General features: G+C 39.8%; 1 pseudogene; it reads right to left on the bottom strand.

Annotated features, from left to right (window-relative positions):
- Positions 1–47,008: 47,008 nt before the first annotated feature.
- Positions 47,009–136,425, bottom strand: LOC149197392 (putative pentatricopeptide repeat-containing protein At3g25970 pseudogene; annotated as a pseudogene).
- Positions 136,426–144,179: the final 7,754 nt, after the last annotated feature.

Here is a 144,179-nt window from a genome sequence, read left to right as displayed (position 1 = left end):
TTTAAGATCCAACTCTTCCCTAGCAGGTTCGTACACTACTCTGAAAAAGACAAATGGCTACACTCTTTCCCCGGCAACAGCGCCAAAATGTAGAGCTATAAAAAGGGTCTCTTTCACCTCTAATTAGCTCACATTAATATGTCAATCCAAGAGCGTTTTGTTATTTCAAAGAGTGTCTCAGTCTGAGGCTATCATTTGTCAAGAGTAATGCTAGTAGTACAACGTTCAAAAATACAAGAGTAAACGGATGCTTGTCTATAACTAAGTTACTTCAAAGGAATAAATCACACACTCAAATAAACTAGGCAACTTATCAGTCAAGGGTTCGACAGCGATAACCCATCCCTTTGGAAACTGATGGAAAGGAAATTAGAGCATGGACAACAGGTCTGGGAGCTAGACAGTAAATGTTGAGGCTCACTACAGCCTTATACCGTCTCTCACACCAAAACAACAAATGCTGGTAAATGGAATGGTAGATAGAAAAATGGAACAACAAATAAGAAATCGAACAACAAATCTGGAATGGAACAACAATTCTAAAATGGAACAACAACTAAACAACTAAGTCTCGCGAGCAGTAATCAAACTTAATCTACTAACTCAAATGCACTCATATCAAAATTTCACTCTTAAGGCAAATCAAGCAGAACACACTAATAGAACAACACTAACTACTGATAAGTTATGGAACAGTGCTTGGGAATCATATACACACACAACACGCTTGAATAGTAATCTGATCTAGCATCAATCTTAATTAACAGGAATACGACTGCGTTTCAAAATAGAACATCATTACTTTTGAATCCAACAATCGTAAAGAACACAACTTTCAAATGAATTCTATAACATGAATGTACAACACAAAAGCTCTGTAACAAAATAGTAACAATATTCGGTCAAGGCTAATAATATTCAATCAACTCTGAAAGGATCAGTAATATAATGCAGAGTCAATACAACAGTTCTGTCTGTAAAAACCTTAATGAATTAATCTTAGCAGAGCATGTGATGTAAACTTATAAATCATATCAGATTACCAAATATCGACGATAAGCAAATCATGCAGAAATCAAATCGTAGTAATACAGAAGCAAGTGTCCTCCGGGGCCAGGCCCTTAGCCTCCAAAGGGTACACCGCTTTAGGTTAATCCAGACGCAGAGATAAGATAATCACCAAGTTTGTATTAATGCATGAAACAAAAGTATTGTTAACACCCAGGTTGTTCCCTATGACTCCCAAGGGAATACGGCCGGGGTAACAACTAACCAATCTTTGGATTTGCAGCTTCTAGCCAAGCTGTAATCAGAGAGGGCTCTCTCTTAATGATTTGTCTCTGTTCTGAGGGTGTTTTTAGGCTAGCTGTGACATTCAACTTTGGTTTATTTGTTTGGTTGGAAAAGGTTCAGTCAGAACTTGTATGCTCTTACCAAAATCTTATATAACATTGGGCAATGGAGTCAGTAGTCCTTTGGTTTGGTGTTCTGTGTTGATACCGGAATGAAAACTGCAGAGCAAGATAATTGTCTGGGAAACAATGCTTTGAAATTTAGTTTGGGTGTGATATGTTCAGGATAAGAAAGGCACTTAAGGATCTTTCTATAAACTGATATGAAAGAAAGCAATTGTTACCTGGAAGCATTGAAGAATTTCTAGATAATAGTCACAACATGGAATTAAATATAACATGAGCATTTAAGAATTCATGTCTGTTTTAATCCTGAAGAAAACATTTGCAGCAATATAAGATTGAGCACAGGGTGTGAAGAAACATGTCCTGAACTATTCTTTTTCTTTATTGCTAGATATGATGAAAACGTGAAAATGAAATAACATAGGGAAACAGAACAGAGTTTAAAGAAAACATATCATTCCACTAGACAACACAGGGATTCTGCAACAGCACTTAGATTATCAACAAGACACCAAAGTTCCAGGAAATCACTGAGCTGAAATTGCTCTTTGTATTAAAATTTTCTGAAAGTACAGAGTATACATGCCTCAGAGCAAAAATTACCAACCCCTTATGCGTTACTAAGGGGAGTATATATACAAATTTACATAAGAAAATATCTGAATGGAGAGTGAATGTTCCATAAATGCTCAGCTAACTGCTGGAGTGTAGCCGCTGAGAGAGTAAATGCTGTAATCACTTTTAGTCCCTTAGCTGTCAGAAAATGGTCAGAAACTGCTGACTTGGTGGCTGTTGGAGTTGGCTAAGGGTGCACCGCCAAAATTTGCGCATCTCTTTATCTTTTGGCCAGCCGTCATAGTTTGTATGCTGAGTTAGCATTCAGCTGCTTTTAGTGCTAACTTTATCCTTCTGTTTGTCTGATAGTGACCTGGAGCTGGCAGTGACCAAACAGTTGGAGCTACCGTGGCAGAATTTGAAGCATTGCTTGCCACCAATCTTCCTTTGGCATCTGATGCCTCCTAATCTTTATTAAGGTCTCATCGACCTCTGTATACCTGTAAAAATTAGGAGGAGTCTCAAAAAGGTGGTTCACTTCATTCTCAATAAAGAATAGGCCTCCCAGTTTATCATATAAGCTCTGTCCTGAGGGAGGCCCTATCTGTTCAGATGTACTGCTAGATGCAGTAATCTGGTTCTCAATGTATGTTGCCATTCTGTTGGCAAATTGATCCTGGGAGACTAATTTTCCTGCACCAGTTAGGAGGCTGGGCAAGCCTTTTGCTTGCAGTTCTGCCAACTTAATCTTGAATTCCTCCACCTCTGCTCTGATCTCATTGCACTTCCTCTCCACAGCTTGTACATAAGTCCTGAGAGTGAGCACTTTCTTGGCAGTGAGAACGGCTTCTGTTCTGTTGGGGATACCTATGGCTGCCAATTCCTCCTGTTCCTGCCTATTTAGGAAATCTATCATCCTGTTGGCCTGTTCTGGTCTGTTTCCCAGCAATGTTTTGGCTTTATTGATTTCTGTGTGTGCTTGGCCCAACAATTCCATCTGTTGATGTATCGTTTTTATTGATTTCCATTGTTGGGTAATGGATTGGCCTATTTTGGCCCATAAGATTCTTTTTATTTCGGCCAAAGTTGTTTCCAGGTTCAGTTCTTTTTCTAAGGCCTTTATCTTGTCCTGGAGGGCCTTTATTTCTCTGCCCTGCTCTGCCACAATCACCTTAGACTTGTCATACTTGGAATCCAGCTCTGCCAATTTCTCCTTGGCTTTCTTTATTTCATTGGCCTGGAGTTCCATCTCTTTGACAGCCTTGGTCAATTCCTCTATGCTTGGGCTGGCATCTGGGGCTGCAGTTGTGTCTGCTGCTTCTGTTGTGGGGGCCCCTACCGCCCCTGACATTCCTGCTGTCATGGAAGTAGTTGGAGGAGCTAGGGAAGTAGATTCTCCCTGTTTATCTAGTATTTCTCCTTCCAGCTCTTTCTCCAATTCACGGATTCTCTGGTCCTGCTGCAATAGGAGGTCTAGTTGGTCCTCAGCCCGTTTTTCCTTTTGAAGCTCGGCTGTTTGAGGGTGCTCTGTGGGCTGCAGCTTCAATCTCTTCCTCATTGCATTGAGGTCATCATCTTTCTTCTTTATGAGGGCCTTCACACCTGTTGGATCACTAGGATCATGTCCTAGGTCAACAATGATCTCCTCAAGAGACTTTATTCTATTGTCCTTGGCCTTAGAGGACATTCTCTCAAAATCCAGCTGAGTATTGGTGTTCTTTAGGGACTCTTTCAGCTCATGGGCCAATGTGGCCTTTTCAACCAAGGTAGCATAGACCATCTCCCCAGTCTGCTTGTGGAGTTCAATCTGGTCCATGGGATGTATATCTCTAGCTAGGACCTCCACCCTTGTTTTTATGAAATCTGCAGCTGTCTTGGGCTGCGGCCCTTTGGGTTTAAAATGACTGAATATCATTTTTTCTTCCTTGATGTCATAAACAGACATCAGTCTCTCTTGTTGGGCTAGTGTAGCATCTATGAACTGTTTGTAGACTTCATCCCTCAATAGCTCATTCTGAGCCTTTATTTGCTTGAAAGAAGCCTTGGTGCTCTTGGGCTTCTTGCTTTGTTGTGAAGGAGAGGACACCTCCAAGCCAAGCTGTAAAGTTTGCTCCTGCTGAAAGGAGCTTGTCCCTGTGTGCTGGCTTCCCTCCTTGTCTCTTGCTGTACTGTTCAAGACATCTTCAGTAATGTCTTCCACCTCTGGGGAGTCTGCCCTTTGCCTTTTGGCTTCTGGCTGGTGGGAGGATCCACTGGGAGGAGTGGACTCTTCTCTTTCTCTTTTCATTCCCCTTTCTTCATGTGCTGGGGTTTGCAAAATTGGGGCAGTCAATGGCTCAGTTTGAGGTGGTGGTGTTTGCATTATGGGGGTTGTTGGAGGTCCAGTTTGTGGCAGTACAGTTTGTCCTTGTTGCTGCTCTGTTTGCTGCTCAGTTTGCTGCTCAGTCTGCTGCTCTGTTAGAGGGGCTGACTTTTCCTTTCCTGCTTCATCTTCTGCACCCATTATGCCTTTGCCTTTGTCTATCCCTGCTGCTGATGTAGAAGGTGCCTGTGGTGCAGTCCTTGTAACCGAGGTCCCTTCTCCCACTGAGTGAGGCGGTCTGAAAGGTACCTGCTGCACATAATCCAGGTCAATAGTCTTCTCAAGCTCTTTCATATTTTTAAGCATTCTTTCTTCTTCAGTTAGGTTCTCAACTAGAGTGTCCAGCTGCCATTCTTGTAAGTTGGCATATTTTTCTATGTGTGGGTAGTGGCAGTGCTTAACACCTAGGAGCCTATACTTATTTCTCCTAGCAGTGATGAAACCTTGAGGGTCATAAGGGACCCATCGAAAACTATAGGAGAGCTTATATTTATCCTTGAGGATCAGGTCTGCAGCTTCCCACCCTTCTTTCTTGTTCATGATGAAGGGGCCCAATTCATTTTTGAAATTAAGGTGGGCCTTTTTCTTGGAGCTGTGGAAATGGGTGAGGTCTGACTGAATTAATTGCCTGTAATACTCCAAGGAAAACAACCTCATAGGTACATATTTGGGAAGCCTGTATGGACAGAGCTCACATCCATAGATCCTGAATACAGTATGGTGTTCATATAGGTACCAGTCACCTATTTTATATTTCTTAGAGAGCTGCAGAGCTTTCTTGATCTCACTTGATATTCTGGGAGGAGGGGATTTCATCAGCATGCAAGAGATTGGGTACACAAATTGGTCAACAAATTCACAGTAGGTATAGGGTGAATTTGTGACTTTGTGATAAACTGAGGTCCAGAAGATAACAGATCTTCTCTCCCCTCTATGATCCAGCCTTCTGATGTAGCATGGGAAGGCTTCAGAATGATGAAACATGAACATGTGGTAGATGTAAGCTGAGTATCTGAAGACCCCCTATCTGTCTACTTTGCTCAACTGATCATTTATCTTATTTGCTATGAACTTAGCAAAGTTATACTTTCGGGCAGGGGGTTGGCGTGGGCTGTAAACAGACAACAACACTAGCATGGCTTTATCCACATGCTCACTGTTTTGGTATCCCAGCACATAGGCTATCATGTCTAGTAACAGCCTGCCTACATCATTGAAATGTACATTCAGATAAGGGGGTGGCCCTGTAGGCTGGCACTCAGGTTTCATGAAGGTCCTGGTGACCTTTTGCAGCTCCTCACTGGTCATCTTGTCACCAGTTTCCAGTAAATAACTCATGGAGAATGGGATCAACAACTCTGTCTGATCAAACTGTAACATCTTGTTGATGGACTCAGCATTTATGTAGAAAAGGATCCTCCCTGATGGAGTATTGACAGCTCTGTGCTGCACATCATAGTGTTGGGCACATAGGTGAATGATCTCAGGGAAAAAATTCACAGCTGGGAGACAGTAATAGGGCAGGTTTGACTCCCATATCCCATGTGTACCATGACCATCCTTATTATCTTCCCTCAGTTGAGTGAAGGTCTGCAAGAAGTCTCTTTTTCCCTCAAAGTCTTGAATGAGACAATCCTTGTCAATAAATGGCAAGGCCTCCAGCTCCTTATTTGTTTGACTTAGTGGAGCAACACTGAGGGAAGAGGATGCAGAAGCTGCCATGATATAATCTAAGTCTGTACAGGTAGGGGTAATGATTTGACAAGTCCTTAAAGACTTTAGTAGCAGGTCAACTGTAAACCCAGTCCGGTGTCCTCCTTTCAGTGGAAAATGTAAGCTGGCTTTTGTAGTTTGCTGCAAATTCACAGGGATGTGAATTGCTAAATGGCAAGTTGCAGAGATAGTGAGGTTTCTTTGGTAAGAATGCAGGCGGCCTGTACTTGGCAAAAGGGAACAATGCCGAGCACTTCGAGGGCAATTTTACGGTTTCAGCCCGTGGAATGACCGCTCCAATGTCAAATTATAGTTCAGGGATGGTGCAGGTAGCTTTGGCTTACTTTGGGTGACAGGCAGAGCTGAATTCAGGAGTTTTACCAGTCTTTTAATGGTGAATTTACAGAGAATTGGAATGCATGGGCAAAAGTGGGAAAACTGGTGAAATACCTGGAAAAACTGGCTTGAAAGCTTGCGGGCCGGACTGTGGAGGCTTAATGCCGTCGAATTCTGGACTTGTAGCGGTTGAAATGTTGAATTTGATGGCTGGAGGACAAATTTCGTGGCAGCTGGTCGACAACGTCTACTTTCTTCTTCGCGTGAAAATGACCGAAAACGGCTCATTTTGTCGTTTATAACGTTAAATTTGGAAAAAGTATGAATTTGGCGCTTTTCCGCCGATGAGGTCAGCATGACGTCATGGCGGGGCCCGGGTACAGAGGTGACGTGGCTGCTGAGGTGTCCGCGAGGGTGGCAGAACATGGTGGCGGGTAGATGCGGTGGCAGGTCTACGTGGAGGGCCATGGGACGCGGGGGCGGGCATAGGTGAGGTGACGTCAGGATGACGTGCCCATGACGTAGGAGGGAAGGTGGTAACAGGAATGGCGGTAAGCGGGTTCCCCGCACCACCTTTGGGCAAAGGCGGTATCGGGGAGGGGGGCTCCGAACAACCCCACTACCTGCCACGCGTCCCCTGTATGGGGCGGCAAAAACCGCTTTCCCCGAAAGCTAAAGGTCGGCAGGTCGGGGAACAGAAATGACCGCCCACCGTTGGATGATGGGTGGCAGGAGATCGACCGCTGGCGGGTCCTCCGACGGATCGTGCAAGTTGGGGGGGACCCGCCGACCGACTAAAATATTCGATTTAATATTTGGGGCGGGGAACTTTGGAATAGTGGGTTTTTATGGGTTTTTCGGGATTTCGCATAATTTCAAAGGGGTTATGGGCAGGATGGGGTTTCTATAGGGTTTTTTCTTTGCAGATGAAGGTTTAATGAGTGAAATGATTTAAAATAGGGAGAGAGATGAAGTGGAGGTTCATCATAATGACCAGGTGTCATTTTGATTCCTTTTTCAGAGAACATATGGCTATAATGCCAAGGGGAGGGATATTTATAGAGAATTTCGGGTTTATACACCATGGTGTTAATACTAGTAGGGGAAATATAAAATAGGGGAGTTACATAATAGAATTTAGAGGTTAATATGGATGAGGAGGGCAAATGAGGGGGATATCACTAAGTTTGTTTGAAACTTACTTAGTTTAGAGAGTAGATCAAAATGAAAATATTTTTACATAGGAAATGTGGCTTATAAAGGATGAAGAGCCTCTATAAAAACATAAGTCTTTCCATGAATTTCAACTCATGAGGGATGTTAGTAATAAGTGGAAAAAAGGGGAAGAAGGGGGGTTAGACATGCTTCTTTTTTTTGCTTCTCTCATTTTTGACCACCAAAGTCAAGTTTTGAACTGAGTATCACTTCTGCAACCCCATCTACTTACCCAGCTACTTTGCCTAGCATTTTTTGTTTCTTCTTGTAGGGTGCACTTGGACTTGCAAACCCTTTGTGTGCCTTTTCTTTTGTCTGGCTTTTTCCTTCTGATTTCTATCAAATTCTACCCTTATTTCTTCCAAGGTCCCAGATTAAACTGTTGGGAGCCTTTATTCTCTACCTAAACTACTTGTCTGCTAAGATTAAGCAGTTTGGATAGACTTCTTTCTCTATTCTACAACAGGAAATTTAAACATGGCATGATCCAGATTAGGCTATTGGACCGTCCATCAAAATTGAATCCTTATCAAGGTATATACACACCTTGTCTCCTTATGAAAATATGGGATCTTTGCATCATCAAAGCAGAGCATATTTGGACCTTCTATAACCAATCATGAAATATGAAACCTATTGATATAGGTAGCAAACAGTGGCTCCACATGGGGATGGTTTTTCATTTGAAAGACCAAGAACAGCAGGTCAGATTGCCTTGGCCATTGACTGTTTCTACCAGTCTTGAAGTTTGCTGCTCTGAAATGCCAAAATTGTGTTTCTCTTTTTGGTAGACCTCTGGTTTTATTCACTTTCTGCTGGCAGTTACAAAAAAACTGTGAGAAATTGCATTTTTACAAGTTGGAAAACAATATACACATCTGAATATGTACAGGGGAAAACTCAGGCTGCACTCATGGGTGATATTCAAAATAGTGCTTCAGCATCCTGCCATTCACAGGACCTTCATCCAGATCAGTTTCATTGAGGCTTTTCAGGAAATAAGTGTTGTTTCCTTGCACTGCTTGGACAGCAAATGGTCCTCTCCAAAGGGAATCAAATTTTCCATGTTTTCCCTTGTCTTCTCTTCTGGAATCCCACTTGAGGACTTTGTCACCAACGTTGAAATCCTATGCTTTGGTTCTTCTGTCAAAGGCCTTCTTTAGCTTTTCTTGTAACACTTGAACTCTGCTGAAAACTTGATCTCTGGTTTGCTGCAAACCTATGATTTGATTTATTCTTCTCTGCATATCATTTGGCTCAGCTTGGCTTTCTTGAAGGAGCTTTATAACAGGTATCCCTAGTGATGGTGGAAACTTGGCTTCCAATCCATAAACCAATTCAAATGGGCTGGTCCCAATTGATCTCTTGGTTGTTAGTCTATCTGCCCATAGAGCATTTACTAGCTTCTTATGCCAATTCTTTTTGTTCTCTTCTAGCACCTTCTTTATGATGTTTATCAGACTTTTGTTAGATGACTCAGCAAGGCCATTGCCTTGGGGGTAGTATGCAGTAGAATGGCCTAAAGTAATGTGAAATTTGTGACATAAGTTCACCATTTTCTTGGATTTGAAAGCAGCAGCATTGTCTATTATTATCTTGTCAGGGCATCCAAATCTAGCCAGAATATTGTTCTCCAAGAACTGAATGATAGTGGAATCATTGGCTTGCATGCATGGAATAGCTTCAATCCACTTAGTGAAATAGTCTGTGGCAGTTAGAATCCATCTATGTTGGCCTGAAGATGAGGGATGAATTTCCCCAATGAAGTCCAATCCCCATTGTTGAAAAGGTCTCTCTGTTGCAATAGGCCTTAAAGGAAGTGGCAACAGTTGTCTCTTTCCCTCAAACACTTGGCATTTATGACATGATGTGATAAATTTCTTGACATCAGAGAACATGGTGGGCCAGTAGTAACCAGCCCTCAGTATCTTATCCACAGTGGACTTCCAGTACAAGTGTCCACCACAGTCTCCTGCATGAAACTCTTGCATGATATTGTTAATCTCATTTTCAATTAAACAGTGCAGCAATATACCTTCATGGTTTTTCCAAAGCAAATTGCCATCCATCACACAAAATCTTGATGTTTTCATTTTTAAGAACCTACACTTAGTTCTGGACAGTCCTGGGGGAGCACACAGGTTTTGTAACACATAACAGATATCAGAGTACCAGGGGGATTGTTCAAAGGCTACATTGATCTTTGGAGTCGCCAGCTCTGTTTCACTGTCCAGCTGATTGATGTCTAAGGCTTGAAAATTTGTTTCTGTCATTAATTTGGCCAAGCCTTGCCCTTTTATTAGTTTTGTAGGTTTTATCTCAATGTCAAATTCCAAGATGCTGGCAATCCATTTTCCTCTCCTGCCTTCTAAATTCTCTTGGGTGAGAATGTCTTTGACAATAGGACTTGGCACATATGCTTTGACATGGGAATAGAGGATATAAATCCTAAAGTCTTTAATTGCTTTGACTAAAGCGTAAGCTTGTTTTTCCATGATTTGATACTTCAAAGGTGCATCTCTAAGAGCCTTGCTAAAGAAAGCAATTGGCTTTTCATTTCCTTGGTCATCTTTTTGCAACAGAACAACAACAATAGTATGTTGGGAAGCAAAAGAGAAAATGATAAACTCTCTGTCAAACTAAGGATTGGTCAAGACTGGGGTCTGGGTAAGGGCCAATTTTATACCTTCAAATGCTTGATTGGCTTCAACAGTCCACTTCACTTTTGAATCCTTTTTCAGCATGTTATTTAATAATCTGGTTAGCTCTACTAGGTTTGGGATAAACCTTCTCAAGAAATTGATTTTTCCTAAGAATCCTTGTAATTCTTTGACATTCCTTGGGTGAGGCATTTGCAGGATAGCCTGTATCCTATCTGGGTCAATTCTAATGCCATCTTTTGAGATGATGTGTCCTAAGAGCTTGCCTTCTTTTAAACCAAAGAGGGATTTCTTAGGGTTCAAGGAGATTCCATATTTTCTGCATTTTAGGAAGATCTGTCTTAGATGTTTTATATGTTCTTGGTCTGATCTTGAAAAAGGTGTTAGGTCATCTAGATAAATGACTAAAAAGTCATGAATCTCCTTTGCAAAAGCAATGTCCATTGCTCTTTGGAATGTTGCCCCTGCATTTTTCAATCCAAAAGGCATCTTTACATATTTGAAAGTTCCCCATGGGGTTGTAAATGTTGTTTTGTCCTGATCATCAGGGTGAACTAAGATCTGGTTAAAACCTGAAAATCCATCCAGTAATGAGATCCTTGAGGCCCCCACCACCCTTTGAAGAATGTGATCCATCTTGGGTAAGGGGTAGTTGTCCTTTAAGGATACTTGGTTTAGATTCCTTAAGTCCACACACAGCCTGATCTCACCAGTCTTCTTTCTTGTAGGGACTAAGTTTGAGATCCATTCCGAGAATCTGATTGGTGCTATGATGCCTACTTTGAACATTTTATGTACCTCTTGTTCCATTGCTGGGAGAAGCATAGGATTGATTCTCCTCAGTTTTTGATTAAAGGGCTTTTGATCAGGTTTGAGAGGGATAGTGTGTTGGATTACAGAGGTGTCATACGACTTTAGGTCCTCATAGCTCCATGCAAAAACATCCCGGAACTCTTTGAAGAGGTCAGTGTATTTTGGCTTTTGGTCAGGAGGTAAGGAAGCAGATAATTTAATTATCTTGGGTTTGTCAATTGTACCTATGTTGCACTCTTCAATGGCTGCATTCAGGGGCTGCATTTTTGGTTTTCTGGGAATATCATTTGAATCAAAGATTTCCTCTAGTGGGGTTAGGCCTGTTGGTAAAAAATTGTCTTTTAGCTCAATGATTTCAGTTTCAGCATTGGACACTCCCTCTTCCCAGTCAACTTGTTGAATTTGCTGGATGTTTTCTATATTGAAAATAGTTGGATTCAGCATTTGCTTTGCAGTCCTAGGTGATATTGGCTGAGCGGTCTGTTGAAACTGTATTTGTGATGGACTTGCTCCATTAAGTATTTGTGATTGACTTGTTGTCTCAAGTACTTGTGATTGACTTGCTGTCTCAAGTATTTGTGATTGACTTGCTGTCTCATTGTCAATATTTAATCCTGCAAATTCTTGCTGCAGAGTTAAAAACTGGTTTATTTGCTTGTCATCCTCAAATACTTGCCAATCATTGATGTTGTTTGGAATAGAGGGTCTGTGTTTTACTTCAGCTGTGAAACAATGGTGGGGCTCAAAGGGAAACTTTCAGGTACTTGCAAAGGTGGCTAAACTATGAGCATGTAGATTCTGGGTTCTGGGAATTTTAGTGATTTGGAATTCAGAGAAGAAGTTTAGTACCTCGGCAACAGTAGACCTATAAGTCCTTAGTCTTTTGTCATTGGTGACAAAGATTCCTTTCACTTGTTGGATAACTAAATCTGAATCTCCCATGATTGAAACCCTGGCAGCTTGTAAGAATTTTGCCAACTTGAGTCCTAGTAAAAGAGCTTCATATTCTGCCATGTTATTAGTACATCTGAAATTCAATCTATAGGCTCTGCCTTCTGCATGACTATTTTCTTTATTGTGTACCCAAACTCCAGCTCCTGCCCCTAATTTGTTGACCGAGCCATCAAATTCAAGGAACCATAGAATATCTTGTTGGGGAGGAGGTTTTATGATCTGTTCATGGGCTGGTAATGTAAGTAGCAATTGTGGTTCTTTCTCTAGCTTGTCTTCTAGGACAGTCTCATCCTTTAATTGGATGTTCTTGACAATTAAGGTAGCAGCACTGTCAAATGTTTGTTTGACTGTTGTTTTATGAGTGATACTACTCTCATTTGCATCTTCCTCCTGTATGAATATCTTGGTTTCAACTTCACCTTTTGAGGGAGTAGTTGTATCATTGAAGAGAATGTATGAGTCTATGTCTGAATGGACAGCATATATAGGAAAATTTTGAGGTTTTTCTTCACTGCTGACCATGTACTTCATTAGTGTTTCTCTGTACAGTCTTTTTGGTTGCCCAAACACAGAGATGGTAGCATATGACATGTCTAATTGTAGGGAACCTTGGAGTTTGGCTCCCCATGATCTTGATAACAGCATTCCATACTTAGGTGGGATATCAGCAACTACCACATCCATTAGGATTGTCTTGTTTGGGTATTGAACTAGAGACACACATAAGTCTTTTATGAGACCTAGACACTTGACTTGGCTGGAGTCAAAGGGAAACAAATCCTTGTATGGTCTTTTTATGTCTAAATTCAATCTCTCCATGACTGCTTTTGGCATGATATTGTGAGAGGCACCTGAGTCAAACATTGCATTATGTAGTATTTTGTCATGAATATGTAAACTGACATAGAAAGGCAGTACCCCTGTGACTACTGTTTTTCCATCTACTTCTGGGACAAAGAGGAGTTCTGGGGTGTCATCCAGTACATTGACATCATCTTTGTTGCTAGTGAGTTGGAGGGACCTTTTGATTTGCAATTTATAGCTGTCATGTTTGGCTAATTCCAAGAGAGGAATAGCTATTTTTATTTTGCCAATTTCTGTTTCAAGATCAAAAGGTTTTTCAGATTGGGTTTTGGGGTTATAGGTGATAGTTCTTTCCTTGTTCATTACATCTTCTTCTTGATTTTTGTTTTGTCTTTGGGATTTATCCTTTTTACTCATCTCTTGAGGAGTAACATTTAAATTAGGATGAGAAGATGAAGTGTCCAGAGACTGCTGTCTTAAAGACAGTGGCTCAGTGATTTCTTCAACCATCACTTCTTCTGTAGGTGAATTTAGTTTGTCACTAGGTTGTGTGACTATAACTCTTTCAGGCTGCTGATTATCCTTTTTCTTTTCAGGCTGGCTAACATTCACAGTTGTGCTCCTTAGCTTGTACTGTTTATGGACTTCATAAACAGCAGTGTCATAGCCTTGTTTAAAGTCAAAGGATTCACCTGATTTAGTTTGGAACAGTTTGATTTCCTCATCCTCATGATCTTCTTGTGTTAAGAAAACTTGACTTTCACCATCTAGCCCTATTAAATTAATCTCAGGATCTTCATTGGGCTCTGCTGATGTGGAAGTTTCTGCATAATTTTCTTGAAAAGGGGGTCTGATTTCTGGATCAGGGTTTGCCCTGCCAACGTTCGGGTTTGGATTTCTCCTAAAATTTGGATTCCTAGGAGGATTTTTTTGTGGTGCTTCCCATGATGGTTTTCTTTCAACTGATTCCACCCTGTCACCCAATCTTTTCATGCTGTTGAGTATGGCATCAAGCTTTTGATCAAAGGCTGTGGGTTCTTCTTTGTATATGCTTCTCTTTTCTAACCTTGCCCTGTTTCTTTTGGCAATCAGGTTTGCTTCTACTGTGACAGCAGCCTTCTGGGCGTCTTCAAGGGTCTCAGGTTCTCTTCCCTTCAACTGATATGCCATGTCAGAATCAAATCCATCAGGGAACTTGTACAAGGCCAAGTCAGGAGGAGGTCTTAGGTTTTGTGGTATTGCATTGTACACATTGTTGAATATAGCACAATACTCTAGAACGGTCTCTTGAGGACCTCTCTTGATTGTTTCATATTCACCAAGTATGTGCAGGGGATCTTTCTTCTTCTCCCATCTCGTAGTAAAGGCCTGATAAAGCTCATCAGGGGTCGTGATAGTATTTGCAGCAATCGACCTGAACCAGGTTCTAACATCACCTGTCAGGCTTTGGACAAAAATTCTCATCCTCACACTGTCATCATCTATTTCATAGTTTTCAAAGTGATCTTGCATCCTCTTAGCATGTTGAATAGCAAAGTAAGGGCCAGTGGAGTCAAAATATGAGATTTTGGTTTGGTAATCCTGGGGTAGAGCTGCAGGATTAGCAGGTAGCTGCAAGGGTGCATATCTATTTGCCATATTTGGAGGGTTGGGTGTATTAATAGGTGCTGCTGGGATAATAGGAACAGTGGGTACCACAGGGGTAACAGGTGAAGCTGAACCTAAAGTGTGGTTCAAGGGGATATGTGCAGTGGATGAAGATGGGGGAGGAGAACTTTGAGATGTAGATGGTGAACTAGGGGAACTTGGAATAGACCGAAAGAGGACTTTAAGTGGAGTAGAAAGGTTAGGAAAATCTGTAACTGAGGTCAAAATAGCAGCCTGATCCTGCCTTTGTTGCTTCCTGATGTTTCTAGGGATGGTATTTGGATTATCAACAATGATGGGTGGATTTGGGTCAGGATTAGCCCTAGTATGCCGAGGATTTTTCTTAGGAGCCAGTTTCTAACTGTTTTTTAGGATTTTGTGGGAAATTTTTATATCTGAAGGGACTGGATGAAGATTTTTGGAATGGTTATATATTCTCAGGGCTAAGATGAAGATTCCTTAAACAAGCTCCTCCCTAAAACTGCTAATGTGATACAGAAGCAGTTTAAAGGCCTCTTGACTTATTTCAGGCTTGATAGTAGCTATATGGAAGATATATAGTAATTAAAAATCTCAAGCACTCCCCAGTGGAGTCGCCAATTATGTTAACACCCAGGTTGTTCCCTATGACTCCCAAGGGAATACGGCCGGGGTAACCACTAACCAATCTTTGGATTTGCAGCTTCTAGCCAAGCTGTAATCAGAGAGGGCTCTCTCTTAATGATTTGTCTCTGTTCTGAGGGTGTTTTTAGGCTAGCTGTGAAATTCAACTTTGGTTTATTTGTTTGGTTGGAAAAGGTTCAGTCAGAACTTGTATGCTCTTACCAAAATCTTATATAACATTGGGCAATGGAGTCAGTAGTCCTTTGGTTTGGTGTGCTGTGTTGATACCGGAATGAAAACTGCAGAGCAAGATAATTGTCTGGGAAACAATGCTTTGAAATTTAGTTTGGGTGTGATATGTTCAGGATAAGAAAGGCACTTAAGGATCTTTCTATAAACTGATATGAAAGAAAGCAATTGTTACCTGGAAGCATTGAAGAATTTCTAGATAATAGTCACAACATGGAATTAAATATAACATGAGCATTTAAGAATTCATGTCTGTTTTAATCCTGAAGAAAACATTTGCAGCAATATAAGATTGAGCACAGGGTGTGAAGAAACATGTCCTGAACTATTCTTTTTCTTTATTGCTAGATATGATGAAAACGTGAAAATGAAATAACATAGGGAAACAGAACAGAGTTTAAAGAAAACATATCATTCCACCAGAAAACACAGGGATTCTGCAACAGCACTTAGATTATCAACAAGACACCAGAGTTCCAGGAAATCACTGAGCTGAAATTTCTCTTTGTATTAAACTTTTCTGAAAGTACAGAGTATACATGCCTCAGAGTAAAAATTACCAACCCCTTATGCGTTACTAAGGGGAGTATATATACAAATTTACATAAGAAAATATCTGAATGGAGAGTGAATGTTCCATAAATGCTCAGCTAACTGCTGGAGTGTAGCCGCTGAGAGAGTAAATGCTGTAATCACTTTTAGTCCCTTAGCTGTCAGAAAATGGTCAGAAACTGCTGACTTGGTGGCTGTTGGAGTTGGCTAAGGGTGCACCGCCAAAATTTGCGCATCTCTTTATCTTTTGGCCAGCCGTCATAGTTTGTATGCTGAGTTAGCATTCAGCTGCTTTTAATGCTAACTTTATCCTTCTGTTTGTCTGATAGTGACCTGGAGCTGGCAGTGACCAAACAGCTGGAGCTACCGTGGCAGAATTTGAAGCATTGCTTGCCACCAATCTTCCTTTGGCATCTGATGCCTCCTAATCTTTATTAAGGTCTCATCGGCCTCTGTATACCTGTAAAAATTAGGAGGAGTCTCAAAAAGGTGGTTCACTTCATTCTCAATAAAGAATAGGCCTCCCAGTTTATCATATAAGCTCTGTCCTGAGGGAGGCCCTGTCTGTTCAGATGTACTGCTAGATGCAGTAATCTGGTTCTCAATGTATGTTTCCATTCTGTTGGCAAATTGATCCTGGGAGACTAATTTTCCTGCACCAGTTAGGAGGCTGGGCAAGCCTTTTGCTTGCAGTTCTGCCAACTTAATCCTGAATTCCTCCACCTTTGCTCTGATCTCATTGCACTTCCTCTCCACAGCTTGTACATAGTTCCTGAGAGTGAGCACTTTCTTGGCAGTGAGAACGGCTTCTGTTCTGTTGGGGATACCTATGGCTGCCAATTCCTCCTGTTCCTGCCTATTTAGGAAATCTATCATCCTGTTGGCCTGTTCTGGTCTGTTTCCCAGCAGTGTTTTGGCTTTATTGATTTCTGTGTGTGCTTGGCCCAACAATTCCATCTGTTGATGTATCGTTTTTATTGATTTCCATTGTTGGGTAATGGATTGGCCTATTTTGGCCCATAAGATTCTTTTTATTTCGGCCAAAGCTGTTTCCAGGTTCAGTTCTTTTTCTAAGGCCTTTATCTTGTCCTGGAGGGCCTTTATTTCTCTGCCCTGCTCTGCCACAGTCACCTTAGACTTGTCATACATGGAATCCAGCTCTGCCAATTTCTCCTTGGCTTTCTTTATTTCATTGGCCTGGAGTTCCATCTCTTTGACAGCCTTGGTCAATTCCTCTATGCTTGGGCTGGCATCTTGGGCTGCAGTTGTGTCTGCTGCTTCTGTTGTGGGGGCCCCTACTGCCCCTGACGTTCCTGCTGTCGTGGAAGTAGTTGGAGGAGCTAGGGAAGTAGATTCTCCCTGTTTATCTAGTATTGCTCCTTCCAGCTCTTTCTCCAATTCACGGATTCTCTGGTCCTGCTGCAATAGGAGGTCTAGTTGGTCCTCAGCCCGTTTTTCCTTTTGAAGCTCGGCTGTTTGAGGGTGCTCTGTGGGCTGCAGCTTCAATCTCTTCCTCATTGCATTGAGGTCATCATCTTTCTTCTTTAGGAGGGCCTTCACACCTATTGGATCACTAGGATCATGTCCTAGGTCAACAATGATCTCCTCAAGAGACTTTATTCTATTGTCCTTGGCCTTAGAGGACATTCTCTCAAAATCCAGCTGAGTATTGGTGTTCTTTAGGGATTCTTTCAGCTCATGGGCCAATGTGGCCTTTTCAACCAAGGTAGCATAGACCATCTCCCCAGTCTGCTTGTGGAGTTCAATCTGGTCCATGGGATGTATATCTCTAGCTAGGACCTCCACCCTTGTTTTTATGAAATCTGCAGCTGTCTTTGGCTGCGGCCCTTTGGGCTTAAAATGACTGAATATCATTTTTTCTTCCTTGATGTCATAAACAGACATCAGTCTCTCTTGCTGGGCTGGTGTAGCATCTATGAACTGTTTGTAGACTTCAGCCCTCAATAGCTCATTCTGAGCCTTTATTTGCTTGAAAGAAGCCTTGGTGCTCTTGGGCTTCTTGCTTTGTTGTGAAGGAGAGGACACCTCCAAGCAGCTGTAAAGTTTTCTCCTGCTGAAAGGAGCTTGTCCCTGTGTGCTGGCTTCCCTCCTTGTCTCTTGCTGTACTGTTCAAGACATCTTCAGTAATGTCTTCCACCTCTGGGGAGTCTGCCCTTTGCCTTTTGGCTTCTGGCTGGTGGGAGGATCCACTGGGAGGAGTGGACTCTTCTCTTTCTCTTTTCATTCCCCTTTCTTCATGTGCTGGGGTCTGCAAAATTGGGGCAGTCAATGGCTCAGTTTGAGGTGGTGGTGTTTGCATTATGGGGGTTGTTGGAGGCCCAGTTTGTGGCAGTACAGTTTGTCCTTGTTGCTGCTCTGTTTGTTGCTCAGTCTACTGCTCAGTCTGCTGCTCTGTTAGAGGGGCTGACTTTTCCTTTCCTGCTTCATCTTCTGCACCCATTATGCCTTTGCCTTTGTCTATCCCTGCTGCTGATGTAGAAGGTGCCTGTGGTGCAGTCCTTGTAACCGAGGTCCCTTCTCCCACTGAGTGAGGCGGTCTGAAAGGTACCTGCTGCACATAATCCAGGTCAATAGTCTTCTCAAGCTCTTTCATATTTTTAAGCATTCTTTCTTCTTCAGTTAGGTTCTCAACTAGAGTGTCCAGCTGCCATTCTTGTAAGTTGGCATATTTTTCTATGTGTGGGTAGTGGCAGTGCTTAACACCTAGGAGCCTATACTTATTTCTCCTAGCAGTGATGAAAACTTGAGGGTCATAAGGGACCCATCGAAAACTCTAGGAGAGCTTATATTTATCCTTGAGGATCAGGTCTGCAGCTTCCCACCCTTATTTCTTGTTCATGATGAAGGGGCCCAATTCATTTTTGAAATTAAGGTGGGCCTTTTTCTTGGAGCTGTGGAAATGGGTGAGGTCTGACTGAATTAATTGCCTGTAATACTCCAAGGCAAACAACCTCATAGGTACATATTTGGGAAGCCTGTATGGACAGAGCTCACATCCATAGATCCTGAATACAGTATGGTGTTCATATAGGTACCAGTCACCTATTTTATATTTCTTAGAGAGCTGCAGAGCTTTCTTGATCTCACTTGATATTCTGGGAGGAGGGGATTTCATCAGCATGCAAGAGATTGGGTACACAAATTGGTCAACAAATTCAAAGTAGGTATAGGGTGAATTTGTGACTTTGTGATAAATTGAGGTCCAGAAGATAACAGATCTTCTCTCCCCTCTATGATCCAGCCTTCTGATGTAGCATGGGAAGGCTTCAGAATGATGAAACATGAACAGGTGGTAGATGTAAGCTGAGTATCTGAAGACCCCCTATCTGTCTACTTTGCTCAACTGATCATGGATCTTATTTGCTATCAACTTAGCAAAGTTATACTTTCGGTCAGGGGGTTGGCGTGGGCTGTAAACAGACAGCAACACTAGCATGGCTTTATCCACATGCTCACTGTTTTGGTATCCCAACACATAGGCTATCATGTCTAGTAACAGCCTGCCTACATCATTGAAATGTACATTCAGATAAGGGGGTGGCCCTGTAGGCTGGCACTCAGGTTTCATGAAGGTCCTGGTGACCTTTTGCAGCTCCTCACTGGTCATCTTGTCACCAGTTTCCAGTAAATAACTCATGGAGAATGGGATCAGCAACTCTGTCTGATCAAACTGTAACATCTTGTTGATGGACTCAGCATTTATGTAGAAAAGGATCCTCCCTGATGGAGTATTGACAGCTCTGTGCTGCACATCATAGTGTTGAGCACATAGGTGAATGATCTCAGGGAAAACATTCACAGCTGGGAGACAGTAATAGGGCAGGTTTGACTCCCATATCCCATGTGTACCATGACCATCCTTATAATCTTCCCTCAGTTGAGTGAAGGTCTGCAAGAAGTCTCTTTTTCCCTCAAAGTCTTCAATGAGACAATCCTTGTCAATAAATGGCAAGGCCTCCAGCTCCTTATTTGTTTGACTTAGTGGAGCAACACTGAGGGAAGAGGATGCAGAAGCTGCCATGATATAATCTAAGTCTGTACAGGTAGAGGTAATGATTTGACAAGTCCTTAAAGACTTTAGCAGCAGGTCAACTGTAAACCCAGTCTGGTGTCCTCCTTTCAGTGGAAAATGTAAGCTGGCTTTTGTAGTTTGCTGCAAATTCACAGGGATGTGAATTGCTAAATGGAAAGTTGCAGAGATAGTGAGGTTTCTTTGGTAAGAATGCAGGCGGCCTGTACTTGGCAAAAGGGAACAATGCCGAGCACTTCGGGGGAAATTTTACGGTTTCAGCCCGTGGAATGACCGCTCCAATGTCAAATTATAGTTCAGGGATGGTGCAGGTAGCTTTGGCTTACTTTGGGTGACAGGCAGAGCTGAATTCAGGAGTTTTACCAGTCTTTTAATGGTGAATTTACAGAGAATTGGAATGCATGGGCAAAAGTGGGAAAACTGGTGAAATACCTGGAAAAACTGGCTTGAAAGCTTGTGGGCCGGATTGTGGAGCCTTAATGCCGTCAAATTCTGGACTTGTAGCGGTTGAAATGTTGAATTTGATGGCTGGAGGACAAATTTCACGGCAGCTGGTCGACAACGGCTACTTTCTTCTTCGCGTGAAAATGACCGAAAACGGCTCATTTGGTCGTTTATAACGTTAAATTTGGAAAAAGTATGAATTTGGCGCTTTTCCGCCGATGACGTCAGCATGACGTCATGGCGGGGCCCAGGTACGGAGGTGACGTGGCTGCTGAGGTGTCCGCCAGGGTGGCAGAACATGGTGGCGGGTAGATGCAGTGGCAGGTCTGCGTGGAGGGCCACGGGACGCGGGGGTGGGCATAGGTGAGGTGACGTCAGGATGACGTGCCCATGACGTAGGAAGGAAGGTGGTAACAGGAATGGTGGTAAGCGGGTTCCCCGCACCACCTTTGGGCAAAGGTGGTATCGGGGAGGGGGGCTCCGAACAACCCCACTGCCTGCCACGCGTCCCCTGTACGGGGCGGCAAAAACCGCTTTCCCCGGACGCTAAAGGTCGGCAGGTCGGGGAACAGAAATGACCGCCCACCGTTGGATGATGGGTGGCAGGAGATCGACGGCTGGCGGGTCCTCCGACGGATCGTGCAAGTTGGGGGGTACCCGCCAGCCGACTAAAATATTCGATTTAATATTTGGGGCGAGGAACTTTGGAATAGTGGGTTTTTATGGGTTTTTCGGGATTTCGCATAATTTCAAAGGGGTTATGGGCAGGATGGGGTTTCTATAGGGTTTTTTCTTTGCAGATGAAGGTTTAATGAGTGAAATGATTTAAAATAGGGAGAGAGATGAAGTGGAGGTTCATCATAATGACCAGGTGTCATTTTGATTCCTTTTTCAGAGAACATATGGCTATAATGCCAAGGGGGGGGATATTTATAGAGAATTAGGGGTTTATACACCATGGTGTTAATACTAGTAGGGGAAAGGTAAAATAGGGGAGTTACATAATAGAATTAGAGGTTAATATGGATGAGGAGGGCAAATGAGGGGGATATCACTAAGTTTGTTTGAAACTTACTTAGTTTAGAGAGTAGATCAAAATGAAAAGATTTTTACATAGGAAATGTGGCTTATAAAGGATGAAGAGCCTCTATAAAAACATAAGTCTTTCCATGAATTTCAACTCATGAGGGATGTTAGTAATAAGTGGAAAAAAGGGGAAGAAGGGGGGTTAGACATGCTTCTTTGTTTTGCTTCTCTCATTTTTGACCACCATAGTCAAGTTTTGAACTGAGTATCACTTCTGCAACCCCATCTACTTACCCAGCTACTTTGCCTAGCATTTTTTGTTTCTTCTTGTAGGGTGCACTTGGACTTGCAAACCCTTTGTGTGCCTTTTCTTTTGTCTGGCTTTTTCCTTCTGATTTCTATCAAATTCTACCCTTATTTCTTCCAAGGTCCCAGATTAAACTGTTGGGAGCCTTTATTCTCTACCTAAACTACTTGTCTGCCAAGATTAAGCAGTTTGGAAAGACTTCTTTCTCTATTCTACAACAAGAAATTTAAACATGGCATGATCCAGATTAGGCTATTGGACCATCCATCAAAATTGAATCCTTATCAAGGTATATACACACCTTGTCTCCTTATGAAAATATGGGATCTTTGCATCATCAAAGCAGAGCATATTTGGACCTTCTATAACCAATCATGAAATATGAAACCTATTGATATAGGTAGCAAACAAGTACAATGAACTAGTTCTTATAGAGACTCGATGATCAAAGTTTTGATCTTAACAGAAATTACATAAAAGCATAATCCCCTAAAGCTAACAGTGTTGTCCCTTTATATAAGGGTGATGCCGGAGATGTCTAAGTAACAAGATAGATAAAGCAGCGATCCCTCAGGATCAAAGATCCTGATGGATTCGCCAAACTGTTAATCCTTAATCATCTCTTTTCTCCTGCGCCGAGCTGTTGTATTCTCCTCCTTTTCTGGTCCAATTTGCTTTGATCTACTTAGCCTTGTTTGTACTCGGTCTCCTATCAAAGGGACAACAGTTACCTTGTCCTTGTCTTTTTCTTTGGAACAGAAACTCCTCGTTTATGACAATTATCAGCGGTTAAGTCTTGCATATTAATCTCACATGTTTTGTTATAATTCTTTATTGTTTTCCAAGTTCATGATGCAAAAACGTTTACAAGTTCTACTGAAAATCCACTGAAATGATCATCAAAAACATACCTTTTTAGTACTCCACATGTACTTGCCTTTTCCATTTTCAAGTTGTTCTTGTAGTGTTTGATGTACCATTTAGAGTTGTTCAATGAAATATTTGGCTTTGTCCATGTTACTATCAGTAGCAACATCCTTCTAACCAAGAAGATACAATACATTATGATGCAAATGGTAAACTGTTATAGACATTTTTGTGCCTAACAGCATGAAGCATGAAATGTCAATAATCTGAGGGATCCAAAGTCCCTAAACATGTTGTTCTTACCCTTAGAGGAACAAGGTCAGCAAACCACAGCACTAAAAATCAGTTCTCCACCTGAAAACACTCAAAAACAAGCTGTTTCGGGATCATGTCAACTGCTCCACTGAGCATCTGCGCTGAATGTCAACTGCTCCACTCTGTACCTGCACTGAATGTCAAAAGCAATGAAGGCTACCTGCGCTGGGCGAGATTGGCCAAGTGGCACAATCATTCTGCAAGGTGTCAATTGCCCAGGAAGCTTCCAAAATGACACTTGGGTCAAGGAATTCGCCTTGTGATGAGTAAGAGGGTCTTGATCTCCAACTGGAAGCAAGAATCTCCAAGTGGACTCAATAACTGAAGTTTAACTAAAGTGGGAGAGGACACTAGTCAGCTTCATGCCAGTCTCAAGATGACTCATCCTTTCACCAAATCTCCTATATATAGAGCTCTCTCATGAGGTCTAGGGAGGCTGGAATTTTGTGCAAGTAAGGAAGTGTTGTTGGTTTGTGTATAGAACTATTGGGTGATTGCTTCAAGGAGGTGAAGAGGAGATTTCTTTCTACTGGGAGGTGTTGCTGGATTGGGCCTCTTATGGTTGTAACCCTCTCAGAACTTTACTTCTTCCGTTAATAAAGTATTTGAGGTTCTTCTATATGCATGTGTCTTTATGGTGAATAGATGCTTGTATATTTGATTTATGCTAATCCCTGAATCGATTATGGATGTATGCTTCTTGTAGTTTCCTTTTCTTGTGCTTTTACAGGATCTTTGTGTAGCTGGGCCGGTGAAAGCACAAGGAGCTAGGAGCAAGCAGCAAGGAGTGAATACTGGATCGACTATTAAGCGCAAGATAATGGTTAGTAGATCATCCTTCTCTTCTCTCTCTCATCTCATAAAGAAGTAATCTTGAATAGCTTTGCATTCAATTGTTGCTGAGGTACTATCACCCTTAGAGTGGGATAGGGTCATTCCGTATTGGATACTTTTCCCAACAACAAATTGGCGACTCCGCTGGGGATCGTATCTTGTTGGTTGTTTGTGTTTTTGCTATTCATTTCATAAACAAAGGGAGTACCGAATCGAACTGCATTTGGATCTTTCAAATGCAAAGTAGAGGGCAGCTACTCTAGCTCCGTTTCTGGGCAAGTTTATGATTTGAAGAGCTGATTCACAAGGACTCTAAATAGCTCTTAGTGATAGCTTTTCATCCTCCTTTTCATCCCTTAGTGTGTACTTGACTGATAACTTCTGATTTGGCCAAAAACTGTGAATTTTTGAGCAATCTGTGACCCGGAAACTAAGAAAAACGAAAGTTTGAATCTTCAGTGCAGGTGCTGTGAAGGAATTCTGCATTTCAGCGCAGGTCCCATGAAGGCTACCTGCGCTGAATGTCAAACTGACAGTGTATCACCTGCGCTGAACAAGTTTTGCCTAGTGCTACTGGGGTTCCCTGCTGTTTATTGCCCTGTTTTCATCCTTGTTTTTGCAGCCTGTTATCAGTCAATGTACCTATCTGAAACCACTTTTCTTGGCCTCCATTCCGCCTCGGTTGTGTAAAGAAACTGTATTTGTTCTTTATGTATTTCTTATATCATTTACAGTCTCCCATAACGAAAGTGAATTAGTCTTGTTGTGGCCTCTTAGATCTAGACCTGTGATAAGTGTCGTTTTGATCGTAAGAGTTAGTTTGTTTGTTGTTCATAGCTGATTGATCTTTTGCTTTTGTCATATGGTTTGAATTTATGTATTTTTAGTGTTGAAACAAGTAAATCTTAAGGTGTCTTTTGATTTTGGACAAGCTTGTTTGCTTTCACTTGAAATCGAATTCAAAGTTATACAACAGCTTTCTTTTTGTATTACATCAACATTAAGAAAGAGAAAAGAAATACATGCATTGTGCATGTGCATTTTGACAGCTTGCATGTTCATTTAGGAAAAAGTGCATTAGTGTGTGCTCTATGATCTGTGTGAAAAGATGATGTCTTTCTTTTCCCTCAGTAGTTAAGATTTTCAAAGTTGAAAGATTGAAAAGTTTGCTTATCATCTTAGACTGCATTTAGGAGTGTTACTATACATCTCGTGGTGATCCATAAAGGAAAACTACTAAACAAGATCAACCTTAAAATAAATTGAATTTACATAACAACGCATTGAAACATAATGCAAACACATAGAGGTCTAAGCTAGAGACGTGTTCTGGCGTCGTTAAACGTGATATCTTAGCGTTGAGTGGTTGGGTGATTCATCCACGGTGAAGCGATAAGTATCAATACAGATTTGTGCTCCCACGTACCGTCACGTATATATTGGGAGACCCCTATAGGAACAAAGCCTTTATCCATAGGAAGTTGTGTCGGCCGCCCTACTGATCGCAATGCAGTGAACACAGCATTCACGAAGATTGACCACTCGTACCGTAAAACGTATTCTGTGGTTTTGTGAAAAGTTTGGCACACCCTCTGCCTAGAACTCCAGAGCAGTTTCTTTTGGCCTTTTTCAAACTCTATAACTGAAAAATTCCATCCGAGCATTTGTCACTTCGGGCTCGTTAAAACATCGAAGGAGACTAGAGTCATCTTTAGCTTTTTCTCGACTCTTAAAAAGTGAAAAAGCAAGTTGTGTCTAAAGCGTCGTTATAAAATTTATTTTAAACGGAATAATCATCACCATTCCCTCGTTGATCTTCGAAGTTAGCCTTTTGGCATCGTAAGTTCTTGTAGAATCGCTAAGAAATCTTTTGGATAGACTAGATATGTCTGAACAACCGTCGACATCTAGGACTGTGTCGTCCGACATAGCAACAACAGAGCCTCCTGCTGCTACTCCAACGATGTTCGCTGGTATACCATCTGTCCCGGCAAATTGTCAACAACAAGCCGGAGTCCAATCAGGGACGACGACATGGTTAGTTCCTATTTCTTCATCTGGATTATCATCTGGTATTTCTTATGTTGAAACTCAACAAATTGATCCAATGTGTCTTCAAAGGCCAATTTACCCTTTAAGTACTGGATTCCCACCATATGGAGGGCAGTATGCTCTTTCATTGTTCCCTCCCAGAGAACAACCATATGGGAGTTTACAACAAAGTTCAGGTCAAACTGGAATTACACCCAGCGGTTGGGTACCAATACTGCCTCAACAACCAGGGGTTGTATATTCAATGCAACCAGTACACCCTGTGTCGAATATTCCCACCACACCTGCTATGGTGAATGCGTCGCAAGTACAAGCGCTACTTGTTGTATGTCGACCCCAAGTTTCTCAAGTTGCAATACAACAGCCTCTTGTCTCAACGACTCAATCACAATCTCAGGGTAGTGCCTCCTTATCTGGAGCGACTCAGGCTCAAACAAGTACTGTGACTCCTCATCTTAGTCAATCATCTAGTATTGGTCAACAGCAAATGGTCCAACAACTAGAGCTGGTTCAATCTCAACAACCGCCTTTCCAGCAATCATATCAAGGACCTGAGCAACAAGTATTTGTAAGTAATGGGCAACCATACTATAATGGTTATGCCCATCAACCTTGTCAAAGTTGCTAGCATTATGCTGGTTTGCAAAGACCCATTGCTCAGGCGATCCCATCTTATCCTGGATATGCTTCGCCTAACCTGAATCAACAGTTTCCCTTTGTAGCAACTCTAGAATTACCAGATCTAAACCGGCTGACAAATGATCCAATTGCTTATGCCCCTTGGTGGCCAGCGATTCCACATAAACTTCCGTCATATATTCCTAAAATTAATGGAAATCTGAGTGAAGATCCGTCGAATCATGTGATGACATTCCATCTATGGTGTTCATCGAACACCCTGAATGATGATTCGATAAGATTTCGCCTCTTTCAGAGGACGTTAACGGGTCCAGCGGCAAAATGGTACATTGAATTGCCTAGAGCTTCGTTCGACAACTTCAGTACCTTAGCCACAACCTTATTAACCCATTTTCAATTACCGATAAGGTATGAAACGGGAACAGAACTCCTTACCAACTTCAAACAAACGACCACTACCCACATATCTGATCATATACATGAGTGGCGACGTCGTCGTAGGATGGTAAAAACGTACGTTCCCGATCAGCTATTAGCTGAATGGTTTATCAAGTCATTACTTCCTGCCATCACGGAAGATGTGGCAAAGGGGGAGTCGTAACGGAAGAGCAGGTTATCGCTCGTGCACAATATCTGGACTTGGTATATACTCAGTCCGGCACGCTCTACGACAAAATACCTGACGCCCCTAGACCGAAATTCTCAATTCCTCCTCCTCCTAAATCAAACAATGACTCTCATGTCGGCGATGGCGTGATTGGCAAACACAAAATTTCTAGTCAAAATGCAAATGAGGAACTTCTTGCCTCGGAAGTAAATGCCATGTCGACCGACAAAGGCAAACGACTGAAGCAACCAAGGGGCAAGAAGAAAAAAGGGAGGAAAAGGAAACCCCCTGCAGGGTGTCATATATGCGATGAGGATCATTGGACGAAAGATTGTCCACATATAGCTGAAGTTAAGAAACTCTTTAAGAGTCCAAAAACCCCAACAGTATTGACTGATCCGTTTCCCAATCCAGGTCAAAATCTGGTTGCTAATCAAAATGCTTCCTGATCCCAAGTGCTTATGTTGTTTGTATCAAAGCAGCAAAATGATGCTTTGACGAGGAATAAGGATTACAGGAATCCAAAGCTGTCGAACAACAAGGCTACTAAACAACCTAGTAGTTTGACAACAACTTTGACCGAAGTTGTGCCACCCATCGTCCCTAAGCCAATGATAAAGTCGCAAAAGGGAGCAGTACAAAAATCGACATTTAATCCTTGTGCGAGAATAGCACAGATAGAGGACCTGGCCCAATCGCCGTCCGTTATGTCGACACTTGAGGTACCGCAAAATTGCCCCTCCCAAGAGCAAGATTTATTATCAGCAATAGGTGGGATTGGCCCAATGGATTCCAATCTTGTGGCCTTTGATCATAAAGGATATGACCCTCAGTTACCAGCTCAACTAGCTTTCCTTATTCAAGTGAAAGCCTTCAACAAAACTGTTCATCGAACAATTATTGATGAGGGAGCATCTACATGTATTATGTCGATGAGTTGCTGGAAAACTTTAGGATCTCCAACCTTGTCACAGTCTCCGACGACGTTAAAAGCATTTGACGGAAGGACATATACCCCATATGGTATCCTAAATAACTTGAAAGTTGAACTAGAAGGGAAAACAGTAGAAATAGATGTTGAAGTCATAGATGGGAATCTTGATTACAACATCCTACTAGGAAGACCATGGATATATGCCATGGCAGTTGTTGTATTGACCTATTTCAGAAAGATTGCATTTCCCTTTCGAGGAGGGATTACAATCGTCGATCAACAAAACTTCCTCCCCAATGGTTCTCAAGTTACTGGAAGCATTCCCATGATCCATGGAAGTAATCATTCACTCCAAAATATCAGAGTAGGTCTCGTAAAAGACCCTACCTTAATGGGTACTTTTGCCCTACCGCCTCCGAGTAATCTGGCGGAAGTGGCCACAGTGGAATATGAAACCTTCCATATCTAATGGATTTGGGTTCCGAGGACGGTTCTTATCTCATGTCAACCTCATTAAAAAATGAAACAAGGAGTCAGAGGACAGTTCTTATCTTGTTTCAACCTCATTAAAAAAAAAATGAAACAAATCCCCTTTCTCAAAGGTAAACCTTCATTCCAACCACCGAGTTGAATGCAATGAAGCTTGGGGGGCATGCACCTCGATTTGCGTTATTATGTTGGGGGCATGCGAACTTATCTCCGAGCAGTTTTAGCACATAGTTCATGCTTGTTAAAAAATAAACATAAGATTGAGCAGTGTTTTGCCGCATTCAAGCTCGTTAAAAAATGAACCCATCTTCGTAAATAACCATTAAGTATGTAACCTGATCAACCATAAAAGCCTTGGTCGTGTTTTGCACCTGCCACCTCCACTTTCATTTGGCCGATCGTTCACCTCCATATGATTGTTTACCCATTTTGAGGAATAGCTGCGAAGAGTGATTTCACCTAGCAATCCTTGTGACACTGCCGTGATTGGAAAATTCCAACCTGTACCTGGAATCAGCTGCTATCCCTGTTCATCACTCGTTCCTCGGAAGATGAGTCTTCTTTAAGCTCTTTTCAACTGACTCGTAAAATATGAAAAGATTGCCGAGTTTTGGCCTTCCAGCTCGTTAAACTACCGGGAGAGCTATCCCTCCTCTAGATTTTAATCTTTTTGGACCTGAGGGATTATTGCACAAAAAGATCGAGTGCTTGTTTTGTTCGGCTCGTTAAAACTATTGAAAAATCATCCCTTCTGTATTGTTTTATACTTTTTCGGACTTAAGGGATTAGATGACGAAAAAGGAATTTTGGAGTTAACTTTCTGTACCTTTTCAGACTCTCTAAAAATGAAAAGGACCGAGTTTTCCTTGTCGTTCGACTCGTTAAAATGATTAAATAGCGACAAACTTGTCTTTAGACGAGAACAAGTTTCCCTATCGCTAAGCTCGTTAAAACATAGCGATGGGCTTGCCCGAAGGGCAGGTTATAGAACAAGCATATGTTATCCTCCTCAAGCTTGACAAAAATAAAGAGGTACTGGTCAGAAATGACTGGGGAAAAATTGGGAGAACCTCAAAGCTTTAATGGTAGCAAGTTGCTCTTGAACATGACACTTTTCCTCCGTATCACATCGGGTTGGGTTGTTTCATTCACCGGTCTCATCACCATGGTCTTCGCCAAACCATCCGTATTTGGGGTAATGCTACCGATCCATCGCATCAGTGTCGTTATATGTTCAACAGATGTTGTTCAGAAAGAGTCAACCGTGTCCCATCCACTGCCATACATTATCCTTCATCCACCCATGATCGCCACCCTGAATCATATCTCACAGATTGTTTTCACCTCCACTAAAATCATTAGCTCCATTCCGTGTCACTGATGTGGGATTCATTAAGGCCCTCCTTTGACGGATCGCTTCTTGTCGACTTCAGCTCATTATCCAAGAAGTTGATCTAGGAACAACCCCCTCAGTACTTTGAAGCTTGCATGCCTCAATGGCAAGTTTCTCACTTCCGGCGACAGGTATACATCAATGAACTTCGACCAGAAGATTTTGCGTGGTGTTCGACGCCAAGTCCTTTATTCACACCACGTAAATTGTACTGCAGTACCTTGAGGGTCATTGTCATTATTGGTGATTCCTCTCGCGCTTGTTAACGGTTTACATTATTGACCGGTAATCAAGCGATGTCTTTCCATGTTCGACTTCAGCGCAATTCTCACATGGATCGACTTGTACTTAGAGTGAAGATCGAACGAGTTTGAAGACCCCGGATCTAGTTACATCCATCCGGGTTGCGATATATATTCAGGATATAAAGACATTTGTTATGTACATCATTGCAACAGATGATCATCCTACTAAAAGGATGATAATTTCAGCAGAGCATTATCAGTCTACCACCAGACGATCGTCTGTTCTATGTACCAAAATGAATTTATAAATCTGAGCATGGGAATGCCCGCCTCAGCTAGATCATGAAAGCAGAATGAAAAATAATGTATTGTATTGTATTTTTATTACAGGGCACCTCTCAGCGATTGAACTTCGGATCCTCCTGATAAAGCATTTCACCGGATAAACGACCTCATACTTTAGGGGGCAACTGTTATAGACATTTTTGTGCCTAACAGCATGAAGCATGAAATGTCAATAATCTGAGGGATCCAAAGTCCCTAAACATGTTGTTCTTACCCTTAGAGGAACAAGGTCAGCAAACCACAGCACTGAAAATCAGTTCTCCACCTGAAAACACTAAAAAACAAGCTGTTTCGGGATCATGTCAACTGCTCCACTGAGCATCTGCGCTGAATGTCAACTGCTCCACTATGTACCTGCACTGAATGTCAAAAGCAATGAAGGCTACCTGCGCTGGGCGAGATTGGCCAAGTGGCACAATCATTCTGCAAGGTGTCAATTGCCCAGGAAGCTTCCAAACTGACACTTGGGTCAAGGAATTCGCCTTGTGATGAGTAAGAGGGTCTTGATCTCCAAGTGGAAGCAAGAATCTCCAAGTGGACTCAAGAACTCAAGTTTAACTAAAGTGGGAGAGGACACTAGTCAGCTTCATGCCAGTCTCAAGATGACTCATCCTTTCTCCAAATCTCCTATATATAGAGCTCTCTCATGAGGTCTAGGGAGGCTGGAATTTTGTGCAAGTAAGGAAGTGCTGTTGGTTTGTGTATAGAACTATTGGGTGATTGCTTGAAGGAGGTGAAGAGGAGATTTCTTTCTACTGGGAGGTGTTGCTGGATTGGGCCTCTTATGGTTGTAACCCTGTCAGAACTTTACTTCTTCCATTAATAAAGTATTTGAGGTTATTCTATATGCATGTGTCTTTATGGTGAATAGATGCTTGTATATTTGATTTATGCTAATCCATGAATCGATTATGGATGTATGCTTCTTGTAGTTTCCTTTTCTTGTGCTTTTACAGGATCTTTGTGTAGCTGGGCCGGTGAAAGAACAAGGAGCTAGGAGCAAGCAGCAAGGAGTGAAGACTGGCTCGACTATTAAGCGCAAGATAACGGTTAGTAGATCATCCTTCTCTTCTCTCTCTCATCTCATAAAGAAGTAATCTTCAATAGCTTTGCATTCAATTGTTGCTGAGGTACTATCACCCTTAGAGTGGGATAGGGTCATTCCGTATTGGATACTTTTCCCAACAACATAAACAAATTCCTCCACTTGATTCTTTTGACTCAAGCTTGAATGTACATATTGAAAGTATGTATTTTTCTAAACATAACTTTCATGTAAAACAAAATGATGCTTGAGGAAATTAGTTATACAAACTATAGGCCTAGAAAATACATCAACAAACTTGTCACTAATAACTTTCTTATACTTTTTGACCTAGTGGAATAGTAGAAGAAAACCCATCCAATGGAAGTTCCTTTGTCGCTACAACTTAAACACTTCACCAATGAAAATTCCTAAATGAAATGAAATGGGCTTACCATATTGCATAAAGACTACACCCATGGCATAGTCACATACATCAACCTGAAACTCAAATGACTTTTTCAAGTTTAGAAGAACAACTATAAAGGCTGAACTGATCTTTTATCTTAAAAGCATCAAATGCCTCTTGTTGTTTACCTCCCCACTGGAAGACCTTTTGCACAACTGCCAACGAAGGAAAATGAGCTACAATAGAAGGAAAATTAACAAAATATCTCCTCCAACATTGGCTTTCACCCAAAAACCCTCTTATCCAAATGACTATGTTGAGCATGCCTATGTAAATAGCGAGAAGAGAAAAGGTGTTTACATATTTACGAGGATGTATAATGCTTTCACCTATGTCAGCATGAATGCAGTCAATACCACCACAGACTGTTACAGCCAAGCAGACTACTGGAACGAATCCCATAGTGATAGATTTGTAGCTTCCATAGATCCCACTCGCTGGAATTATAGTATCATGCTTGGAAGAACCAATTTCACGGCTCAAGTACATCAAAGAATTTTTATCCAACATATACTTTGACATCTTCATAAACAAATGTTCTTGACATATGACATCAAGTATTTTTTTCTCACACATGACATGTTCATAATGAAATTTTCTGAAAATGAAAATGTCATCCAAGTAGACTATCATGTCTAGAAATGGCTTCAATACGTCTTGCTTCATATGTAGGAAAGTAGTAGGAGCATGGAAAAGTCCAAGAAAAATAATAAGCCATTCAAACAAATCTTTCTTGGTTTTGAATGTTGTCTTCCATATATGAAAACCACTTCTTGAATATCATTCAATGAAATGCTTACCATTCTTTTTCGGCACCAAAAAAAGAGGTGCACCACATGGTAAATGTTACACTAAAAAATGTCACCATGACCACTTACAGTTAGTATGGCTCAAATCAACAGTCATACTACCCTCTTAGGCAAGTCTTATGCCTCTGCTATCCATCTCAAACTCAAAGAAGAGAGAAAGTTTTGTAAAAAATGTGTTTATCTCTGGGGTCGCAGGTTCTCTCTAGCCTTACCTGCGGGGACGCTCACCATGTTCACAAAAGCTGCGTCCATGGACGCTCTGTGTGTTAAGGGACAGGTGCGTCCTTCTGTAAAAGGCAAAATGCGCAAGTTTCATCTTGAAAAAGTTACTTGTGGTTACTTCTAGAACCTTCTAGAGGTCGGTTTGATGAAATGGATGCGCCTCCAGTTGGTTCATGTATCTCTATTAAGGGGGAACTTATCCCATCAATAAGGGAGCTATCCCACCCAAAGAGGGGGATTATCCCATTGATGGTGGACCTGAATAACCTCTTTACAGCACTATAAATAAAGACATTGAGCCAGAGGGAGGAGAGGTTGAAAGCTATAGATTTCTAAGGGTAAATGCTGCAGGAATTAGGACTCCCATTTAGAAGCTTGTGAGGAGAGATTGTCACCCTTACTTGTTCTATTTGGAAGTGGGTGAGCTTTGTCAAAGTAGAGGAAGACTCTTGTGGACCCTGGAAGGAGCTTGCACAACACCAAGGCTCAGGTTGTAATGGTTCCTTTTGATTACCTTTAATGCAAATTGGTCCATTCTTCTCAATAGCTTGTTGTTAATGGGTTATTTCATGTACTCCTTGGTCTATATGTTGAATATGCTTTGTTTTATGTTATAATCAGGTGCTATTTAATTGTTTGAACTGTTGGTGATTGCAGGTTTTGGAGAAAGGGAGGAGCTCATCCGGATCAACAAAGCTTGGACTTCTACAACAACGTTTGGACAGAGGTAAGAACGAAACACTTGATTTCTCATATCATAATGTATGTTTAGAGAAGGATAGCTCCAGTTTGTTTTGTTTGTCATTAGAATGTCTTAGACTTCTAGGAAGGTCAGCTGTGTCCGCACCCTTGACCGATTCCGTGTGACAAATTAGCGACTCCACTGGGGATGATTCCATTGATGAGAAGAATCTTTTCTTTTGTGTGAACTTTGCTTTGAGAAAATTGGTTTATTTTTCTGGTTTTGGCTCTGTGACCTTGTCTCTGGGTGGGTTAGCTTAGGATTAGTTTTATTTTGTTTTTTCTTGAGTTTTTCAGTAGGACGCACCCTCTGAGTGCTGCACAGTGCGTCCCTAGACGCACTGTCGCTGTGTGCACAGTGTGGGCCCGCACCTGTTCTAACGGGTTGCCTGCGTCCCCTGCCAAAATTTGAGAAAATTCCATTTTTTGCCTTTTTGCTCTTAGATTTTGTTTTTTCTTAGTTTTTTCTGCCCAGATCCATTAGTCCCTTGCCAAGAATCTTCACCTAAGCTTGTTTCATTGGCATTCCTGCTTTAAGCTTTCATCTATTGGGTGTTTTGAGTCTCTTTTTTGAGAAATTCTTGATTTGATTTCCTTTGGTCATTACTTGGAGGTTTTTCTCAGTCCTTTCACAATTTTGCATCTTTTTGCTTGTGTTTTTGCAAAAACATTTCCCCCTCATTCGCCGGGGGGGGGCTAAATTGTGTATGAGTGTTAATCGCCTTTGAGTGTTTTTATGTTTTGATCTTTGGAACTCTCACCCAATTTTCTCAACTTGCACTTGATTGGTTCTTAGATCACATTAGAATCGTCTTGTGTTTGAGAATTCTCTTGCATAGATCACATTTGCATAAGTAGAATTCTCATTTTCAGAATATGAATGAAAAATGTGCATAGATTACATTTGCATACTTTTCAAGTGAATTGTGCTTAGATTACAATTGCATAGTTTACATTCTGAAAAATCAATTGTAGATTTAGATCAGCTTTCTTTGATTTGAATTTACACAAAAATAAAAATAAAAAAAGGGTTTGGAATTGATTTGCATTAGTTTGTCTTGATGAAATTAGTGCATTAGAGAATTTGTTATATTTTCTCTTAGTGATCAATTTTTGCATTGTTGGAAGTGAATGGAAACTCTCTCCTTAATTTAGTTAGGATTCATCGAATTGAAAAGATCACATTATCATATTCGATTGCATTCAGTTGAGTCGGGTCATAACACCATTGGTTTCATATCCATTTACCCATTTGAGTAATAACAGCCTTAATAACACAGCGCTTAATTAAAATTCATCTAGTAATTTTTACATTTCTAGGGCTCTGAAACACCAACATAGCTTAGGCTAGTGTCTTGGAGTAGGTGAGTACTTAACTCTCCAAGACAGTAAAACCAAACAAGTAGCTGATCTTGTGATAGAATCAAATCCAATTGTTACATTTACACTCTGGGAAAGCTCCTCTTAAAGGAGAAGCACGAGCTCGTGTCCGAACCAGTGAGGGGATCATTCCCCCCTCGTTGGGAACGACGTCAGACAGTACGTATTACAAACGGTAAACCTTGGATTAACCATTGTCGAGGAGCCAGGGGTCACTTATCGGTAAACCTTAGATTACTATCAAGGAGCCGGTAAGGGGATTGAGCTTTCTACTCTGCCCTTGCGTGCTGTCGGAGTTTAGACTGTTCCCCCAGGTGTACTTGTTGCCGTTGGTAACCTTAGTGACCATAATCTTTAGGATTCTACCCAAGGTGACGGTGGAGGGAAGGTCCCACTGTACTTGGAGCAGACGTCGGCTATACTCACTTGGATTTTCTGGGGGGTTCACTTCACTCGAGACGGTTAAAGTGGAGGAACTTGGTCCAGTCTATTCATTAAGCAGGTTGTCGGGGTAACTGTTCCACCCACTATTTCTGTACTGGATTCTGCGAGGTTGGGCTTCATCACCAACTAGTGTTTTCGGTCCGGAGAGCTTACTGTTTGTGTGTGGTTTGACTCCTAGATTTGATAGCGCGTGTTAATTTGTTTGTTTTTACTTTTAGAGACCATAGGTGTGAATTGTGAATTTTAATTCTTAGGTGTAAATTGTGAATTGTTAATTTTAGTTTTAAGTTGTTAATAAAATTCACTGAAATTGAATATAATGGCAAATGTTCCGGAATTTATCAACCTAGGAACCCCTCCTAATGAGAATCCTAGTACTTTTCCTTACTTTGGAAATGTTGGTCCTCCTTATATGGCTACTTTGTCATTACCTGGATTTACAATAGGTTTACCGATATGGTTATTTTCAACTTCGTTGGCCCAAAATACTCCAATTGTTCCACCTCAACCGGATGCTTCACCTCAAGAGAGTTCACCATCTCAACATCACCAACCTTCTGTTGACCCTTTACCTTCTTCACCTACTTTTTCTTCCTCCATTTCTTCCTCTTCGCCTGGTAAAAGCCTTGATGCTAGTAACCAGGAGGCTAAGAAGAAGAAGAAAGGGAAGAAGAAGAAGAAGAAGAAGAAGCAAGATAAGAAAGAAGTCAACCAACCAACCATGGCTGTAAGTGTTAGTTGTGTTGAAGAAAATTCCGACATGCACCGTAAACCCAAATACCCTTGCAGGCTTTGTAAGGGTGACCACTTCCTTGTGAATTGTCCTGGTATTCCAAAGGTCTTGGAAGTATGGTCAGAAAAATTTCATCAACTTTCTATTGATCCATCAACCAGTGATAGTCAGGTTCCTGGGAAAAAGGGTAATGTTAGGTTTCCTTGTAAGTTATGCAAAGGGAGTCATCAAACTCACATTTGCCCTCACATGGATGAAGCCTCAACATTGTTGGAAAAGCTTACTGTTCCACAGCAAGAATTTCCAACTGGTTACCGTAAACTTTCTCCCAACCTACCGTCAACTGACGGAGTGATTGATTTAATTTCAAGTACAGTCAATCACACTCTTCCATTGGAGAGTGAAACTCATGTCGCTCAGGTTGATGATCCATTAGTTGATCAAGTGGTCGATTCAATTTCACATTTGGTCGATCCCGCTTTCCCTTTAGAGAGTGAACTTCATACCGCTCAGGTTCTTCTAGTTACATTAGATTCTTCTATGCCGGGGGGCATTTCACCTGTTTCTATAGAACCCCCTCCAAGCACTGAGGTCTTTTCCTTTGATTGGAATAGACTGACAGAACCTCGTCTTCCTTCCTCCATCCCTTTCCAAATCATTGTCAAGGCTGGTGGTAGGGACATACATCGTACTCAGGTAGATGAGGGTGCTTCTGTTAGTATTTTATCCTCAACTGTTTGGAAAGCTTTGGGTTCCCCTCAGCTTGCGCCTATTACGCAGAATCTGAAAGCTTTTAACAGAACCATTAGTGAACCTTTAGGGATCCTTCCTAAGTTTTCCATTACCTTGGAAGGTAAAACTGTCTGTATTGATCTTGTGGTAGTTCGAGGTCCCTTGGATTTCAATTTGCTCCTTGGGCGAGACTATGTTTATGCAATGAAAGCCGTCGTATCGACACTCTTTCGCGTGATGTCTTTCCCTCACAATGGCAGTATTGTGACTGTAGACCAGCTTTCGTTCCCTAGTCTTGTTTCAACTACCAATAATATGACACCCCTAAATGTTCCTGATTCTAAAGTGGTATCTACCCTGCCACGGGTTAATTATGTGGCAACTGGTCCCATGTTTTCAGTTACCGATGTAAGTGAGCCTCTCACTGTTGATTTAGATCCGGTAATTGACATGGAAAACTCTATGGGATTACTTGAACATGATGTTCTTATCCCTTTTGAGACTCTTGACATGTGTTCCTTTCCGAGAAGTATTCTTCCTTCTGATGAAGACCTCTTGGAAGCCATGATCAAGGTGTGTCCATTGACATGTCTTTCTTCCAGTTGGAAGCCATGATCAATGTCGCGAGGATAGTTCCTGTTACTGAGTCAACCTCGTTAAAAAATGAATCAGGTACGAGGATAGTTTTTTCTTGTATCAACCTCGTTAGAAAATGAAACAAGGAGTGTGAGGAAATTTCCTTTTACTGTGTCAACCTCATTAAAAAATGAAACAGGGTGTATGAGGATAATTCTTTTACTGTGTCAACCTCGTTAAAAAATGAATCAGTTGGTTTCGAGGACAGTTCCTGTTACTGAGTCAACCTCGTTAAAAAATGAATCAGGTATGAGGATAGTTCCTTTTACTGTGTCAACCTCGTTAAAAAATGAATTAGTGGTTATGAGGACAGTTCCTTTTACTGAGTCAACCTCATTAAAAAATGAATCAGCTAGATTTTAGGATATGTAGGTAGATTGTAGAAAGTAGGACTTTGAGGACAGTTCCTCTTACTGAGTCAACCTCGCTAAAAAATGAATCAGGGTTATGAGGATAGTTCCTGTTACTGAGTCAACCTCGTTAAAAAATGAATCAGGTATGAGGATAGTTCTTTTCTTGTGTCAACCTCCTTAAAAATGAAACAACTCCTTTTTCAAGTTAAATATTGAAAGTAAACCTTCATTTCATCCAGCCGGTTGAATGCAATGAAGCCTGGGGGGCATGTACCTCGCTTTGCATCATTATGCTGGGGGCATGCGAACTTTTTGAGCATAGTTCCTTGTCTTGTGTCAAGCTCGTTAACAAATGAAACAAGGGTAGGTTAAGTAGATAGATTGTAGAGAGTAGTTATGAGCATAGTTCCTTGTCTTGTGTCAAGCTCATTAAAAAATGAATCAAGGATTTTAGAGCATAGTTCCTTGTCTTGTGTCAAGCTCGTTAAAAAATGAATCAAGGTTTTTAGAATAAAGTTTTTGTTAGGTACATTGTAGAAAGTAGTTATGAGCATAGTTCCTTGTCTTGTGTCAAGCTCACTAAAAAATGAAACAACTCCCGCGAATCTTTCCAAGATATTGAAAGTAAAGCTTCATTCCATCCACCTCATTGAATGCAATGAAGCTTGGGGGGCATGTACCTCGTTTTGCGTCATTATGCTGGGGGCATGTGAACTTATAACAAGCATAGTTTTTCGTTTCAAGCTTGCGTAAACATGAAACCGAATCCGAGCATAGTTCTTTTCCTGTGTCAAGCTCGTTAAAAAATGAAACAAATCCTCCTCTACTTGAGTCGAGAGATTGACTAGATCTCGTAAATGTTAAGTTGTATATTTAGGTTAGTTATTTTAGTTTTTACAGTTTTAGGTCGAGTCTTTCAAATGATCTCGTAACTCAACCTTCATTTCATCCAACTGGTTGAATGAAAGGGAGAAGGGGGGCATGCGCTCTAGCAGTTATGCTTAGGGGGCATCAAGCACAGTTTTTTCTCTGTTTCAAGCTTGTTAAAAAATGAAACTACTTTGAAGCATAGTTTTCCTCTGTTTCAAGCTTTTGTAAAAATGAAACCTATCTCGAGTCAATTTCAGTTATTTTCAAGACTCGTTAAACTCATGAAAATTCCGAGATTATTTTGCTATCTTTCATTCTCGTAAAACAAATGAAAATGCCGAGTTCTTTCCGTCTTTTCCTGCTCGTAAATTAAATTGAAAGTCGGCCATATGAGTACATTTTTATCATTTTTTCAAACTCATTAAAACTTACGAAAAAGTGAAAACCATGAGTACATTTTTATCCCTTTTTCAAACTCGTTAAAACTTACGAAAAAGTGAAACCTTAGAGTCATCTTTTAAGCCCTTTTCTGACTCCTAAAATATGAAAAGATTGCCGAGTGTTTCTTTTACACTCGTTAAAACGAAATTAAAAGACGGTCCCCTTTTAGCTCTTTTCTGACCGCAAAATCAGGAAAAGATTGCCGGGTTTTTGTCGTTTCAAACTCGATAAGGAAATAAAACGACGTGTCCTTGATCACTTTTTACTTTTCAGGTCAACGACACTATTATGAAAGTACTCCTTGGTCGCAAGATCAAGCGGTTCCCCCAGGTATTATTTTATACTTTTTCGGGCTTGAGGGACACAAATGTACGAAAAAGTTCAACGTGGAGTCTCCTTTAGTTTTTTCAGACTCTCTAAAATTGAAAAACGCCGAGTTTCTCCTATACTGGGCTCGTTAAACTTTTACAGTAGAGGACCTGTTCAATTACAAACAAGAACGAACCACTCCTTCCTAGGGTTCGAATTTAAACTAGGTTGGACTCGTCCGAAGGATGAGCTTACAATCAAGCATATGTTATCCTCCTCAAGCTTGTTAAAAATAAAGAGGTACTTGCCAGAAATGGTGGGGGAAAAGAAAGAAGAATGAACCTATTTGTCACCTTTTGTCTCAAAAGAAACTTTATTACCACTCTTGAACACGACACTTTTTCATTCACCTGGGTTGGGAAATCTTTTACCTCACAGTTGACCAAACCACTTTGAAAGTCTTTAACCGGGTTCCGGGGATTAACTTTGAGTTATTCGTCACCAAGCCATATGTCGTGTCGTTATGTGTTCAAGAGGTCTGCAAGCAAAACTTTCATCTGCAAAATACTTGTCATCCATTTGACCATCCCTGAGTCAGTCCTTACAGCAACATTTCTTCAACTTGAACAATGATTTTGTGTTGCAGGCTTGCCTGCAACGGGTCGCTTTCTATCGACATCGACACATTATCTAGAAAGATGAATTAGGAATCGACAGTACCTTGAAGTCTGCATACATCAATGGCAGGTTTCTCGCCTTTGACGTCAGTTTACATCATTGACTTTCGATCAAAGGATTCCATGAAGTGTTCGACATCAAAACATCTATTCACATTTCACGGGTTGTTCTTGGTACTTTGAGAACCATTGACATTACTGGTGGTCTCTCTCACGCTTGTTAACAGTTTACATCATCGACTGGTAATCAAGTGGTTTCTAACATGTTCGACATCAAATCATTTAATCACATGGTTAGAATCGTACCAATTCGGGAAGTAGAAGTGAAGACCCTGGATCTAGTTTCTACCATCCAGGCTGCGAGGAGTTTTGTATTCATTGTCTATGTAGACTAATCATAAACAGATGGCTGTGTCCATACTGTGTCTACGAAAGTCTATAAAAAATGATGTATTGCAAGATCATTCCTGTATCAGAATAGTTAGTCCATTGGTTAAAGTTTTGAATCTGAGTATGGGAATGCCTACCTCAGTGATGATATAATCTTATACATGTATTTTGTGTTGAAAATTGCAAGTTCCAACCAGGTCATCCACAAGACAACCCTTGAAATGATAAAGCGCTTCACCCTTCCTAGAATTATAAAACCCTAATCTATTCCAGGCTTCGCACTTTAGGGGGCAATCTGTTACACTAAAAAATGTCACCATGACCACTTACAGTTAGTATGGCTCAAATCAACAGTCATACTACCCTCTTAGGCAAGTCTTATGCCTCTGCTATCCATCTCAAACTCAAAGAAGAGAGAAAGTTTTGTAAAAAATGTGTTTATCTCTGGGGTCGCAGGTTCTCTCTAGCCTTACCTGCGGGGACGCTCACCATGTTCACAAAAGCTGCGTCCATGGACGCTCTGTGTGTTAAGGGACAGGTGCGTCCTTCTGTAAAAGGCAAAATGCGCGAGTTTTATCTTGAAAAAGTTAGTTGTGGTTACTTCTAGAACCTTCTTGAGGTCGGTTTGATGAAATGGATGCGCCTCCAGTTGGTTCATGTATCTCTATTAAGGGGGAAGTTATCCCATCAATAAGGGAGCTATCCCACCCAAAGAGGGGGATTATCCCATTGATGGTGGACCTGAATAACCTCTTTACAGCACTATAAATAAAGACATTGAGCCAGAGGGAGGAGAGGTTGAAAGCTATAGATTTCTAAGGGTAAATGCTGCAGGAATTAGGACTCCCATTTAGAAGCTTGTGAGGAGAGATTGTCACCCTTACTTGTTCTATTTGGAAGTGGGTGAGCTTTGTCAAAGTAGAGGAAGACTCTTGTGGACCCTGGAAGGAGCTTGCACAACACCAAGGCTCAGGTTGTAATGGTTCCTTTTGATTACCTTTAATGCAAATTGGTCCATTCTTCTCAATAGCTTGTTGTTAATGGGTTATTTCATGTACTCCTTGGTCTATATGTTGAATATGCTTTGTTTTATGTTATAATCAGGTGCTATTTAATTGTTTGAACTGTTGGTGATTGCAGGTTTTGGAGAAAGGGAGGAGCTCATCCGGATCAACAAAGCTTGGACTTCTACAACAGCGTTTGGACAGAGGTAAGAACGAAACACTTGATTTCTCATATCATAATGTATGTTTAGAGAAGGATAGCTCCAGTTTGTTTTGTTTGTCATTAGAATGTCTTAGACTTCTAGGAAGGTCAGCTGTGTCCGCACCCTTGACCGATTCCGTGTGACAGTAAAGGAGTAGGCCAAAGAATCCTTTTACTCAAACAATCCTTGGATTTTCTTCTTAATTTATGCGATTTCCATCACTAACATCCTGTACATGCCAATATTAGGAAGAAGGAACTTTTGCTGCAACTGTAACTCATGTTGGATTCCTCTCTTGGGAAGTAATCCTTTTGGTTCCTGAAACACCTCATCATCATGGTTAACTACATCAACCATTTCATATTTCAAATTATAATTACAACCATCAAACACTTCACAATCAATATCGTTGTTGGGTTTGATCATGAGAAGCACTAAATTCATGCTCAAATTCAATATTATTTTCCTCTGCCCTGCATTAACAAGTGAAAGATTTATTTTCTTGATATGAGCTCCCACAATATATTCTACCCCATTTTTGAATAAATGATATTTTTTTTCATGTCTATTGAAGATGGATTTTCTGTCATAAAGGTACAAAATGCCCAAAACTATGCCACAGATATCTAACGGCACAAAATCAAGCTCCACCTCATCTATGAAATTTGAAGTAATAGCGAACTTCATTTTACACTTTCTAGTAACCGAAAATTGCACATTGTCACACACCCATCCAAGTGGATATGGTTTAGGATGTGGAACGGTTTCCAAGTTTAAACTTTTGACAATGTTTTCAGAGATAAGATTGGCTTGATAGCCACTATCAAAATGCGTATCAATCTTGTTGTGTTTTGATATCACCCTTATGTGAAAAATATCTATTCGCCTCCTTTTTTTTGGAATTTCATTTTGTGACTTTGAAGAACTAGTGCTAGCAATGGATTCTTTTCCTTTTAACCCCATGGTTATGATTTTAGTTTGATCACCAAAATCAGATACTAAATCCTCTTGAATAATGACTATTACACAACATTTTGTCACTGTCCCTGTACTCCCCATCCACGATCTTGGATGACCTATACAGTGAACCCGACATGCTTTCCCATCATGAAGAAACTCCCAATATGTCCCTCTTCATGAGCAAAATAATTCCCCTTTGCATCATTTCCCAAGAATCTTCCTTTTATCCCAGTTTACAAGACTGACGCTACTAACCAGTTTCCTCCTTGCGCTGATTTGTAGAGATTAAAACTAGCCCTCGTGTCATATGAAGTGACTGAGCCCCTTTCCATTTGCACTGATCCTCTTTTGGAAGGTTTTTTAAATAAGGAGCTAAAGATTCCATGTCTAGAAGCTTCGTAACAGAAGTCTGGTAGATGGATGGGCCGGATGGAGCCGAGGAAGTTAGTTTGGAATCATTTCACCTATTAGGATAGAACAAACTCAAGGGATAAGACCTTCTCCCATGATGAGAGGAACCATCTCCCATCCATCCAAGCTATATAAACCTCTCTTTTTCCCAAGCAAAAGCTAGTTGGAGTTTTGGAGTGACTTTGAATGATCAATAAGTCATCTATAGCTTTTAGCTTTCTAGTGTATGTTTGAGGGAGAATAGTGTGTTTTTGGATTTGTTTGAGACTAAAGGGGAAAAGGCCTTAAAACTTCCATTGTTGGGGCTATCCATGAAGTGCTAGTAGAAGTGTGGGAACCCAGATACATCGGAGGAGACTAGCAATGTCAAGGCACCGATTGTAATCTCTTTCTGATTTATATAAATGCAACTATTGATTGATTTCCTACATGAAGTGTCATTCTACATCTTTATAGCTTAATGTTACTTCACCTATTAAGTAGGCTGAATACAATATTGTATGTTATTACATTTGTTGTTATTGTTGTTTGCTTTTTTCATGTATTCGAAGGAAGGAAACCGAAGATAGCTGGAGTGAAGAAGCAAGATCATCACCAAGCAGAATACCATTCTAAGAGGTAGGCCCTCTTAATTGATTCTAGATTAAGGAGATTTTATATAGATTGTTTGCTTGTGGCTAGACCTGATGTCTTAGGCTAGAGGAATTGTTTGTGTCTGCACTGAGAATTTACCTGCACCACAAATTGGCGACTCTGTTGGGGAGCCAATCCTTCTATTTGATTGATTTTCATTTTATGGTTTTGTGTGAACTTTTCTAGTATCACCATTTCCCTTTAGTGTTCTTTGATTTACCTGGTTTACTGCTCTAAGCCTGAAATTTACAGTGGCAAGTTTGGTCTTAGCCTTTGATTTTTTTTTTCCTTGAATCCTGAGTCAGCGCGTTTATTTTTCTGGCAGTCGCACCGATTAGTGAAAATTTCTCAAAAATAGTTGCGCTGACCCCTTCTGGAACTCGTTGTCAGTTAGGCAGTCATGTCGATTCCTGTAGGTGGAGATCAGGGTTTACCCTAGATCATAGCCAGTGTGTCTTTCCCTTCTAATTTTTGTCTCTAAACTTGTTTTGACAATGTTCTCCCTGGCTGGAAAGCTCTTTTAGCTTGGTTTATATGCTTGGTTGATTTGCATTTTTTTCAATTGGTTTCTTGAGTTCTTGGATGGTTTATAACCCTAGGGCATCTAGGCCATCATCCATTCACTTATTTGTGTGCTCAGGAAGTCAAGTCGATAGTCAAATTTGTTCCTTGCATTTTGTTTCATTAGTCCTTTTGTTTCTTTGATTTCCATTTAACAAGTTTGAAAAGTTTCGTTTGGTGTTTGAGCATCTCTTTTTGGGCATAGATCACATTTCTCATGTTATTTTTGGTTCAGTGTTTGCTTCATTGGTTTGAAAAGAATTCTCTTTTGTGCTTTGTGTTTTCTTGTGATTGATTGTATTGGAAATGTTTCATTAAAGTGAGAAGTATTTGTGAAAGATTCATTTCATCATTTCATTAAAAATTACATAATTCTAGTTTGCTGAATAAATATGTTACATTAGTCAGCATCATTGAAGGCTATAGTTTCATCATCATTTGCATTGGAAAAGAAATGAATTCTCTTTACTAGTGAAAGGACTACTTGAAGTGCATTTGACATGAAAGTTAGGAATTGGAAAGAATTTTTTCATCATTTTGTTTTCAAAAGAGAAATAGTGAAAAAATCATTTTGCTTTCAATTACTTGTTTTGTTGCATTTGAGTGTGTTTTCTACTCTCATTAGTGTAGACAATTCATCGAATTGAAAAGCTCTTGTCTCATTTAGCTGCATATAGGTTTTTTTCGAGTCACATCGATAAGGCCTGAAAACCGAGACACCATTTCAAGATCAACTCTTAAATGAACTCAATTAACCTAAGGCGCATTTGAAATCTAACAATCACATTTTAAAAGGTCTAGGCTAGAGACGTGTTCCAGTGTCTTGAAACGTAGCAGTTGTCATTCGCTTAGGCACTAGACAATGCTAGTACAGACTTGTGCTCCTTGTACCATTGAGTATATAAAGGGAGACCCCACAAGGTTGCAATCCTTTATCTATAGGAAGCGGAGTCTGCCAACTTGAAAATGTGATGCACCAAACATAACATTTGCGGAGATTTTCTGCTTGTATTTCTGGTTCGTCGGGAAGTATTTTGCAGTTCACAGTTACATGGTAATCCTTTTTGCCTAGATCATCCTGAGTAGTCATTTTGATCTTTTTAACTCCATAAATATAAAAGATCACCCGAGCGCTTTTCATTTCGAGCTCATTTCAAACTAAAAGTGATAGAGTCACCTTTGCTTCTTTCTCGACTCTTAAAACATGAAAGAGCACTAGTTTGCTTTTGTGTCTTAAAAAAAATTTGTTGTCCATGAACTTACAACATTCCTGTTAGTCATTTTAGACTACATTGTGAATATACCTTTAAATACATTTTAAATCCCTTGAAATCAATCTCTTTTCCATCTATTTGAGACAAAATCATCATGGCTAAACCAACTGGTTCGCTTAGTTCCTCTTCCTCTCCTTGGTCTAAAATATTGTCTGAGGAGCCTTTCCCTGAATTGCCAGAGTCGCTTGAGGACCAAGGTGTTGAGCTTGGAATTGTTCTAAGTATTCAACCTTTGTCATCTCCTCCTCCCTCTTTATATACTGGGTCACTTTATGACATTGGCCCAGAATCTCCAGATAATCCTATCCAGAATCCCGAGAGTCTGCCGACTTCTCAAGGTGAGCTTGGACTAGTTGTTTGTCCTCCGAATCCTTTGTTCAATCTTGTTGTGATATCACCTTAGCATTCATACAATCTATACGATAAGCTGGGTATTCCTTTGGAATTGTCCCTGTTAACATCTTTGGTAGTCCGTTGTCACCTATTTTCACCCATGGAATTAGAAGGCGAAATCTTAGTCTCTCCGAGTCACTCGGAGGTTTCCACTCCACGCATAGTCGAGGAGCAGGAACATCCTTTCCCTCCTGAAGGTTTTCCTTACATGGGAAGCATTCCAACCAGTGTTCATCCTGAGTTATCGTGTAATTATGTGACTTTAACTCAGTTGGTTTCAGGCATGCCTACTACCTCATCATTTTATCACAACCCTATTTGGGAATCTGGCACTATGCCTACCACAGGTCCATTCATTCAGAACCCAACCTCCCAACAGTTGGTATTTTTGCAGTTAGTTAAGTCTCAGTGCAACCCACCATTCCAAATAATCCTGTCATTTTGATTCAAGTAACCCGTCTGGTTCAACCGATGATCTTAGGTCACGTCACTATCAGTTCTTCGATCCCTCCAGTTAGTGGGTAGGTTGTGCCACTACCTAGGGGGCAGAGTCTGAATGTTTCTATGATGTCTGGGACAACCAATGTGAGTGGCTCATAACCTCACATGGTTGGCATGAACCATCCCTCTTCGGGTTCCATTTCAAATCCTGTTGGTCCTGTTGGATCAAGTAATGTCCAGTACCAACAACCCAATGTTGGTCTGCATAGGTCAAGTCATGTCCAATATCAGCAGCCCAATATGGCTCAAGGTCAGTACCAACCTCCATATGTTCCATATGGTTCACAAGCAATGGCTAATTTGCCATACATCCCTCAGCCTGGACCTTATGTCTAGCTTGGTCTGTCCGCTGCACCTAGTGGGTATGCCCAGATATAGTTTGGGAACTTTGAAGGTGTCATTCCGATAACTATCCCATTACCTTTGCAATAGTAGGGATAGCTCCTGCAATAGTAAGGGCAACCTTCGTTGTAGAAAGGGCCATCCATGCTGCAGCAAGGCCAACCTTCGTTGCAGCAAGGGCCATCCATGTAGCTGCAAGGCTAGATGATGCTGTAGCAAGGACAACTACAACAACCACAGGGGAAACCCTCGCAATAGTTGCAGCAAACCATGCAGCCGCAAATGCAATATATACCGGAATCCTCCCAACATATGTCTTCACAAGGTCAACCTCTACAGCCATAGGGACCGCCTTTACAACCACAAGGGCAGCCCTTGCAACAACAAGGTCAGCCTTGGCAGCAATAACCCTTATACTCTTATCAATAGTGTCAACCCTTACAAGGGCAAGGCCAGGCTCAAGTTCTATAGCAACAAGTGTAGAGTCCTTATGTTCAAGGGCAATAGGTTCAACCCCCTTTTGTCCAAGGACAACAAGTGCAAAATCCTTATGTCCAAGGACAACAAGTGCAGAATCCTTACTTCAAGGGTGGCAGGTCCAAAACACTTATTCTTAGGGACATTAGATGCAAAATCCATATGTCCAAGGCCAGCAAGCTCAACAACCTTTTAACCCATATGTTTCTTATCAACAGCCTTTGGCTGGACAGTTTCAAGGTTTTCAGGATCAGAATCCTCCCTACGAGAAATGTAAGCTACAGTGGGGGAAAAATAAAATACAATATGGATAAAATCCTCCATTATGGGGACAAAATCCTTACTAGTAGGGATGGGCCTCGCCAGCTCGTCCACCTTATTGACATCAAAAGCCTTTCAATACGCAATTGTTGTTCTTGGCTACGCTGGAATTGCCAAATGTGTCTAGACCCACGAATCATGCAATCCTTCATTCGCCATACTGGTCTCCAATTCCGTCCAAGATTTTGAGTGATTGTCCAAAGTTTGAAGGAAAAGCGAAAGAGGATCCTCAAGCCCACGTGATGACATATCACCTCTGGTGCTCCTCGAATTCCTACATTGATGATTCCATTTGTCTTCGTCTTTTCCAATGAACTCTTGCAGGTGCTGCAACCAAATGGTATATTGAGCTACCTCGAAATACCTATCATGACTTTAACACTCTCGCCATGGCCTTTCTCACACATTTCCAGTTGTCAGTTCACTATGAAACTGGCACCCATCTATTAACATCGCTCAAGCAAGACACAACGACTCACATCTCCGATCACATCCATGAATGGAGACGTAGGCACTGTCTAATTAAGTTTGAAATTGTTGATCAATTTTTGACCGAGTGGTTCACCAAATCATTTTTCAACAAAATTGCTGAGGACATTGCTATGGGTGGTTGCATCACTGAGGAACAAGCCATCACATGTGCCTAGTATCTAGACCTTGTCTATTCACAATCTGGCATGTTATATGGTGTGTTACTCGATGTGCCCAGACCGTCATCTGATTTGATGACATCTAAGTCCTTGACCACAACTCCCGTTGATGGAGTAATTGGTTCAGTGACACAGACCCCTCCAAAATCTTCTTCAAAATAGAAGTTGGTCTCCAACACTGCTCCCAATGATTCCTCTCATAATTCATTTGGCCATGGTAAAACCTGAGAGGTTCACGTTGTCTAGTCTACTGTATCGGATAAATCCTCTAAAGGTAAGAAGAAAGGCAAAGGCAAGGGTAAAGTCGATGCCCCAAAACAGGGTCCTCCTAAGTTATCTGCTAGTGATGCTTCCCAATGGAAACCCAAGTATCCATGCCTCATATGTGAGGAGGATCATTATCCTAAGGATTGTCCCAAAGGGTCCAAAGTTAGTCATTTTCTCAAAGGGACCCCAACTGTCTTGAAAGAGCCCTTTTCATCCCAGTAGACTCAAATGGTAGAGTAGCCTCAGTCATCCGCTTCCTCGGGTTCACAAGTGTTCATGATGAGTACCCCGATCAACATGGCTACTAGGTCAAAATATTATCAAACTCCTACCCAATCAACAGGGAAAGAAAAAGAAGGTACCCCTTCTTCTTCCACCTCGTCCAGTTCTGGTCCTCTCCATATAGAGCGACCTAATCCTGATTTTTCCATTCAACCACCATCTTGAGGTGTGATTTGAGAGTCCTCGTACAATCCTAACGCTAAAGCCACTCAACATTATAACATTCTTGAAGATTTGGCTAAAGCACCATCAACTATGTTTGCTCTCGATGTCCTCCAAATTTGTCCTTCTCAGCAGAAATCATTACTGTTGGCTGTTGGGGGTATTCATCCAGCTGACTGTAATCTCATTTGTTTTGACTGGGAAAAAAACGTTCCGTGTTTATCTCATAAAATTTCGTTTCTCATTCAAGTAGTCATAAATGAGAAAACCATTCATAGGACTGTCATTGATGAAGGTGCTTCTACCTGCATCATGTCTGTCGCTTGTTGGAAGGAAATTGGTTCTCCTACACTAAACCAGTCCCCTAACACTCTGGAAGCTTTTGACAGGAGTGATTCGGACCATTCGGTGTCCTTCCAAACCTTGCCATTACTTTAGAGGGCATGATAGTACACGTCAAAGTAGAGATCGTTGACGCTAATCTTAACTACAATCTTCTACTTAGATGGAGCTGCACCCATGCCATGCATGTTGTAGCCTCCTCCCTTTTTTGTGTGATTCATTTTCCCCATCAAGGGAAGATATTTATAGTCAACCAAATACCATTCTTTGCCTCCTCCTCAGATGGCAATGTTCTGTATGTCAAGCACACCAGTGCTTCTTATGAGAGTGTGGGGGCAGGACTTTTTAAAGGTCCTGCCTTGATGGGCATCTATCTACTCCCACCTCCTCATGTTTCCTCTATCAACATGATCTCAGTCAAGTTTTATCCTTGGGTCATTCCTTCGCCGGATCTTGTTAATACATGGGGTGAGGTTATGTTGTTAAGTCCTGCCGAAATTGATTATGTAGAAATTATTTCAGCTTCACCTTCGATATCCTCTGATCATCCTGTTTTGAGAACATATCTCAATGCATATTCTCAATCCCCATGGCTTGGTTCTTCAAAATCTCCTAATCCCTTAGTAGAGACTTTCCTTTCTAATGAGAGTATCATGGAAGTAATGCCTCTGGAGGAGGTACCTTGGAATGACACTCATCATCGTTCCTCGTTCTTTCCTGGCCTGGCGGTCATGTCTACTTGTCTCAAGGAGTTCTCTTCTCAGTTCTCATCCCTACCACTTCAGACACCGATCATGACTCATGAAGTTTGGTTAGAAGGTAAAATGGGTAACATTACCCAAACAATGCCAATTGATATTTTTGTCAAACCTGGTGTCGTTGAAAATCTCCATATTGGGGTAACTTGTTCTCTAGAAGGGGTCAAGATCTATACTCGTCTGTTCCAAGAGTTTCGAGATGTTTTTGCATGGTCATATGAAGAAATGCCCGACATTGACCCAAGTATAGTTGTGCACGAGATTCCAACTTATCCTCATGCGAAGCCTGTTCGCAAACGACTTCATCCAGTGCATCCTAGAAAAGTGGTCGACATTAAGGGTGAAGTTGAAAAACCTCTCAAAGCTGGATTTATATATCTAATCACTGTTACGGATTAGGTGTCAAATATTGTACTTGTGACAAAGAAACAAGGCACTATTCACATTTGCATCGATTACCATGATCTCAATCGTGCATGTCCTAAAGATAATTACCCCACTCCCTTTATTGACCAGATCATTGATGAATATGTTGGGAGGGAATTCTTTTCCTATATGGACAGTTTTTCTGGCTACAACCAGATAAACATTGCTTTAGATGATCAAGATAAGACAACCTTTATCTGTCTGTGGGGGACCTTCACGTATAAAAATCTCCCTTTTGGCCTTAATAATGTTAGGGCCACATTTCAGAGAGCGAAGTCTTATGCATCCCATGACATTCGAAACATCATTCAACCTTACTTTGATGATCTCCCCTCTCATTCTCGTAAACACCATGATCACCCTGATCATCTCCAACAAATTTTTCTTTGTTGTAGACACTACAACATTCGGCTGAATCCGCATAAATATGTCTTTTGCATCGAATCCGAATGAATCCTTGGCTTTATCATTTCAAAAGAAGGCATTCACCTTGATCCTCTTAAAGTCGAGGCCATAGTTAATTTACCCCCTCCATATTCATTGCATCAACTGTAGAGTCTGCAGGGAAAAGAAAATTTCCTCTGTCGTTTCATACCGAACTATGTTGAGCTAGCTTCAAGGTTCACCCGGTTGCTCAAGCAAGGAACCCCATTTGTTTGGGATGAGGCTGCTCAAAAGTATTTCAATGACCTAAATACTGTCCTCATAAATTCTCCTTTGATGCATCCCCCGAACTATCATTGCGATTAATTCCTTTATCTAGGTTCAGCCTCTAGTACCATTGCTATGGTGCTGGTACAAGATGATGATGAATACAATGAACATGTTATTTACTACCTCAGTCACAATCTGCTCGACATCGAAATGCATTATGCTCATGTTGAGAAGTTGGTTTTGGCTGCCATACAGGCTGTTCAACACATTCGGCATTACCTTCTACTCTGCACTACCACTGTGATTTCAGAATGCAACCCGATGACCTACATCTTGACTCATCAATTTTTGGGGGTCAAGTATTTGATGTGGATTGTTATCCTCCAAGAATTTGATTTGGTGTTTACTACTCCCAAATCTAAGAAATCATTGGTCTTCGCTGAGTTTATTTGCTCCCTTCCCTCTGCTTCACTCCCTGCTGGTGCCAATGAGTAGCTCCCAAACGAGACTCTTTTCTTAATTAGCACTCTCAGCCCATGGTACAGTGACATCATCGTATATCTCTAGACATCCACCTTCTAGTATGTGTTGACCAAGGATGATATCCGATGCATTCGACATCAATCTCAACCTTACCGTATCATTGGAGATACTATATATTGCATCGATGTTGATTCAATTCTTTGCTGCTAGCTCACTCTCAAGGAGGCTCAGAGAGTCTTGGATGACTTCCATTCTGGTGCATGTGGCGGTCACTTGTCTAGATATGCTACTACTCAAAAAATCCTTCGTGCTGGTTATTTTTGGCCCTCTATCTTTAAGGATTGCATCCTTGCCGTTCGCAAGTGCTATGAGTGTCAAATTTATTAGTGTAAGATGCGTGCCCCACCCGTTGACCTACACCCCGTTATTACCATCGGTCCTTTTTCCAAATGGGGCATTGGCTATATGACCTATAACCCTCATTCAGACGAGGGGCATGGGTATATTATCATTGTTGTGGACTATTTAACCAAATCGGCCAAAGCAATGCCTACGTACTCTGCGGAATTTAAAAAAACGACTCAATTTCTATTACATCACATTATTTCCATCTTTGGAGTGCCTCAGGAAATTGTCACTCACCATGGCTCCCATTTTTGAGATTACATGATGGTTGAGCTAACTTCTACGTTGGGTTTGCGCCATGATGTCTCAACCCCCTACTACCCTCGCGCCAATGGCCAATTTGAAGTTGTGAACAAAGTTTCAATTACAATTCTTCAGTGCACCATTGGGATGCACAAGTCAAATTGGCATCTCATGCTCTTTTCAGCTTTGTGGGCTTACCGAACCTCGACCAAGGACGCAACTGGATTCACACTATTCCAGTTAGTCTACAGTCTGGAAGCAACGTTATCGATTAAGTGCGAAATTCCATGCCTCAAGCCAACTATTGAACTTCTCCCCGAGACCTCACCTCAGGAAGAGCATCTCTTGTACCAAGAATGACTTGATGAGACTTACCGTCTTGCTGCTTTGGTCATCGAAGCATAGAAAAAGCCGGTCAAGTCCCATTTTGATCAGTTTATCTCCCCTCGAGCTTTTTCTGAGGGTGATTTGGTTCTTCTGTATGATCAGGCTAATGATAAACTGGGGGCAGGCAATTTCAATCCCATGTGGCATGGGTCCTACACTATTAAACGTGTGTTACAGAAAGAGGCCTATGATCTTATTCACTATGAGGGAAATCCTTTAGACAAGCCCTAGAATGGGCTTTATCTCAAAAAGTACTATGCTTAGGTAATCTTGCATGGTTGCTTTTGTACAATAGTGTGTTATTCATTTTTGTACAACGTGGTTTGGTGTATTGTTTTGCAATCAGCTTTCATGCTTATTATGTCTTTGCTTACTTTGCAGATGTTGGTGTCTCCTCATATTGGTTTCGTTGATGGTGCTTGTCATAGTACCCGAGTCTATCATCCGTGACATGGGCCATTTATGACCCCCATGCTCAATTGATTGATCTTCAAGGTATATGTCTAGGTCGAACAACTAATAACATCGCTAAGTATAGCGCAGTTATCGAATTGTTGTCAGAAGCTATCACTCTTGGCATTTGAGAATTGGTTGTCAACCTTGATTCACAGATTGTCGTCCTTCAACTCAACGAGCAATGTTCCATCAGAGACCCTCAGATATTGAGAATGTATCTATGTATTCATCTATTGGAAAGAAATTTTGATTACATTACATATAATCATATTCCTAGACACATGAATACATTAACAAATGCATTAGCTAATTATGTGCTGGATAGACATTTGCAAAACATGTAAAAATTCAAACAAAAAAAAATTGTACCATAGTAAGCAAGGAAATATAGCATAATATGTGTGTCTGTAATGTTTGTCATACATCAAAACCTCTAAAAATAATGTGTATTCAAAATACATCGATGGCTCACAGGCCTTGTACATTCGTGGCTCGCAGGCCTAAAAAATTGGAAAGCTAGACCTATGCACTAAAAAACATGATGCTCATGGTAGCATGTAACTTGTCAGACTATGCAAGTCAGCAATCAGAAGATCTGATGTTATGCTCTTAACCTACAAAACGATACCAGAATACCAAATATGCGAAGAAATATACCCAGAACATAGAACAATGAGAAATAACATCAAGTATTTCATTATTCAGAAAACAATTTTCACTTGCCTCTTCGAGGGGGAAACCTCCAATAGAGCAGAGTGCGATTACAAAATAAGACACGATGCTCCTCGCATGGAGTCTCTATCCTTTATATAGGATTCATACATGCAATACCATGGTTCTTATTAATACCAACTATCTAATACCATGGCCCATTTGCAACTTACTGTGGTCCCATCATTAAATGTGGGCTAACCACTTACAATTATTAATATGGGCTTTATTGACTCTTTACTTAACTATAACTATGACTCGATCCTATTACATAAATAAGGGGGTTAGGGTGGGACCCTAACATTCCCTCCCCCATAAGAATAGCCTTGTCCTCAAGGCTGAAGCTGCAGAAACTGCTGAAGAATAGTGGCTAGTTCCTAGGTTGCATCTTCCAGAGAGGCGTCTTTCCACATGACGAGGACTTCCCTGATTATGCGGCCATGCAGGTTCCATTCTCGTGTGTCTAGGACCTGTTCAGGTTGGAGCCATATTGACCCTTCTTCATCCAATTTCGGTAGACTGGTTTAAATTCTGCAATTGTTCCCAATCACTTTCTTGAAGCATGAGACATGGAAAACTGGATGGATTTTTGCAGTGGGTAGCAAAGCTAGCTTGTAGGCCACTTCTCCAATGCACTGAAGTACTTGATACAATCGGTAGAATTTTGGAGATAGTTTCTGACAACCCTTGTCTTTGAGTGACATTTGCTTATATGGTTGCAGCCTCAAAAATACCTGATCCCCTTCTTGAAATTGGCATTCTGAGCGATGCTGATCTACCTATTGCTTCATGCGGGTTGAGCTTGATGAAGATTCTCTCTAAGATGGGCAATCATGGTTGTGCGATTTTGTAGGAGTTGATCCACTGCTTGTACCTTTAAGCACCCCTTGATATAAGAAGTAGGGGAAGGAGGGAGTTGACCATAAACTGCTTCATACGGATTCATTTTGGTGGTGGCATGACAGTTGGTGTTATACCACCATTTAGCTAGAGGTAACCACTGTAAGCAAAGATGTTTCTTTTCTGAAGTGAAACACCTAAGGTAGGTTTTCAGAAATTTTTTGATTGCTTCAATTTTACCATTATTTTGTGGATGACAGGAAGTACTGAGTTTTAGTAGGGTACCTTGTAGCTTGAAGAGTTCCTGCCAAAAATTACTGGTGAAGACTGGGTCACGATCAGACACAATGGAAGTGGGCATGCCATGCAATTTGAAGATCTGATCCATGAAAGATTGAGCAACCAAAGTCGGTGTAAAAGGGTGGGGTAGGGCACAAAAACGAGCATACTTAGAAAGTCTATCCACAACCACCATGATGACTGACTAGCTTCCGGATTTTGGAAGACCTGTAATTAAATCCATAGAAACCTCCGTCCATATTGATGCCGGGATGGGCAATGGTTGTAATGTGCCTGGTACTTTGACTGTCTCTCCTTTGTGGCACTGACAGACATCGCATTTTGCTACAAAAGTAAGAATGTCCTTTTGCATGCTTTTCTAAAAAAATGATCTTCAAATGAGAGCATACGTCTTCTGAAAGGCTGAATGTCCTGCAATGGGGGATGAGTGCAACTTCGCCAAAATGCGGCTTTTGAGGGTGGATGTTGGTGATATTACGACTCTGTCCTTGTAGCGAAGAATCTCATCCTACCACGAGTAGCCCTTGGTGGAATTTGGATCCACCTGCAATTGAGTAATGAGTTGGGAGAGCCAGGGATGTGAAAACCATTCCCGGCAAGCCTCTTCAATCCATTCTGGAATGGGAAGGGAGATTGCGAGCAGGGTACTTTCCTCCTCAAATTCGCAAGATTATGCGTCTGCTACAATATTTTCGTGTCCTATCTTTTAAATTATCTCATAATCATATCCCAAAATTTTGGTGAGCCATTTATTTTTTTGTGGTGAGGATAGGTGTTGCTCCAAAAAATATTTAATACTTTGATGATCTGTGCGGATTTGGAAACGTCTCCCCAATAAGGAAGGTCGCCAGGTATCTACTGCATGTAAGATGGACATCATCTCCTTCTCATAGGTAGATTGTCCCAGATTCTTCCCACTTAGTTGTTGGCTTGTGAAGGCCAAGGGTCGACCTTCCTACATTAAGACCGCCCCAATACCCATACCCGAAGCATCACATTCAATGACAAAAGATTTCGTGAAGTTGGGTAGTGCTAAGACTAGAATGGAACACATGGCATTTTTGAGAGTTGTAAAGTCCTATTGTGCTTCATCATTCTAGAGGAATGAATTTTTCTTGAGGAGTTGAGTGAGGGGCCTCGCAATGTGACCATAATTGCGGAAAAATTTGTGATAGTAGCCCGTGAGACCCAAAAATCCTCCCAGGCTCTTCAAGGTCTTAGGTTGAGGCAAATCTTGCATTGCCTGAATCTTTTTGGGGTCCACCCTGACACCTTCACGCCCCACAATGTGGCACAAATACTCAAACTCTTCCATGCCAAAAGAACACTTGGACATCCTAACAAATAATTTATGCTCGCAAAGTAGTTCCAAGAGCAGATCTACATGCTGAAGATGTGCAGCCCAAGTGCGACTGTAGATGAGGATGTCATCGAAGAAAACAAGGACAAATTTTCTGAGATATGGTTTGAGAAGGTGGTTCATAAGGCTCTGAAAAGTAGATGGGGCATTACAAAGACTGAATGGCATGACCAGGAACTCATAATGGCCTTCATGAGTTCTGAAAGCAGTCTTTGGAATGTCGACTTCTTTCATGCGAATTTGGTGGTAGCCTAAGCGAAGATCAAGCTTAGTGAAGAATTGAGCCCCATTTAGTTCATCTAGAAAATCATCAACAACTGGGATGGAAAATTTATCTTTGACTGTCAACTTATTCAGGGCCTTGAAGTCTAGATACATACACCATTCCCTATCTTTCTTGAGCACCATGACCATCGGTGATGAATAAGGACTAATGCTGGGATGAATGACACCTGCTTCCAAAAGTTCCTTGATTATTTTTTCTATTTCATTCTTTTGGGCGAATGGATATCTATATGGGTGCAAATTTGGTGGTTGGGCACCTTGGACCAAAGTGATGCTATGATCATGTTCCCCTCTAGAGGGTGGAAGCTCATGAGGCTTGTCAAAGACTGGTCGATGGTTATTTAAGATCTGTTGCATCTCATGATGAATTGGAAGAAAATTGGGTTCAAAGGCCTGGATGGCATTAAATTGGGCTATAACTCCATGATGGCCCTTTTTTAACAATTTTTCCATCCGATGTGAGCTGATGATAGAGGGGGCTCCCACCTGGAGTTGGCGGAGGGTATGTGTGTGGTTGTTCTGCTTAAAGCTCATATATAACTCCTGGAAATCCATTGTGATTGGGCCAAGTGTGCGAAGCCATTCAGCACCTAGGATAATGTCGCACCCTCCCATGTGTATGGCAAACATGTGGGTCTTCAATTGATAATCCCCCATTTGAAGTTTGACATTTTCATAGTGCCCTTCACATTTCATTGTTCCCCCATCAGCAATTTGGACTTGGAAGTTAGAAACCACTCGTACAAAACAATGAACTACTTCTATGACTCTTTGATGGTTAAAATTATGTGTACTTCCACTATCAATCAAGACTACTACTGGTTGATGCTTAATAAAAACTCTGATTTTGAGAGTTTGAGGCAAAGAAATCTCTACCAAAGCATGCAACTAAATAACTAGTTCTTCAGGTGCATTGTCTTTCTGGTTGTCCTCTTCTTCCTCCTCTGGTTCCTCAAGGGGTGGGGCTTCCTCCGATGAGCTGTGATTAGTAGCATCAATTTGAAAAAATTTGGGCTCCTTGCATTTATGCCCTGGGGAGTATTTTTCATCACAGTAGTAACATAATCCCTGCTTTCTTCTTTCTGCCATTTCTGCAGGTGACACCTTTTGAACCTTAAGTGTTTGGGTAGTGCTATGAGCCTATGGGGGGCAACCCTTGGCAGTGAAATTTGGGCAATTGGATTGGGCTGCTAATGCACGTTCTACTTCACGAGCTATCTTGCAAGCCTCCAACCATGTTGGAGGGTGGTGCAGTTAGATGTGAGCTTGTATGGCTTCTTTAAGACTATTGAAAAAATATTCCATGTAGAACTCCTCTTGTAGACCTAAAGTGTGGAAAGCTAAGGCTTCAAAGGCTGTAATATATTCATCCACTGTTCCAGTCTGTCAGAGCTTAGTGAGATGACCCAAAAAATCATATTCATGGTCAAAGCGATCCATAAGCGCTTTTTTTAATGTGTCCCAAGTCAAGGGCCTTCCATAGCAACGTTGATGCCATTGCCACCATTGCCATCTTTCATTGTCCAAGTACATGCTCCCCACACTAAGCTGAGTGGCATTATCCAGGATGTAATTCAGATTGAAATATTGCTCCATTTGTGCTATCCATGCTGCCGGGTGAGAGCCATCAAATTTATGCATGTCCATCTTGGGTGGTCGCAGACGAGATTGTTGATGGGTGCCCCAGAGGTGAAGAGAGTGGCTAGACTCACCCTCACTATGTTCATTGCCAATATATGTCTCCTCATGGGGTTCCGCCTTGCCCATAGAGAGTGTCGCAGTTATTTTCGCCAGATGGTCTTGGATCTCTTTCAAGGATGCTTCAATTTTGTCGATCTTCTCATTCGCCATAGCTTGAGCTCTAGGTTCTACCATGCACCGATCCGATGTACTGGAAATTTTGGGACTGCCCGAATTTTTTGTGTCTAACAATTGAATGATACCACCTTGCTCAGCTCGTCATCTTGATTCTGATTGGCTAAGTCACCAATAAGTGCCCCGGGGGGTCTCAGACTCGTTTTTTTTAGAACTCCTAACGGAGTTTTACTCCTTGCTTAGGAATACTACAATGGCCGAATCCCCGAAATGTCACTGCTGCCAAAAGTCCTATGAAAATCACACCCAGGTATAGGAACCCACACAACTACTCAGATGTGGATGGCAGATCTAATGGATCTGAGAGATCTGAATGGCTAGTCAGATAGATTTGAATGGCGGAACAGATTACTGCTGTAGAGCTGCTGTGGATCTGATGGATCTAATAGATCTAAATGGATGTTCTGATAAATCTGAACTACAGAACTAATTGTTGTTGCTGCTGCAAAACCCCACATGTGAGATTTGATATGGCAGAGATTATGCGTGATCTAGAGATAGAGAAGGGAACTATGGTCTCGAGGAGTGTCAGGTGTTACAGATCGCAATATACATAAGGGTCTGACAGTAGTACTTGGCCCAATTTTTGAGGGCACTAATAAAGGAGGATCAACTGTACCCTTAGCCATACAACCCGACTACCCTATCGTATGGGTGAGTAATCTCTCCGAGTGTTGTTCTCGGTGTAATGTAGTAGCAAGACAGCCAACGGTTTATCTATGGCAAGGTTTCAAGGGAGCTAGGGGGCTTTCGATATACCTAGAGGGTACTTGGAAGACAGTCTGTGTGCAGTTCTATCTAATGCACTACTACTCGAAGGGGTACCCACAGGGGTTACAAGGGAGTCCAAAAAGCATGACCACCTCTTGTATTTCCTGCGTGCATGCCTCCCTAAATCCACAGGTTTATGCGCTCAATGACATATCCTGTGGTTTAAAGATGCCAGAACACATCTCTAGCCAAACTTTTTTTTGCTAAAAATTGGAGATACCATCGGCCCTGGAAAGCGCTCTGACACCACTTGTTATGCTCTTAACCCACAAGACGATACTAGAATACCAAATATGTGAAGAAATATACCCATAACATAGAACAATGAGAAATAACAACAAGTATTTTATTATTCAGAAACCAATGTTCACTTGCCTCTTAGAGGGGGCTACCTCCAATAGATCAGAGCTCGATTACAAAATAAGACACGATGCTCCTCACAGGGAGTCTCTATCCTTTATATAGGATCCATACATGCAATACCATGGGGCAATACCATGGTTCTTATTAATACCAACTATCTAATACCATGGCCCATTTGCAACTAACTGTGGTACCATCATTAAATGCGGGTTAACGACTTACAATTATTAATATGGGCTTTATTGACTCTTTACTTAACTATGACTATTACTCGATCCTATTACATAAATAAGGGGGTTAGGGTGGGACCCTAACATCCGATCTGATACTCCCACCGTGTGCCTTTGGTATTGGCATGGGGCATCCCCCATCCGGGAATACTCTGGGATCCCATGGGTCAATCCCTTGAGTTTCCACGTGATATTCTCCTCATTGTCGCTTCCCTCCTGATAAGGAGTGACCTCGAACTGTCAAGCAACGTGCTTGGTGAGCGGGGACATCCTGGCAGGGCGTTCTGGTCCAACATCTGCATTCATAAAATCAAAATGTCATGAACACATATATCTCAAAAACAATAAAAAACATCAAAAATTAAAATTGTTTGTTTTTTACCTCCATCATCATAATCCTCCCCATGTGGGAGCGGCATATCTGGATCTCTGTAGAAGTTGGTACTGCTGTAAGGCCAATCCTCCACTACGATCATCTATTGTCATAGCCACGAGAAAAAGGCAGGCTTATAGGAATTCGATTGGCCCCCGGTAATCTAGATCTCGTGGCATCGGCGGTTCCACCTCAGCCAGTTGGTAGTGGAACAATGAAACCCACTCTAGGAAGAAGGTCACTAGCACAGACCCATAGCAAAACTGCTTCAGGTTTCCTGCCTTAGCTTTTGATAGTTGGAGCTTCATGTTGAATTTCATAGCTTTCCCCAGTTGAAAATAGTGGGTGTCGTACAGTCGATATCATACTGAAACTTCGACATGTTGGTCTCATGTTGTGCTTGGGCCCCAGCCACTTTGTTGATGGTCAGCAGTAACATTCTCAGCACAAGATCCTGAACAGTCATAATCTTGATCTTGCCATTTTTATATTTGAGTGCTTCTTGGCAATGTTCTGCAATTATCATGGTCACACTTGCCCCAATCAGCCTTGACCCATATAGATTGACTGGATCCCCTCTCCGGGATAGTCCTGTGATGAAATAAATGTCTGAAGTTTCCAACTCCATCTCTTGGTCGCCAATGATGAAAATTTCCTGATTCACATCCTAAAGACTAATCAGATACCGTAGCAATTTGGGTTGAGCCCGTCAACCTGGTGTAAGGAAGAATTTGAGGAACCCACAGTTCCTCAGATCATCCAAGCAATTTGGGTCATCCATTGCTTGAGTTTCAATATCCTCTTGCTCGCGTTCCTTCCAATCCACCATTTTTCACGATTTTTTCCCTGCAAAAACCATATCATCAAGTCAATAATCATCTTTCGCGAGCGAAATTTGGATTCAAACGGACAAATTGAGCAAAAACAAGGAAATTTTTTTTTCATGGTGTTGGCACGATTGTTTTAAAAATAGTAGCGTCGACGGCGCGGTTGACAGTTTTAGCAACCCTTGATTAGTGCGATTCCGTGCCCGGAAATCGCACCGACTGAGGGCGAATTTGTTTTGCCAAAACCTCCTCATGAAATCCAAAAAATGGATAAAAACAGGTGAAATAAGTATGAAAATGGAGCTTAAGGTCTTGGTTCTTACCTGCAACTGACGACTCAGTAAATGACCTCCCGGATCTCCTTTAATTTGCTTCAAAAAATTAGGGCACAAGTGGGTAAAAAGCTCTTCTCACAAAGGTAAAATGGTAAGGGGTAAGAAATAATTACTTTTCCCTCCTTTTATTCATTTTTTCATGAAATATTAGGGTTTTAAAGTATCTTTGACCTATTTTTCCTCAAAAACACGTGATGGATTGTCGATGATGGTACTGGAATCACGTTTCAGCGCTTTTCTTGACGTGTAAAACTCAAATGAAAATATCATCAAGTATTTTTCCCTTTTTGACTCGCAAAAGAGAATAAAATGGGAGGCCTACTTTTAAGCTCTTTTCTAACTCTTTAAACACGAAAATCTTTGTCGAGCTCTTGTCGTTTTGAACTTGTTAAAGGTTGTGAAACGTCGTTCACCCTATATATGTTTACCCCTTTTTCGAGCTGGGATGAACTATTTATAAAAAAGGTACTCCTTGACTGAAATGGTCGAGCAGTTCTCTCAAGTATCGTTTTCTACTTTTTCGGGCCTGAGAGACACAAATGTACGAAAAGGGCCCATATGGAGTTTTATTTCCCATGTGTTTTTCAAACTCTCTAAACATGAAAAAGCTACTGAGTGACAACTTTTTCAGACTCGTTAAAATATTAAATGAAATTGGATTCATCTTCATGACGATCATGAGCTTCTCCTTCCTAGGGCTCATTAAACTTACTAGGTCGTATTCGTCCGAAGGATGAACTCACAGTGCAAGCACATGCTATCCCCTTCAAGCTTGCAGTAAAAAATAATTGGGGTACCTGGCAGAAATGGTGGGGGAAAATTGGAAATTCTATCAGTCATGTCAGCATCTCACTCTTGAACATGACACTTTCTGCTTCATGTCGGGTTGGGATATCCTCCTTTTCATCATTGACCTTTTTGGGTTGGGTTGTTCATTTTTCCTTCTATTTGATCTTTGCCATGTCACCATGACCACTGATCCTATGGATCTAAAAGCTTCCAAAATCTGGAATCATGTCACCGATATGTTCAAGAGTTAGTACTTATGTAGTTACACTTACTCCTAATTCTCTATATCATCTGAAATCATTTGCATCCCTTTGTCTCGTGTCGATGATGTGGGATACATCATGGCCCTCCTTCGACGTTGTCACTTCCTGTCGACTTCAGCTCATTATCCATGAATTTGAATGAGAGGCTCCCTTCTAGTAACTTAGAGCTTGCATGTGCTAATCGCAAGTTCTTCACACTCGATGCCATGCTCACATCATTGGCTTTCGATCGGGTGATTTCACGGGTGTTCGACATCAGTTCCTTTTTTCGCATTCCGTGAACTATGCTATTGGTACCTTGAGATCCATTGTCATTATTGGTGGCTTCTCTCGCGCTTGTTAATGGTTCACATCATTGACCAGTAATCAAGCGACTTCCTATTATTTTCGACTTCAACACATTCATTCACATGTTAGGATTTGTACTTTGATCGGGTTGTTTGGAGCACAAGACCCTGGGCTAAGATTACACAATTCAAGGTTGCAAGGCGATGTGACATGATCATGTTGATATACATGTCTCTTTCAGATGGATGGTTGCGACCATACCATGAGTTGTTATATGTGATCCTTCTCATTATTTGATGGTTGCGACCATACCTTGGTTCCATTATGATCCTTTCTATTGGATGGTTTCTCTCGTGCCTTGGATCTATTTACATGATCATTCTATGGATGGTTGCATCCATACCACGATTCATGTATCATTATTCATAGTCTCTAGTGATTTATATGTATCTATGCTTTCTTGCAAGTTTCCTATACGGACTCTGGTTCCCCACTTCCACTTATAAAACATTTCACCCTTCACTCTAGTTCGACCTTCACACTTTAGGGGGCATTTGTTACTCAACATTTTGTCACTGTCCTTGTACTCCCTGTCCATGATCCTGGAGGACCTTTATAGTGAACCTGACATGCTTTCCCATCATGAAGAAACTCCTAATAAGTCCCTCTTCATGATTAGAATAATTCCCCTTTGCATCATTTCCGAAGAATCTTCCTTTTATCACAGTTTACAAGACTGACGCTACTGACCAGTTTCTTCCTTGCACCGACTTGCAGAGATTAAAACTAGCCCTCGCATTGTATGTAGCGACTCAATCCTTTTCTAGTCACACTGATCCTCTTTTGGAAGGTTTTTTAAATAAGGAGCCAAAGCTTCCATGTCTATAAGATTCGTAACAGAAGTCAGGTAGATGGTTGGGCCGGATGGAACCGAGGAAGTAAGTTTAGGCTCCTTTCCCCTTTTAGGATGGAACAAACTCAAGAGATAAGACCTTCTCCCATGAAGAGAGGAATCATCTCTCATCCATCCAAGCTATATAAACCTCTCTTTTTCCCAAGCAAAAGCTAGTTGGAGTTTTGAAGTGAGTTTGAATGATCAACAGGTCATCTATAGCTTGTAGCATTCTAGTGTATGTTTGAGGGAGAATAGTGTGTTTCTGGTTTGGTTTGAGACTAGAGGGAGACAGGCTTTAAAACTTCCATTGTTGGGGCTATCCATGAAGTGCTAGAAAAAGAATGGGAACCCAGATACATCAGAGGAGATCAGCAACGTCAAGGCACCGGTTGTAATCTCTTTCTGATTTATATAAATGCAACTATTGATTTCATACATGAAGTGTCATTCTACATCTTTATAGATTAATTTTCCTTGACCTATTAAGTACATTGAATACAATATTGTATGCTATCACATTTGTTGTTGTTGTTGTTTTCTTGTTTCAGGTATTTGAAGGATGGAAACAGAAGATAGCTGGAGTGAGAAAGCAGGATCATCACCAATTAGAATAGTGTTCTAAAAGGTAGGCACTCTTAATTGATTCTAGCTTAAGGAGATTTTCCATAGATTGTTTGTTTGTGGCTAGACCCGCTCTCTCGGGCTAAAGGAATTATTTGTGTCTGCACTGAGAATTTACCTGCACCATAACAACATATGTCTTTTCTTTTCCTTTGTTTTTGAATTTCTTTGGTTTCTATTGGGATGGGGTCCCATAGGGTCAATTTTGGGGCAAAACCCCAAGTTTTGTTGTATAAATATGTAAATTCTCCACAAGTTATGGTCATGGAGCCCCTAGATAGTTGACATGTCATAAAGGGTTTTACCCTTCTTTTATGTAAGTTGAGTCGGCTTTTGAAGAGCTACCCATGGTCCGTGGACCATGGGATTGTATAAATAGGTGTATCTTAGAGAATCTAAGGCATGGTCATTGAAATGTAATGTTTTTGTCTATGGGAGAAGTCTACAGAGTTAGCGAAGAAGAGTAGGAAGAAAGGTTTTGCAACTGTGTGCACAGAGGGCTAGAGTAGAGTTTGAACCTCAGTGTGTGGATGCCTATAGCTGAGTTCACAGGGAAGTCTTGAGTCTCTAAGTAGAACCGAGTATTAATAAAGAAGGTTGTTGCATAAATACTTGTGTTATCTCTTTACTTCTGTTTATATGAATGCACCTTATGTTATAATGGGTTTATGAAATAATTATGTATTGATGTGAAACTTCACATGACTTATACCATTATATGATTGCAACTATTGTTAACTATTTGCGCGAAGATTATCTTGTTGTATGTTGAAGTTATCTATCACTTAAGCTAATCTGAGTAATTACTAGGTTATATGTAATCTTTGGTTCACGTAAGTAGTGGATTCACCTATTCATGGTCCACGAAAGACAGTCGTAAATGTTCACGAAGGTATAGAAGCTGAGTAAGGATAGTTATATCAGTAAGCGCTAAGGGCTTATCTATCTGCACGAAGGAAGATCTAGGGCACAAAATGACATCACGCCCATCTCTCCGTGTAGAAACTTGGTTCCAGCATCCCCCATACTGCTTCAGGTAAGAATTCAGTCTGTGCTCCATGGATTGATGCCAAAATGGCCAGTGTTTGGCGTAACTAACTCTGAACCTGGTTCAAGACCCACTAAGCCAACAAATGGTTCCATTATATAGATCGGGATCTGCATAAAGAGATGCATGATGTCACATAACTGGAATCCAACCAAGAAAGAAATTAAGGAGTGGTTGGATAGAAAGATCCATGAATTCATGATGCAAGAAAATAGAAATCCATGCCTGACAAAGGAATAGTGATTGGAAAAATATTTGTTCACAAAAATACACGAGATCTTCTTTTGCACCTTCCTAATCAAACTATACGAGTGGATCGCTAAATTGGCAAATGACCAAGGAAGGTGGAGGCTTGACGATCCAATAGTGTGGACCCCGGAGCTAGTACGAGATTGGAAGCTTCTAAAGATAAGCTCATGCGTTCTATAGATCACTGGCTTGATCAAGTCATAGGAGGATTCATGACAGAATTTTCGGTCAATACCTCAGTTAGCTATAGCGAAGCAAAGCAACACTTTTTCGAGGGACCGCAAGGTAAGTATTTGAGATCTTTGAATACTTTGATTAAGATGCTCTTGTGTGAAAATCAGGTTATGCCGCTACCTTGATGTTTGGAGCTATGCAAAGTGGAAAGTTCTTCAGTGATAAAGGGAGAATAGGCCTTGAATATAGCCCATTGATTGAGCCTCCTCTGAGTGATGACAAGGGAGCAGCACAAGCTTCACCATAGAGCGCTGTCCAGTTAATAAGGCAAGGGTTTCCGTGAATACCTCATCCATCCACACCACCTCCACCTTCACCTCCATAGCATACACCTTTTCCCACACCACCACCACCTCTGCCACCATTCAATATGTCAAATACAATGAAATTTCCCGTTTTCAAGGGCTTTGGAAATGAGGACCCAAACTAGTTTTGGTTCGTTGCGAAGGCCGTGTGGACAACAAAGAATATTACAGATGATCATATGAAGAAAGCATAGTTGGTTACTGCTCTACAAGATCGTGCATTGACGTGGTACATTAAGTACTGCATTGATAACCTTGTGATACCATTAGCAAACACTCAGACTGCTCTGAGCAAGGAATTTGGTAGACCTGAGTTTGAAACGTAGTCGGTAGTGAGGTTCAAGGAAATCGCGATGAGGATCGGTGAAACACCCTGGGAGCTGGATCAGAGACTAAAGTGTGGAATCCATGAAGCCAATATGAATCTCACAGACAATCAGCACCGCGACTGGTTTATAGCCACGCTCCTGCCTCACTTAAGGATTGATTTGTCACAACAAAAGATAGGAGCACAGTCAGAAGCGCTTGAGATTGCAATTACATTACATGAGACACCTATCGAGGAAGCGACATTGGGAGTTCAACAAATTCATGCAGAGTTGCAGAACCTCTGTTTGGAGTTTGAGATCTTGAAGAAGGAGAAAGCTGCTTGGCCAGAGGTGTGTGAAGAAGTTTGGTGCCTCAAGTGTAAGAACCAGGGGCATGATAAGGATCATTGCCCTATTTTCGTGAATTATATGGTCGAAGGAGGGGCCATGCCTCTAGGGCAGGAAGTCCCAGTAGGACCAAGTACAGGGCCCACTTTGTGTTGTGCTATCTATCAAGTAGTAGGAAAACATGTAACGGACAATTGCCACTTACTGCAAAAAATTGTACAGACGTTGCAACAGTTATTCTGCAACTTATGTAAATTGGTAGGCTATGATGAGCATAACTATTGTAGAATTGAATTAATGATGGAAAGAACAACTATGTATCCGATGTAAGTAGAAACTCAGCCTCTGGATCAAGATTTCAAGGGAGCATGTGGAGGATATCAGGGATGTAGACGAGGCCGAGGAGGAGGAGGACCTGATAGAGGTCGAGGGAAAGTTATTTTCTATAATTGCAAAGTGCCAAGACACTATGCGTGGGAGTGTACGAGCGAGACATGCCCATCATGTCAGTATTGTACTCAGTTTGACCACGCGATAGAAGAATGCCCTATATTGATAGCTAAAATGCAAGAGAAGAAGGTGCAGCCTCAACAGCCTACCTAGAACCTGCAGATGATGAGGGAAGAGCCTTGCGAAGAGGATCCCAATGTTAATATCGTGCTACGAAGTGGTGTGACGACTAGTGACGATAAGAGAAAACAACCTGAAGAAGGTGGATACATCTGCAAGGCTCCAGAAAAATAAGTTAGGTTTGATATGGAACGCGCAAAGGAAACGTTCATGGAAGCGAAGTAAAGTTTTGTTGAAGCCTCCACCTCAGGAAGTCAGGATAGGCTATCTGAAGAAGTTGAACCCTCCATGCTTACTACTTTCTTGGAGACTTTCATGAAACTGCTGCGTGACAGAAGGGTTGTGAAAGGATTACAAGAGTTGATAAAAAAATGTGCAGGAAGGGATAATTCTTTTGGTGGGCACCGTGTGGTCAGAAAGATCGGCAGACATAAGACAAGAACAAGACACAAGATGAGGTTCACCGCGCAAATAGGAGAATACGAGATGGATCAAGTTATTTTGGATCTAGGGTCAGATGCGAATGTTTTGCCTAAACAAACTTGGTAAAAAATGGGGAGGCTTGCACTGCAGTAGTCTCCAATTCAATTAAGAATGGAAAATCAATAGAACATTATCCCTATGGGGAGATTGCATGGGGTAACCATAGATATAGAAGGTGCGAGCGCGTTGGATGACTTTGAAGTAATAGAGATTGTTGATGACAACAATCCATATCGTGCGCTCCTAGGAATTGATTGGGCTATCGACATGAATGGGGTCATCAATTTGAAGAAGCGAACAACGTCATTTGAAAGGAAAATGCTCCACGTGGTAGTACTATCAGACCCTGTAGAAGGACCGCACTATACTGAACTGGTTAGTGACTATGAGGAAAGTGACAATGATTTGGATCGGATCTATAAGATAACAGCGTGATACAAATATTAGGTTAATCCGATAGCCGATGGATTATTTTCGTGGGACCACGAAAGCTCTTGTACATCATATTCAGATGAAGAATTGGAGCACTAGCAGAATAGGTTACATGAAGTGTCTATGTTGCGATGTAATATGATGACTAAATCACTGCGATGTGTATCATTTGAGGTAAGAATTTTACCTTATTATGAAGGTCTAACTAATGTGGATAAATTTCTGGATGCATTTGAATGGGAGGTGCCTGAGAAGCATCGCTTCCAAGCATTGGCTTTGGCACTACACGCTACGCCTGCACAATGGTGGGGTTCACATAAAGAAAATTTTGGAGAATGGAACAACTATAGAAGGGTGATGAGGATTTGATTTGGTCACCCCAAGGTACAGTTGAATGAGAAGTATGATGGGGGAAATGATCCACACGATCATTTGGCAAAGTGGACTAAGGTTTATGGAATGAAACCACAGGCAGATTGGGTGCATATTTTCTGTCACACTTTGGACATCATCCCTATGAATTGGTATTTGGAAATAGATCTCTGCCACGGCATCATAGAATAGGATATCTTAAGAGAGGGGATCATGAGGATGTTCATATTTGAAGAAAAATTTGAGAGTATTGATGAAGCGTTGTAGGAGGTTAAAGCAACAATCTTCAGAATTCCACAGGATCCCTTGGAATTGATTTAACCGGATTGCAACACCTAGCTGCGCCATGCGTTGGAATGCTATAACATGACTGTTGAACGAGTGTCACACGGAATAAGTCAATCTTGCGGACAAGATAGACCTTCCTAGAATCTAAAGAAGACCTAATGACAAGCAAACCAATCACAAACTATCTTTCTCTAAATATGCTTCTATAAACAAAGGAAAACAAGTGTTTTAGGCCTATCTTGGGTCCAATGCAAGTTTGTGGAAGCCTCACTCTTTCGATCCAAATGAGCTCCCTTGTTGTGAATCTGCAAACACAAACAAGAAAACAAATTAAATAGCACCTGAAAGCCAATATCATAAAACATATTTAACATGAAAGTCAAGGAATTCATGAAACAAATGACATGAGACAATTTGTTGAGAAAAACGAGTTTGATTGTATTAATTCAAATCAAGAAGGACTTTACAACCTGTGCCTTGACGATGTACAAGCTCCTCCCAGGGTCCAGCAAGAAGTCTCCTCTACTTTGACAAGTTTCACTCTCTTCCCAATGAAGCCAAAAAGGTATGTTATCTCTCCTCTCAAGCTCAACTAGGAAGTCTTAATTTCACCAGCATTTACCCTAAAAAATGTTCAGCTTCTATCCTCTCTAGAAACCAGCCCAATACCTGAATTTATAGTGCAATGGAGGGAAGTTACTAGGTCCTCCTTCAAAGGGATAAAGCCCTCCTTCAAAGGGATAGCTCCTCTCATCAATGGATTATCTCCTTCTCTTTTGGGATGCATGAACCACCTAAGAACAGCCAATCCACGTCAAAATTCCTTCTAGAATCATCTAGAATTAACCCAAAGTGAGTTTTTTAGAATAAACTTGCGCCTTTTTGACTTTCACATGGGTCCACACCCACACCTTTAGGGACAGAGTGGGCAGGTCTGCAGCTTTTGTAAACAGAAGGTGCGGGACTGCAAGTAACAGTGAGAGAAAGTGCAGAACCAGAGTTTTAATGATTTTTAATGTCTTTCTCTCATTTTCAAAGCTTAACTTGAAGAGCTGAGGTCTGAGACTTGCTTAGGAGGACAGTACAAGTGATGATAGACCCATACTGACTGCACATAATCATGGTGACGATATTTTTGTGTAACAAGGAGAGGATGAGGATCCAAGGAATATTAAGATCCCTAAAGCAGAAGGTCACAACGAAGTAGAGGGGCTGCGGATAGAGAACCTCAACATCACTACACCACTAAAAAATAAGCATGTAAACATTTGTACAGAAGCAGAATCGAAGTTTGTGAAGATAGAGGATTATTGGGATGATGCTATCATGGACAAAGTCACTGAGTTGCTCTGTAAATATCAGGATTTATTCCCTACCAAATTTTCAGACTTAAAAGGCATCATAGGCGATCTGGGGGTGATGAAAATAACTTTGAAATTGGACACAAAGCCTGTTTAGTAGAGGCCATATCGCCTTAATCCAAAATAAAAGGAAAAGGTCCACTTGGAGTTGGACAAGATTCTTGCAATGGGTATTATTGAACTAGTGGAGGAATATGATTGGTGAGTCCAATGGTCATCCAGGAAAAGAAGCAGAATAATGAAATAAGTATTTGTGTAGATTTCAGGAATCTCAACGATGCTTGCGTTCATGATCCTTTTACAACTCCATTCACAAATGAATTACTGGATAATGTTGGCGGGCAGGAGGCTTATTCATTCATTGATGGGTTCTATGGATACCATAAGATAAATATCGCGCTAGAAGACAGGAGTAAGACCACCTTCGTGATAGAATGGGGATGTTTCCAGTATACAGTGATGCCTTTCGGAGTTAAGAATGCGATGGCGATATTTTCACGCGTGGTCATCGCAGTGTTCAAAGAGTTCACTCACAAGTTCTTGGAGGTATATTTAGATGGCTGGACATTGTTTGGGCTAGTTAAGCACCATGTAGATAGTCTGCACTTAATGTTGGATACATGTCGAAGGTATTAGATTGCGCTAAACCTAAATAAATGCTTGTTCTGTGTCCCTTTTGGGATCTTGCTAGGTCATGTGGTATGCAGGCAAGGAATTATGGTGGACCCTGCTAAGATCATGGTAATCATCAATTTGGAAGTGCCAAGAAGTGTTAAATAGTTGCACGCAACACTGGGCCATAATGGGTATTATCGGAAGTTCATCAAAAGTTATGCTCAGATTACTGTGCCTATGGAAAAGTTATTGAAGAAGGACACTACATTATGTTGGGATGAAGAATGTCAGTGCAGCTTGGATGTAATAAAGGAGAAAATGGTCACTGTGTCGATCCTCGTCTTCCCGAACTGGAAGAAGGAGTTCCATGTGCATGTAGATGCCTCATGTATTGCGCTAGGAGCAGTGCTGACATAAGCTGGTGAGGGAGAACTGGATCACCCTATAGTGTTTACGAGCAGGAAGTTGTCTAAGGCTGAAGATAATTATTTGACGATGAAGCATGAAATCTTGGCTATAGTGTACGCACACCATAAGTTCAGAAATTACTTGCTAGGCAAACATTTTAAGATGTACACATACCATTTTGCATTGAAATACCTTGTCAATAAGCCTTTATTGGAGGGGAAATATTAAGATGCCTATTATTGTTTCAGGAGTATGATTTCAAGGTGATTGTGAAGCCAGGAAGGTTGAATGAAAGACCAAACAATCTGTTGCACTTTGAAACAGGGGATGAGCCTACCAACTTGGAGGAAGGGTTACCTGACGCGTAACTCTTTGCTTTTTGCGTAGAGGGAAATGACTTTGCAAACATTATCCACTTTCTAACCACAACAATGGCTCCAGAGGGATACACCAGTCAACAGAAGAAAGCATTGGTGTTGCACGCAGTAGAATTTTTCGTTATTGCAGGCCACTTGTATAAGATGGGCTCGGATGAAATACTTCGACACTATGTGTCCAAATTTGAAAGAAACTGTATCCCGCTGAAGCTCATGGAGGAGATATGGGAGGAAATTATGCAGGAAAAGCAACAACACAGAAGATTTTGCACACTGGATTGTGGTGGCCGATGCTGCATAAGGATTCTAAAGCATATTGCAGGGCATGTGACCCATGTCAGAGGATAGGCAGGCCATCACAGAATGATGAGCTGTCTTTGAATCCATAGGTGACATTCTAGCCATTTGAGAAATGGGCAATGGATTTTGTAGGACCGATTCAGCATCCAGGAAAAAAGATGGGCGCACGATATATCATCGCCGCGGCCGAATATTTGACTAGATGGGTAGAGGCACAACCTGTGAAAGATAGTACAGGGTCAACAACATCGAAATTTCTATTTGAATATGTGTTGACCAGGTTTGGTTGCCCAAAGGTTTTGATGAGTGACTGCGGTATGCATTTTCTCAATGAAACGATCACCACGCTGACAGAGGAGTTCCAGGTTTACCATGAGAAGAGTACGCTATATCATCATTAGGACAATGGAATGGTTAAGGATTTTAATAAGATATGGAGAATGTGCTGATGAAGGTTTGTGACACACAATAGAATGATTGGGACGTGCACATACCAGTAGTGTTATGGGCATATAGAACTACCTGTAAGAAGCTTACGGGTTAGACACCTTTTAGGTTGGTCTATGGTGTAGAAGTTGTAATGCCTATGGAATACATTGTGCCTAGTTTATGCATAGTGCCGTTTATAGGAATTTTGGACCGTGGAGCCTTAGAATAAAGGATCGTGTAGCTAACAGAGATCGAAGAAGATAGGTGTTTGGTCAATTTAGTGTGGTCTAAATTGATATCATTAATTGTCAACCCGGGACTCGTAAGCTGATGAAGTGAGATGTACAGTATGTACTTAAGCAACCTTTCCTAGTTCTTTTTGTCGTTTTTAAATGATGTTTGTGGTTGAATTAGCTTCCTAAGATGGAGTGATGGATTTATAAACAAATGAGTGCTTGTGTGTGCATATGGTGGTTTTTTTTAAATGTTTCTAGAACTTTTTAAAGAGAAAACTTGAAAAGTGACTTGCAATGAAATTGAAAGTTCAAATGAAAGCAAAGCATTAAACAAAGTGACTAATGGCACTAGTCCACTATCTATGCTGCTGATAAGAACAAAAATAACATCTATGTTAACTCAATGGAAAGTGAAAAACACTACTTTAGCTGCAAAACTTAAATGACAAATCATAACACTTCATTCTTTCTTAACATTCTGCCTCTAGTCGTAATTGTTCATGTGAAAAACAATTAAGAAGGAATCAGTAATATGAGTCAAAAAGCTAATCAAACCAAGCTGCCACTCAATGATATTCTGGTCCAATAAAAGTTAGACAATTATGATGAGAAGACCATCAAAAAGTTAGTAAGCAACTTGTCAAAAACTTGATAAAGTAAACTAGCAATGAAACTTCGTAAGCAAGGTAAAAACCAGCAGCTAAGACAAGACAACTTCAAATACCATCAGTGATAAAAAGAAATAAAAACACACTATCCCGGGCTCCTAACACACCTGCATAAACAAACTGATCAGTTCTGAAAAGTGCTGGAAATGTAAAGGCATGAAATCAAACTGTACATTATTATACATGTTCAAAGAAATGAAAAACTGCAGAAATCAAACTATACATTATTGTACATGTGAAAATGAAAACAAAGAAAGGCAGGAAAATAAAGTTAAATGCTATTGTACATAGGTTGTGGTAGATGGGGGCCCTCCATCCACTCAACCAGCTAAAGATCAGCTACGCAGAGATGAGCAGAAACAGTCTTCTTCTATTAATTAAACATGTCAAAATACAGCGAAAAAGTGTTGTAACACCAGTCTTTAAAACAGAGTTTTAAAACCAAAATGATAACGGTAATTACAATAACAAAACGCTAAGCTCTAAGCATTGGAAAACGCTTTATTTATAGGCACAGGGGAAAACTGTCCTCCGCGTAAACTAAGCAACTACAGGCTTAACTAATTAACTACGCAGCAACATGCAGGCAGCTGCGTGCACATTTGGAGGAAACAATCATCATGGGGAGTAAATCTATGGTTAGATCCTGTCCCTTGCTGTCTTCGTGGCGTGGAGGAAGTGCCAGCTGTGGTTCCGTGTCTCAGTTGCTCACGCAGAGCCGTGCCACCGTCTGGAACTTAACTGTTTGACCGTGGGTACTCCTGCGTTGACCGGGGGCATATGTGACTGATTTGGCCCAACCAATAGCACACGAACCATGTATGCATCCATACCAACGTGCCCATGTGGCCTGTTCCTTGAGAATACACGTGGAGTATAGCAAACAACAAAAAGGCTTCAGAATCTCTGAACAGCTGCGGAATTGCTGAACATATACCAAAATTCTAAGCAAACAATCAATCATTAGCACAGTCAACAAATCATGTTAAAAGACATATAATGCAATGAATTGAACAAGTTGATGGAGGAAATGATGTCAGAAGAGAGAATTGAATAGGGAAACGCTGTTGGGAGGACAGGTAAATGAGTGCAAGGTTGAGGCTCAACATACCCCCACTACGAGGGTGTTGCATGTCCTCATGCAACCAAAATTTTGTAATAATCTTTCAGTTCATATGTTCAGATGCCTCTGCCAAGACATCCAACCTTCTCCTTTTTCTTCCTGTTGCCAAATTTGTTCTTGGTTTTCTAACCAAGCACATGAATTTCAAGTTAACCAAGGCTCTGCTCAATTTCCTGCATTTCCTCTTCAATTTCCTGTTCTTTCTTTGCCAAAGACCCAAATGAAGCATTGTGTTATCGTGGATCATCTTGTCCACGTTTCTCTGTTCTTTTAGTGCTTCGTTTTCCTGTTCGATGTGGCGGTTTAGGACCTCTAGCTCAAATACTTCTTGCTTCGAAGATTGAACCTGCTGTTCAAGGGGCAAGACAGTACTAGGGCCAGCAACAGACTGCTCTAATGTTTCCAAATAATCATATGCCTTCTGCTGGACAGGGTCAATGTCAGGTGTTTGTCTTGGCCTAAATTCAAATCCTTGAAAACTGCTTTCTCTCTCTTGCTAGAAAGGACTTTCCTCTCTTGGAGTACTTAGCTCAATAGCTAGCCGAATTGGAGTCTTCTCAATTGTGCCCAAATCAATGAAATGGGACTGTTTCTCTTTAGTCACACTCTTCTTCTATATAAGTCTACTGCTTCTCCTTACTTGCAGGCTAGTACTTTTTGGTTCTTGTTGTTTTTGATTTTGTTTCTTTTTGGAGCTAGCAGTTTCATGAAGCTGAGCAAGCCTATGAGCTAATGTTTGGGTATCTTCTTCACTTGAAGGTTCAGGTGAAGGGTATGACTCTTGCAAAATAGCTTTCCCTTTATCCTCCTTTTGTCTTTTTTTTCTATTTCCCTTTTTCTTTTCCTTTTGAATAGTTTCTTGAACAGTTTCTTGGGCAATTTCTTGAAGAGTTTTTGTAACAATTTCTTGGGCAGTTTCTTCAACTTCTACAGCAGTGTCTTGGGCGGGGTAACTATTTCTTTCCCTTTTCTTCTACTTCTTTTTGGCACCCTAGGAGAGCTACTAGAGGCTTCTGTTGCCTCTTGAAAATGGTTTCTAACAAGGAATTTCTCCCATGTATCCTTTCTGATTTTTAACTGCTCCTCAATCAAGATTTTAATGAGTCCATGGTGATATAGGTGGGGCTCAATGTTTCCCACGTTTTTCTGAACAGTGGCACTCATTTTTTTTAGACTAGCTAGCAAGAAATAAGGAAGATTGATGGTATGTTCACCCATAAAATGCATCATTATCTTTGTATGATAAACATACATTATACCAAATCTGCCTTCACATGTTAAAAATTTCTCAACTAGCAAAAGTAAAGCAGTCCATTCCTTTTTAATGACACTTACAGGTATTCCTTTGGTGAAGATAGTGGTATCCATACCTGGATTTTTCAACATGTTCTTCCATTCTTGGCCTTCAACAGTTCGATTTTTGAACCAACGTTCCCCAGTACGAGGCAAAGCAGTTGCTTGAGCCAAGCTGCTCTCTGTGACAGTGAATTTTAGGTCTCCAATCTCCACAGTATTTGTTTTTCCATCAAACGACCGAGCAAAGGCCTTGGTGACTTCCTTGTGATATCCTTTGAACTTCTGAATAAATTTTAACCACTTGGCCTTCTGCAGGGTATTCTTCGTTTGTGGGTAACCGTCTAAAAACTTAGAACCTTCCGGCTCTGCTCTTAATAACTTGCCCATTTCGGTTACCAGCTCTCTTGCTGCTCTGACAGCGTTGTTTGAATACTGGAGAGAGAGCTATACGGGAAAAATAGTGCTCAGCAGTGGTATTACGGCTACAGCAGAATGGCCGTGATGCAATTACGAGACTGGTGGTCAGGGTTTTGAGCGGAGAGGTGAGGAAAATAGAACAGAGTATGTTCACGGTGAAACAACGTGATGAATGAAACCGAGAGTGAAAACGGTGAGGGCGTAGATAACAATGCGAAGATGAGGTTATGCATGCGAGAAGCGGAGTTATGGGTAGAGGATACAACGGCCAAATCCCTGAACGTCAGGTGGCTGCGTACACTTGGCTACGGAATGATTAATTGGAGAGCCGTGGTACAACAGTACACGTCACTTTGGTACGAAGAGTTAATGAGAGAGAGTAGGCTGTATTAAGTTCAAATCAACAGCGATTAGGGAACCGTTAGGAAGGTGGTGAGGTGGATTACGCAGCATAATGGATGAGGATTATGAGGAGTGGACGGGGATCTTGTCAATCATTACATTACGTGCCTCCTACCATAATCCGAAAACCATACATAAATGATATGACTGTTAGTTAGAAATTTAGAACATACCTTCGTGTATTTTCATTTTGATCCCTAACCTTTGATTTATTGTTGCCTTTGTATATGCCATGTGTCCTTGCTCTTTAATGATGCTGGTGCTTTTGACTGCAGATTTTTTCTTTTTGAAACAGAGTTTGTTTTTGTTGCAGGAACAGAGTGTATTAGCTGCGGAATCTTGATATCAGCTGCTGAATTAGCTCCTAGCTGTGGAAATTGCAACAACACTTTTCTGCCTGCACAAAGAGGATTAAAACAACTTGACTGAATGGAATAGTCCTGAGAGGGACTTTATTGGTGAAAATGAGATGGAATGAATGGACTAAAAGAAAATGAGGTGGAATGAAAATGATGAGATGGATGAGATGGACAGAAAAAAGAGAAAATATAAAGTGTCAGGTGACCCTGATTTTCACTTCATATTTTCTGCATAAGATTGCCAATCCAAGATTGGTTTTCAGGCTTATACAAGAGATTTTTTTTTTTTTTTCAACTGAAAGAAACAAAGATCAGGCTGATGGAGGAGAAGAATTCTTCTCCACTAGCCTCATTGTAGAATCTTCTTGGAACAACTTAACAAATTCCTCCCTTGAGAGTGGCTTGTGGTAGACTTTCAATCTATGGCCATTCAAAATGAGAGGAGTCTGAAGCTCATCAATGGTCTTCACTCGAACTGCTCCATTTTTAAAGACTTCATCAATCTCATATGGCCCAAGCCAATGAGTTTGAAATTTTCCTTTGAAGTTCTTAAACTTGGAATCAAACAATAGTTCCCAATCTCCCTTCTGAAACTTTCTTTCTTTGATGTGTCGATCATGCCATTTAGTTCTTTGGTGCTGAACTAGATCGGTCCTTAGAATTGCATCTTGTCTTATTTCATCTAGCTCATTTAGCTGGTCCATTTTGTGTTTTTGAGCTTATGATAGGCTCATCCCCAATTGAACTGCCATCTTGAAGCTCTTGATTTGGAACTCAATGCGGAGCAGGACTTCTTTCCCATAAACAAGTTCATAGGGAGAATGTCCTGTTGTGTTCCTCCATGTAGTTCTATAGGCCCATAAGGCTTCAGGAAGCCTTTCCGCCCAATCTCTTCTATGAAGATGAACAGTCTTGGTGATAATGCCTTCAAGGACTTTATTTGTAGATTCCACTTGACCATTTGATTGCGGATGGTATGGAGTAGATGTTCTGTGTTTGATTTTGTATTCCAACGGCTAAGAATTCTTTTTCAGTCACAGTTCTAACTTGTGTTCTGTGTTTGATGTTAGATGTTCAGTCACGGCTAATTTCACTTCCCCGGCAATGGCGCCAAAATGTTTGGTCAATTTAGTGTGGTCTAAATTGCTATCATTAATTGTCAACCCGGGGCTCGTAAGCTGATGAAGTGAGATGTACAGTATGTACTTAAGCAACCTTTCCTAGTTCTTTTTGTCGTTTTTAAATGATGTTTGTGGTTGACTTAGCTTCCTAAGATGGAGTGATGGATTTATAAACAAATGAGTGCTTGTGTGTGCATATGGTGGTTTTTTTTTAAATGTTTCTAGAAATTTTTAAAGAGAAAACTTGAAAAGTGACTTGCAATGAAATTGAAAGTTCAAATGAAAGTAAAGCATTAAACAAAGTGACTAATGGCACTAGTCCACTATCTATGCTGCTGATAAGAACAAAAATAGCATCTATGTTAACTCAATGGAAAGTGAAAAACACTACTTTAGCTGCAAAACTTAAATGACAAAGCATAACACTTCATTCTTTCTTAACATTCTGCCTCTAGCTGTAATTGTTCATGTGAAAAACAGTTAAGAAGGAATCAGTAATATGAGTCAAAAAGCTAATCAAACCAAGCTACCACTCAATGATATTCTGGTCCAATAAAAGTTAGACAATTATGATGAGAAGACCATCAAAAAGTTAGTAAGCAACTTGTCAAAAACTTGATAAAGTAAACTAGCAATGAAACTGCGTAAGCAAGGTAAAAACCAGAAGCTAAGACAAGACAACTTCAAATACCATCAGTGATAAAAAGAAATAAAAACACACTATCCCGGGCTCCTAACACACCTGCATAAACAAACTGATCAGTTCTGAAAAGTGCTGGAAATGTAAAGGCATGAAATCAAACTGTACATTATTATACATGTTCAAAGAAATGAAAAACTGCAGAAATCAAACTATACATTATTGTACATGTGAAAATGAAAACAAAGAAAGGCAGGAAAATAAAGTTAAATGCTACTTTACATAGGTTGTGGTAGATGGGGACCCTCCATCCACTCAACCAGCTAAAGATCAGCTACGCAGAGATGAGCAGAAACAATCTTCTTCTATTAATTCAACATGTCAAAATACAGTGAAAAAGTGTTGTAACACCAGTCTTTAAAACAGAGTTTTACAACCAAAATGATTACGGTAATTACAATAACAAAAAGCTAAGGTCTAAGCGTTGGCAAACACTTTATTTATAGGCACAGGGACAAATGGTCCTCTGCGTAAACTAAGCAACTACAGGCTTAACTAATTAACTACGCAGCAACACGCAGCCAGCTCCGTGCACATTTGGAGGAAACGATCATCATGGGGAGTAAATCTATTGTTAGATCCTGTCCCTTGCTGTCTTCGTGGCGTGGAGGAAGTTCCAGCTGTGGTTCCGTGTCTCAGTTGCTCACGCAGAGCTGTGCCACTGTCTGGAACTTAACTGTTTGACCGTGGGTACTCCTGCGTTGACCGGGGGCATATGTGACTGATTTGGCCCAACCAATAGCACACGAACCATGTATGCATCCATACCAACGTGCCCAAGTGGCCCGTTCCTTGAGAAGACACGTGGAGTATATAAAACAACAAAAAGGCTGCGGAATCTCTGAACAGCTGCGGAATTGCCGAACATGTACCAAAATTCTAAGCAAACAATCAATCATTAGCACAGTCAACAAATCATGTTAAAAGACATATAATGCAATGAATTGAACAAGTTGATGGAGGAAATGATGTCAGAAGAGAGAAGTGAATAGGGAAAATTTGTTGGGAGGACAGGTAAATGAGTGCAAGGTTGAGGCTCAACAATATGTTTTTGGCTGGATTCCATCAACAAGTTCAAAAGGGACGTGAAAAATCTTGGCACGATCGGCACATCAAACTGCTCACCTTCAAGGTAAATGATTTAGTTTTATTATATGATAGTAATTTTGATAAGTTTCGAGGAAAATTTCAGATGCACTCGTTGGGACCATATGTTATCAAAGAGATTACAGATGGTGGAGTAGTACAACTCATGAAGTTGAATGGAGATCCATTTCCAGGAAGGGTCAATGGAAGCCGATTGAAGCCATACACCAGGGATCCGACCCAATGACTACATGATGGTAACATAGTCTTAGCACTCCGGGCATCTGCAAGGAGGAGAAAGACTCTAAATTACACTGCCCAGTTGATAGAGCTACGCGATAGGGGGTTTGTGCAAAACTGAATGTTGTCACAGTACCAAAAGAAGTGCGATGGGAGTTGCACTATAGGGGAAGAGACTGCAGAACGCAGCCAAAATGTAACCGTTACAGTCACTGTTGATGATTTGACTGCCAGGAGATTATTAAGAGGAGTAGGGGGAAGAATTTAAGGCATTTAAGGTTGAATTTAAGAGTGAAATATTTGAAAATATACCGCCAATTCAGGATTTATGGATGAATTTTGGGGGGAACAGTCGAATTTGAATTCAAATTCACCTATAATTTCACGTGGTGGTCCAGCGAAAAACACTTTGCATCCTTAGAATTTTTGCACTATGCTGTCGATTGCCTATGAATCGCTCGTATTGGGAGGATTTAGTTACGAGCGCTGAATTTTCCAAGTTATCAGAGGTAAATCAGACATTCATCCTAGAAAGGATGTTAGGACCAAGCCCCGTGGAAACTATAAGTACCGGTGCAAGTGTCGCTTCTGAGGGAGTGGCTCTGGAAGTTGTGAGCGTGGAGGTTCCAACTATTGTGCCTATGGCACCGCGGTTTCCTAGGTCGAAGCCGATGCTAGTGAGGGAAGTCCCCAAACCTAAGAAGGACAAGAATAAGAAGCCCATGCTAGTACACGAGTCACTGAGGAAGCATGTAGCCACCTAGGCTTAGATGAAAGACAAACTGAGCACGAAAGAGAAGGAAAAAGTAGTGGACTTGTAGGCTAAAGAGGGTGCAGAGGTGGATCTAATATCCAAGTTGTTGGATTACATCCCTCTGCACAAGGAGCAAGTGAAGTTCCCTAAGGACCCAGATGCAGGAAAATTCCTTCTTAACACACCCCTGTTACTAGAGAACATGAATTTTAAAGGTCCGAGCTTGGCGTGGATTCCCCATCTCAAGATGGAATATTGGGATTTGGTAGACCATGAGAGGTTCCCCCACTTTCCCACAGAAAATTACATGAAGAGGGTGTTCTACAAAGAATCAAGTATCACCACAATGGAGCTAGTGGAGTGGATTCATGGAGTGAATCAGTCGGGGTTGCTGAACCTATTGTGGGTGCCCCACTACCATCACTCCAATATCAACTTGATTGTCACTAAGTAGTTTCTAACCATAGTGCATGACAGACATTTGTGGTTGAGAGTGCCAATCCCCATCACTAATATGTTGATCCATCAGATCACGTTGTTGCCACACTCAAGCTTGAATCCAACCGAGTTTGGTGGAAAGATGAGTGAGCACAACCTCGCAGTGAAAAATGAATTATAAATTCAAGCTCAAGAGAAGCCACACGGGTACTATATAACCTCAATCACTGACCCCGTGGTGAAGGTTTCCACACAAATCCTTAAAGGAAAAGTTATGAGAAAATGTTGCACGGACAAAGTTTCGATGCCAGTGATTTCTTTAGCTGCCCAGTGCGCGGAGGGTATATAGTTCAACTGGGCACACTACCTTTGTAGCGAGTTCCTCATGAACTGTTGAGAGGCGGAGGACAAGAGTAAAACATTCCACTATTCGTGGTTGTTTCTCTCCATTATGCTGGTCGCTTGGGATCTGTTGGAGGACAGTCAGTTTCCTCCTATGGATAAGGATTTTCTAGAGGCTAAAAACTTTGCATCTCTCTAGGACACAAAAAATGTTGCATGGGTCAAAAATACCAAAGTATTTTTGGTGTTGATGGGGGCAAGCATTTGCATGGCCATCAACCAAAAGTCGCGATTGTCACCAACCGTGTTTGAACAGCTTTAAGAATAAGTTTAAGGGTACGTGGAGTTCAAACTTGACTTCCACCGCGTGTACATATGGGCGCGGAAGGATCCACAAAAAAAATGGTTCGACATATCCTACCTTGCTACAGATGATGCTATTGACGGGGTCGTCAAGTGTTGGTCGATATAGTGGCACTCTCCATCCGATCTAGCCGCAGGTACTAGCAAGTCCATAGAGAAGAGGAAGGAAGCAGACAAGAAGAAGGTTCAATAGTTGGGTGAGAAATAGAAAAATGAGGCCGAGGAGAAGGCCCGGGTGGAGGCGAAGCGTGCCGAGAAGCAGCAGGCCAAATAGGAGGAGCGCAGCTCCGAGCGAAGTGATAAGTCTCCTTCGCCCCAAATGGAGGAGGAAGAGCAGTCAGACCATGGTGGCAATTGTCAAGAGGAGTAGGAAAGCACTCCCTTCTAGGTCAAAATATACAAAGAACAAGGAAAGGAAGGACTGTAGAAGAAGTCAAAGGCGACAAAGTCGTTGCTAGATCTGATCACTTTAATAGATGGCAACCTAGAATGACAAGGTGTGGGATGCTACAACAGAACTGATGCAGCAGTTTGAGTAGTAGCAATAGTAGGCACTGAGCACCACTTAAAAGGATCCACACGAGCTGCAAATTTAGGAAAATAGGATCCAGGTAGGTGCAGGGAAGATCAGTGCTATGTCAACAAGTTTGGCACTAGGGACCACTCAGGAAACAAAGATGGTTCAAGCACTAGATATTCATACATTCGCGCTGCTAGATGGATATTTGAGAATGGAGGCAACTGATGACAAGGCCATAGTGAGTTCTTTGAAGAAAATTAGCCTCAACCTAGTCGTGCTCCCGAATGAGTACTTGCACACGCTGTAGGCGGGAGTGATAGCAAAATTCAGAGCTCAGAAGAAGTGCGCAGTCAGCCTCATCAGCGAGTATAGAGTGAACAACAAACAAATTTTCACTAAGAAGTTAGAGGTCTTGGAGGCATAGAACAAAATCCAAGCACAGAACGACTAGCTTACCACTGCGATAGCAAAAGCTTGCAAAACAGTGCCCAAACTACATATACTAAAGGAAGCGTCGTTAGAGGCAAAGATTAGAAAGCTAGCTGTAGGTGTGCGTAATGCCAAGACAGAAGTGGATAAAGTTCAGTTTGAGCTAAAATTGAAGATCACAGAATTAGAGTTGAAGTCACAACCTTCAACTCCGCCAGAGGTAAGGGAACAATGCGAAGCCGCTGTGAAGGATGGAGTCGCAACAGTGGATGCCGCGGTGGTAGACTGCACCGCACTTTTTGAGAAAGCAATAGAGGTAGTCACATCTCTATAGGAAGATCCCACCTTGAAGGCCTTGAATACAAAAGCTCGCGAACTCTAGCAAGAGTATGATGAAGTAAGGGAAACGATGCGCAACATTGCTACTGCATAATACCTTGCTAAGCTGCAGGAGGCGAGACAATTGTTTACACAGGTGGAAGTAGTGCAAAGAGAGGAAGTCCTCAAGGCTAGATTGGGGCCTTGGTTGGATGAGGCCTACATCGTCTCTACCTACATTTAGGAGAAATTGAAAAATTTACAAAGTATGCAGCAAAAAATCAAGGAGGATAGTGCAAGACCAGCAACAGAGAATCTGGTGGAGCAGATCAAGCAAGAAGACACGCAGAGTGTGGCTAAGGTAGCAGTGGCATGAGTGGAGCTGGGGAATCTTCACAGTAAGATCTCCGCACTAGCAGAGTGACTCGATGTCAAGTAACGAGCTTTGTGTTGGGGGCCTATTGGGATGGGGTCCGCTAGGGTCAATTTTGGGGAAAACGCCCAAGTTTTGAGGCAAAAGCCCAAATTTTGTTGTATAAAGATGTAAAGTCTCTCTAAGTTGTGGTCGTGGAGCACATAGATAGTTAAAGTGTCATAAAGTGATTTACCTTTCTTTTATTTAAGTTAAGTTGGATTTTGAAGATCTACCCATTGTCTGCAGACCATGGGATTGTATAAATAGGTGTGTCTTAGAGAGTCTAAGGCATGGTCATGGAGAATTAATATTTTGATCTATGGGATAAGTCTAAAGATTTAGTGAAGAAGAGTACGAAGAAAGGCTCTGTAGCTGTGTGTGCAAAGGTCTAGAGTAGAGTCCGCAGGGACCCCTACAGTTGAGTGCATAGGGAAGTCTTGAGTCTATAAACAAAACTAAGTATTAATAAAGAATATTGTTGCAGAAATACTTGTGTTATCTCTTTAGTTCTGTTTATATGACTACACCTTATGTTATAATGGGTTTATGAAATAATGATGTATTGATGCACGAATTTACATGACTTATATTGTTATACGAACGCAATTACTGTTAACTATTTACGTGAAGATTATCTTGTTGTATGTTGAAGTTATCAAACACTTAAGCTAATCTAAGTAATTACTGGGTTATATGTAATCTTGGATGTGCGTAAGTAGTGGATTCACTTATTCAAGGTCCACAAAAGATAGTCGTAAATGTTAATGGAGGTATAGAAGCTGATTAAGGGTAGTTATATTGAGAAGCCCTAAGGGCTTATCGATCTGCGTGAAGGAAAATCTAGGGCATAAAATGACATCACGCTCATCTCTGGGTGTAGAAACTTGGTTCCAACATCCACCCATGCTGCTTCGGGTGAGACTTTAGTCCCCGGTCTGTGGATTGTTGTCGAAAGGGCCAGTAGTGTAGGGATTTGTCTGGTGCAACTAACTCTGAACCTAGGTCAGGACCCACTAAGTGATAAGCCCTAAGGGCTTATCGATCTATGCAAAGCAGATATAGGGCATAAAATAAAATCATGCTCATCTCTGGGTGTGGAAACTTGGTTCCAACATCCCTCCATATTGCTTCAGGTGAGACTTCAGTCTGTGCTACGTGGATTGATGTCGAAAGGACTATTAGTGTAGGGATTTGTTTGGTGCAACTAACTTTGAACCTGGGTCATGACCCACTAAGCCAATAATTTCATTTCGAGATGAAGCTTCCAATAATGAGCTTCATCATGACCCTCTCTGGAATAATGTTTACATGTAACCTTCTCTCCTTCTTTTTTGATAAATGCATTTTTCTTTCCCTTGAAACCATTTTCTTTCTCTTTACCCTTAAATGGATTTTTACTACCTTCTTCTAGAGTGTTTTTCCCTCTTGCTTCAAGATGAGTGGCTTGCACACACAAATCATCTATATTATTGGGATTAAACATTAATATAGTATGCCTAAGGTAACTATGTAAACCCCCTATGTACTTCAGCAATGTATCCCGCGATTTCAAATCTACACCTAACATCAAAGACCTTTTTCTAAATTCTTGTGTGTAATCTCGCACATTTTGACCTTTAAGCTATTTAAAGTTCTGCCAATTAATGATGGCTTCCTGCATATAATATAGAGGGTAGAATTGTCTTTTGATTGTAGAAATGAAATCATTCCAATAAATTGAGATCTTACCATGTTTTCTAATCTCCTCTTAGGTCTTTTATTCCCACCATACTAGTGTTGCACCCTCTATTCTCAAGTAAAATAACTGAATCTTTATGTCATCCTCTCGAAGGTTTTGAATGCTGCAATAGACCTCCAACTGACGAATCCAATTATCAAGCTTCTTTGCATTCACTTCTCCATTATAGATGGGCAGCTCAATTTTAACATCAAGTTTTTAAAAATGTGATTTACCAGTTCCTTTTGAAGTATGATGATGAGTATGAGTAAGGGTTGTGTTAGTGGAAGAGGGTGAAGATGCTTGTGAAGAAAAATATGAAGAATATGGCAGAGAGGGTGGAAGTTTGTCTCCATTTCCATTACCTCCTCCTAAAGAGCTTTCTCCTTTGTGAGGTTCGGAACTTTCCCCTTGCAACGTGGTATTCCTCTCTTCATAGAGGACCTTCACCATCTCTGTCATATCAAAGAAAGCCTTTCTGAAGGTCTTCTCATCTTATTTCATGTTTGTAGGTTCTCCTTCATGATCTCTGGAGTCTCAACTGCAACTCGAGGCTGAAATGGTGTTGGATATTGTGGAAACCTTTCTCTCCTTCCCCTTGACCCAACTTCAGGGCTTCTAACCAGCTTTCCTTCACCTCTTTTGATTTTTAACATTGTAATAATGACATAAACTTGCAAACAATTAAATCCTTATTCAAAAAGAAAACCTAGTGCTGTGATACCAAATTTGATCTAATTTAGAATATTATATTGTTGTGCTAAGATGCTCCTCAGATTATAAACAAAATGCTTTCATTGTGCTAAAGGATTCATGAATTTTTGCAAGTGAAATGAAAAGTTTCTATGTTAATTTTATGAGCAATTTAACAAAAATAAGAAAATTAATAGCAACATAAAAATTTACAGAATATCATCAAAAACACATTACAATAGGAAAATGATAAAGGAGTTCTCCCCTCCTGGGCTACGTCTCCTTGGTCCAACTTCCAATGGCTTGGGCCTCTCTATTATGCTCAAAAATGTAAAACTATATCTTTACATTGCTCAAATGCTTCTGAAACGTACTCCAATGAATCCATAATGTCCAAAAATGGCTATCTAGCCTCTTTTTGCATCCAATTTGGTGGAAAATTGAAGAATTTATGACTTCTCCTAGTTTTCCCACTATTCGCTCCAAAACATGCTCCAAATCCGGCATGATCCTATAAATTAGCTCCAAAAAGCACTAACTGAGAAAAAATTTCATCATGCGGAAGTCCATAATCTGTTAGCATAGACTATCCCATCGCATATCACAATCGCTAAAAACCGATAGGCATATGGTTCGTGAACACAACAGATGATGTGCGATTGTGATATGGCAGACCTGATGGTGCTGTTAACTGGAACTCATAGTTTTATCGCATTCAGGATCCTTTCACAATCCACAATCGGTGAAGTACTGACGGTCTTATATATGCGGGACTTTATTTTCTGCGGTGTACGATTGCGATTATGGCATCGTAACCCTTCCCTACTCGAGGTCTGATTCTTTAATGCCTTTCCACTTGCCCTGTTTCTATGTGCAGTTGTGATTATCACATCAGACCCTAGCTTGTTTCGGGGCCGATTTTTAATGCCAACCCACCTGCAACATGTAATTTCATAAATGTGTGTGCCAATGGCATTCTACCACTTGGCACTTCCCCATTCGCTGAAGAGCCCGGCCACATCATCTTTTCTTGCCATCTTTCCAAGTCAAACCTGAATTTTTTCTTGCTCTAACTTCTTCATACAAGCTCGGATTCAAGTGTCATTCACACCGTTGGAATCAAAATGACAAGGTCTTCGATCTAAAGCTAAGTTTATCAAGATTTTGACACTTTGAGTTTTGAGCCTAATTTTGAGCACCTGATCAATACTCCTCTCACAAGTTAAGTCGAATATTGCAAGATCGTTCAATATTCTGAGTTCTCTAGTAAACGGAACGATGATGTAGAGCAACATTGGTATCTATGTGAATCCATCTAGAGGGCATGTCAGACACCTGATGCTACAAATTTAATTTAATTCCAAACCACTCTCAAATAAAGAGCATTGAGATGGTTCATTAAGTTGTTATAGTTTCACCAGAATCCAATGGTAGATGATGTCAAGCAAGAATTTGTGCAAGAATTTAAGCTTCCCTAGACAAACCAACAAGGATTATCTGAGATATGGGAAATCAAGTAGTGGGAGGGAGAGATTACCTAGGAGCTAATGTAGAGATTCAAGGATGAGATTGGCAACTTGAGCTACCTGATAGATCCAAATCATCAACGAGAGTGGTTCATTAAAGAATTATTTCCCCTTACCCAAACATCGTTGACTCAACAGAAAATTGATACATTGCAAGATGCTATGGAGCAGGCGACCCACAATGAAGCTATGGTGGGATATCCGCATGAGTATTGGGGGGATAAACACCTCATGATCCATCCATATTGCGTATGAAACATCAAATTGTGTACCTGACAGAGAAGCTTAGGAATCTACAACGAGCACGACCTACGCGCCTGGATGTATGGTGTACCAATTTTCTTATAGAAGGCCATCTTGCAACGGGGTGCCCGAAGTTACAGGGCCCGAATGCTACATCTACATCGATGGGACCATTTATATCTACACCCGCTACAAGAGTTGTGCATATAGGGATGCAAGGTCTATACACATGGCGAAACCAATTATATCATGTGTTTCCATGTCAGTCGAATTCAGCATCAACGAAGTACTATGAGGTATGTAGAGCATATGGGAATATACCTCGTCACTGTTCAATCCTATAGAAGTATTCTAACATTCAAAACAATACATTTTGTGAATTATGCACTTCACAAACCCACCATATTGATCAATATAGAGAAATAGATGCCCTAATTGATTGGTTGGACTAGTTCGCCTACTAGATCAACAAGACTCCTTGAGGACAAGGACGAGGAGGAACAATGGGGGGGGGGAGAACAGGAGGTGGAGGCCTGATTCATTGTTATAACTATGATCAAGAATGGCACATTGCATGAGATTTCCCATTGCCAAGAATACCATGGTGCTCTCAATGTAGGGTTAACACACACACACAACAAAAGACTTTCTAGAGTTCATTGCTAGATGGGAAGAATGCAACCACCAAAAGGGAGAAAATTTAATCAATATAGAGCCAAGATTGCTAGAGAAAGATCCCCTATGAAATATTAACATAATCACTCATGGGGGGGGCAGAGGGGGGGGGGGGGGGGGGGGAACTGGAGTTGATGTGGGGGCCATGGAACAACCCAGTGTTGTGATACCAGCTTCCCCAAAGTGCTCATATGACCCTAAACAACAGAAGTGATACTACAAGGAAGCTGCGATTTTTTTTAACAAATTAACACTAGGTGAGGGACTAAAAGAATAAAAAATAATATCCCTGAAAGCTAAGAGCCTAGACTCACCACAATCCAATGCTAAACCCATAGAAGAATGGCTTAGGCTATTCTAGCAAATTGTGAATGACGAGCATATGCTTGGATAGTTGCGGGAAAGTATTAAATCCATTGTCAGGGATGGAACAGTTGAAGAAGGGATCATTTCTATGAACCCACCAAAAATACACTCCAAGAGGGTGCGAGGGAAAAATAAGAGAACATGAAGGGAGTTTAAAATATGCTCAGATTGCGAGTTTCAAAATTAAGGATACAGTGTTGGATTTAGGCTTAGATGTGAATATTTTTCCGAGGAAGATTTGGGAAGCTCTAGGAAGGCCTAATCTAGCATTTTCACCAATACAACTGCATATGGAAAATCAATATTGTATTCTTTTAGTCAAATGGATGGAGTATGTAGAAGTTGATATAGTAGGGGTGAAGACCTATGTGGAATTTGAAGTGATATACATCATGGGGGACAAGAACCCATATCTAACACTACTTGGGATAGATTAGGATTTCTAGAACTACACGATAATTTATTTGCAGAAGGAATTGATGACATTTAAAGTAGAATGGATTAGGGTGATCTAACCTCTAATCCCATATCAAGGACAAAGGTTCACGAAACCATAGGGAAGAGCTAGAATTATTGGATTAAGTATATCAAATGACAACAGGACGAAGGGAGGACTACATCAACCTGACTGCAGAAGAGTCTATCAACTGGCAAAGTATTCAAAGTTCAGAGGTTGGCCCAGAGGTTGCTTGGGATGATTGTTAGTAGGGTGGATATGAAATCAACACCAGACGTTACACCATAATCTATTAGATCAACTCGATCGACACTGAGGTACAAGAATTACCTACTTTCAATGGTATGGATTCAGTTGATGTTTTTATCAATAGAGTTCATGCAATAGTTCCTGAAGAACAAAAATTACCCCTATTGAATGTTTCTTTACAAGTGACACTGACAAGGTTGTGGGGATCCTGCCACAACTATTCAGAGAATGGGGGGAGGTCAAGACAAGGATGAAAGTCAAATTTGGACATTCAGGGGAGTACCTACAAGATTTAGAGAAGTACAGGAGGGGCTCTAACCCTCAACAACACCTGCAAGAATGTGAGGCCAGATGGAACAAGGAAGGAATTTCAAAATATTTATGGGTGGATGGATTTGTACACACCTTGGGGACCTTTCCAAAAGCATGGTATGTGAAAGAAGAAACAGGGAGATAGACTGGTGATTGGGATTTCATGACATATCAATTTGTCAGCAACTTTTCATTCTCAGATTGTGATGAAAAGATGACAATGCTTTGCAGTACGTTATGTGGGTCCTACTTACAACTAGGTAATTAATGGAAGGATGCATGGATCACAACACTTTGGAGCACATATATGAATTAGGATATCACGAAGCCATAACCTGTGGAAAGGTAGATAGAGAACCAAATGAGGATGATCTAGAGGAAATATGACATTTGGAATTTAAGGAAACGAAGGGTGAACGAGATGTTAAGGATGGGTCTGTGATTGATGGTCCACATCTACTTCCCTTGAAGTTGTAGAAGCATAATATTGGGACTGAAGAAAAGCCGAAGTTAGCCTCAATTGGAGACTTCTGGGACGATCAAAATACCAAAGAGATATTTGATATTTAAAGAGAATATTCAGACCTATTTCCTTTTCATGTTGAGGAACTGAAGGGTATTAAGGGAGAAATGAAGATCATGCTCAAACAATATGAAAAACCAGTGAAGCATCGACCCTACCGACTGAACCCAAGGGTTAAGGAGAAGGTGAAGAAAAAAATAGGTAAAATATTGGAGGCAGGGCTCATATTCCCAGTTGATGAAGAAGAATGGGTTAATTTAATTGTGATAATGGTAAGAAGGATGTCAGTGAGATTAGAGTTTGTGTGGACTACCGTCGTCTGAATAATGCTTGTGTGCATGATCCATTTTCCACCCCTTTCAGCGATGAAGTTTTAGACAACGTGGAGGGTAACGAAGGTTATTTTTTTACAGATGGATTCTATTATTACTATCAGGTCCATATTGCAGAGGAGGAAAAGAAGAAAACCACATTTAGCATGGAATAGGGATCTTATGTGTACCATGTTATGTCATTTGGACTCGATAATGTGCTAGTGTTATTCTCAAGGATTGTGATTGCTTCTTTCACAGATGATATCCATAGGTTCCTAGAGGTCTGCATGGATGATTTAACCGTTTATAGTTTATTGAAAAACCAGTTCAGTTAGCTTAGAGTCATGTTTGACTGATGTAGATAGTTGTAAATCTCCCTAAACCTGAAGAAGTGCATATTTGTTGTTCCCTTTGGAATGCTCTTGGGCCATATCGTATGCAGGGAAGGATTGTGTGTAGACATTGCTAAGGTTTTGGCAATCCTAAACATGGACCTGTCAATGAATGTTAACCATCTCAATTTCACTATAGGCCACACACAGTATTACAGAAGGTTCATATGAAATTATGCCCCAATTACCGCACAATGGAGAAGTTGTTAAGGAAATTCAAACGGTTCATGTGGACAGAAGAATGTGACACTGCTCTTAATATACTGAAGGAGAAGTTGGCAAGTGCACCAATCATAGTTTATCCATATTGGAACAAACAATTGCATGTTCATATTGATATGTCAGGTATTTCCTTCGGGGTCATCCTAGCTCATATGGGGGAGGGTAATCTTGATCACCGTATTTATTTCGCTAGCAGAAAGTTATCTACAACAGAGAAAAAATATACCACAACCAAGTGCGAGGCGCTTGCAATGGTGTACTCACTTCAAAAGTTCCGATACTACCTTGTGTGGGGGCCATTCAAGTTTTTTATTGATCATTCTACCTTGAAGTACCTAGTGAACAAGCCCATACTTGAAGGAAGGATTTGCAGGTGGCTTCTATTATTCTGGAAATTTACATTTGAAGTAATTGTTAAGCTAGGTTGAATAAATGTGGGTCCCAATCATCTTTCTCAGCTCGAGTCAGGGGAAAGTTTAAGATACATTGATGATCATCTCCCGAATGCTGATATATTTTGAGTCAAAATTGTACCAAACTACTTGGAGGATATCACGACATTTCTAGACACAGGTAAATTCCCGGAGGGGTACATAACAACACAATAGAGCCACATGGTCATTTTCATTGCAGATTATCATTTGATTACTCGAAATCTATACAAGTTGGGCTTTGATCAAATATTGCGTCGATGTGTCCTCGACCATGATAGACAAGACGTATTGTGGGAGTGTCATTTAGGAGTTGTGGGAGGTCACATTGGTGGAAAGGAAACCACAAGGAAATTATTTCAGGCGAGACTCTGGTGGCCCACATTTTCCCAAGAAGCAAAGGAATATGCCAAAATATGTGATATTTTCCAAATGGTTGGAAAGGCATCACACCGGGATGAAATTCCCTTGTAACCGGTATGAGTGCTGCAAATTTTTGAAAAGTGGGAAATTAACTTTGTAGGACCTATAAATTTGCGAGCGCGCCATTCCCAAGCTAGATATATCATCACCTACATAGCATACCTTACCAGATGAGATAAAGTGGCACTAGTTAAATATTGCACTGAAGACACCACCGTCAAATATATTTTTTACAATATCATTACTTGATTTGGGTGCCCCTGGAGCCCAACCAGTGATCAGGGGACCCATTTCATTAATGAAAAAGTTGCCTCATTACTCCATAACTTCATGATACAACACCATAGTAGCATCCTGTACCACCCTCAAGCAAATGGTATTGTGGAGGCTTTTAACAAGATCTTGGAAAGGGGAATGACCAAGATATGCTTGGCCAATAAGGATGATAGGGACAAGTGAGTGACAGATACTCTATGGGATTACGACATCACTGTCAAATGCCTACACAAACATATGCCTTTTCTTAAGCCCGAGAAACCTTTGCACTATCTCTATCTATCTCACTGCTTCCTAGACAAGCTCAAGCCGATATTTAACAAATTTTACTTCTTGCTAAGCTCCTATTTCCTTAGATTAATTGGGAAATTCCACAATTATGAATTGCAGAATCCTCATAGGCCTTCCTCTGATTGCATGCACCACTTGTAAAATTAGGATGATTCAACTAATAGTACATTTTCCCTGAACTCCAATCTCAACTGGGTAACTCTCAGATATGACATGCATGATTTATTTATGAATGAATCATCAATTAAATGGTTGAACACATGAAGCAACACCCCACTGTTTGACCTCCTAGTAGTTCTTCCATCAGTTGGAACTAGTTTAACTGACTTTAGCTTAGTTAAACTGAATTAATTAATTACAACTCAGAATAAACTCAATGAGGGTTCCTATAAAGGAGGAGAACCTCTACATGACTCAAGTTAGACCCTCAACTCGAATTAACTGAGCCAAATAAGTCAAATTAACTTAGTTAACTATTACAAGTTTTCATGAGATGTGGAATTACAATTGAATTCAAGGACAAAATTAAATTAGGATTTTCTTTTTGAATTTTCAATACTCCCTCTCAAGAAGAAAGGGATTATCTGCTATGCCAATCCTACCTCTATGCAACTCGAATTTTCATCTTGACAATGCCTTTCTCAAATTATCTGCATCCTTCTCCTCTGTAGGAATGTATTCCATCAACATGATTCTCCTTTGCACACAATCTCGTAGATGGTGATACCAGATGTCAAACCTGAGAGACAAACAGTTCCTCATCTCCCTTCCATGCTTCCATACAATGAAAGTAATGCATGATCCCCAGGTCATTCATCTTGAATTCTCTTGCAAGATCCTCTTTGCAAGATTTCATCAGATTCTTATCATTTTTTAGAATCAAATCATCTACATATAATACTATAATCAACAATTTACCTTCAACCACAATATGGTAAAGGTTCACATCTACTTCACTTTTGGTGAAGTTGTCCATTGTGGTGTACTAAGCACGAGGTGCTTGTTTTACTCCATACAACACTCGCTTGAGTCTTCACACATGTGAATCTTTGTTGAAGGTCGCAAATCCTTCCGAATGCTCAATATAAACCTCTTCCCCATTCATACCATTGAGGAATGTTGTCTTCACATCCATCTAATGTATCTTCCATCCCATCTACGTTGACAGTGCTAGAATATATATGATTGAGGAGTACCTTGCTATTGGAGCAAAGGTATCATCATAATCAATTACCTCCACCTGAGAGAACCCTCTGGCCAAAAAGCTTGCCTTATGTTTCTCCACACTCTCATCTACTGATTTATTTACATTGTAAAATCATCTAGAACTTACCACTGACTTTTTTGTTGGTATTGAGACCACTTCCCAAACATTTTTCTGATAATGGAGTCATACTCCTCAACCATGGCATCAACCCATACTAGTTGCTTCACTGCTTCCTCGAATGAGGATGGCTCAACCTCTACACTCTTGCTCATCAGAACCATGTAGCCAGTGTACCAATCTAGTGAACTCCTCTACCTACACTATGATACGGGTGCTCCAACATTCTCTCTAGCATCATGCATCAGTTTGTCAGCCTCTCTGGTGTGCTTCCTTCCATCTATGGAAGTGTCTACATGAGTGGGTGCTTCCATTCTTTACCCCTCTACATGTAGATGCTCCACATCATCCTAAGGTTCCTCCTTTGGAGCTAAAATATCCTCATCTCCATGTAACTAAATCTCCCTCTCAAAGGAACATCTCATGGCCTTCTCTTCATCGAACTTCACATCTCTACGAACCATTGTCATCCTGTTGGATGGAAGGTACACCCGATAGTTTTGAGGTGTATCAGTGTACCCCACAAATATGCCCAACTCAGTTGTTGGCTCTAGCTTTTTCCATGAATCCTTGGTAACATGACAGTAGATTGATGAACCAAATATCCTGAAGTGTGCCACATTTAGTTTCTTACCTGAAAAATCTTCTTCTGGTGTACTCATCCCAAGAATTCGATGAGGGCTTCTGTTCTACAAATAAACAACTGTGTTGCATACTTCAGCCCATAAGTGCAACAATAGGCCCTGATCATGTAACATCACCCATGCAGCTCCCACAATACTTTTCTTCTGTTTAGCCACCCCATTCTGTTGTAGGTTATTGGGTGTTATTAACTCTCTTTGAATTCCTTCTAATGCAAAAAATATTTTGAATTCATTCGACACATATTCTCCATTGTTATCACTTCTGAGAGATTTAACTTTCATGCTAGTATCTTTCTTGACAAGTGATTTAAATTAAATAATTTACTGAACGTTTGATTTTTCTTCTACATGAAGAAAATCCATCACTTACGAGACAAATCATCAACAAATATTACATAATACCTATGCTTAGTTGTGGATGTTGTCAATAACAATCCACACACATCTGAGTGAACTCTATCAAGGATCACTTACACTCAACTATCTTTATCATGAAAGTAATATTTGATGTACTTCCCCAACGTACACACTTTTCATGTGTCTCTCTACTCTAGTGTACCCTTGGGAAGTCCTGTAGAAATTCGTTGCATGATCTTGAAAGCTTCGTGGTGCGAGTGACCCAATATTCTATGCCACAACTCACCGATGTCTCGTCTTTCAACTTTCTTTGCTTTTGTGCTCAAAGATGAACAATATTCTACATCTAATTTGTAGAGGTTCTTCACCTGAACCTCGATCTGCTTCACCTATCCTGAGGCTATGTGACGAAGGAAATCCTTTACCTTTCTAAATATCACATCATAGCCACAGTCCTTGAAACTGAAACCAAATTCTTCTTCAAACCCAAAAAATACATGACATATTTTAATGTGAGAGGAGAACCAAAATCCATTTGAAAGGTAATAGTACCGATGTCGGTCATGCAATACCTCCCATCATTTCCCATCTCGATGTGCATCTATAGGTCCTTCAACATCTTATAACCATGGAAAAAACTGCAATATTTGTCCCAGAGGTCAAATTCGATTCCAGAATCACAAAGACAGAGCCTCTCTATGGAAGATATGATAAAGCATAGTTGGTTCATAATGACCTCTCAGACTAATTTCAATTCCTAGCACTAAAGAGATAGGTTTACAATGAACCTATAGTCAAGGATGATGTAAGTCAATCCATCAAGGTTACAAAGGATTTCAGAGGAATTAAGAGGTTGACATTGTTGAACCTAATGAGTCTTCATGTGTTTAGGACAACCAGAGCCACCATGTAGTGTACTAAACTTCTTATCAGCCGGATGGATGGAGGATTGTTGTGACTTGACAAGGAGTACCCAATACACGTGGTTGATATTTAGAGGCTCACGGACCTATCTATTGCTAGGGCTGACGTATCCACTACATTCCAAACAACTCCTAAGCACGCAAGGAATACGGGGAACAAAAACTATTACAACACATATGATACCTAGAGAGGGGTAAAGGGAGCTCTAATAGAACCAATCAACATACCCAATGTCAAATTTTCATGCTATATTATTTCCGGGAATCTCATACAACCTTTTTTAAGGAACGAGTGCATGCTGGATACTATTTCATTTGTGGAGAACTGTGTATAAGGCACACAGTTAAATTGGTGCAATTTTCTACTTCAAGAGTTGTTTGAGGATTACAAGGACATCTATAAGAGATCCACTAATTTCATTTATGTATATATAGTTCCTGCACTAGCCATGTGGAAATGGTTCCCACTAGAGAGGAGGTAATTGGCTCTAATTGCGGAAGATAAATCGTTGGCTCTCTGGTATACACCATGGAGAACATTAGGGGACCCATGCAGTAAGGAAATCTCTGAGGTCTCTTTTACCGGATAGTACATGAAGATGTTGGAGGTCTTCAAGGCCACGGAGAGGGTCCTGAAGATACTATTGGATGATTATTCATTGGAAATATGGTTCGACATTAGCCATGGAAATGCCTGGATATGGCTAAAATATGTCCATCATGGCATGCTTCAAATGAGAGCTCGAAAGTTCATATTGACTATAGAAGCTTTCCATAGAGAGGTCAATTCCTGGTCAGGGACCACTAGAGAAGTTTGCTGGGAAAGCATATATATTTCTTTGAAGGGATGGTGCCACAACCACTACCAAGAGAGACAACTGCAACATCAAGGAAGCGACTGGCTGAGAAAACATTGGAACCAGACATCAAGCGGTTGGAAACACAAATGCAGCCTATTCAAGAAACCATGGTCATCATTGAAGTCTCAATAGGTTCATTCCCCACTTTCTCTAAATTTCAAAGTTCAAGTTTGTTTGAGTTTGTGGTCAGTACTCCCCTCATCGCTCCACTCTCTATAATGGAGCCCCGTTCCCAGTCAGAGCCTCTAATCCCTAGCCCTCGACAGTAAAAACTTGTAAAACCTCCAATTGGGGCCAAGAGAAAGAACAAGATCCCCTCCACCCAAATTTTTGATCTTACATATGAGGATCCCCACTCGCACACTGCATCGCCCATTTTCAAAGAAAATCCACCTTCCACTTCTATTTGGTCACCGCAATCACACAATCCATCGTCGTGCACAACATCTACATCTGCCAACATCTTAGACACCTTACCATCTAGAACCCTTCTAGGAATAGAAATGGAAATGGAGGTTGACTCTGTTACCCAGCTCATTACTGAAGTTACCAAGATAAACGTCGTCCAAGGAAGTCAAAATTTCATAGAGAAGTCAAATAGTCATGAGGGTAATTCAAGAGTCCCAAGGGGGTGAATTATCACCCCATTTTTTATATATACACCCTCATCACTCATGTAAAGGAATTTTTACCTTGGCTCCTCCTACTAGGTATTATAGAGGAAGATAGTTTGTTTGGAGGAGCAAGTGATTACTCTAACACTCCACTATTATAGATAGTGGTGTTCATCATCTTCGTGTATCTTGAAACTTTTTCTTAATGTAGAAACTCATTGGGCCAACGCACTTTCATGCATATGTCGTAAATATTGTAAGACTATTCTTTGAATGTTTCTAATGTATTTTGTTTTCATTTGTACTAAGAAATTTAACTATTTTGGTGGCTTTGGTACTTGTTGAAGTTGTGTTGTATATGCTTTAACAATCGTTTCTTCTATGTGAACTATTTCACTAGTTTTCCAATAATTCATTTACCTATACATGCTCATGTGTTGTTTCTAGATTAGTACTATTACTTCTATTTAAAAGGGTCACTTTTATTTCCCCTTTCGATAGAAGAACCCTAATACATTCCACAGTTGAACATTCCACAGGGCATACTCACTTTCTAATCCAAAACTACCTATGTATTACTCTCTTTTAGTAAACATTGAAGCCAAGGCATATCTTTAAGAATATGCTAATCGGGCCTTATTTATGGAAGGGCTCCCACACGAGACAGTGTGAATTCTGATTGGGAATTTTCATCAGGGAGACCTCCTTTTCATGTTGGTGGTATCTAGCATCATCAACAAAACCCCGGATTATGACAAATTTTTGAGATATGCAATAAAGAAACCCTAGCATGATTAGTGTGAATATGTTGTAGCACTTGTGACAGGTTTGATGTAGCCCTATATGAGATAGTCTTAATTAGGCCTTGGTTATTGATGAAGTTGGTTTAAATAATGAAGCCAACAATGTTATATGGTCAATGGGTAGTCACGAATATTGAAGGTTGGTTCAAGAGAGAGATGGTCACCTCTCATTGAAGATAAGTAATTTTCAATTTATGTTACTCCTTTATGCATTTACTTTTGTTTATATTTATTGATTTGATCATTGAGCATACTTTCTACATGTGTATTTGAGTATTTGGATATTTTTAACCTCCTAATTAGATGTGATAAGTGGATCCTTATTTAGTATCATTTTAGGTACAGGAAAAGATGGCTACAGCAGGAAGATAAGTGATAGTGCTAGAAAATGAAAAGACAAACCTGATGAAAACTTGACAAAGTGCTCCAACTACCAATATCAAGGTGCACAAGTATATGAATACTACATGGTATGTATGGTGTATTGTTTCAATGTGTTAGCTGCAATGTTGGATGGCAAAGTAAGCCCTAAGGTATGATGAAAATATCACCTTCATGAATGAATCATATATGCATATGAAAGAAAGTTTGATTCATGGTACATATGATGAGTTGGTGCACTTGGTATTCGAAAAATGTCTTACATTCTATTAAGTCATAGTAAGGCTTCCTAGAAACATTGATTTTTGATATATTGGTATACTTGATATTTGGCTAGCATATATCATTTTTAGAAATGATGGATTTCATGATCTAAAGAAGGTTAGTGTTGAAGAAAGTGTAACTAGATTCGGTCTTCATAAATGTAATTTTGATCTTTGTACTTGTAAAAGAAAATAAATATTATGTTTGTAAATTGTAAAAATGAGTTTCTTGCTCATTTAATAGGTTAAGCACATGTTTGAGTGCTTCTAGGAAAGTGAAAGAGTCAATGTAATTGTTGAAGACCCATGTGGGCATTTTACACTATATAAACATATGTATTAGAGTGAAAGAAATATGTCAAAGAAGATCCTCCAAAGCAAAGACAAGTCTCCTCTTCAATTCAGCTCAAGAAATGAATTTTTTATGCACAATGTCTAGTTGGCCTCACCGAGTGATCTAGTTGGCCTAAAAGGAGGGACAAGCTCCTATATACAGGGATGTATGACCTCACCATTAGACCATCAATTATCTATAAAATCAATGAGAAATGAAGGATGAAAAAGAGGTGTGAAAAAGGAGCATTGAAGTGATTCTGTGGTAGCAAAGAAGGGGAAACAAAAAGCGAGTTTGGGAGGACCATTTTTGGGCCTAATTTTGTCACATGTGCAAAGAAAGGAGGGTTGTTATGTAGTCCAAACAGATCCACAAGGGAAGAAACGTAATAAAGTTTTATTGGGCTAAAGAGAGGCTCCAAATAGGCCTCCATCTCTAGTGAAGTAGGTGCCATCTCAAATGAAGGAAGCGAGAAGCAAAAGGAGGTCAATTACATGTCTAAATCAACCACATGTTCGAGAATCTAGATCTGAAGTAGGGTTTAGAGGATCTACCTCTAAATCAGAAGTATACCTCAAGGAAGAGCCTCATTATCTAGCCTTAGTATCACATTTAAGGAAGAATATCAAGCGAGGAAGAAAAGAAAAGGAGGACACCAAAGAAGAGGTCTGTAAGGATATATATGGTTTCTGCAGTTGCGGGAAAATGAGTTGTTAGTTGCCAGACAAAGCGCGAAGGAAGAAGGAGGCATTGATTGAAGTCAAAATGAAAAGAGACTGTGTATTTTACTTGGAGGATCAACTATTCAAGAGTCTAGGGTTTGGAATTTTTCAATTGAAGCTTCAATAAGAGAAATTTTCAAAGGGGGTTTCCTCTCTAGGTGAGAGAGGTTTTGCTTGGGCTAAGAACCAACATATTGTGTTCTTGTCTCCTTTTATTTTGGTAGCTATTTGATGAAGTAAGAGAACACACACTAATAATAATAAGAGAAGATTTTTCTAATAATAAAATTAAAAGTACTTCACAAGTTGTTATCATTGATAGAAGAATCTCACAATAACCCAGATGCCTTAGATTCTTCAACATCTAGCACATTGACTATTATGGTAGCTTGATACTATTGATAATGTTTTTGATAAACATGGCAACCTTATTGATGAAAGTGTAACAATAATATTGATATTTAGGATTTTCTTATTAACCTTCATTAGATTAATAATTATGACATATGGTAAATTTGGATGCGTTGTCTTAATGATTGGATAATATAATAAAGAAGTGATGTAGTGATTATGATCCTTGAAGTACGATGATACACTTGTCAGCTACCATAATAATATGACTCTAACCATTGATGAAATTTTGATGTCATGTTCATATGTGATGATGGAGTATTTGACACTAATATGTTATGACCATGATGAATATATGATATAGTTTGACTTTATGATCTAACAATTCTTCTAATGCATGACAATATTATGATAGACAGGTAGATGTCTTGAATAATGATTGTTGAAGTGGCTTCTAATTAAGAGGGATAAACTCTCCATAAGATCCCTACACCTATTATAATTTGCATTAAATGTAAAAAAAATTCTTTACTATTGAAGTAAGATTTTTTTGGACATGAATAGACTAAATATTTGATGTTATTATTCTACAACAAGTTTTGGTTTGAAAAGAGGGGATTCCTCTTATTCTAAGCCATAACCACACAAAGGAAGGCTTAAGAGTGTGGTTATAGCCTCCCAACCACATGAAATAAAGACTATGGTTGTGATTGTGCCTGTAGGTCACAAAATCTGAAACCTTATGCATGAGACCAGGAATGCATGAAGAATATGACAGTCCTACAAATATGGAGAAGACAATTGAAAGTTCTATGAGCAGGGAAGTTTGAATGTTTGAATTACTATAGAGAATATGAATGTGTTGACTAAAATTGTGTTTACAGGGGACCAAAATATTCATATCAGTATGTTATTTTGATTTAATTGTCAAAGCTAGTGTATGACAGTAATCGATAATAGTTGCAATGGTTTGACAAGATTTGGCATATTGGTTGGGAATTGTTGATGCTTTAGAAATTTGACATGATTCTCGATAGTTCATAGATATGTTTTTGCTTGTGGATTGTTTGAATTCACAGTGATAACAAATTAGGGTTTTTGATAATTAATGATTTTCCTTTATGACAATTCTATGTGGGCACAATGACTTTCAGTGAATAATATTGGTATACAATAGTGATTCTATATTGGCGTCATTGGATTTGACACATTGGTTGAAGTATAAAAAATTGTGATTCAATATGTAGTAATCTCACAATGAATATATGGAACTTATATGACTTATTCTTAGTATATACATGAAAGTTATATGACTTGTCCTTGATGTATGCATTCATATTTAGTGGCAGAAATGATTCATGCTTGATAAATTTTGATTGGATAGTGCTTGGTAAATAAAAGGTTGATGTAACTTGGTATTTGGATGAGAGATACACTTGATACCTGGTCCAAAGAGTTAATTTTATTTCTATTCATAGAAACTTTTATGACCTTGATATTAGCTTTGATTTGGCATCTAAGGCTTGATAAGTTGAATTAGTTGATTTGATTGCATAGTATTGATTTGTGTGAGCTTAAGCATATTGGCTTGGTCAAGTTTTATGTTTCTATAAAAAATTATATGAAGCAAGTTTCACGAGCCTGGTATGTTTGCATTGATGGTTATCTGGTAAACCTAGGAATATGTGCCAATCCAAAACTCTACTTCAAAAGAGGTCCAAGGTATGACTTTGATTTTGGTTTTTTATACTGATGGTCTATTCTTGACAGATAATGAGCCTTTGATGATCCAAGTAAGAGGGAGTTGTCCTCTGAAGTTCGAAATGATGATTCACGGCATGAAGAATTACTTTCTGATGTTTGGAAAAGAAAATCTATATCATGAATCAATTGAAGAGATTTTGAAAAGTGGAAATCCTTGTACACTCTGATTGAATTTAAAGAAGTTATGAAGAGATCTTGTTGAAGTTGACTTGGAAATTGATAGTTGATTGAAGCATTGATGTTTCATCTGTACCCGTTCACATATTCTCAGTCAATTCATGATTAAGCCTCTTCATACATAGTGAGTTTCCTTTGAGATATTTGCATGGGATGATCAATTTTTGGTCTGAGATATTATTCCTATGATATGTGACTACATGGATATAATGATGTTGTTTGGGATCTTCATTGATGATATGACCACATCTGGGTGATGCCTTAGTATGCAATCTTCCACGATATTTTGGATCAGAACTTTGTAGCTTTAAGCATGACCGAGGTTGAGTACAATGTTTCTAGCATGGCTAACTATGAGGCAGGTTGAAGAAGATCTTTGGAGAGTTGTTTTGAGCAGGTTTTGGATATGATAGGGATGCATTGTGATAATATTGAGTGGGATCTGATTGGTAGAGAATCTCATATATAGCTGGGACTGAGATCTCTTCAAATATTGAGACAATGTTGTTGTATGAGACAAGATTAGGCTTGTGGTTTCCGCCTCTATGAGAGGGAGGATGAATAAGGTATCATTTTTATGATATATATTTTGATGTCCTGCATGAATAGGATACTGTTGCTATTGCAACATGACGATTAAGTTGATACTAGATATGAGCACGATGATATTCTTTTGAACTACAGAGAACAAGACTGATCAAGAACACTGAGTCGACTATTCCCCCTAGTCTGAGATCCTAGGGTGAGGAATTGAGATAAAGGGCTCATGGGGTTGAGGGATCTCTTGACAATATTTCCATAGATGTTGCTCCCCTATCTGTCACCCATACGGCTGGAGATGTTAGCTACCCTATCTTGGTCTATGCATAGTATACCCACATTGACATCATACCCACAAGTTGGGCTTGTTGGAAATAATGCTCACCATTTAGCCAATAGGTTGAGAGTACTTGGATGTGTACAATCCAAGCTGATTATGATGTAGGTGTTATACCACATGACTATTGAGTGTCATTATTGGGAAGATCATCAGGAAATAGGATGGTTATGATCCTTACCTCATATAGAAATTGGTATCTTTCTCATTTACTGCATCATGGGATGGTTGCCATCCTTTCTTGGTAAGTGATATCTCACCTATTCCTTGACATGGGGTGAGAGTGTCCTGTAGCACCTTCCCTGCTATCATGGGCTGAGGTGAGAGTGTCCAATAGGACCTTCCTCATTGTCATTAGATTTTGGGTTGAGACTGAGCTCCTCGATGTGGTTTCAAGTTGAGATGTGTTCCTTGATGTTAAGCTCTCTAGTGTTTCCTAGGTGGTAGCATTGGGATCCCTGCTAGCAGTGATTCTGGGTGGTAGAAATGATTCCCAAATGGATAGGGGGTGGTAGTTTAGGCTCCCATTTGATAACAAATTCTACTTCTTTTAGATTAGATAATATTCAACATGTGAGCAGAGATAATCAAGATAAACATAAATGACAAGAGATGAGCAGTGATGACATTTGATGACGAGATACTTGAGATTGGACATGATTTGAAGACAAGATTGTTGCGATGATTACATGATGCAGTTGCAATTTCTCCCTAGTTGAGAGGTAGTGTTAATTTGGTAGCTCAATGACAAATTCCAACCATGGGACGAGATTTCTCTTTTTGAGAAGACCAATTTTGACTATTCAAGCGCTCAATTCGGACAAGGAAAAGTGTATTTTTGAATTAATTCCCACAAGTGCATATTTGGTTAGGTCATCCCTAAAGAAAATTGGACACTCTTTGAAGTCTATAAATATAAGTGACCTCAACCTCATTTGGAAATGATCATGAATAATTAGTATATTCTCTTCTTTGGTTTTGGCTCGCACAAGTCTGATGGAGTTCACGAAGATTGGATCACGCGGAACTGAAATTGTAGGGTCTGAATCTCACACGTGTCTAAGCTTTTGGATCACAACTAAAGATTGCCATGGGAAGATTTCAACTATAACCATAGGAATGCAGGCCTATGCATGTGGTTGAAGGGTTTCAGCTGTACGCATGGCACTCTCTCCGTGTGGTTGATACCTAGGGTTTGAATGTTCAGTTAACTAAAGATTTCGCTAGTTCATCGTAGAGTCTGACAGTTGACAAAAAACATTGACATTTGATCACACGGTTATGAACCATGGTTTTGTATTATTAGCATTGTTGGGTTCATCTCATGGATAATGTTTAGTTGACTTTCCTAGATAAGTTTATGGTAGAAGATATGGATCATTTTACTCTCTTTTGTTGAATCATTCAATGAAAATATAATAAGATATAATAAGAAGAATTTGAAAGGGTTATCCCCGTAGTGGGTTTTTCCCTCTTTGTGTCTCTATGTGTGATTTTTTTTCTTTTATTGTTCCTTTATGTTTCGTTGCATTGATGATGACATTTTTATTTCTATATAATTGCACACGTTGCTAAATAATGCCGTAAAACTGAATAATGATATGATGCCTTGGGGTGAATTTAATATGCAAATGAAGAAATGTAATTATCGAAAGCAAATAACAATATAGCCCTAAGAAAATTTATCAAGATCTCACCCCTATGACATTTCTAGGAGTAGACCACTCCTTGATGGCCTTAATCTTCTCAAGATCCACAACAACACCTTCCGTTGATATTACATGCCCCAAATATTGAACTTGATACATAAAGCATTCATACTTACTAGTTTTAGCATACAATTTGTGTTCCCTCAGCAATTGTAGTACTTCTTTCAAGTGCTCCTCGCGGTCTTCTCTAGTTTTTGAGTAAACCAAGGTATCATCTACAAACACTAGCACAAATTTGTCTAGGTGTTGGATGAGGACATTATTCATCAGACACATAAATTTGGCTAGAAAATTTATGAACCTAAATGGCAGCACCACAAGCTTATGGTGTCCATACATAGTCCTAAAGGTTGTCTTGTGAATGGTAACTAGATCTCAAATCTATTTTTAAGAACACCAAAACTCCTCTCAATTGATCGAACAAGTTATCAATCTTCAGTAGTAGGTACCTATTCTTCACTATGGATTTATTCAATTTTTAGTATTCCATGCACAGTCTCAGTGTGCCATCCTTTTTCTTGACAAATAACACTAGGTATCCCTAGGGTGACACACTATGCTACATATATACCTTGTCCAAAATTTCCTTAAACTATAATTTCAAACCCACTTGTTATAGAAATTTTTGTGCCTTACAGCATGAAGCATGAAATGTCCATAATCTAAGGGATCCAAAGTCCCTAAACATGTTGTTCCTACCCCTAGAGGAACAAGGTCAGCAAACCACAGCACTGAATATCAGTTCTCCACCTGAAAACACTCAAAAACAAGCTAATTCTGGATCATGTCAACTGCTCCACTGAGCATCTGCGCTGAATGTCAACTGCTCCACTGTCTACCTGCGCTGAATGTCAACTGCAAAGAAGGCTACCTGCGCTGGGCGAGTTGGTACATGTGGCACAGTCATTCCTCAAGGTGTCAATGCCCAGGAAGCTTCCAAAATGACACTTGGATCAAGGAATTCGACTGGTGATGAGTAAGAGGGTCTAGATCTCCAAGTGGAAGCAAGAACCTCCAAGTGGACTCAAGAACTGAAGAATAACTGAAGTGGGAGAGGACACTAGTCAGCTTCATGCCAGCTTCAAGCTGACTCATCCTTTCTCCAAAACTCCTATATATAGAGCTCTCTCATGAGGTCTAGGGGGGCTGGAATCTTGTGAATGTAAGGAAGTGTTGTTGGTTTGAGTTTAGAACTATTGGGTGATTTGCTTTGAAGGAGGTGAAGAGGAGATTTCTTTCTGCTGGGAGGTGATGCTGGATTGGGCCTTTTATGGTTGTATCACTTCCTGAACTTTACTTCTTCCATTAATAAAGCATTTGAGGTTCTTCTATATGCATGTGTCTCAATGGTGTATTGTTATACTTGTGTATTTGATTTATTCTAATCCTTGAATCAATTATGAATGTATGCTTCTTGTAGTTTCCCTCTCTTGCCATTTTGCAGGATCTTGGTGTAGCTGGGCCAGTGAAAGAGCAAGGAGCTGGGAGCAAGCAGCAAGGAGAGAAGATTGGATCAACCATTAGCGAAAGACATCGGTTAGTGGATCCCTTTCTCCCCTTATTTACTTTCATAAAGAAGAAATCTTAGATAGCTTTGCTTCGATTGTTGCTGAGGTACTATCACCCTTAGAGTGGGATAGGGTCATTCCGTATTGGATACTTTTCCCAACAACAAATTGGCGACTCCACTGGGGATCGTATCTTGTTGGTTGTTTGTGTTTTTGCTATTCATTTCCTAAACACAGGGAGTACCGAATCGAACTGCATTTGGATCTTTCAAATGCAAAGTAGAGGGCAGCTACTCTAGCTCAGTTTCTGGGCATGTTTATGATTTGAAGAGCTGATCCACAAGGACTCTGAACAGCTCTTAGTGATAGCTTTTCATCCTCCTTTTCATCCTTTAGTGTGTACTTGATTGATAGCTTCTGATTTGGCCAAAAACTGTGAATTTTTGAGCAATCTGTAACCCGGAAACTGAGAAAAACGAGAGTTTCTCTCTTCATTGCAGGCACTGTGAAGGCAGTCTGCATTTCATCGCAGGTCCCGAAGGGGCTACCTGCGCTGAATGTCAAACTGACAGTGTACTACCTGCGCTGAACCAGTTTTGCCTTGTGCAACTGGGGTTCCCTGCTGTTTGTTGCCCTGTTTTCATCCTTGTTTTTGCAGCCTGTTATCAGTCAATGTACCTATCTGAAACCAACTTTCCTTGCCACTATTCCGCCTCGGTTGTATAAAGAAACTGTATTTGTTCTTTGTGTATTTCTTATATCATTTGCAGTTTCCCATAACGAAAGTGAACTAGTCTTGCTGTGGCCTCTTAGACCTAGACCTGTGATAAGTGTCGTTTTGATCTTAAGAGTTAGTTTGTTTGCTGTTCATAGCTGATTGAGCTTTTGCTTTCGTCATATGGTTTGAATTTATATATTTCTAGTGTCGAAACAAGTAAATCTTAAGGTGTCTTTTGATTTTGGACAAAGCTTGTTTGCTTTCACTTGAAATTGAATTCAAAATTATACAACAGCTTTCTTTTTGTAATACATCAACATTAAGAAAGAGAAAAGAAATACCTGCATTGTGCATGTACATTTTGACAGTTTGCATGTTGATTTAGGAAAAAGTGCATTAGTGTGTGCTCTATGATCTGTGTGAAAAGATGATGTCTTTCTTTTCCCTCAGTAGTTAAGATTTTCAAAGTTGAAAGATTGAAAAGCTTGCTTATCATCTTAGACTGCATTTAGGAAGTTGTATTATACATCTCGTGGTGATCCATAAAGGCAAACTGCTAAACAAGATCAACCTTAAAATAAATTGAATTTACATAACAACGCTTTGAAACATAACGCAAACACATAGAGGTCTAAGCTAGAGACGTGTTCCGGTGTCGTTAAACGTGATATCTTAGCGTTGAGTGGTTGGGTGATTCCTCCACGGTGAAGCGATAAGTATCAATACGGACTTGTGCTCCCACGTACCGTCGCGTATATATTGGGAGACCCCTATAGGAACAAAGCCTTTATCCATAGGAAGCGTGTCGGCCGCCCTACTGATCGCAATGCAGTGAACACAGCATTCACGAAGATCGACCACTCGTACCGTAAAACGTATTCTGTGGTTTTGCGAAAAGTTTGGCACACCCTCTGCCTAGATCTCCAGAGCAGTTTCTTTTGGCCTTTTTCAAACTCTATAACTGAAAAAGTCCATCCGAGCATTTGTCACTTCGGGCTCGTTAAAACATCGAAGGAGACTAGAGTCATCTTTAGCTTTTTCTCGACTCTTAAAAAGTGAAAAAGCAAGTTGTGTCTAAAGCGTCGTTATAAAATTTATTTTAAACGGAACATAATCACCTCCTATTCCTGCGTTGATCTGTAGGTTGAGAACATGGAACGCCCCAACCAAGGAATTCCACATGATGGAAATCCTAGTCCTTTCTCCTCTTGGGGAGAAGTTGGTGCGCCCCACATGGCCACATTGTCGCTTCCAGGACTGACAATTGGCCTGCCAATTTGGTTATTCTCAACCAATGTAGTTCAGAACACCATGGTTCCTGAACAGTCGAGTCAACAGTTAGATCAGTCTAGAGCTGCCCACCAGCCTTCTACTTCCTATAACTCTTCCTCCAATCCTTCATCTTCGCAAGGTAGAGCCGGCAAAAGCCAAGCTCCCATGGAGAAGAAGGAGAAGAAGAAGAGAGAGAAGAAGAAGAAGGAGCCTAAGGCGACTGGGGGCAAGCAAAGGACATCTGACAAAAATCCACACACAGCACAGACCGGGCCTAAATCGCCATGTGTCATATGTAGAGGAGACCACTTCCATAGAGATTGTCCCTGTATTCCCCGGATACTAAGGGACTGGTCCCCTCGTTTGCACAATTCGGGAGCATCAACCTCTGATAGCCATGTTGAATGCTTACCGTCAACCAGCGAAAGTGAAGGTTCAAGACAAAGAGGGGGAGCAAGATCCCCCTGCAGACTGTGTGAAGGCGATCACGCCATCCACCGTTGTCCCTTCTTAGACGAAGCGAAGAGAGTTTTGGAAGATCGTCCGGTTTCACCGTTGAGACTTCCTCCTGGATACAAAAAACTCGTGCCAAGTCCTTCGTTGGTTGAGAATACAGCTGGCCCGCTCAAGTGGTCAGCTGAAGCGTCAGTCATTGAAAATGAACCTACTGAATCCAGACCGGACGAAAGTCCAAAGGTCGAAACGGCAGTTGACCCGGTTCTTCCTTCAGAAGTTTCATCGTCAAATGACACCGTCACTGAAGATTCATCTTCAAATGACACCCTCACTGAAGAGAATAAGGATGACACCATCCAGATTCTTTTCATCAACACAGACTCTGATGAGCATCAGGGCAATGCGCCCATTCCTTTATCGCAGGAAGGGACATCGTCAGGGTCATATTCGGCCGTGTATTCGGTCCCACCACCAAGCAACCTGGTTGTATCCTTTGATTGGAATCAACTAGGCAGACCCTGGTTGCCAGCCAGTATACCATTCAGAATCATAGTCCAAATATACAGAATGGTAATGGCTGGAACTATCATTGATGAGGGGGCATCTGTGAGTATCCTTTCCTCTATTGCTTGGAAAGCACTGGGTTCCCCGGCGCTTTTACCTGAGATAAGAAATCTCTCAGGTTTTGATAAAGGAACCAGTCGACCATTAGGGATCCTCCCCAATGTGCCTGTTACATTGAAAGGGAAGACCGTTCAAATGAACGTGATGGTCGTTCAAGGACCCTTGGATTATAACCTACTCCTTGGACGAGACTATATATATTGCATGGGAGCAATAGTCTCCTCACTCTTTAGAGTAATGTGTTTTCCACACGAAGGAAGAATGGTCAAGCTCGTAGACCAACTTTCATTTCCGGGATCACGCATCGCAAATAGTCACATACCAACCCTGAATGGTCTATTCAATCAAGAAATGTCTCCACCCCCAGTCCTCCTTCCCGATGAGTGCGAGTGATTCGGAAAGATGGGACTGGAACCCAGGGGGCATGCATCCTGGTCTGCTTCGGGCAGAGAAAACTTTGGGTATAAGATAGAATTTCCGCGAGAGAATATGACTAGTCCGTACCCCGTCCGTGGATGGAAGAGGGGTTGTTCTAGGATATGATTCTTTTGTCAAGGTTACGTGTTTGACAAGAGTCATTCACCCTTGTCTATTTCGGTAGACAGTGCCGAGGAAATGTTTTGTTTGAAAGATTAACAAAACAATCTTTGGGTAACCAGAAAGAGGTAAGCCTCCCTCAATAACACCAATGTTTTGTCTTTGAGTAGTGTTCTTCTCTTGTTGCAAGTAGCTGCTCTCTTGTCGCAAGTAGCTGTTCTCTTGCGATCTTGCGAAAGATCTGTTAAAAGTTGGGCTGACGAGAAGACAAGTATCGCGTAAGACCCGTTAAAAATAACGAGAAGACAAGTATCGTTAACATTAGACTGGCAAGACGACAAGTAGCTGTGAACACCCAAAGCAAAACAGAGGTGGGAAGGAGGAGGGGCAGCCTTGAAATTGTATTTTATACCTGGGGGCATGCAAACCTTTTGGAGTGCAAGCAAAGAGCGGTTATTTATCTGTTTTTTGGATTAGTCGTTTCCGAACTTGCATAAAGAAAGGATATGGAGTAAAGCTTAGTGAAGATGAAACTCCTTAAAAAATAGAGATCTCACAGGAGACATTTCTTATCTTATGACTGGTATATCGAGCAGTTTTAGCATAAAGTTCATGCTCGTTAAAAAATAAACGCAAGATCCGAGCAGTTTTAACGCGGTCTTCATGCTCGTTAAAAAATAAATAAAAGCAGTGAGCAATGTTTCCCCAGAGTTTAAGCTCATTTTTAAATAAAAAATGAACCTATTCCGGTAAATAACCTCTGTGATCGTAAATTTATCAGCCATAAAAGCCTTGGTCGTGTTTGCACCTGCCACCTCCACCGTCATTTGGCCGATCGTTCACCTCCATATGATTGTTTACCCATTTTGAGGAACAGCTGCAAAGAGTGATTTCACCTAGCCATCCTTGTGACACTGCCGTGATTGGAAAATTCCAACCTGTACCTGGAATCTGCTGCTATCCCTGTTTATCACTCGTTCCTCAAAAGACGAGTCTTCTTTAAGCTCTTTTCATCTGACTCGTAAAATATGAAAAGTTTGCCGAGTTTTGGCCTTCCAGCTCGTTAAAGTGACCGGAAGAGCTATCCCTCCTCTAGATTTTAATCTTTTTGGACCTGAGGGATTATTGCACAAAAAGGTCGAGCGCTTGTTTTATTCGGCTCGTTAAAGTTATCGAAAACTCATCCGTTCTGTATTGTTTTATACTTTTTCGGACTTAAGGGATTAGATGACGAAAAAGGAATTTTGGAGTTAACTTTCTGTACCTTTTCAGACTCTCTAAAAATGAAAAGGACCGAGTTTTCCTTGTCGTTAGACTCGTTAAAATGATTAAATAGCGACAAACTTGTCTTTAGACGAGAACGAGTTTCCCTATCGCTAGGCTCGTTAAAACATAGCGATGGGCTTGCCCGAAGGGCAGGTTATAGAACAAGCATATGTTATCCTCCTCAAGCTTGACAAAAATAAAGAGGTACTGGTCAGAAATGACTGGGGAAAATTGGGAGAACCTCAAAGCTTTAATGGTAGCAAGTCGCTCTTGAACATGACACTTTTCCTCCGTACCACATCGGGTTGGGTTGTTTCATTCACCGGTCTCATCACCATGGTCTCGCCAAACCATCCACATTTGGGGTAATGCTACCGATCCATCGTATCAGTGTCGTTATATGTTCAAGAGATGTCGTTCAGAAAGAGTCAACCGTGTCCCATCCACTGCCATACATTATCCTTCATCCATCCATGATCGCCACCCTGAATCATATGTCACAGATCGTTTTCACCTCCACTAAAATCATTAGCTCCGTTCCGTGTCACTGATGTGGGATTCATTAAGGCCCTCCTTTGACGGATCGCTTCTTGTCGACTTCAGCTCATTATCCAAGAAGTTGATCTAGGAACAACCCCCTCAGTACTTTGAAGCTTGCATGCCTCAATGGCAAGTTTCTCACTTCCGGCGACAGGTATACATCAATGACCTTCGACCGAAAGACTTTGCGTGGTGTTCGACGCCAAGTCCTTTATTCACACCACGTGAATTGTACTGCAGTACCTTGAGGGTCATTATCATTATCGGTGATTCCTCTCGCGCTTGTTAACGGTTTACATCATTGACCGGTAATCAAGCGATGTCTTTCCATGTTCGACTTCAGCGCAATTCTCACATGGATCGACTTGTACTTAGAGTGAAGATCGAACGAGTTTGAAGACCCCGGATCTAGTTTCATCCATCCGGGCTGCGATATATATTCAGGAAATATAAAGACATTTGACATGTACATCATTACAACAGATGATCATCCTACTCAAAGGATGATAATTTCAGCAGAGAATTATCAGTCTACCATCAGACGATCGTCTGTTCTATGTACCAAAATGAATTTATAAAGCTGAGCATGGGAATGCCCGCCTCAGCTAGATCATGAAAGCAGAATGGAAAATAATGTATTGTATTGTATTTTGTTACAGGTCACCTCTCAGCGATTGAATGAACTTCGGATCCTCCTGATAAAGCATTTCACCCGATAAACGACCTCATACTTTAGGGGGCAACTGTTATAGACATTTTTGTGCCTTACAGCATGAAGCATGAAATGTCCATAATCTAAGGGATCCAAAGTCCCTAAACATGTTGTTCCTACCCCTAGAGGAACAAGGTCAGCAAACCACAGCACTGAATATCAGTTCTCCACCTGAAAACACTCAAAAACAAGCTAATTCTGGATCATGTCAACTGCTCCACTGAGCATCTGCGCTGAATGTCAACTGCTCCACTGTCTACCTGCGCTGAATGTCAACTGCAAAGAAGGCTACCTGCGTTGGGCGAGTTGGGACATGTGGCACAGTCATTCCTCAAGGTGTCAATGCCCAGGAAGCTTCCAAAATGACACTTGGATCAAGGAATTCGACTGGTGATGAGTAAGAGGATCTAGATCTCCAAGTGGAAGCAAGAACCTCCAAGTGGACTCAAGAACTGAAGAATAACTGAAGTGGGAGAGGACACTAGTCAGCTTCATGCCAGCTTCAAGCTGACTCATCCTTTCTCCAAAACTCCTATATATAGAGCTCTCTCATGAGGTCTAGGGGGCTGGAATCTTGTGAATGTAAGGAAGTGCTGTTGGTTTGAGTTTAGAACTATTGGGTGATTTGATTTGAAGGAGGTGAAGAGGAGATTTCTTTCTGCTGGGAGGTGATGCTGGATTGGGCCTTTTATGGTTGTATCACTTCCTGAACTTTACTTCTTCCATTAATAAAGCATTTGAGATTCTTCTATATGCATGTGTCTCAATGGTGTATTGTTATACTTGTGTATTTGATTTATTCTAATCCTTGAATCAATTATGAATGTATGCTTCTTGTAGTTTCCCTCTCTTGCCATTTTGCAGGATCTTGGTGTAGCTGGGCCAGTGAAAGAGCAAGGAGCTGGGAGCAAGCAACAAGGAGAGAAGATTGGATCAACCATTAGCGAAAGACATCGGTTAGTGGATCCCTTTCTCCCCTTATTTACTTTCATAAAGAAGAAATCTTAGATAGCTTTGCTTCGATTGTTGCTGAGGTACTATCACCCTTAGAGTGGGATAGGGTCATTCCGTATTGGATACTTTTCCCAACAACACCACTAACTCTAGTGTGTTCATGTGGTATGGGGCTTTCAAAGCTAGCATTGATCATGGTAGCAGTTCGATGGAAAAATCAAATTTTCTTTTGAGTGACAATCTTGTAATTATCTCTGGAAACATGTCAGTGAATGACCTTAATATTGGGTTCTCTTCCATTATATATTTGTTATCTTTTTATTTATTTGTAAGTTATACCACATTTAAGTCACACCCATTCCTACAGCATCTTTTCACCTACAATGTTAATATTTTCCTGATAGTGACAAGCTTCCCTATTACCTGTAGTGTTACTTTATTTCCCTCATCACTAAGACATTCTAGTGACTTGTTGTAGTAGTTGATTTTAGTTTTATGGGCCACTATCCAGTACATGCCAAGTGGAACATCATATGATCCCAATGGTAAAAGGTTGAGATCTACTAACATGGGCATGTTGATTACCATCACGTAGCATGATTCCACCACATCCATCACTTTCCTTTTGGTTTTTGTGGCTAAATGAACCAACCATGATTTCTCATGGGTTTTCTTCTGAATAAAACATCTCTTTGTGACCTCTAGGATAACATAACTAAAATTAGATCTTAGGTCAATCAAAATCGAAATAGGCTAGTTAATAACCATACCTTCCATTTCTATTATCGAGGCTTGGTTATGTTCTTTCAAATTGTCTGAGGACACATAAATTTGTGGCATGATCTGGGCCACAACATTCACCATTGTGTACATTGTGTAACGTGGTGCCACTATGCCATTTTGGAGGATAGTCTCTCTGCAAGTTGCTTCTCCACACATCCATCATTGTAAGGAATTTTTGATATTCACAACCTCTCCTTTTGTTAGGTTGACAGGATGGCCCCTATTAGTAGTAGTAAAATTTTTCTAAAGCTCTCCCTTGGCAGGAGTGGTGAACTTCACATCCCTTCTTCACATATTAAATCCCGAGGATTTATCCCCTTTTCCTTTGAATCTAGTCTCATCTCTTCCTTTCCAATTTTCTCATGCCTTAGGACTATGCATAGACTAATCATAACAATGTTTCGCCTTCTAGATAGTGTCCTCTAGGGTTCTTATCTCATTGAACTCCATTATGTCTCGATAAGTTTGTGGTATCCCATCGAGGTAAATTTGAATCTTTACTTCTCATCTCCAATATGCAACGCATACCTCAACAACTCCAAAAATATGTTATTGTACTCTTCAGAAATAAGTTTCCCTAGTTTATGATCATGAAATTATTTGACTTTATTGTCATAGTACCTCTCAGATAGGTACTTTTCCCAAAAATATCTTTGAAATATCTCCAAGATAACTCTTTCTCTCTAATGTCCTTAACATTATTCAAATATTCCCACCATATATCAGCCTTTTGATTCAATATGAGAATGACCATTCTATCCTTCATTATTTTTTAGTAGTCATGCACTTTGAAGTATTTCTTCATTCCCAATAGCCAAGCTTCTACTCCTTCATCCTTCTTAACTTCTCCATCAAATCTCAGTGGCTTGTATTTCTTGAATTCTTCTGGGATTGAGTTCTTCTCGCTTTTCCTATGTCAGTGGTATCTCCTAGTTGCAACAATATACAACTAATTATGGTTGCTTGATTCTCTTTCCAATATACTAGGACGAGTTTCTCCTCTTACTATGTCTTCACTAGATTTCCTATGTCTTTTTTTTGACTAATTTCCTTCTACTTTATTGGCTTCCTCCCTTGTTGCTGAGTTTCAGAAGGGCTTTTCTTGGGCTTGTGCCAACCTAGATAGCTAGCACCAATATCAAGTTGGTTCTATCTTTACAAGTCCAATAAAATCTACAAGAACACTATTTTCACCTTAGCTTATATTTCCTATGCTCTAACAATCCTCTCATTGTCTGCTTTGCAACTTCTCAAATCGGATTTCAAACTCCTGAGGGTTTCCATTAAATCAAGGGAATCCATCTCTAACATCTTCCCCCCTAAATCCTCCTCCTAAAGATGTTAGGATTTGGGCATATTGTATTCTACCATGCTATTGCTCATTCCTTCCTTTCTGACTAAAATTTGTATCTTATCTCTCTCTCTCTCTCTCTCTCTCTCTCTCTCTCTCTCTCTCTCTCTCTCTCTCTGTTGCACACGCACATGACAATTATCCAAACCAAGCACAAAATAACTAAATTTATTCATCACCTTAGTATAATTTCAATAAGCATGTTGATCTGAAGCTATCTATAATTTTAAATCTCATGTTAGATTGCAAGTTTCAAAACAAATGCATGTTAGAACACTAGAAATTTTTCAAAGTCAACAATCATGCCAATAATAGTCTAGAATCAACACACATATGCATATAGTAATTGAATCAAAATATTTAAATGTTTATCTTGTGTGTGTGAGCCTCTTTAGGTCTAGCCATTGAACCTATTTCTCTACCATAAAAAGATTATGCAACACTTTAACAACGCTCTAACTTCTCCTTTCAATCCCCTTCCAGTCCAAGTGTTGAACCTCTACTTCATATGGTGTGTTTCTATCCCTTCATGATCAGTGTTTCAACCAATCCTCCGATACCATTATGTAACGCCCTATCCTAACCCTTTTTACTATCTTGGGCTACGAGAGGTGTTACTTATTATATTAACCCAACCTCCAAGATCTATTATGAAGATGGGTTTACAAAAATCCTTCTTTGATTTCAAAGATTGAATAATTTAAATTTGGCCTCACTATCGAGTCCATCTAATAAATATTTTTCCAACAATATAAATTTCATCTCAATCAGACTCCTAGATTGAAAGTTATGCCCAACTGAAGATTAACCAATTACATAATACCACATGGCATCCACTTGTAGCCTATGTGGCCCAACCACGTCCTCTCTAGTGGTTCCAAGTCATGCCTCATCACCTTAGGTAGGTTTCCACTATGATACTACCAATCAAATTTGGTTGGTATTAAATGTGGGTGATATTTGATTTTGACCCTCCCCCCTATTAACTCTTGATAGACTAGGGGGCCCTAGGATGAACAACATCCATTGATTTGCAACCTAATCAAACTACACAAAATGACGTGCAATTAAATGGGGGACCCATGACGGGGTATTCCACTGGAAAATTTGTGATAGTAGATTTGATAAAATTATTTTTAAAATCCAAATTTTTTCACTATTACAATTTTTATTTCTTTTTAGATTTCTATATTTGTAGAAAATTGTTAATAGTGCATGTGTGTGAATTAAAACTATACAAAAAACATAGAATAATGAAATAAAATATCATGAACATTTGATGCATGATATGACATGGGAAACCCTTTCAAGAGAAAACCCAAGCTAGAAGGTGAGGACGCTCCACTCTCTTTCTTTGAATGGAAATATGGATGTGAGTACAAAGAAGTATGACCTATGGCCTGTGGGATGTTGCAATGAACAAATCCTCTCTATGTGTTCTACCTCCTATCTCTCTTGGCTATTTTTTATTGTCTATGGAAAAATACACTCAAAAGAATTAAACCCCTTTTCCTCCTAGTGGCTTAGTTATAACACAACATGATAGTCTACTAGTGGTTAGGTTTGACTACCTCAACTCTAGAGTTACAATATTGAATATTCTAGGGTCTCCTACATCATAATCGCATTCCTAGCCCCTTTTTCACTAATAATTTGGGTTGAGATGACATCCTCTCCAATTATGGTGGTGAAAATAGGAAGGTCAACTTCTTAGTGGCATAACTTTCGCATACAGACTCTGATTGATGTGAATCTTGCGTTGTTGGAATGATCTTTGTGTGCAGAATAAGAAAACACTTCTACGCTAAAACAACAATTTACCCCCAAAAAATGTCGTTTGATGCCTCAAAATGCTCTCCGAAGGTTTTAGACCCCAATTTTCCACGTTGGGTCCCACCGATAAAAATGATCTGGAGAGCTCATTCCTCCACTCTAATAATCATAAATATGGATGAAAAATAATATAATGATCCAATCTAGATCACACCTCATTAACTCTTGGTATAATTGGGGGGGGGTGGAGGGGGGGCAGTAAGATGAACAACATCTGTTGATCGATCTTGCACCCTAGTAAAACTATACAAAACAATGTGAAATTAAGCAAGGGACCCATGATGAGGTTCTCGATACTAGACTCCATCCATTAAACTACAACAAACTATGGGGGTCCTAAAATGCATGTGGGTCATTGATCTATCCAATATTGCCATGGAACCGTTAAAATTAAATTAACCAATAATGAGGTCGATTTATTGGTTGTGGAGTAGTCCTGTCACTTAACGACCTTGACAATTGAGGGATTTTCCCATTGGGTGTCAATATACCTGCCATCATTTCCTAGTTATAAAACTTTAACACAATCATCCATGCCAATGGATAGTGAGAAGTGAGCTGGCCTCTCAGTTCCACTTTGGAACTTTGAAAGGGTTGTTTAACCCCCACTAACTTTCTCATACAAGACACACCATGACAGAACCTTAATGACAATACTTGATGAACAATGGGAAGTAGGGTAGGTTGAACCCTCAAGGTCACCCTCGACCCCACCACCTGGCATTTCGACCACTTTCAAATACAAATAGCTAAATATATCAGCCTTAACCTTTTATTGAACATAACCACTATGGTCAATGGCCTCAACATTGTTACAAGGAACACATTCCTAATCCACAAAACACTAGTTCAATTTATGTTGTCTTATTTCCTTTTGGGTTCCATGTCAGTATCTTTGAACAATGCTCCTCTCTAGTGTCTTCACTTGGAACTTCCTTTCTCCCTTGGTTTATGGCACTCTCATACTTTTTGCATACCTTGAATTAACCTCCTCTCCACAACTTCCAAGAGGCTGAAGTCTCTCGTCTCTCTACATTTCACAAGTAGAGGGGATGGTATGGTGTTGTCCTTTACTTAATATTCCCACTCTAACTTCATTTCTTGTCAGCACGTGTGAGTTCATCATTAGGTGGATAATTATGACAAGTAAAGGATCTTGATATGGGCCTGATCACGAAACAACATAGGGAAATCACACTACAAGAAAAAAGGACATTGGTGAGGGGTGAAAAATGTCGCCATAAGCTCATTGGTGATGGTCAAAAGAGCCTTCATCACCAAAGGTGGGGTCGCCAAAAGTATAAGTGTTGTGGTGACATTCAAGGTCCATCACCAATAATGATTTATTATGACAGATAGGACCATCACCATTTCATATGAGCAATGGTGAGAGACCATAGCCTCCGTCACCAAAAATTGAACGTCACCAAAACTATAGGTGTTGTAGTGACATTCAAATTCTATCACCAATAATGATTTATAATGATGGATAACAACCGTCACCATTTCATATGAGAAATGGTGACAAACTATAGCCTCAGTCACCAAAAAATGAACCTCGCCAAAGGTGGCATGGCCAAAAGTATAGGTCTTATGGTGACATTCAAGGTCTGTCACGAATATTGATTATAATGACGGATAGTGATCGTCACCATTTCATATGAACAACAATGATTTTTTGTGATGGATCTTTCATGGCTATCACTATTGGTGCACATATATGGTGATGTTCATTGACCGTCACTAAAAGTCGCATTGCCAGAAGTATAGGTGTTGTGGTGACATTCAAGGTCCATCACGAATAATGACTATAATGACGGACATTGAACGTCACCATTTCATATCAACAACAATGATTTATGGTTACGGAACTTTGAGGGTCGTCACTATTGATCCATATATATGGTGGCATTTGTTGACCGTCACCATTTCATATTTTGGTGAAGGTCGAAAAATGTCACCAAAGCTCATTGGTGATGGTCAAAAGAGTCTCTGTCACAAAAGATTGATCATCGCCATTCCATATGGATGTCAGGGCATGATGGAATCGAACCACCAACCTCCTACTTATAAAGCAGGTGCTCTTCCATTGAGCTAGCACCCTTTAAAGAATTAGACTTTTAAAAATTAGACCTTGAAACTTCATAAATTGTAAATTATACAACTTTCAATAAATTAAAGTCTCGCCAATATTTTACTAAACAAGAAAAGAAACATTGAAGTTGCAGGTCCCTACCTAAAGTTATGAAATTTATGAAAAGTGTGTGGAGGGAAAAATAGTTATGTATAAGAGAATCAATATGTTCAGTTGAATGCTCAACTACAAGTGAAAATATGAAGACATTTGTAACCTATAAATGACCTATAACTAGAAAATGCACCAAATATGCAAAATAAATGTCATAAGTGGATAGCGTATGGAAGAAGAGAATTGATGAAGACAAATACAATATGTTATAGGTTAAGTGAAAGAAAAAACTCAATGTTGTTGATGTTTGGTGTTTAGATATCTTAAATTCTGTGAAAATGTAACACAGATCTTTAGAAACCATGAACGATATATAAATATATATATCCCCTTCACATAAACCAACATGCAATTTGGAATTTCACAAGTCCACACTCAAAACATGACAACAACCAACAAATAACAAAAATTGCCTTGGACAAAAAGCAATAGCTTCACCTTCATTCTTGAGTTGCTTCTGTTTATTTGAATTTGAATTGTGACATTCTTTATCTGGCAAGGAATCAAAATCATCACTAGTATTAAATTCATCCAACACAGACTCTCGATAGCGCATTGACATCTGCGTTTTTGTTGCCATGCCTGAAAACCATGGATTTTCCTGTTTATAGTAGAATAAGATGTGTGCTTGCTGCTCAAGAACACATTCCTTATTAACCATTGTTACCTGATCAAAACTAAAGAGACAACACAATATCGTTGTACAGAAAATCCCCTAGCGAAATATAATCATAACTTAGCTAAGAAGTCTAAAAGATGTTTTTAATTAATAAACTTTGTATTTGGAAATTTTGTTTCTTTAGATTTAAAAAAGACTATCTTATACAACACTTATGTCTATTTATCTAGACAATTATATCATATCCTATGTCACACAGTAGCAATCTACAATACCTAAAGTAAAAAGACAAATTTTCTCAAGAAAATAGATTTAGAAAAGAGCTTGAAAACTATAAGTTTGTCATCAAATATTTAATTAGTTTAAAAACAAACTAGTTGGAGTTTGAAAATCAAAATCATTCATAGGACACGACAGGACAATGGCCAAAGTCGCTATTCATACAAATAAGTCTAGAGTCACCATTGCCATTGCAGATAACTAAAATTTGGGCAGTGGTCTAACAGTTAGAGCTTATTTGTTGGGAAGACTCGTAAATACCATCATTTTTTTCCCACGGTCTATTATGTCTCTAGATCCAGATTTGATATCTTGTTATTCTCAAGTTCTACCTTTCAAGTACTAATTTCTAGCTCACCCTTTAAAACAGAATTCTACCACTCCATTAAAAAGGTAAACAAATTTATTGTTTCAAGGTTTTTGTTTCAAGTTTTCAAGTTGGGAGTAATTAATGAAGTGAAATGAGTGTTTAATTAAGTAATGTCCTTTTATGGTTATAAAGGTGGTTGTGTAGCTTATGTCTCTCTTTTGAGGCATAAAATTTATCAAGTATTGATTTCATCTACTTTGTCTCTGCTACTGTTCTGAAAAGGTTATTGACAAAAGCATATTGTTGAAACTAGAGTTGTTTGTATTTTATAACTAATGATTTTATCCCTTGGATTTTACAAATTAATTTCAGTGGTGTTTTATAAATAAATCATATTTTACACCTTACCTCATGGGCCTAGCAATATAGTAATGTCAAACTTACAAAAGAAAAGGTTTTAAAAATAAAAAAACAAAAAGAATGGTTGTTTCAACGTATCTAATATGGTATACCATTACAAAATTAATGTATTCAATAGGCTCCAAATTTAATGACCAATTTAAAGATAACAGGAAAAACAAATCAACATTAACCTATTCAGCATTATTCTTACTAGAAATTAAATCACAACCATGTAATTGTTATAAACACTCTCGAAGTCAGCATAAAGAAAAACATTTCAAATTAGAGGAGAACATGCAAAAGTGGAGAGTGGTACCATCAAAGGTTGTGTCTGGTACATGACATACAACTTCCTTGAAATAATTTTCAATAAACATACGTTGATTATCTTGGCCTCCTACCTCTGAATTGAAAGTTCCCCATGGCCTGCCTAGATGCATTTTTCCTTTGCCCACAATTTAAAAAGATGAAGCTTGAGTCTTCCGATGCATACATACTCTTTTGAGCCATAAATGCACCATGAAGTTTAGGAATGGCATGTAGCTGGAATTTCTGCCACCAACAAAAAAAATGTATTATTATTAATGAGCACCAAGCGATATTGAAACAGAAAAATAAAAGCAATCGAAAGACAAATTTTCCATTGCCACATACTAAGTCGAAAACACCCTCAATGTAATAGTTTTGAAAATAATGCCTCCCACTGTTGTCTAACAAGGTGTCCTGATATCCCAGAAATATGCAATTGTAAAACGCAGTGCAACTATCTCCCAAAACCCTCAACACCACACAACTTGATCGTCCGCACTCTCATCACCCGGACCATATGAATTCTACACAACTCTATTTTTTTTAACGTAAAGTCATCTCATGATTTACTATGATTATAACTAACTACTCTGTGGTATCAACTTATACTAGGGATCCCAATGTTTTTCTAGCCAACTTATACTAAGGAGCATCGTCGCCTCATAGTAAGTGGATGGACAGATCAACTAGCCATCCTTTCTCACTCAGATACTAGGGATCCCAATGCTTTTTTTATTCTTGCATTAAATTTCAATTTTTTATGTTTAGATATTAATAGTTTGAATGTTGGATAAAAAAACCACATTGTTACATATGTAAAGCCAACTAAATATTGAAATGAACATGATCGTGTTTCGATTAGTGCTCTTTCAGAAATTAATATGAGAAAAAAATAAAACACTTCTTAAATTATTCCTTTTGTTTTGCAATATTTATGCCAATAGGAATTATTTTTTAATTAGTTCACTTTCTAGTTTCTTCTACCCATTTCATCTCCCTATAACATCTGCCATATGCTCTTTTACTTGATTAAATGACATCTATTTGATTTAATTTAACAGTGGCGCCATTCTCCGCATGCAGTGGTGCAGGCAAAGCATCAGGCATAAGATGCTGTGAAAGATTTCTTGACACAGAATGTTGAAAAGTGTGCAACAAGAAATTCTTGTTGAGAATGCAACAAGATGATGGAGCTTAGTGAAAAGAGTCGCCTTCACTAAGTGGGCCCACAGGCTATTTTTGGCGCAAGTCTATTTTTAGACTATGTCTATTTTTAGACATATGGATCATGTCTATGGATTGCAGGTTGCTGTTTATGGATGATTGGTCAAGTTGGGAAAAATAGATGGACTTCTATTTTTGATGAAAGTGTGAGTGATCACAGTGTGAGTGATCAAAGTCTATTTTTAGACTGGCTGTCAAAAATAGAAAAGTCAAATATTATTGTCTCATAATAATATTTGGACTATAAACTTGATCTTATTCTCTTGGAGCACTTCAGGATGAGCTACGGATGTGGTACATGCAGATCCCTGATGGAAATACGTGGTTACCTATGGGATGACTAATATTTGCATGCAGGACTTCAGTTAGAACTCAAGTGAGTTGAGTTTAGTGGACTGGAGGTGAACTTGATGGAGTTGTGTTCAGTTTAGCTTTGTTAAACTAGTTGTATTTAGTCTAACTGATCAATAGAATAGAGATGAGTTGGGTGAATTAGTTATTAATTAATTCACAAGTTATTAACTCATAATACAACTATAGAATACATCAGTTAACTCAGTTGCATGTCAGTGCATGTTCAGTTCAACAGGGACAGGTGGTAGAGAATCAGATTGCTATCAGTTGTGACTATAGTTGTTCACCATATCTTGCACAATCAAGGGATTGAGTATGCCAATGAGTTTGCTCACATATTTTCCCAGTATTGTATCCTTTGCTCACGTCCAACAAAGTGTGAGTGATTATTTTGAGGTGAAATACGAGTTTGGTAAGCCATTCTCATCAGTTCTTGAGTAGGTATTGAGCAGGAGAGGCAGGCAAGCAGCGGGGGAGATTTGGAGATCAAATCTGAGCTGTATTGTGTGTAACAGGTGGAGCTGGTACTAGATTTCTTGTGATAAGCATTGTACTTTGTAATGTTACATGATTCAATCAATATAATATACAGATAGTGTGGGGTTTTTAGCAAGATGAATTCCCCGGGATACATATTGTGTTAATGAGTTTGATTGATGCTTCTATGTGTGCCTGTGAATGTTTCTGCTTCTGTAAATTGATGATCAACGTAGAGGAGATTATGTATTATACATGTTCCACTTATAATTGTATGATCAGGATAATCTCTGTGAATATGTGTTAAATTATTCAAAATTTCTACATAGAAAGGGTCTTTTTGAAATCAATTGTCTTATCAAACGATGTCTTTGATTGATTGAAACGACCCAAATTGCATAGGCAACACCTAGTTAATTCAATAATTCTTCATGCAAGGTTCTCACAACGTCAATTAAACACCCCCAAACTTAATAAAATAAAACTTCATAGTAAATATATAAATAAATATGATTCAAATGATCCATGGAAAGTGTGGTAACTGCAATTTTCACCTTTATTAGGATTGCAGTGATTACAAAATAATATTCAAGCCATTTCGAGCAATAAAATAAAAATATTTTCAAAAAGTAAATTAATTTTTTTTATAATGTATAAATTGAAAAATATATTTTAATTTTTGGTCAAACACCAAATTAATTCACTGTCAACCCATTATTGATTGGTGAATATTCAAAGCCAAGTGGACATTTAGGGATTAATAAGTGATTACAAAACCACCCATTAGGCACAACGAATAAACCACACAGATAAAATATTATCAGTAGTAGGTACCCTCCCAAGTGCCAACTAGAATGTGGATGCCTAATAAACCTGGAGTTACTTTTGAGCCGTGAAAATCAAAACGACTTCAAACTATGAGGGTGCAGTTATCTTACTAGACATATTGAATGGCTATAGATGTTGTATGCCAGAGTTCAAACATTTGTGGCAACGCAATTTCTTGAATGCATTATATACTTTCCCAATTACAACCAAGCATTAAAACAATTCAAACATTATGCAAATGTTTGGTGTTGGGCCAATTAGCATCACATTGATTTGCATGTATATTGAGCTCATTTGGATTAGGAAGTGAGTATATCATTGATATCTAGACATATCTGTGAGATTTGAATGCACCTCAACCCATATGATTGCACAGTGAAGTAATGAATAGAGATATAGATCCAGTCGTTGAGAATTTGGTTTAGAAAGTGCAATTAGATTTATTTCAATGCAAGAATGTGGAGCCTTAAAAATGCTCTGATGAGTTCATTCAATGAAAACCATTACACATTAGTAATAGTTTCAATAAATTCTAGAAGTCACGCCAAATTTTGTCTTCTATGAAGACTGAGTTCAGGTTCCAAAACCACACTAGATTGGTCTTAAGGTAATTGATTGCACTCTACTTCTCAAACCCATCTACATTGTAAGGATCAATCATTGATTCGTTATTTTTGGATAAAGGTGTTGGAAATAATACTGAGAGGGGGGGGGGGGGGTGAATCAATATTATCAAATCAAACACTTTTCATTTTCATACTCAGATACATATACACTACTTTAGTTATGGGAACCCACGTATATACGCAACTGTGTCTAAAACAACCAGCGTATATTAGTAAACTTATGATTCAGTTAACCCATTAGATGGTGATCTTTAATCAGTACATCAGAACTTCATTAATCATAAGAACAGTAAATAGGTGCAGTAAAATAAAACAGATCATCACACACATGAACACAAGATATAAGGTGGAAACCCAATGTGGGTGAAAACCACCTGCTGCAATTCGTCTTTATCTTCTTTTAATAAGAAACTTCTTTTTACAATATTTTTGTACTGGTGCAGTCTTATACCAATATGCAGGCTTCTACCTGCAGAAGGCTACAACCTTCTCTTTTCTTCCAGGGACCACATTTCATAAATTTTCAGACTGGATCCATCAATAACATCAACCAAACATCAAATTTATCTGCATCAACCAATCTCCTTTGCACCAAACAAAACTAAATAACTTCTCTGAATGTTGTAGCCAGAAAACAGTAATAGTAACCAGACACCAATCCTGAACCCAGAACACTGCAGCAATAAACAGAAGTAGATAAAACCTATTTTGTGAGACGTATGCTACTTCAATATGTGAAACCTGCATGCATACGCATACGTGACTTTTGATCGGCAATACAACATGTATACGCGACTTGGTTAAGTGGAAATTGCATATATCTCTTTTTCTTTTATTATGAGAGCCTGAACTGTGATTTTTCATCTGTGTGAGTTTCCATCAAGGACAACACCTGTGTCATAGTGCCAAACCAGTGTAATAATGCCAACAATCTCCCCCTTTGGTCTTGATGGCAACCCCAAGTCACTCCAAGTCACTCTCCCCATTTTTCATCAAGGGCAAAGGGTGATGCTCCCCCTGAGTACATGCGGAAATCTTCTGCTTTGTTGTGCTATCCATGCTCCCCCTGACTGTAGGCAAGGTCTACAAAAAGATGTTCTACAAGAAAGAACATGACTCTATAAATGACCTTCCTATCACCAAAGACTCATACATACATCCATCTCCCAACCAAGTGGGGATATACCAATATTGACCAATCCACCCAACCAAGTGGGGATACACCAAAAGTTTACGCATGATAAAACAAGAACATTACATCATCCATCCTAGGCATAGTGGGGAAACCAAAATAGGTCGTTGCATGACCTTGATGATAAAAGATATACATGACATAGAGACAAAATATCTACAACAAGACTATGATAGTCATCAACAACTATCATCAACGGCATCTGTCAATCATCATTCAAACCAACAACCATGTTCTCTCTCAACACTTGTTCCACCTGAAACCAAAAACAACTAGAAAATTGAACCAAGATCTTCTAAGATAATGCCAACAATGCATTATTAAAAGTATATGCTCCCCCTGAACTTGTGCCAGATGGTCTCTGTCAGACCCATGTCAAACTCTTTTCATCCTAAGTATGGCCCACTGTTTTTCTTCAACTCAACATATACGCGATTGTATCCATAGAAACTAGTGTATGTATGCGGATGCTCCTCATGAAACTCACGTATAACCACTTTTCTCGGAAATGGATAAGTTTCAGTTGCAAGATTATGCATCAACTACTCCCAGCTTCTGTCTGAGGTATTCAAGTGTCTTCCTGGGTAGTGGTTTGGTGAATATATCAGCAACTTGTTCCTTGGAGGGAACATACTCTAATTTGACCTTTTGTTCAAGCACTTGTTCCCGGAGAAAATGATATTTGATAGGTATGTGCTTGGTCTTTGAATGCATGACTGGATTCTTTGAAATACTGATTGCACTTGTATTATCACATAAAATGGAGATAGGTGGAGTACAAATGATTTGAAAGTCTTGCAAAGTTTTCATCATCCAAAGAAGTTGTGTGCAGCAAGATGCAGCAGCCACATATTTTGCTTCAGCTGTAGATGATGCAATTGAACTTTGTTTCTTGTTGAACCAAGACACTAATATGGAACCCATAAAGAATGCACCACCAATAGTGCTTTTTCTGTCATCCACGCTTCCTGCCCAATCTGCATCTATGTATGCATGAAGTGTGAGATTTGTACTTCTAGGATACCATAAGCCATAGTTTTGTGTTCCTTGAAGATATTTGAAAATCCTTGTAACCGCCTAAAGGTGTGCTTCCTTTGGATTTGTCTGGAATCTTCCAACTATTCCTACTACATGCATGATGTCTGGTCGGGTACCTGTTAGATAGAGTAGATTACGAATCATGGATCTATAGGTTGGTTGATGTACTGTTGTTGAATCATCATTTTCGCTGAGGCTGCATCCTATTACCATAGGGGTACATACTGGTTTCGAATCTTCCATGCCATTTTTCTTCAAGATCTGCTTGGGGTACTCTGTTTGTGATAGAAAGATACCGTCTTTGTTTTGTTGGACTTGCAAACCAAGAAAGTATGTCAGCTCACTAAGCAGGGACATTTCAAATTCTTTCTGCATCACCAAAGCAAAGTTTTGACTCATGGCTTCTTCATTGCTACCAAAGATGATATCATCAACATACACAACAAGTATTAGCAATTTATCATTATCAATTTTTATATATAGATTGCTATATACTGATCCTTTTGAAAAACCTTACTGATGGATGTATTTGTCCAGACGATAATACCAAGCCCTTGGAGCCTGTTTAAGACCATAGAGTGCCTTCTTAAGTCTGCATACAAGTTTTGGATCATTTCCAAGGATGAATCCATCTGGTTGCTCAGTATACACTTCTTCTCCTAAGTCTCCATTTAAAAAGGAAGATTTCACATCCATTTGATATACTTTGAACTATTGAAAGCTAGAAAGAGCAAGGAATATTCTTATGGCTTCAAGTCTAGCAACCGATGCAAAGGTTTCTTCAAAGTCTATACCTTCTTGTTGAGCATAACCTTTACAAACAAGTCTGGCCTTGTTTCTAATAACATCTCCATTTTAGTTCAGTTTGTTTTTGAATATCCATTTGGTCCCGATGATATTATTATCATTAGGTCTAGGAACCAATTCCCAAGTGTTATTCTTTTCAATCTGCTCAAGTTCTTTATTCATGGTCTTGACCCAGCATTCATCTTTGCATGCTTCACTTACATTTCATGGTCCAACAGAGGAGTGCAATGCTAGATAGCTTGAAGCTCCTGTCATAGTTCTTCTTGTTTGAACACCTACCTCTTTCAGCCCCAAAATTTGAGTCTCTGGATGGTTCTTCTGAACATATTTGGATGGAGTCTTTTCATATATTGTTATTTGTTCTTCTGGTGCCTCATAAGTTTGTTCTTCAGCATTACTCTAATCTGATGTTGAAGAATAGTCCTCTTTGTCTTCAAAATCTTCGGTTTTTATCTGTTTTGAAGTGTTTCCTTCTTCATCAACCACACCATCAATATTTTCAACAATTTTTCCAAGTCTTTTATTGTAACACTTATATCCTTTACTTCAGGAAGAGTAACCAAGGAGAATGCCTTCATCTGCTCTAGGTTCAAACTTGCCAAGATTTTCATCAATCCTTTTGATGTAACATTTACTTCTAAAAATTTTGAAGTATTTTACGTAGTAGTCTTGCCATACCAAAGTTCATGAAGAGTTTGAGTTTTTTTTACCCGAATGTTTGTTTTGTTGAGAATAGTAATGGCAGCAAATGCAGCTTCACCCCAAAAGGTTGCAGGAGTTCCAAATTCATCAAGCATGGCACGAGCCATTTGTTTAACCATTTTCTTCATCCTTTCTACTACTCCATTTTGCTGAGGAGTTCTTGCAGTAGAGAATTCCCTTATTCCATGTTCTTCACAAAAGTGGAAAAATTCATTCGAGGTAAATTCCCCTCCTCGATCAAACCTAAGGCATTTGATTCTTAGATCTGATTCATTTTCAACCAAGGCTTTGAAAGCTTTGAACTTTTTGAAAGCTTCGTCTTTATGCTTCAGATTTCCTATCCAACACATCCTGGAAAAGTTGTCAATGAACAATATAAAGTATTCTTCTGCTCGAGGTCAATTTTTCCTTGATGGACCACATAAATCAGTATGGACAGTTCAAGTGGCTTCTCTAATGTCTAATGGACCCCCTTTTCTCATTTTGAAAGTAGTTAGGATTTCATGCAGTTGTGACATGGTAATACTCTAAAGATTCTGCTTTTCTTCTATGGCAGAAACTTTTGATTCGAACTTAGAAGACAAAGATCTTAAAACCTTTTCAACTAAAGTAACTTCTTTTATTTCTTCACCCAATTTTTTCATGTGATTAACAATCTCACCTATACGTAAGAAATAATTAGCCACACTTTCATCATTGTGCATTCTAAGAGTTTCATATTGAATTATGAGAGATTGTAGTTTTGCACATTTTACCTGGTCATATCCTTCATAGCTTAGAATGATATTGTCCCATATTTCTTTGGAAGTTTTGAGCTGCATAACCTTGACGAATTCTAATTCAGATAGACTCCCCAATAGAGTATTGATAGCATTTGCATTTGTTTCATATTGATTTTTACCAGCTGTATCTGTAGGAGTTGCTGATGGGAATGTGTATCCTCCTTCCATGATATCCCAAACTTCTGCACCAAGAGATTGAAGATAAGTTTTGGTTCTTACCTTCCAATAGACGAAGTTTCTCCCATCAAATATTGGTGGCCTGATGGATGCCTCCCTTTCGTAGTTGCTCATGATGATAGATATTCCTTCAAGCAATCAAGCTTCTTCTGAAGGACCTGCTCTAATACCAATTGTTGGAAATAATACTGAGAGGGTGGGGTGAATCAATATTATCAAATCAAGCACTTTTCATTTTCATACTCAGATACATATACGCTACTTCAGTTATGGGAACCCGTGTATATACACAACTGTGTCTAAAGCAACCAGCGTATATCAGTAAACTTATGATTCAGTTAATCCATTAGATGTTGATCTTTAATCAGTACATTAGAACTTCATTAATCATAAGAATAGTAAACAGGTGCAGTAAAACAGAACAGATCATCACACACATGAACACAAGATATAAGGTGGAAACCCAATATGGGTGAAAACCACCTGCTGCAATTCGTCTCTATCTTCTTTTAATAAGAAACTTCTTTTTACAATATTTTTGTACTGGTGCAGTCTTATACGAGTAGGCATGCTTCTACCTGCAAAAGGCTACAACCTTCTCTCGTTCTCTATTTTCTCTTGGAAGGGAGCTACAACCCCCTTAGCTCTTGTACTAGTTGATGTACTAGTACATAGGTGCTGACCTACAAAAGGCTACAACCTTCTCTTTTCTTCCAGGGACCACGTTTCATAAATTTTCATATTAGATCCATCAATAACATCAATCAAACATCAAATGTATTTGCATCAACCAATGTCCTTTGCACCAAACAAAACTGAATCACTTCTCTAAATGCTATAGCCAGAAAACAGTAACAGTAACCAGACACCAATCCTAAACCCAGAACACTGCAGTAATAAACAGAAGTAGCTAAAACCTATTTTGTGAGACGTACACTACTTCAATATGTGAAACCTGCGTGCATATGCATACGCGACTTTTGAATGACGATCCAGCGTGTATACACGACTTGGTTAAGTGGAAACTGCATATGTCTCTTTTTCTTTTATTCTGAGAGCCTGAACTGTGATCTATCATCTATGGAGTTGCCATCAAGGACAACACCTGTGTCATAGTACCAAACCAGTGTCATAATGCCAGCAAAAGGATAGAAGGCCAATTCAAAATTTCATAGGTTTTGTACTCTTTATAACATATGGCAAGAGGGTTTTATATCTCATTCCATGAGGAATAAATTTTCAAGCCCATGACCACAAGAATTGAGAGCCAACTCGTGTTTGTGATAGAGAGATTTGGTGTTTGGCCTGCAATTTTTTTATAACCTTTGAACCAACAATCATTTGTCTCTACAACGAATTTCTATAGCTCTACAATCATAGTCTGTGAAGATTTGATGCACACATGCTAAAACCATGGTTTTGTGTCTATAACCTACTAAGCTGATTTTACCATCAATTCCAATCAACACAAATTCCTATAAGGACTTCATCCTCAATTACAATTGTATATACTCATTGGATACTAATTTCTACTTTTGTTTCAATGAATCAAGTCGATATGCATCAACGTTGAACTCAATTTTAAAGAGTGATGTGTTGGATAGAGGCTTCACCATTGGTTCCATATAAACGATGAACTAGGTAGAATTTACATCATCAATTTAGATGAATTGCTCGCTGTACAGAGAAAAGTTCCCCCAAACTTGACCTTGAACATAATTCCTTTTCCCTATTCCATAAAACACAATACTTTAATGATGCACTTCCATTTGGATGTGATTCGACCCAATTTTGCTTAAAATTGATAGGTTGAATGGATAATATGTATTATGCAATTAACACCATATGTTGGCACATTAATGCATAGACATTGAACTCATAAAACTGGGAATAAAATATACCAAATTCATTAATCCAAACTTTGTACAAACTCTGTACAGGAATTTTGTAAATTAATAATTAATATATGACTGAATTACATGTAAATTTTTGGGCATCCTTATGCTTATTACAGATTCGAGAATATCCTTAAATATGAAGAATAAGAGAGAGGGGTCAATTATTTGATCTCTTGACAGTCAAATTTCAAGATATTTCTGGAATTTGGAATCAACATAAATTCAGCACAATTATTTTGATGTTACTCTGCTTAGGCCACCTCTACCTCACCTTCAAACGCACTTGTCACCTGCAACAAAGTCATAAGCAATGAGCATACCTGATGCAGCAAAACATGTTCATAGCGAAACAAGGATCTGAAAACTGATCGTAGTTTGAAAGAACAAATTCTAGGATATCCAAGGTGAATGTTCTCTACAGATTACTGACACACAATCATGTAGCAGATCCACCTGTGTCAAGAGCTGTGAGGCTTCAAATAGAAAAAGGTCGAGCTTTCGATGTGTGTCCAAGTCCAGTGTTGCATCTCAAATTCGCAGCCAAATTTGATGGCCTCAATTCTGATGATAGTAATGACATGACCAAAGTGTTGGAGCAACCGTGTGACTGTACTAGAAGAAATCAGTCACAGATTTGCTAGATCAAATAAATTGTCCAAGAACCAAGAACCATTAACCAATCATCGATATGCAGTGAGAATCATAGATCTAATCTTGTAATGCCCTATTTAATCTTATCCTGCAAATTTTACTAAGTGTTTAAATGTCTTTAAAATATGGACTTATAATTATCAAGAAATATTGGTACACACCTACATTGGTGAAACTGTAAATTTCGTACTGATATAAATTTTGTTATTTACCTCCCCAAAGTTTGAGAAGACATAGTCCTCTCCAATTCATTACCAAATTATATATATATTCATACTTCATTTCCAAATGTTCTCTCATATTTACTTGGGAGAAGACATGGTCCTCACCAATTAATTACAAATTTAGATATTCATCTCTTGTCCCCAAATGTCCTCTCACATTTACTTGAGAGAAGACATGGTCCTCTCCAATTAATTACTCAATTTTATATTCATATCACATTCCCAAATGTCCTCTCAGATTTACTTGGGAGAAGACATGGTCCTCTCCAATTAATTACCAATTTATATATTCATCTCTCATCCCCAAAATGTCCTCTCACATTTACTTGGGAGAAGACATGGTCCTCTCCAATTAATTACCAATTTATATATTCATCTCTCATCCCAAAAATATTTATTTGGGAGAAGACATGGTCCTCTCCAATTAATTACCAAATTTTATATTCATATCACATTCCGAAATGTCCTCTCATGTTTACTTGGGAGAAGAGAAGTCAAATGTAAGGATGAGGGACAAGTTATGACACTAATGAGAGGTGTTTGAGGTGGAGAAGAGAGAGGGGCACAAAAGGGGAAGAATGGGGGAGGAAGGGGATGTTTGGTCTTGCTTTTGGTTTTGGTTTGGCTGTGGTTTTGGAGGAATTGTTTGAGAGAGAGGAGGGGAGTATTATTCATCTTGGACACACTACATCTAGTTGGACTTGGGCTCGGAGGGCTAGGGAACCTGTGGAGGTTTCTTGGGTTAGGAAATACTTCCTAGTTGGTTGGGAGGTAAATCTAGTCGGTAGTCAAGAGGAGTGTTCAGCAGGAGTAGCAGCTCAATGGCATCTCCACCGGGCTATCGGTACAGGTATTTCTCTATGCATAGATTACTCATGTAAGTGATTGAAATGAAATGTTCACTATTTAAATTGTAGGAATTAGATTTTAAATGGTAAATTATCATCGTTTAAATGTCTTGTCAGTAAATAAATTATTTCCCTTTTATTGCATTTAAAATTAGAGAATATAGATCTGGTAGAGGACCCTAGGAGGGGATCTTACACGTGGTATCAGAGCTTAGGTTCAAAATCTGGACCCAAAACCCACTAAACCCAAATTTCCGCTATAAGAGCTTGTAACCCTCATAATTACTTGTAATCCTAATATATAATATATATGACCCTATATATACACACACACACACACACACACACACACACACACATATATATATATATAACAAGTTGTTTTTAGATTGAAAATGATACGTCTCTTTATTGCCTTGGAAAGAAATAAAACTTGAGTAAAGACATGTCAGAATTGCGTTTTACAGGCATATTAACTGTCATATGTTAAAAAAAAAACATGATGTTTGTATATGTTCCTGAGTAAATTGTGGGAATTTTTTTTTACCCCGGGACCTTTGTGGCTTTCTTGAGAAAGGTTTTCCTTTCAACTTTTGATGCCAAACTTCTCTAGTTTTCATTTGAGATGAGAACCTCAAAGTCCTCCATTGCCCTGTCCAGTGATTCCTTTGAATCCATCTGCTCCTAACCCTCCTTGTGGAAGGAACTCCTTCGCCTTCATTTTCCGCCATTAATTCTTCCAATATTAAATATATCTCCTCTGTTTGTGGATGGGACCTGTCTTCGGCATTAAATGTATGAACTGTGTTCTTAATCTCAATCCAACTACACCCTGGCTCCTTTTTCAACCCTTCTCTCTCATCATTTTTCTCATCTTTGCACAATCATCCCACCTGCCAGCTGCAGCATATATATTTGACATTAGAACATATGCTACGTATTCTTGTGGCTCTAACTGAAGGAGATATTTTGCCACGTGTATCCCAGGCTCAATATTGCCATAGGTTGCACAAGCACCAAGTAAGGTCCATCACACTGTACCATCAGGCTTAAACATCATTTTGTTAATGAAATCCATTGCTTCTTCCAAGTGGCCAGCACATCCAAGAATATCAACAGTACAGGCATAGTGTTCCATTCTTGGTGGGATGCCATGATTTCATCCCATCGAATTAAAGTAGCAGACCCCTTCATCGACTAAAACTGCATGATTTCATGCAGAAAGAACACTAACAAAAGTGATGTGGTCTAGTTTCATGCCTGCCTCTTGCATTTGCTCAAAGAGCTAGAGTTCCTTGTTGCAATGCCCATGCTGTGCATATTCAACAATCATTGCATTCTAGGATACTGCACACTGTTTAGAGGTTTCATCAAATACTTTGCACGCATACTCTATTACCCCACACTTACCATACATGTAAACAATGGCACTCCCTACAAAGGCATCCATCACAAAACCGGTTTGAGCAATCTGGGCATGAACCTGCTTGCCCTGTTCTAAAGCTGCTAGGCTTGCACATGCCCTCAGGACACTGGAAAAGGTAAAACTTGTCTTGCCTTGTGCAAGTATGTTGCATTTGACAGTAAAATTTCAAAGCCTCTTCACCATGCCCATGGTGGGCATAGCCTGAAATCAATGCATTCCATGAAACCACATCTCGTTTAGTCATGATGTTAAACACTTTAATAACATCCTCCACACAAACATAAGTGAGATACATGGTGATCAGAGCATTCCTTACAGGTGTCTCTGACTCAAGTCCAATTTTCATAGCATGGGCATGGACACCCTTCCCTTGCTCCAAGACTCCTGGGTTGCCACAAGCACTAAGGATGCTAGTTAATGTAAATTTGTCTATCATCATGCCCATTTTCCTCATTTGAGTGAAGAATCTCAGGGCCTGCTCAGTATATTCATTGTAGGCATAACCAGTGATCATGGCATTCCATGAAACCAAATCTGGCGCATTCATCGTCTCAAATACCATTTCTGCATCCCTGATATGCTCACATTTGGCATATACTGTGACAAGCGCATTTCCCACAACAACATCAGACTCTAGTCCATATTCAATAACCTTAGCATGGACTTGCCTAACCTGCTCAGGAGCCTCTGAACTAGCGAATGAAGTAACAACACTGGCAAAGGTCGATTGATCAGGAGTCGCGCCTCCCCTCTGCATTCGGTTGAATTGTTCAAGGGCTTCTTCAACATAACCGTTTTGAGAATATCCTGCTATGAGAGCATTCCACGAAACCGTATTCGGCTCAGGCAGTTCATCAAAAGCTCTCTGTGAATCGTCTGTTCTGCCGCATTTTCCATACATGTCAAGGAGCGCACTTCCCGCGTGAACATCACCTTCATATCCTGTCTTTATGATGTGGGTATGAATTTGTTCACCTTGTTGCAGAGCTGCTAAACTCGCAGACGCTCGCAGGGCGCTACCAAAGGTGAATTCATTCGGTTTCATGCCTGCCTTCTGCATTTGCTCAAAAAGCTTCAGGGCATCGTCAGCCCAACCACGCTGGGAATATCCCGAAATTATTGTATTCCATGAAATAACATCTCGTTCAGGTATTTTGTCAAATACTTGGCGTGCGTCCATCAAACTCCCACATTTGGCATACATGTTGACGAGGTTATTGCTCGTGAACATGTCTAGATCAGCGCTAATTTTCAGGATGTGGGCGTGAACTTTCTTGCCCATCTTCAAAGCTTTGGAATTGGCACATCTCTGCAACAGGTTATTATAGACAGTCAAGTCTGTCCACATGCCTTCTGCATTTTCAAACTGGTGCATGGAATCCAGCACCTCTGTCAATCTTCCAGCTCTGGAAAATTTAACCACATGATCAGAAGTTACATAAGAAGCTACATCGGTTCTATGTTCTTCTACTGATTGCCATTCAATGGCCATGGCAACAAATGTTTTACTAATCGTACGCCCTTTGAACAATGTTGTTGGATTCCATAGTCGAAAACAACAATCAACTGCAACATATGGGTTGTTGTGATGGAAGGAATGAAGTCTCTTGAAATTTACATTGGTTAAAATAGAGATGTCGAATTTCATCATTCATTCATGCCAAAAGATTTCGTATAAAGACATTATCAACCCACAGCTACTCAATCCAACCCTGAAATCCAGAGCATGGAGACATCATCGAACAAGTAAAAGAATGGATGCTCAATTCAAACCTGAAATCTAGAGCATAAAGACATCATTGATTAAGTAAATGAATGGACACTCAATCCAAACCTGAAATTGAGAGCATGGTTTCTTGAAAAAGTAAAATATGGAGGAACCATTGAAAAAAATCTACTGGTATCCAATATAAGAAGCATTCAAGAAGTACCCTGAGGCCGTGAACAATGTTGTCCCTGCTTATGATGGTCAAAAGGAACCATGATTTATCCTCTAAATTCCTCTCTTTATTCCCAGTAGGTTCTGTACCGCTAGGAGTGATTTCCTGCTGGATTCCTTGGTTATCCATTGGTTTAGAAACATGATCACATATGTTTAAATGCCTTTATCTTGTAGCCTTTGGTGCCACAAGTATATCAATGACCATAATGCCCGATCAACAAATGGCATGTTCATATTTAAGAACAGAAGAGGTGTTCCTTGATAACATATTAATGAAAAGAGATTTAGGGGCATAGCAAAAATCCCTTCTCATTTATAAATATTCGATTTTGGGACCTATGGATTATGGCCCACAAATCTATCAGAAGCATTATTGAGACCTTTCACCTTTAAATCAGACCATATAACATTTATTGGAGCCATTATACTATCGGGAGTGTTCCTTAACCTGCTTTTACCATAAACACCTCGAGACAATACATATATCAGAAATAACGGGAATAAAGGAAATATAAAGGAAAACATATGCCGAAACACATTAGCCGAAACTGAAAGACTATACACCCACATTCATAAATATCATCGGGTCTGGCTCTCACTTCAAACCTTTATCGTAGCGCTCCTCCGATCTCCGATCAACGAAGCCTCTGATCCTTGATATCGGCTTATTGGCATATCGACGTTCCAATAACTGCTATCCTTTAACTCCTCCAATTCAATTTGCAATCACATCTTGACCGTGAATTAGGTTCACGATCCAAAGGTTGAGATTAAATCGCGCGATCGTATTTCGCAAAACCTCAAAGCCAGGTACTGTCTACTCTAAGGCGTCGATCCGATATCCTTACGGACCCAATATGGATATAGGCCACCCTTTATAAGTTGTCAAGTCTAGATTTCAAATCCGACTGTGTTTTGTGCCGATTCCTAGTGTAAGTTTGGTTTTTCGCTTGCGAGATTTAAACTGTATAACAAACTCCACCGATGCGATATTTCACTTTGCTCCTCAGCAACATCATCTAGATCACTGATATTCTAGATCAAATGGTCACTATGCATTCTCACCACTTCCTCCTTAACTTAATCTCGTTTTTTTTTTATGGATTTATGTGTTAAACACAGTTCTCTGCCATTTCTCTGTTTACACACTACATTTATATAAACATTGGATCGCCATCGATCCTTTAACTGATCGATGGTTGATCAACAGTCCAACACACAGAATAACTCAGAAATATATAAACACAGATATGCGGAAATCCACAGAACACGCATATTTCTATTATACATCTACGCACTCAGAATTGAATTCTCTGCGTATAAATACATAAACAAATTATTACATATTGAGACTTTATCTCTCTGGCCTGATCTTCTAATTAATGGTCTTTTATTTACAAGTTTCTTGTAGGCTTACAGTCACACTCCAATCTGCTATCTATCTAGCCTATTCAACATCTCCAACCTCTATTCATGCCTTTTTAGGCTTACATTTATACAAATGGATTCTAAAACCAATTTCTGGTTTAGACCCATAAACTCCTCAACCAAATTCCTAAAATCTCTTTCTCATCCCTAAGGATTCTCTCAAATCCACAAAATCATGAACTAATTCCTAATCTAGATTTTACAATCAATTCTCAATCCTCTCATCACTCACTATCCTAAATCTCTCATGTTCTCCTACATTCGAGAATATTTACAATTATGCCTCACAATATTCAATTAATTCCTATTCTCATTAAAATCACTCAAAAATTAAACAATTACATAAATTCAATACTTAGGAAACCAACTTCCTTGAAATACAAGACCCCCTATTTCTACTAGAATACAATAATTATGTTGAGTTGAATGCTCCTGCATCAGACTCCCCAAGTAAGAAAATTTATGACCACCTGTTCATAAGTCTGGATAATTGCTTCCTCTTGGATCCCAGACTTTATTTTGTAACCTATCTTTGCTTATCAATTGTTCTATTGTTGCTATTGTCTATTGCTGTTCTCTAGGTCTCCACACCTTGTGCTGCAATGCTCCACTTGCTTTGCTTTCATAGTCTGCTACTGTCTTCCTCTTGTTGTCACTTCTCTCCTTCCTTGTTGTTATCTTCTTCTGAGACACTTTCATCATTAACCTTCTTATCAGTTCAATTTCCCTGTCTAGTATATCCTCTGTCTGCTGACTGTTTTCATCTCTTGATTGTTGAACTCTCATTCTTTCTTGTTCTTCACTTATTTTGATTGCTTCCTTTTCATCCTTACCCTCTTCTTTACTGTTGTTTTGCACCTTTTCTGTTGCTGCTATATTGTCTTTTAGAACAATTTCCTACTTCTGTTTTTTTCACCTGTCAACTTTTTCTTGATTATTATTTATAACAACTTCTTTGTCATCCTTCTTCAACAATTTATCCTGAACATTTATCCTCTACTCTTCCAACTTTCTTCTTTGAAATTCTAATTCTCTATATAACTCAATGATTTTACTTGGAGTAAACATTGGAAATTTTACACAATCTCCCATTTCTTCATTTCCTATTGACCATCATCACATGGTCCTTCTTCCTCTCCTAAATATTTCTTAACATCCTTCGATAGATGTTCTTCCTCTTCTTCTTTCATTTGGCTATCCACCTGTGCCAAATATGTTCTAGTTTATGCAACAACGTCTTTAATTATAAGACAATCATCATAATAAAAAATATAAGGCTTTTGTACCTCTTCTTCCCTTGGCAACACTTCGGTATGCTGCTCAGATCTCTCTTCTTCTGTCAGCATATTATTATGTTGATTCAAACTCAAAAAACTCTTGAGATTGTCAGCTAGTCTCTCCTTCTCATCATCTATTGCAATGATGTCTTTCAGCACATGTCCACTGTAGCAAACTGATTCTTTTCCAATCTCCTTGTCATATTATGCTTCATAACTTTTATCTTCTGGAAGGTATTCTTCTACATTATTGACAACTTTAAAATACTACCTATCTTCTTCCAAACCTGAAATCATACACAAATCATTAATTTTAAAAATATAAGACCTTTCAGTCTCATTTGATGCTTCAGTCATCAAGTCTTCTGGCTGCTCTAAATCATTCATATGATTCAACTCCTCTGTCTCTTCATCACTTTCAAAAAGTAATGGTCCATGTTCTGGTTCACATATCGAAACTTCAACATCTCCCTTTTGCTATAGCTCAACTCTTTCGAGCTTCTCTATGATCTGTTCAAGTTCCCTCCCTTTTGCTGAGATACCTCATTAGCTACAACTATCAATCTTCAATCTATTCATTTATCCAACAAAATTCAAATCAGAGTTAAATAAAACAATACTTGTATGATTTCATAAGCAATCCCCATTCACCCGTCACATTCGAGTGAATCTCCAGTCTCCAAACATCGTTGTGGATTCTTTATGTTTCTGCATACACATCTTTCCAAATATCTCTGTTCTAAACTCTTCAAAGAAACTTTCACGCATAATTTCTTTGTTCAGCTCTGATACCACTTGATGAAAAGAGATTTAGGGGCATAGCCAAAATCCCTTTTCATTTATAAATGTTCGATCATGGGACCTATGGTTTATGGCCCACAAGTCTATCGGAAGCATTATTGAGGCCTCTAGCCTTTAAATTGGACCATATAACATTTATGGGAGCCATTATACCATCAGGAGCATTCCTTAACCCGCTTTTACCATAAACACCCTGAGACAATACATATATCGCAAATAACAGGAATAAAGGAAAACATACGTCAGAACACATAAGCTGGAACTCAAAGACTATACACTTGCATTCATAAATATCGTCGAGTCCGGCTCTCACTTCAAACCTTTATCGCAGCGCTCCTCCGATCTCCGATCAGCGAAGCCTCTGATCATCTAAATCGGCTTATCAGCATATCAATATTCCAGTAAGCGCTAGCCCTTAACTCCTCCGATTCAATTTGTGATCACATCTTGACCGTCGATCAGGTTCGCGATCAGACAGTTGAGATTAAATTGCATGATTTTATTTTGGAAAACCTCTAAGCCAAGCACTATCCTCTCTAAGGTTTCGATCTGATATCCTTATGGACCTAATATGGATATATGCCACCCTTTATAAGTTTTCAAGTCCGGATTTCAAATCTTACTGTGTTTTGCGCCGATTCCTAGTGTAAGTTAGGTTTTTCGCTTGCAGGATTTAAACTATGTAGTAAACTCCACCAATGCGATATTTCGCTTTGCTCCTCAGCAACATCATCTGGACCATTGATCTTCCAGATCAAACTGTCACTGTGCATTCTCACCACTTCCTCCTTAACTTAATCTCGCTTGTCTTTTGAAGGATTTATGTGTTAAACACAGTTCTCTGCCATTTCTCTATTTACAAACGAAATTCATATAAACATTGGATCACCATCAATCCTTTAAGTGATTGATGGTCGATCAAAAATCCAACACATAGAATAACACAGAAAGACATAAACACAGATATGTGGAAATCCACACAACACGCATATTTCTATTATACATCTACGCACTCAGAATCAAATTCTCTGTGTATAAATACATAAACAAATTATTACATATTGAGACTTTGTCTCTCTGGCCTGATCTTCTAATGAATGGCCTTTGATTTACAAGTTGCCCGTAGGCTTACAGTCACACTCCAATCTGCTATCTATCTAGCCTATTCAACCTCTCCAACCTCTTTTCATGCCTTTTTAGGCTTACATTTATACAAAGGGATTCTAAAACCAATTTCTGGTTTAGATCCATAAACTCCTCAACCAAATTCCTAAAATCTCTTTCTCATCCCTAAGGATTCTCTCAAATCCACAAAATCATGAACTAATTCCTAGTCTAGATTTTACAATCAATTCTCAATCCTCTCATCACTCACTATCTTAAATCTCTCATGTTCTCCTACATTCGAAAACATTTACAATTATGCCTCACAATATTCAATTAATTCCTATTCTCATTAAAATCACTCGAAACATTAAATAATTACATAAATTCAATACTTAGGAAACCAACTTCCTTGAAACACAAGACCCCCTATATCTACTAGAATACAATAATGATGTTGAGTTGAATTCTCGTACTGTTGGGTTGTGTTATATTCTTTCCACATAGTTAATAGGGGGTTTGAAGGGCACCCGTAACCCCACTTTATGGGGTCCGCGGCAGCGCCCCGGAAAAATTTGGTTTTGGACCATATGTTAGGTTGGGCGGACCCACCTATGGTTTTGTGCATGATTTTCGCACATGGTATTGGACGCGATGGTTTTCGGTCCATGGTATTGGATGCTTCGGCATGTATAATATGTATTGTAACATTGAAAGGAACATAATGAAAAATCAAGCTGGTAGTCCCAGTTTTGGGATCCAGGGAAAAATCTCTGTGCATATGTGTTTTATGGGTTATGCTCTGACATTGTCTATTTTCTTTGTTTAAGAATTCGTATGCAGGTAATTTCTGTACAGGGTTAAAACCTACACCTACATCACATATACTGATAACAACTCTATATATATTAATAATTTATATAATTGTTAATTTATATATTAATAGTTTATATAATTTTTAATTGAGACTTTAGAATTTTTAAATATTATAGTAAATAAAGTAGAGTATAATGTTATTTAATTTATATTATAATATATATATATATATATATATATATATATATATATATATATATTATATAGTAGTATATACAAAAATAATAATAAAAAATAATAAAATAAAATATATATCTTCTATAAACTTTAACACCCAACTTCATTGCATTGCACAAAACATATTTCTCTTTTCTTTTTAGTATATTTTAATACATTAAATTTGTCAAAATGAACAACAATTGATTGGTATGATAGAATCACTTACAATATACAATATCATTATCTTAAAACATGTAGCACTAGCCATTATATATACATTAATTAGATAGTACATATCTAACAATAATGACAATGTTGAGTTGATTGGGATAGCTAAGCATCCACTTGAAAACTAATCTAATGTTGTTGATGGAATTTAAAAAGGGCACCTAGTTATAATAATGTAAGTTAATGTCTATGTGAATGCTCAAAATGAATAATATGGATTTAGTATGATTGTTTCGGGATATCTAAGGATATTTGAGGGTGACTAGAAGTTCGAGGTAGCACTTGCTTAGATAGCAATGGGGGAGGACTTAGTGGACCCACAGTTATGATCTCTATATTAGAAATAGTCGTTTTCAAGTATAACAAAAGGAAAACTTGCATCTATCATTATGCAAAGCATGTGTGAGCCGAGTAAGAATTGAGGGTGTCCTAAGTTGCGGTAATAAGTCTTACGTATCATATAGATATTTGAACAATTCAAAATGGTGAGGACGCGAAGAAATCAAGGTCAGGGAGAGTCATTACAAGGACCTCCTACAAATAACCCATTACCTTCACCGGAGTTGACTCTCATCTTGCATTCCCTAGAAGCAATTAATGAGACCTTAAAAGGGCGCCAAACAAATGAAGTGGAAGTGGAGCACCCTCCCTCAGGGTTAGGAAATCTCGAGGGATCAAGAGACTCTGATAGAGGACCTCCAATTGAGGACATTACTAGGGAGCTCCAGAAGATTAAGCTCCTAGAGTTTGTAGGAGGTCATGCCAGTGAACGTGCAGAAGCCTGGTTAGAAGGAATGAGAAGGTGCTTCGCACTAAGGGATTACAATTCCAATTCAAAAGCTAAAATAGCAATATTCCAACTCAGAGATAGTGCTTTGAATTGGTGGGGTAACTTGGAGCGTCAACTACACCTCACTCCAGACACAGTTACTTGGGAATTATTTGAGGAGAGATTCAGGAAAAAGTACCTGCCAGCATATTATGAAGAACAACAGGTAGGAGCCTTCCATGCCCTGGTACAAGGAAATCATACAGTAGAAGAATATGAAATTCGATTCATGGAATTGGTCAAGTATGTCTCCTACATGGATACTAACCAGTGCTAAGCGGATCATTTTATTTATGGATTGAACCCTAAGATTAGGGCAATGGTGCGGATGTGGAAACCATCCTCAGTTGCAGAAGCTGTAGAACAGGCTCGTTATGTCAAAGAACACTTAGACTTAAAAGGTGGAGGCAAAGCCATTTTTCCATGCCAACCAGGGTTTATGGGGAAGGCCCTCGTACCTTCCCCAGGGGAGGAAATTTGGGGCCATCACCATATGGAAACAGGGTTGTACCTAGAGCTCCGACAGTGGGGATTTCAATGGTCACTAGTGCAGCTTCACCCACAGCTTCAAGGACACGTACAAATCAAAGTCATACGCGAGGAGAAACAAGTG

Source organism: Pinus tabuliformis, chromosome 2_2, assembly GCF_031772625.1.
Source record: "Pinus tabuliformis cultivar Carrire ecotype Pingquan chromosome 2_2, CPIR1, whole genome shotgun sequence".
NCBI classification, from domain to species: domain Eukaryota; kingdom Viridiplantae; phylum Streptophyta; class Pinopsida; order Pinales; family Pinaceae; genus Pinus; species Pinus tabuliformis.
Note: the sequence above shows the minus strand (reverse complement) of the source record. Positions and strands in the feature narration are given on the sequence as shown.